The sequence below is a fragment of the Saccoglossus kowalevskii genome, chromosome 17 (genome assembly GCF_978046115.1).
Source record: "Saccoglossus kowalevskii chromosome 17, keSacKowa6.1, whole genome shotgun sequence".
NCBI lineage: Eukaryota > Metazoa > Hemichordata > Enteropneusta > Harrimaniidae > Saccoglossus > Saccoglossus kowalevskii.
In genome coordinates, this window is record NC_140657.1 from 33,668,731 (window position 1) to 33,790,626 (window position 121,896).

Below are 121,896 nucleotides of genomic sequence, written 5' to 3' on the forward strand. Positions count from 1 at the left end.
AAACTAATGCGGGGGCCATATCCTTGGGCTTATTGGCCCAATAGATGCGCTCCCCAACCCTAGGGGGAGGTATCTGTTACCAGAGTTATACCTGCGGCGAACGGGCCCAAGGGGCTCCCCTGTCCGAGGTTGGCCAGTGACGACCACCAGGGCAGGGCTTCCTTCACTTGGTCCGAGATCGAAACCGGCCTATCTAGTTCCCATAGGAGAGCTCGGCACTATAACAAGCGTTATACCGGGCGGCTGCGTAGTGCGGCCTGGGGAACGACCCTTTGAACCGAGGTCATCATTTCGATGATCCGTGTTAGTTCGCGGAGGGACACAGAGGGAACGCTGACTAGGCATTTGGCTAGGCTGCCTAGCGCTAAGCAAGTCAAGCATACCTCTGTGTCAAAACTCCATGCCCAGGGACACCAACTGTACGTTGGGTCGAGGTGGGACTTGTCGATTTACCAATGAGCTCAACTTGTGAAGTAAATCCTGTGTTAGCCTGACACGTTTGGCTATTACCCCTTGCCCGGGTTGTTGGTAACCGGAAGTCTGGGTATGGATTGAGGTGTACCGACATCTGGTGAAGCAGCAGCACTACCTGTTTCATCACTCTGGTGAACACGTAGGGCGCTGTGCCTAACCTGAATGGGGAGGCACCCGAGATTTGAATACTTGGCCCAGCTGGGCGATTTGAAGGAGATGGCAACTCGCTGGGTGCATCCGTACATGCAGGTAGGCCCCGCTTAAGTCTAGCGGGGCTAGCCAGTCAAAACTGTGGATGGAGAGAAGAACCCTGAATGGTGTCTCCATGTGGAACCTATCGAAGCGCACATACGATTCAGTCTGCCTAGGTCCAAAACTGGACGCCTGCCATTTGTAGATTTGGTACTACGAACCCATTTGGGTAGAAGCCTGGCCTTAGCTCCAGCTGATGTACCCTGTGTATGGCGTCTTTCCCCAGCAAACTGCTACTTCCTGTCTGATTCCTGTCCCCTGGCAGTGCCCAACATGGGAGACACTGATGTGGGGAAAAGGAGATTTCAGCGGTATCCCGTAAACTGATGTTACCACCTGGAAAGGTCCAGGGATCGGTCACCCGTTGTCTCCAAACCGGACTACACCAGCGCAATCTGTGTTGACAGGGATATGTGGCCATGTGTTCGGCAGTTGCGAGGGGGGGGGGTACTTCCTTCCCCCATCAGGTGAGACCCACGAAGAACCCCATAGGAGGAAAGCCTCCAGGGGCACAGCCTCGCTGCAGTCGGTAAAATCGGGTAAAAACACCGCCTGAAAAAACAGACTGTGAGGATGCCCTCCGATCAGTGGGGGAGACCGAGAAAATATCGGTACCTCCGCTGTTGGGCCTCTTACTCGACATCCCGGTACATGAAGTACCGGTAGCCGAGCGTGAGGACTTTCCACTCATGCAAAACACGCAACTCACTTTAACCGATTTGTTTAGTGGACACGCGACCTTGCTGTGACACGGTCAGTGTCAGCGATTTTGATGGCTCTGAAAGAAAATCTCAGAACTCCAGAACTCCAGTGAAAAAAACACACTTTCACACAAAAAACCCCGAAACCCACACGTAGCCACGACAAAGTATCTCGGATGCGGGTTCTATGCTGGTAAATTCTGAATAAACCACTGTACGATCGGCTGGAAAGACAAGGAGACCGGAAGAAAAAGGCAGCGAGCCTTGGAGCTGTCATTACATCGATATATTGCTAAATACATTAACAATAAAAGACGACATGCATGAGGGAGACGAATTACAGTTGTAAAAGGTGCCGCCATGAAATCAACATGTGACTACGTAGTGGCGCCGGATTTTGATTTCTTTGCTGTGAAAAATACTACACACAAAGGGGAAAACGACACGAGGGTAAAAAAAGACAAGGAAAACTTATCCTACCAGCTACCATGTCGGATGCCGAGCAGCGGCAACAACCCAAGCTATAAATCCGGACAGGAAAAAAAGCAGGCGATCCAGCAGAGCTCGCTAGATTTCATCTCCACTCGAGGCGGAGAGAAATTAAGAGTGATGGACGGCTGCCTATGGCGTTGCCATGTGGCCTCGGTCACGTGGGTTCGTGACGTAAGGGGTAAAATAATCTTGAGGTCATGGGGCTTCCCCTGACCTAGATTCTATCTCTCCGTCACCGGCAGAATCGCTGATTAATGCCTACAGTTCAAAATAGTCATTTTGACTGACCGGAGTCTATGGTGGGTAATTGAACGTAGTGAATTGCAGTGTTCATTCCAGAAAATTGTCTCAGATTGGCTGCTAATTTGCATATTAATTTGCATACTAATTAACATATTGTAGTTGTATTAAAATAATATATATAAAATAATATCCAGAGTTTTGAAAACAAAAAATTTTGACTATTAAGTCAACATCATTAAAATTGAGGATTACGTGAATTTGATCCCCTCCCCAATATTGTTTCACATATCTCTTAATAGTTTCCCACGTGTGCTGGTGATTTACATACTTCACAATGTCAACAATGAAAACATGGAGGTCCGGTCCGTAATTTATTTTCCTGCTCATAATGGAGATAAATTATGGTAGCTAAACATTGAAATTGCCATCCTGACTTCAGTACCAAAATAAATAGCTGATTGGGAAAATGTGTTGACAGAGGTTTGATTTACCAATAAACTTCAACACCGGTAGGTCCCGGCATGGAGGTCCCGGTCACGAGTGTACGTAGTAACGCACTCGGGTATCATATTTACTTCAAAGGTAATTTAAAAGTGATGATAGATTCATTGATATCGAATTACAGTACTTCTCAATTTCATCATTGCTTTCAAGCAGTCACGGTTGGCCGATCTTGACTTGATTTCTAGTCTAATATGTCTTCACGAAACCAAGTTTCACACCGGAAATAGCATAACAGAATCACGATCGGCGTGTTCTAAACTTTTACATTTTCATTATTCAAGTATTTTATATGCCAAACGTTATTCCCAAGCCTCCGAAATGACGAGATAAGCTTTCTATTTACACGTTTCATAACAAGTTCTTAAACTAATAGCAGGACTGTTTTTCTGGCAAAGTGTGACACTGTGCGATCGCTAGTTTCTCACCAAAGTCAGGACACAAAAGGATAAATCAAAGTTCATAATAAATACCATAAGAACAGTTTCTTACCTTTGAGATAGAATTTAATCCATATAAGCCTTGTGCAAAAAAAAGATACAGTCCCGGAATACAATATCCTCAGACGAAAACGACGCCGATTTCCTCAGCGGTTAGACTGGCGCATGCGTAATACGGTATGCCAGTTCTCTTGCGAGGTGTCGTTAAAACTCGGATTTTTCCGGCAAAATGTTGAAAATCACAGAAAAACACAGTGAAACTTTGGCGAATCAAAAAAATACTTGGCGTGCATATGTATGGCATGGTGAATTACATATGCATCAACTTGGAAAATCATTGGACAGAGCACATCAAAGTTATAAGAGGTAAAAAACGGAATCCAATCTATAAGCCTTCGCAAACGAAGTCATATTTGGTGTTGTCCTCGTCATTTCCCCATGCAAATTGATTGTAGCGGTCACGTGCATCAGACCCTATTACATTCAACAGATTTTGACTGCATCTGGTTTCTTATCTGCCTCTGATGCCAGCATATATATTTCAAAATCTAGTTTGAATCGTCTTCATTTCTCGGTAGATCAGTAGGGGGGTTACCCTGTTTTTCATTGTGCGAATAAGGGGGGTCACCCTGTTTTTGATATCATGTTTTCTAGAATTCACACACGCGCTCATGCATATATTTTTAAAATTTTTATTTCAGAACAAACGATAAAAAAGTTAATCGTACAAATATGTTCTTAATAATAACTATTACCCATATTGATTATAAATTTGTTGATGCAAAAAATGTTAAAGGCTAAATATTTTGAGGTTAAATTTGCCAAATAACTAACAGATTATGCAATTCGGCTAGAACCCCAATGATACAGTTAAGTTTTAAACACATGCCAAGTCCATGTGCTGCTGATATCAGAATATTATATTTAAAGTCTGAAGTCACCATTGTATAAGATATTTACTGGATTTATCCAATTATAATAGAAGACGGAAAGACAACACAGCAATTAGTACAAAGAGCAGTGACAGTTTTTGTTCAGCAAATCAAAAAAGTTAAATTTGTGGAAATGCTGATATATAAATTAAAATAAATGATGAAAAAATAAATAAAGTTTTTTTTGTTTTTAATATGCATATTTTTAAATATGCATATTTTGCTCTGTAAAATACCAAAATCCAACACAAATTTAAGCAAAAATCAAAGTTTCCTTTGTTTTCATAACCACAGACTGTGCTTCAGGTGTAAAGCTTTCCTGGTCTATGAGATATGAAAGATATTTTAAATCCAACTTAATTTTCAAAGAGTTCAAATCGCCTAGATTCAAATCCTCTTTTCCTATCATATAAGGGCGTTTATCAAGTGAGTACTCCACAGCTTTGCTTTTATTTACTATCTTTAAAAGCATAGATTTCCCTCCTTCCTGCAGCCTTTTCTGTAGTCATTTTTTGGCTTTATGCTTCCCCTCCCTTAAGGTCTATTAAATGCAAACGCTAAAAATAATGTCAAAATTATGGCAAACCATGATATTTTCAATGCACATATAATACATTTTGTAATCATGTCAGAGCCAAAACTGTTAACTGTTTCTTTTTTTTAGGGGGGAGGTCAGCATTTTTTATGTTTTAAAATATAATGTGGGGGGGGGGTTAACCCGCTTTTTTTATTTGATAGGGGGTGGGTCAACTGAGATTTACAGCTGGCAAAATGGAATCTGTAACTGACCAATCCCTTAGTTCAATTTAAAAAAAAACTTCTTAGTTCAATTGTGAAAACCATCTTACTTTAATTCTGAGACCACCATTTAGTTCAATGTAAGTGCACTCTTTAGTTCAATTTGAGACCAACCTCATAGTTCATTTTTGAAACCACTCTTAGTTCAATCAACTGAACTTCAATACCATGATCGCCTCTTAGTTCTATTTTAAAACTGCCCTTTAGTTCAATTTTGAGATCAACCCTAAGTTTAATTTCGAAACACTATATAGTTTATATAAATTTAGTAACTGGTTGATTAGATACTTATCATAATGCTATATTGAAATTACGTTAAACTAATGAGATTATTAGGTCCAATCAATTATTTTAGTGTCAACTGCAAATTTAGATGTGTTCGGGATTGTGTTAAAATTATTCTGTTCTTACTGAAATATGTATAATAATTATTAATAAGCTTATTATGCATTATTTGTTCGTGGGCACTTTTATTTGCTTTTTATTGTCCAAACAGTCTTGGCTATAAACTGTTGAAATTTTGTAGAATTAGGAATAGTGGAACGATTATAAAATATAGATAACAGGTGCAAACATTCTCTCTTTTGAATGCTTAGCAAGATTTAGCAAGGCTGTACATAAATAATAAAAAAGAAACATTGTCAAAAAAAGAAATGACGGGATCTCCATATTATGCACTATAGTTAACTCTTAACAAAACGATAATACATTTAAATTTGGAACTTTTGCAGTCATTTTAATTATGAGCATTAGCAAACTTCGTACTGAATGAATGGTTATGCAAATTAGCAATTATCTCAGCTTCCTTTTAGTGCACATCCCAGAACTTTAAAAAAATAGCTCATAGACGCTTTGACCTTTTGTTTTGACATTTTCACAAATGATAATGTGTTTATCTTCAAAACGCCATCGGAGCATTGTTTTTGGTTGAACAGTGTCACAACAATCGTACAAACAACTAGCCTGGGTGTTAATTTATGCATACACTTGAAGTAGTGAAATTTGAGCTGCTGCCCTGCAAAATTGACAACTTGTAGACAGTTTTCAAGACGGCACTTTCTTCTCAGTAAACAGATGTACCCATAAACCAATTTTGACAAAAAACAGAAGCATGGTTTAGAAGCTAATTTTTTTAAATTACTTTTGACCAAAAATGCACATTTTTGTGCATATTTCAAATTACAGTGTCCACAAAAAAATACTAACATAATTTAAAAATTCATACATGAGCTTTCCGAAAATATATAGTTTTGTGGACAAGGGAAGTCATCTTGGTTTCGTAATTAACTAATTAAAATACCTGTCAGATAAACTGCATCTCTACCTTTAACTGTATTTATGATATGTATTTGTTGTTATCGAGATATCTCGTTTTTGTCACTGCTTAGTTGCATGTTGATGTCGTAGTTTCAGCTGCTTAGGTTTGTTGTGGATTGTTTTTATGCGATTGTTGTAGCAGATTATTGTTATTTGTTGTATCTGAAATGGACGATAACAGTACTACTAATGTTTATAGAAGAAGCAGGAAGTGATAGGCAGACAATGTGAATCAATCAGACGATCACAACGTCTGCTAAAGAACCGTGATCACGGCCTACAAATCGATTAGCTAGGCGGTGGTGAAATCGGGTTCTAGACTCAGAAATTCCAATTAATTGGTCTGTTTCGGATACCAGAGGGAAGTTGGAAAATGTTGATATCATGCCGCATACATAAAAAAATGTTTTACAAAAGAGCACCTGCCACCGGACCTTAACCTTCATTGACATGTCAGCCCAGCATAGTTACTACTGATAAGTATAAATTGAAGTTTCAACGAACTATTTAGCATAATTACATCATAAGAACATAATTAAGGGTAAATATAGCACCATCGTGACACTGATGATTACAACGCATGATGGAATATGATGATTGCAGAATCACGTGGTAAACAGATCAAAATCAAAGGTAAAAGTGACCCTCATTTGTGCTGCTTACTCAGCTAGACGTGAGAAGCTGGAACTGTATTCTACGGATATAATTAGTATGGCTAACACTTTCACAGGTAGTATGTTGTATGAGTTTGCTACCCGAGAAGGAGCATGTTGGCAACAGCAACATGTGAAGATAGATTGGTCTGTTTGTGATACTGATATTTTTATGAAACTGTCTGTGTTAGAGCATTCCATGGAGGTTTGTTCCTGTAAGCAGCATGTCCTCATTTATATAGGATAAGATTGTAAATTGTAACAATTTCAACATGGACAGAAGTTGTAGTAGAAACCCTTGTCTACTGCTTCATCCGGCTAAAAGTGTATAAATATCCACCCCACAGCAAACTGCATGCAGCACAATAACCCACGACAGCTGGGTCACCAATGTTGAACATGACTTGATTATGCGCTCACACTTTGTTGCTGATTTATGTGAGGGACTCCGCCCTTGTCAGTTAGTTGTGAATGTAGAAATAACCTTTCCAAACGATCCAGAAGCCGTCCCTATTTTGCTAAAATCAGAATTGGATAATGATTATTTGATAGGTCTGTATGACACTTCCCTGTTTCTAGTATACAGAGTCAGTCCGCTAGTCTGCTCAGGCAAAGTATTCGAAAAAAATGTTCCAGATTGTATTTATCAGCCCCACATGACATGCCAGTAGTGCCTAGCTTGAATAATCTGATTGATGAACAGTTATATTCCTGGTTGTACATTCGCATTGATGATGCTATCATGCAGTTAAAACATCTTGGTACTAACGCTTTTATGTCCAAGTTTGATATTACAGACACTTTAAAGCAAGTACCATTACATCTGTCGGGCACAAAATGTTTTATAGGCATACATATTTTGTGAAATTCATTATCCATTCACTAGATTTTTTGACTATTGATGCACAGGAGGACGACGATTAACCTACTATGACGAGTATGAGCATGTTGTTTTCCCCCTTCAACATATCTCTGGCTATGTACAAAACAAATGGTCCTACCCATAAACTGGAGTACCCGGAAAATATGCTCAATTCTATATTCAAATCAAGATATGGTGGCGTTTTGAAGGAATGAATTTCTGTTAAGATATCAGAGATGACTGCTACGACCACCAACACTAAACGTGAACTGCTTTCGCTTCTAGGGCATTTTAATGTTGCTGCTAAGTTGTCTTGCCTGTGTTATATCCTGGCTTTATTATGTATACAGCGCCCTCAATAGGCTAGTCTACAAATATACCCATGATGCATTGTTCTTCTCATCATGGCTGCCTACATGAAATAAATACTGTCCAGGTTAGTTAATCACAATCCAGCCATCCTGTCTTCTATATAATATTGGTGAACATATAACATGGTGGCAGCGGTGGCAAGCTCCATTGCCAGCACCTGAGATGTACTGGGAAGCACCTGATATAGTGATAGCCCTTGCTAGATTCCGACAAAAATGCGAATTAACATTCACTGAAGGATGCCACTGATGAAGAAAAGGCTAGTTATCTATTGTTATGGGCAGGAGAGAAAGGGCTTGATATGTACAACAGCTGGAATTTTGATGATGCAGGAAGAAGCCTGACAAAATTTTGGAAAAATTTGTGCAGCACCTTGAACCCAAGTCTAACCACCGCATACATAGGTACCAGTTTCAGGACATGAGACATGAACCAGAAAAAACAGTGGACAACTTCATGTCAAAATTAAAGAATGTTGCAGCAAAATGCAAGTTCGGATCTGACAAAGAAATGGAAGAAAGGTTAGTGGATCAACTAATATCGGTTTCATGTCATCCAGATGTTCAAAAGAAATTGATTGGGCGAGATGAGAAGCTTACACTTAAAGATGTGATAGATGTAGCCCGCAGTTTCGAAGCAACAAATAAACAAATGAGATTGCTTGCAAGTAACCAGGACTATTCCTCACCAAATAAATCTGTGAATACAATTAAAAAGTATAGCAAACCACAAAGCTACACGCCACAACAACAGACAAAAATATGTAACATATGCATGATATTTCTACACGGAAAAATGGTCCTGCGTATGGAAATCAGTGCAGCAAGTGTGGAAAAAATGAACCACTGTCAGTCGGTATGCAAATCATCAAAGAAAAATACAAAATCGTCCACCAACACAACGGTGAATAGACAGCAGATGCATGATATGACAGAAGAAGAAACCCTGACAACAGGAACTATCACTGCAGATGACAACCGAGAGAAAGTATACACTACACTGCAAATTGAACGTGCTAAACTGACACAGAAAATAAACCTAAAATGCAAGGTTGACACAGGTGCCCAGAGCAACGTACAACATACAACATATCTTTCCAGATAAAATAGATAGTAAAGGCAACCCCAAACCAAACGCATTACAAGGAACAAACATGATTCTATCAGCATATGGAAGATCGCGAATCAAACAGTTGGGAACAATAACAATCCATTGTCAACACAGAGGAAGAAAAATTAACTGTATTTTCTATGTGACAGGCCTAAAAGCATGCAGAGCACTTAACCTAATTTTATTACATTGTGCTATAGAAAGTAAACATACAACAAACTCAGCAAAACAAACTGCACACCAAACGAAACAGAAGAACCCCAACTACATTGATAGCAACACACATCTGAAAGATTGTCCACCAATACGAGACAAGGAACATCTACTACAGATGTATCCAGACTGCTTTGATGATGTAGTCGAATGTTTTGAAAACTTTAGACCCAAAGGTACCACCTGTAGTGCATGCAGCTAGCCGAATACCAATAGAGCTCCGAGACAGACTCAAAACAGAACTAACTGAGATGGAAAAGAAAAATATAATTACCAAAGTTAACCAACCTACTGATTGGGTCAACTCGCTTGTCATTCGAGAAAAAGAAAATGGCAGATTACGACTATGTTTGGATCCCAAAGACTTGAAGACTGCAATCAAGCGGGAACACCACCCTACACCAACACTTGAAGAAATCACACTGACTTGTGCAAAGTTGTTCAGTAAACTCGATGCCCAGAATGGATATTGGAATGTTAAACTAGACGAAGAGTGGTCAGTATTAACAACATTCAGCACTCCATTTGCTCGGTACAGATTCCTGCAAATGCCATTTGAGTCAAGACGTTTTCCAGTTCAAATTGTTGAAGCATATCACAACTGCTAAGGAGCCATAGGCATAGCAGATGATTCAAATGCAACAGACCATGACTTACATCTACATGAAGCTATGGAAGACACCAGACGGGCAGGCATAAAACTAAACAGAGATAAATGTCACATAAAACGCAGAGAGGCAATTTCTATGGTATGTTGTGTACCGCTGAAGGAGTGAAGCCAAGTCCAGACAAAGTCAGAGCCATAGAAATGATGCAGCCCCTACTGCGAACATTTCTTGGTCTTGAAACATACATGGGTCTATTCATACCCAAGCTGTCAGACCACACAGCATAACTGAGAGAACTCATCAAAGACAACTCAGAATTCATTTGGACGCCAACACACACAAAGAGTTTCGACAAAATAAAGAGCCTTATCAGTGCAGACACAGCACTTGCATGCCTACTATAACCAAAAGAAACCAGTCATTCCTGAAGTTGACGCTTTGTTCAAGGGCATAGGAGCAGTGCTACTACAAGACAACAGACCAATCGCATTCACATCTAAAGCACTTACACCAACCGAAACCCGAAACTACTTGCTGTAGTATATGGATGTGAAAAGTTTCACACCTATCTATACGGACGAACCTTCCATGTCGAGAGTGATCACCGTCCACTTGAGCAGATTCACAAGAAAAACTTAACAAAATCCCCACCATGACTACAACGAATGTTGCTACGATTACAACCATATGATTTTGACATCAGATATAAACCCGGAAAACAAATTCTCCTGGCCGATGCGCTACCTCGTTTGTCACCCCAGGAAACAATTGAAATTCCAGATATGGAATTGAAGATTTACCACCTGGTAAGCATCACACCAGTAAAGCTATCAATGATCCAGGATGAAACAAGGAAAGACCCAAACCTTCAGTTATTGATACAACAAATCATACATGGTTGGCCAGACAGCATCAAGAAAGCACAAAAAGTTCTACAACCCTACTGGTCAGTACGTGACGACATATCCGTTGAGGATGGCACAATTCTGATAGGTAGCAGAATACTATCCCCACAACATTGAGAGATGACATCTTGCAACAAATACACAAAAGTCATTTTGGAATGTAGAAATGTAAACTGAGAGCAAAATCCAGTGTCTACTGGCCAGGCATCTACAAGGACATAGACAGTCTTGTCGCAAATTGCACCTCGTGCCAAAAATTTCACAACTTGCAGCAGAAAGAGCCAATAATTTGTACAGAAGTCCCACCAAGGCCATAGCACACTGTTGGAGCTGATTTATTCTAGACCAATAACACTTGGTATCTCATTATCACAGACTATTACTCGAAATTCCCATTCATACAATAATCCGACAATAATAATAATACAATAATCCGACTAACTAAGGTATTATTTGCAGAACAAGGCATACCAGAATCCTTTATCAGTGACAACGTCAAGAGATTTTAGAAATCTAGCGAATCAGTATGGATTTGAAATTATAACTTCTTCACCATACTTCCCAAAGGGCCATGGATTCATTGAGCGCCACATCCACACAGTGGAGAAAATACTCAACAAATGTAAAGAATCGGGAGATGATCCAAACTTAGCTTTATTATCACTACGCACTACACTGCTAAAATCCAACGTTCCCCCTGCAGAATTACTGAACGGCAGAATTTACAAAACTACATTAACCAAACAAAATCCATCCACCACGAAATCAGGATGATATACGCCACTATCTCACCTCACAACAAAAATACAAACCCACCACTACAATCAGCATGCCAGACAACTGTCTGAGCTGTTCGTCGGATAACAAGTTCATGTCCAGAGTCCCATCAATAAAATAAGACCTCCAGCAAAAATAATAAACACAGCTAACACACCAAGGTCATATGAGGTAGAGACAGAGACGGGGAGTCCACATACGCCCGCAACAGTCAAATGTTCGTTCACCTGACGCCTAAGAAACAAATATCAACATTATTAGACTGTAAACAAGCACTGCTTGCAGATAAAACCAGACAACGCCTTATAGTGAACCATATAAATCAACAAGATCCAGGAGTAATATACAGATGCCATCACGATTCAAAGACTTTGTTTCTAAATAATGTTCGAACTGAACCTTGTTAACAGTTTCTCTTGAGTGTTATTATTAATTAGTTACTTATTCAAGTTCATTGAATTCATTGTTACAATTGTGATATAACGTGATTACTAAGTCGAATTCAACCTTATTAAGGACATATATAACCATATCGTCGAGTTGAACTTTTCATTATTTTCAAATACTATTGACATTAACATTCTTCAAAGATATCTTCGATACATTGTAAGAACTATTTGAATGATACTTTTGCTTAAAACAAGAAGGGATGTTATATCCTGGCCTTATTATGTATACAGCGCCTTCAATAGGCTAGTCTACAAATATACCCATGATGCATTGTTCTTCTCATCATGGCTGTCTACATGAAATAAATACTGTCCAGGTTAGTTAATCACAATCCAGCCATCCTGTCTTCTATATAATATTGGTGAACATATAAACAGCCTGGTAGATCTTTTCTGTCATATATGTTGTCTTTGGCATTCTTGGTACTTAATGTCACTTTGAATAACGATTGCCTTATGGAATTTACCATGTGAAGATAGATTTTGCAATCCCGAAATGTTGTTGAAGCTACGCATCTGCAGATATTTACAGATAAAAGTAACCCCCAGTTGGTAGAGCATGTGACTAAAACAACAATATATGGTAAAAAAAGTGTCGATAAAAATTAGATTGTTTACCTCGTTCACAAACAAATCCATAATTATTTATACACATGGCAGTGCCCCAGGTTGGATTGTCTGTACTATGTAGTTGACCACAGTACTCATCGCCATTGATAGAAGAAGGTCCCCAGTTTTCATAAGTCACAGGTGAACTTGTAATAGAACCTTGCCACTTCCAATTACCATCAACAAAATATGCTCCAATCCACTGATACCCATTGGATCCTAAGCTATTAGAGAATGTGTTCTCATCCGAATCAGTGATGTCCATTAGTACGTAACCTCTGTCTTGGCAATATTCATTCGCAGAAAACCAGCTTATTTGAGGATTGCTGAATACTCTGTAACAGTTCCCATTGTATTCTTCTTCACCTTCATTGCATGCTCCGACTGTAATATAAATAAGCACCTGAGTAAACCTGAGATGCATTGACATTTTGTGTGTTTGTGTTAATTAATTAACTAATTAATTAATTTATTTATTGTGAGACATTTTTTATATAAATTTGATTAATTAATTAATTAATTTATTAATTAATTTATTTATTTATTTATTTACCGGATAAACCATAAAATAAACTGCATTGACCCACCCATATACATACAAAGTATTATCGGCCATATACATAGACGATTTTACAACTAGCTGAAAATTACTGAGCACGTCTGTAGATATGTTTGTAATGTTTGAATTGCTTCACCTTGTTGCCATCAAGTAACTAAATAGTGCATGGATAGTTTTGACTGAGGATGTGAGAGATTGTTCAAAATAGTCGGTCAACGAAACACACTAACGTTTTACTCTAATGACAAGTGGGGGTATTCCCTTCTGAAGATATTAAATGATCTGTTTATTTTATCATGATTAAGAAAGAAATATGAAGATTAGCTACATTGGGTTAGGTTAGCTGTATCTATCGAGTACTGGAAATGGAAATAGCGACACTAAGACAGAATTGTAGGTTACTAATGTAATTCATAACTCACTATTAAATTCTCTGGTAATGTGTGTTCTAAATATTATAAAAAATGTATAAATGCCTTGCATTGGGTAAATATTATAAAATTAATTTCATTATATTGATATTTTATTGTGTGGCATCAGACTGTTTTCGCCATTGTCGCGGTTGCTGAGGCGGTGTCGGCCTGGGGGTGTGGCTGACTATAAACGTGAGGGACTTTTTTAGCGACATCCTAGGGGAGAGGGGAATTGTAATCATCCATGTTTGTGGTAAGACATATTCTAACGCCGGGCATTGCCTTGCTGCCGCGGTGGTGGTACCGGCTAAACAACGAGAAATAAAATAAAATAAAATAAAATAAAATAAAATAATGGATATTACTTACTCGCTTCACAAAGATAATAGTTCAGTGTTGTAGTACACATTATATCTTCCCATCTGCCTGCAGCATTCACTTTCACGCAGTTATTATCTAACTCATTAGTTGGAAAACCATCTGCAGTGTTCCAAAATAGCTTCCAGGTTACAGATCCATCTTCCCAAAGATAATTAGTATTAACCTATAAATTAAGAAAAGCACATAATCCATATTTAGCGAAGAAGGCCGTTTTTATGTGATATGTCTCATTTAAACACATTGTATAACTATTATAGTGGTAATAACTGTATTCATACATCAAGACAAATACGAGCAAACGAAAATTGTAATAATGGTACATGCAACATTTCACATGTAAAATTGTTGTAAATTAGGTGTATCCATAGTGATGAGCCATCCATGCCGACCATGCAATCAATTCTTTTGACAATTGCACATGTGGTTGATATGTTAAGGCAAATGAATAAATCTACCTACATCTTTATCGTTGAGTCCAATCCAGAATGACAGAGTCTTTCCCATGTCCGCAATGAATTCAAATTCAGCATTGGTACTTATCTTGGCAAGTTCTGCTACGCCATCCAGATTTGCACATCCCGCAACAGCAGTAGATGCGTCAGCATTACCGTTAACCATGCAGTATTTGGAGCCCCTAAAGTTGACCCATCCATCACTGCAAGAGGCTGTCAAAAAAGACAAACAACTTAGTAATACAGTCAAATCAGATTATCAAAATCCATTGTAAACATATCTTACCCATACATTTTTTTCGATCCCTTCTTCTCTGTAAACATTTTTGTCTGGTTTCACTTTCCTTAAGTTTCATGGAAACCACATCCAATCGCTTTGAATAATTTGAAATGAGCCAATGTTAGGTCTGTGAATTAATCAGCTGATAAATGGGTATTTATTCATAATATTGGACAAATGTTCATGCAAGTATCACCCTACAGTACCAGATTGGACGATCCAAAAGTATGTCATCATATATTTAATGTTTGTCTTTGAATACCTAATCTCTACATCGAATCATAAGAATTCATTGATATACTATTATATAGAACCTTATTTGATATTAATAACGTCCACATAGTCAGGATATTCTGGGATGCTACAGAAAATGTCTTGACCCTATTGACCCTATTAGTTATTTGAAGGCTAGTGGTATAGTATCCACGTTTAAACTAGAACGTTGGTTTATAAAAAAAAAACAAGTCTGATAATAAATTATGTAAATGGAATATTTTGAATGAACTTTGGCAATAAACCATTTTCCGTTCACTGCAAGAATCACGCGTTATGCGTGAAATTGAACAAACAAAGGTCATAGCGTGGTAGTGGCGTCAAACATCGCGTGGGATTCGACAAACTCGAAAATATTTTGGGGGGCATTTCCATGCTTAATAATGTGCTGTACACATTTGATGACAGACAATTTCAATTTAGTGAGGGTATTTGAAAGCTATATTCCTCTGTCGAAGATTGTCTCGTCGTTCAAAATCAAATTGTTCGATTTTTGCGGCAGACGTTCAACACGCGTCTTTCATCGCCAGTAATGATACAAACACCGGTGAACGATAAGAAACAGCTTTATTGAAAAGCAACAACAATGGTGGAAGACACCCGTAATGCACAGCACTACTAAAGGAGCGCACACAACTATAAATACAAGCCGCTGGTGAACTATAATTTAGTAAAAATTGTACAAGTATTGTGAAAAATTGGGTTAATTTAGAATAACTCAGTTTCTGGGTAGGGAGAGCGCCCTCTAGATTAGTAGTTTGGGTAATGTATTTCCCATCGTCATTTGCGGCCCGCCATCTTTGAGTTGGCTACTTTTTCATATGTATTTACAGTCACAATCCGCCTAATCTTCATGGATCAACGTCCACATCGGCATTGTTCTACTTGTAGTAAGTATCCTTACGCAATCATCGAGGACCATCAGGGCGACTTTGCAGGAATAACACCAGCAACTCGTTCGATTTTCATAAGATGGCTACTTCAACTCCCACACAGCAGGACGACGAAGCATGCATCACATCGTCACCACTACAAGATAAATTGACTGAAACTCGCAAACTGATCCATAGTTGGAGTTTAACAACATCTCAGGACAAAAAAGATATGCTGGAGGCTCTTCGTCAAAAAAACGAACTGCAAATTGAATTACAAATCGAGGCAGAAATGGCCAAAAATGAAGCTCTCAAAAGCAAAGCCAAGAAAACGCACAGTTTTAAATCCAAAGTGAGCATTGTTGACATAAAAAAAGAAAAAAAGTGCATAAAGCGAAGAAAAAGTTGCAAATAGTAGAAACCCATAGCTCAACCGATTCTGAATCTGAGCAGTCTACAACATCATCCTCAGATTCCAATGGTGATACCAGAACCACCGATACGAAAGGTAGGAAACTAGCTTATGATGTATTTCACCCTAAAATAAAGAAAAAGAAGCCAAAATCAGGTGCTGCAAGAAAGTCTACTGACCAAGTGTTGTACATAGTTCCATGGCCCCACGAGTTTACAAGTAAACTGGCTACGCATGGTTCAAATACGGATGAGTTGCCATACAACCAACTGACCCTCCCAGCATTGACAAGGGGCGAAATTTATATCATCTTTCACCAAGAGCCTGAACAATACAAGCAGCTAAGAGCCAGCCATCTTACTGACTTACTGCACTTGTGTGAATTGTATACTTGGAGCGAAGTCCGCAGTTACCATGCCGAAGTACTGAAGGAAATAGAGAGAGGTTTACAAGGATGCAACGGTGATTTTTCGCATATTAAGGCAAGATGTTTCTTTACTAGGCAGACTAGCAGCATAAGAGATCAGACACGCTACTGTGGCAACTTCCAAAAGGGGCAGTGCAGGCATGGAAGTGATCATCAAAATCAGGCTGGTGAGACAGAGTACCATATTTGCCACCCGTGTTTGTTCATACGCAAAGTCAAGGCCACACATTCAGCCAAGGACTGCCCACACAAACCAAAGGAACGTACCAATTTACAAAATAGTAGTGATAGTTACATTAATCATGATCCCAGCAGTACCATCACTGATACCTCAATTGTATTACCCCCTCATAAACATTTTGTTTCCGCTTTGGACTTGGTCTCCCAGGACCACACAAATACATCACTTCACAATCGTGTTCCCGCGTTGGACTTGGTCTCCCAGGACCACACAAATATATCACTTCATAATCGTGTCCCCACGTTGGACAGCACCACCGAAGAGCAAACCATAGTTACCTTGTATGGAATGTGTATCCCCTCCATAGATACCAACACCATTGTCTCACATAGCAGTAAAACACCAGACCAATCTATTGCGCACTACAGTCAAAATACCCACAAGGACACAGGTGATGATATTGTAGGGTCTAACAAGGTTACGCCAAATCATTTTAACTACCCATTATACACTGTACAAAACATTACAAAAAAACACCTTTATTTAACCAGCACCAGCATTATCGAACCACCAACTATCAGCTGGCCACCAACATCCACATTGAATTTTGACTTCTTGTGCAAAGCACACACAGTTATCGTGCAATCAGACAAGCCAAACTACCAGGATCAGCGAATTACTGTGCCATCAACATTCAATGTAGAACTGTGGCGTACATCGCTACACGATTATTTTGATAACATTATCGTAGACTTTCTACAAATTGGTTAGCCAAACAACTACACAGATAGCGTGCTACCCCACACAGTCAAGCATAATCACAATTCTGCAGTAAATTTTGCATCACATACTGATTCATATAATGCCAAGGAAACCATGCTCGGAGCACTCTCCAGTCCATTTTCAGACAATCCACTATCACTACCATTGCCATTCTCTCCACTATCATCTGTACCAAAAAAAGGGTTAACTGAAAGACGAACTGTTATGGATCTATCTTTTCCAGCAGGAACATCAGTCAACGATGCCATACCAAATGACAATTTTCTCGGTGATCCATATAAACTTTGGTACCCATCAATTGACAACCTGATTCAAATTATAAACCATTATGGTCAAGGTTGCTTATTGTTCAAAGCTGACATACGGCGTTGCTACAGATGGATTCCAGTCGATCTCCATGACTATCATCTGTTAGGTTTGACATGGAGGGGATTGCAGTTCTTCTATACCAAGCTTCCATTCTGTCTTTGGCCAGCGGCCATGGCATGCCAAAGAACAACAAACGGGCTCGTGCACATTTATCGCAAATTAGGATACCAGGCCACCAACTACATTGATGACTTTGCGGGAGGAGAGGCTCCAGCGAATGCACAGAAAGCCTATGACTCACTCAAAGACACAATTACTAAGTACGGGTTTGAGCTGTCAATTGAAAAATGCTGCCCACCAACCACCTGTCTAACATTTTTGGGAAAACAATTTGACACAATAAAGATGCAAGTTAGTATTCCAGAGCAAAAACTCAGTGAAGCAGAAGAGCTATTATCAAAGTTTTCACTCAGGAAAAAAATGTACCGAACGAGAGCTTCAATCACTCATTGGCAAGCTGACATTTATAGCAGACTGTATACATCCTGCTCGACTATTCCTGTGTCGCATGTTGGCACTCCTTCGTAAGACCAACAAGAAACATCATATTAAACTCAGTGCCTACTTCCGTAGGGATGTATCATGGTGGATCGCATTCATGCGTTGTTACAACAATGTCAGCACAATTCCAGAAACTCTGTTCTCAGCACCAGATATGCGATTAGCTACAGATGCATGCCTTACTGGTTGTGGTGGCTGGTTACAAAAACACACAAGTGTTAATGAGTACTTTCATACCGAATTTCCTACCACAATGCTCAACATGCCAATAGCCGCACTGGAGCTAACAGCCATTCTGGTTGCACTACGCCTATGGGCAATGCAGTTATCAGGGAAATCACTCATTATATACTGTGATAATCTAGTCTCTGTTTACATCATTAACTCTGGGTCTGGCAGAGAGGAGCAGTTACTTCAAATCGCGAGAAATATCTGGTTGATAACTGCAACATACAATATACGGCTAAGGGCAACTCATCTGTTAGGGGTGGAGAACAGAGCAGCCGATATACTTTCACGGTGGCACCAGCACCAATCCCATGCAGTCAATTTCATCAGCTCTATGTCACAATTTAAACTGGTAGAACAACATGTGCAAGAACAAGATTTTATAATTAACCATAATATTTGATTTTTTTCAGGTAATACAATAGAGGAAATAAAAGCTGAAGTTAAAACTATTCAAAAATCAGCATTCCGCCCAGGAACTTACAAAAACTTGCACTGCCAGCTAAATTCATACCTTGCTTGCTGCACCAATCTAGAATTTGAACCATTCCCAGCTGCAGAATTAACATTATGTATATATGAATTCGTGCTTTTGCATTCATTCAAAAGCACTAAATCAATCAGAAACTATGTATCTGGTATCAACAACTGGCACAAGCTACTAGGTTTTTGTAATGACAGTCAAACTTACCCTACGGGGACTAGAGAAAACTATGTCATCTATGCCACATCAAAAACTTCCAAATTTACCAGAACATTTATTAGCTATGAGACAGTATTTGGACCTGAAAAACGAATTTGATATAGCTGTATGGGCTTGTATTTTGTTAGCCTTTTTTTCATTTCTTAGAAAGTCCAACATGGTACCTACGTCACGCCACAAATTTTTACCGCAAGAGCAACTCCGTCGCATGGACATCTCATTTGCAGTGCAAGGTCTAATGTTACACACCAGTGGTCAAAAACACGTCAGAAACATGACCTTTGGCATGTTCTTCCTGTAGCTAAAATACCTAACTCATTTGCCCGGTCACTGCATATTGTAACATAATTCACATCTCTGCCTCAGCAGCCTTACCTGCTTTTGTATACTCTCATTCAGGATCTCTCACTCCTCATGCACTAACCCGAAAATTTAGGTCTTTGGTCATTGACATTGGGCTTGACCGTTTAAATTATACTGCCCATAGCCTGCGTAGAGGAGCAGCTACTCTAGCAGCAGCTGCAGGCGTCTTAGATCACCTCATAAAGGGACATGGTGACTGGAAGTCTTTGGCCTACAGAGGCTACATAGCTCTTCCTCCCTCATTTCGTCAGTTACCTTCAATCTATTTGAGCTTTGATTAGCAATTTTAAGCTTGTATTTTCAATCCCTTGTTGCCTAGCTTTTAAATTGTATTTTTTTTGTTCTGTACAACACACACATTATACACCAATAACACACATTCATACAACACATTACTTTACATCTTTTTGGCAGTTGCTTCGCCTTAGCCTGGGTGCTTTTTTGGCTGTTCACTAATAAAGCACAACCTTTTCTGCCAAGATGTTGTCGTGTATTTTGTTTCAGTAATTTAAATTTTGTTAATTTAGGATAGCTCAGTTTCTGGATAGGGAGAGCGCCCTCTAGATTAGTAGTTTGGGTAATGCATTTCCCCATCGTCATTTGCGGCCCGCCATCTTTGAGTTGGCTACTTTTTCACCCATCCCTACCACAGACCCATTTTTATTTTATTTTATTTTAACCTTTACTGTTCATTCCTCGTTGTATTGTGTTTCTCTTTCACCTTTATACTTGTATCTAATTAAGCCTGGGTGCTATTTGAGATGCACAACGTGCAAACAATGCGATACACATTAATAAAGTTTATAATACTGGTATTCAGACTCGTTTATTCCCTAATGGTTTCAGTTCGGGGCTGTAATCTGTATTTAAGTCTAACTGTCACAAGGTAAAGTCAAGTGTGGCTACCAAACTAGACTGTCCTTGTGTTGTGGGTTCTTTTCCCTGCTGCTACTTTTTAGCATTAATTGTGACATATATTTGTATACAACTAACAAGCAATAAGTGGTGACCCTGGTGTAGTCAGTGTGAACATACAACAGACGCAATCATATACTAGCAATTAACGGTTTATTAAGTATAACGGTAACAGATTAAAGGTCACACTGCACAAGGCTCAAATCCAAGCAGGAATACAAGTCGAACTAGAACCCTGTGTGTGTTAACCAAGTCTCAACGAGTTTGAACCCGTACAGTAACATGGAGCTTACAATGTACGATTGAATTGTTTAAACTGACGCCATTCCAATCAATTAAAATTGCCAAATTTCCAGTCTGACCAGCCTAATTGGACAAAACACGTCAATAGAATGTCGGCAAAGCAGTACAAAAATACAGCAGTTAAATAATAATTTGATGAATTAAATAAATGAACTGCACTCCAAAATATACACAACAATGAGCTCAAAATATGCATGAAATATGTAACCCTAACCACGGTTACTAACAGTGCCCTAACGTAGTGTTACTGACCAGTATCATATGACGAATGTCAATGTCTTGTAAGCAGAACTTGCAGTTCAACGTGAATAATTAATTAAACGTGTTGGACGAAGTCCTATGGCTGTTTCAACCACGTGTTGACGTTATCTACGCGAAGACGGCCCTCTGGCTTCCTCGGGGATACACATACAGTAAGTTCCGTCAATGTGTTGTCTAAATCTTCGCCGCTTTGCAGCCAGCAAAGTCAGTTCGCCGTAATGTCAGTTCTACAAGAGGTCCGTTGAGACTTGTAACTTCTCTGCATTAGTTGTGTACGAGCTTCAGACAATGATGTCCAACGTGGTTACGCCAGATGGAATAGCTCCGAGCATGCGATGAAGGCGTAGTTTTCAATGTCCAGGTGCACTTACTCGGTATTCAAATTTCCAGACAAGACGATCTGTTCTCTGGACCATACTATTCCAACAAGGGGTGTATGACCCATCATTTAAATAGACACTTAAATTACACAAGTATAATATATATCTAGGCATATGTACAGCATTTCTAGTCACCTCGTGACTAACGAGTAATAAATGGAATTTATTATTTCCACGGACTTTCTGGTAGGTTATGTAGTAAACAGAGCCTTCTCAGGCCGCCATGCAGAGCAGAGCATACACAAGAAAGTGTGCAGAAAAGAATATATAAGTGGTTTATATATCTAAGCTGCGAGTAGGGTCTACCATATGGGGTGGGAAAGGGTCTAGGGGAATATATGTCCATATTTCTCGCTGTACAAATTGGATGATACAATAAGACTATTAAATACACGGTAAATACCAGACAGCATGCAGAAAAGTGTGCGTATGTGGTATATGTATCAGAGCTGGGCGGGAAATACCGATAGGTTCTGACAAATAAGGCAGGAAAGTCCCTAGGGGTGGATATGTCCAGAATCCTTATTGTCTATAATACTAATGTGAGCACAGCGTCGAAGAAGGGGGACTCCGGCGAACTGCGGATGATATTTACACGTCGAGGTGCAGGTTTCGTCCCCAAGAAATACACATTATCGTTCTGTACAGATCGTCCCGCTTTTTTCACACAATCAGTCAGCCGAGGTAACCCCTCGCTACACCGTTCTCTTGTTCTCCTCCTCTTACAATGGTTACAAACTCTCTATATTAAAAGTCAAAACACTAAGACGTGGCAGAGTAAACACGCGACCAGCCAATCGCTACAGTCGTTGGCACGATCACGTGATTACCAGGGATGTGTCTCACGGTTAAAGCCTTGCAAAGTTGTCACTACTAAATACAGTAGGTAAACAATCTATTTATAAAATTCCTGTAATATATGTTTTCAATCTCTACCCTAAACATGCAAGTTGTTGATTCTAAACAATAGTCTAACAGCGTGGGATTGGAATGTGCGAACGTGAAGTCGCTATCATAACACTAATGTCTATTTGCATATATATACAGAAGAGCGCCATCAACATTTTATGTTCAAATGTGCAATGTTCAAATTTGCTATGTTAAAACCATCGCAATAACTTGATCGCTTAATGTTCAAGCCTCATATTTTATAAATTTAATTTCTCAAACTTAAATGCTCACATTTCTTTTATTTAAATGCTCATATTTTAAATTGAACTCAATTTAAATTTTCGTATTTTAATGCGTCGTAGTTTTAATTATGGTCTCATTGACACACCATATTTTTCAACTGTATTGCAATTGTCTTGTCTGAGAATCATTTCTGATCCCACATCGAATAATCCGGAAGCAACAAAAATTATTTCCCAAACACTTGTTTTTGAGGACAAAACGTCACACAAAAACTCGCATAACCAATTGTTTCACTTCATTGGTCAAACTGAATTGAATTCACGGATCTTTGACTATAAGTGTCGTTTGTTAAATTATTAAAGCGGAATGTGTTAGTGGTTCACTAATTAATTTAGTTCCCGTTTGTCCTGCGTTCTGGGCGATGTTTTCTAAAGAACCACTGAACCGCTGCTTCGGTCGTTGGTACGAGCTGTTCACCAGAAGTTGATCCACTCACTTTCCTTAAAAATGAGCTCCGCAAAAAACATAAATATAAATGACGACCAGCCCGTTTTCTCTGATACTTATGTAGGTTCCTTGGGTTGACTTCTATTAGATTTGTATATTTAATGATGATATATAATTTTCTATTTTCAGTGCTTCAGTGCAAGTCATCACCGCACACCACAATACTGATTGCGTTGATACCTGTTACGTGGCTACCTTGTGTTGACCTCTTTCAAAAGTGTTAGAAATTTCGTGACGGTATCATCAATTCGTTCTTCTCTACAGAAACTGGTCATGTTTATCTGTGTATTCATAATGTACGGTTGTCTTGACTACAACGAGAATGAGGAATTCAAGCCGAGAAAATCCCATCCTTGAAGTGCGCAAGTCTGGTCACCATGGCGACCGACTACTGATACGAGCTCACTTCGTGCCAAAAACTCTCCAAGCGTAACCGTTCTCGCAAACAGAAATGAAAAGCCAGTGCCAATGAATATTATAATTCGTGCGAACAATTCATTTTAAACGTTCTGGTGATCAAGAACTTTCCGCGCTACACAGGATTTTTTGAAAATGTTCATTTGAAAAACAAAGCAAAAACGAAAACATACCAACAGCTAGAAAAATTACGTAATACCGTCTGATACAATATTATGAACACACTTTTCTAGATTTTATACACTGAATGATTATTTTACAAAGTCGACAAATGTGGTAAAAAAACAATATAACCAACAATTAATTATATTAATTGTCACGGGTTTCAAAGGTTTAATATTACAATTTCCAAATTTCTACAACGATTCTACATGTCCCACTCATATGCAACTACTTATTTACGTAAGTGTCACACTTTTACATATGGCTTCAAAGAGATTCATTGGAAATATGATGTTCAATTGAATGAAACTTAATAGACAATTTATTCAATGAATACAGAAATGAATTATCTTCTCCCAAATACATTTCTCTTAAAACGCCAAAATTGGGCAAAAGATAATCAATCCCAAAACTTGCCGTGCATTATTTGTGCTGTCTGCGAAAAAGTCGCCCTTCTTAGCCTTAGTGTGTAGCAAGCAAAGTTTTAATCTATAATTAAAGGGAGGTAGTCATTGCGCCGCGTCCTAATCGGCGTGGTACTTATAACTACGTATACAACGTGTGTAAAAAACATTGCGCTGTGCGACGACCACCGTCTTTTAACATCATCCCACTATTTTACAGGGGAAAGTATTGATTACGAACTGATGACATTGCATTGTACCATCATGGAATTCGAGCAACGTCGGGTTACTATTCGAATTTGAACGTCGCGATCACTAACTCACTTGAGTTATTTAACTTATTATATATTTTTTGTGAATCATGTTATTGTTTGTTCTTTGGCAATTCAAGTCTACTTTAAAGCTTAAAATAATTTTAGGAGCTGAATATCAAGTACAAGATTGGTAACACCCGACGATGTTCTACAAATTACGACCATGGACTGTGAACGGCGCCCATTAAAATTTCTATGCAAGACATTTCTGTGTGCAATACAATGACAGACAACTATTCACGGATCCCGTCCGGTATCATGTTGATAGAAAATAGGTACTTACTTGACAAGACACCGGGTGGAAATGTCAACCCCGCACAGACCAACACTATTAACAATAATGAAACCGCCATCTTATATGGAATAAAATGAGTTTTACATCGTACTTTACACGAAGACGAGTTCCACCTGTTGTCGTTCCAAATGCCTCGGTCCAATGTGACGTGTATCTTGTTAAACGGAGTCTATTAATAAAATTAATTTCACTAATTAGAGTGCGGAACAAACAAGTCAAACTATTCTGCAATGGTCCCTTGAGACTGTTTGTTCGAGGATCAAAGGCACGAAGCGCTATTTTCACCCCATTAGTTCCAATAAAATAAAAGTTGGCTTGTTTTACACAACGCCCACATCCGGGTTATTACGATTGTGTTAGTTGCACATCATCATTTCGAGCCACGTCACACATCATCATGGGGAAAATAGAACGTTCTAGAACAAAAAAATCATAAAATGTAAATGAAAATCATTAAATACACTCCTAGCGTTACAAAATACCTCGATCTGTATTCTCCTATAACGAAGAAAAAATCTATATTCTCAGATACATGCGCAGTAACGCAAAGTAAAATTTGAATGGAGCTACATGTACCTTAAAGAAAATTGCGTTGTTCCTCAGCCGCACGGGAGCACCCACTCAATGGAATCATTAACTCGTTAAGCTAATAACACGTAATGGAACATAAAACTAATTAAAAGTTGTAATTTGTCAGTCATAATTGGATGGGAAACCACACATGTATTGAATTAATGTCAAATGAAGATAAGGGACATATAGACATCTCAAATAAGGGTTCAAACATTTGAAATCATAGGGATGGCTGGAAGAGTGTCTCCAGTGCATTTTGTTTGTGGTGTCTTGTTTGTACATTATTATTTTTCTTGAATGTGTCAACATTTTTTTTCTCGCAGTGTTCCCAGACACCCCCTGATTTCAAATGCTTTAAATTACATTTATTATTATAATATTGAGTATTACCCCCCCCCCCCGAGTATTGCCGTACCAACTCTCTTTGATGCTGATGAAGTCATTGAGATTAGATTGAAACCATGGATTGGATTTGTAAAAAAAATTATGATTTAGTGCTTTTACACGAGAATTGGACATTTGGGCAGTCATATTGAACCAAATTACAAAAATAATGTTCATGTTGATGCATCTATTGGTATACTGTCTTTGTACAAAATTTAAACAGAAATGTTCATTGCCTTCAAGAGAAAATAGCATGGGTATTATGAAAAACAAAATGGCCGCCAGTCAGTCATATTTGTTCGAATCACGAAAAAAATATGACGTGCACCTATAACCCAATATGTATGATCAACATTGATCTAAATTGGCCTAGTCATCTCTGAGAAACAGCTCCGGACATGTAAAAATTACGATTTAACGCTTTTACAGGAAATTTGGGCGTTGGTCAGCCATATTGAATCGAATCACACAAATAATGTTGGTGTGCATGTATCCCTTGCTATACTATCTTTGTACAAAATTTAAAGAAAAATGTTTATTGCATTCAAGGGAAAGTAGCATGGGTACCATGAAAAACAAGATGGCCGCCAGCCGGCCATATTTGTTTGAACCACACACAAAAAATGACGTGCACCTACAACCCAATATGATCATACCAACTTTGATCCAAATCAGCCAAGTCATCTCAGAGAAACTGCTGCGGACAAGTTTAGGTGCATGGGTATTATGAGAAACAAAATGACCTCCAGTCTGCCATATTTGTTCGAATCACGAAAAAAAAGACGTGTACCTATAACCCAATATGTATGATCATCATACCAATTTTGATCCAAATCGGCCTAGTCATCTCTGATAAACAGCTCCGAACATGTAAAAATGGTGATTTAGCACTTTTACATTAAATTTGGGCGTCAGTCAGCCATATTGAATCGAATCACAAAAATAATGTTGGTGTGCATGTATCCCTTGCTATACTATATTTGTATAAAATTTAAACAGAAACGTTCATGTTAATCAAGGGAAAGTATATGGGTACCATAAAAAACAAGATGGCCACCAGCCGGCCATATTTGTTTGAATCACACAAAAAATGACGTGCACCTACAACTCAATATGTATGATCATCATACCAACTTTGATCCAAATCAGCCAAGTCATCTCAGAGAAACTGCTGCGGACATGTTTATGTATCAGAAATAGCAAATTTTACATCCAAAATGGCCGCCAGTCGTCAATTTTTGCTCCGAACATAGAGTAACTTGACGTGCATATGTAAGACATTATGTATTGTCTTCCTTTAAAGTTTGAATGAAATCCGTCAATGGGTGTCCGATATATAGCTCCGGACGTATTTACAGATGGATGGACGGAACGAATCCAAATTAATAGTCCCCGTTTTCAAACTTCGTTCGAACAGGGAGTAACTAATATCAATACACGTATTATTATAGTGTCTATAACGTTATTCGCACTGAAGCCAATAGTAAGTACATAATAAATCATCATGAAGCAACATTTTAGTGTATGCGCATGCCATTGAGTGTATCCCCTTAATTATATTACAATGTCAGAATATGAATTTTGTTGAACGAACCATTTCATGAAATAATCATCCACAAACAATACATATATTATTATTATTTTTTTTTAATATATATATGTATGTACTACAATGCATATATATTTAGTGCGATATATATGTACATCTTATTTTGACTCGGAATATCAAAAATAATAACAGTAATAATAGCTGTGTGATAAAAGATACATTTTCATCATTTGTGATCATGTTTCTGTGAGATTTTTCATAGCTTTTTCACGATTTTTTAGTTTTTAGTCAAATTGTAAAAACAAAACAAAAAAACAACAACATCGAGGCAAGTACGCATGTGCCTAGACAATGAAGCCACATGGAACAGTATATACGATGGAACGTGATGTAATTATCATGGAGGCAATTTGACTAATTACTTGTTCTCAATATGACAAATTATGAGTTTATAGTCCACTGCATATAGTACTCAAAAAGTTAATGAATTATTTGGTCTTTAATTATTTAATGTTGGTTTTTTTACGAGTTATATTGTAAATTGAGTTTGTAATTTGTTAACTATTCGCAAGTTGCCTACATGGTTCACTAAATTCTTGATAGTAGTATTATCATGTCTTTATTCACAGCACTCAATCATCAGCTCACTGATGAAGCGAATAAATATGTCGTCACCCTACTTTAGAATATACAAATGTCCTGTGTTTCTTAAAAACAGTTTAATTTTGAAATGATTAGCAATGTTGGGACAGTACTGATGACACATTGTTTAAATATGTGATGTCATGATTTGAAACTTGGCAGAAGGCACAGCATGTTGTCCAGACATTTTAACTATTATTATATTCATAGATATTTTAAGAGAAATTGTGGTAGTTTTCTTTATTTGATTATCTACCATGAATTACAAGACAAGAACTAAACTTTTGCGAAGCTTGATGGGTAAAATCCAAGCTAGACTCAGTCCTGGTTTGCTGTAACTAACGCAAGGTCTAACAACTGCCCGCCAAAAATATACTTCTTTTTATTTAACATACACAAGTCACAAATTACCCTGTATTGTTGGATTTTAATACTATATACTGGTACCCTGAAATTTGATGAGAAAATGGAAGAAAAGGCCGACTATTTAATGATTTGTCACCTTAGATTACAACCCAGGTCTAATAGACAAACCACAAAACGTTATAGAGACAAACGCATCTCAAAAACTATAAATATACTGGGAATACATTGACAGAAATGTAAAAGAAGTTCTGTACTTTATATATATTCATTTTTTGTGTTATTTGTCCATTTAAAAGTTGGGTGGGAGACAATTTGTTTCGGAAAAACGGGTACCAAAAATGATTGACAACATAGACCAAGCATGCCTTGCAGATTAACCTTTTTTTTTGTAGTGAAACAATCATTTCTATGTATTTTGTTTTACTACTTGGCGCTCATGAATATAATCCACACATAATACGAATATATGAACATAGATTGTACAAGTAAGACTTTTCATAGGTCGTTTTATGGCTGCTGGCTTAAGGGGAATTGATGAATAGTAACCAATGGCTACAGGTTTTACCATACTTAAATACTGATTTGACAATATTTGTACATCGGCACTTGAACACAAAAAAATACCCAATGGTGTAATGTGTAACAAAGAGAACAAACATCGCTGCACCGACGGTGAAGAGGTTGTTATGACAACAAAGAAAAAGCATTGCTTTGGAATTTGTTATACAGACTAACTAATATCATTAGCAAATACACATAGCCTCCTAAAACATATCTTCAGTTTGTTTAATGTATGTTTCAATCAGAGAAGTGAATATATTAACAGTAAAACTCGCCACAGAGTTTGTATCAGTAAATATTTTCATCGGTAGCCAAATGGCTGGCAGACTGTAATAAACAAATCAAGCCATGCATGACACAGTCCCAGTTAGTTATCAAACTTAAGATATATAATGGATGCTTGATTATGGTGATATTTTAACACTGAAATGATTGACATTCAGTCATCTTGCATCTTGTATCGTCAAAGGAGTACTTGTCCATATTCAGAGATATTGCTGACGAGCAGCATTAATAAAAACAAAATAGTCACTAGTCGTCCATTTTGAAAACAACTGTATATCTATAACATGATGTAGAATGAATATATAAAAAATTTTAAGTCAAATCATGTCAGAGATACGGCTCTAGAACAACTTTCATTAAAACAACATAGTTGAACTCTGGTGACCTTGCCCTTTGTTATATAATATAATTCCCTTGATCATAGTTTGTTTCAATATAAACATGCATTGTCATAATTAATTTTGAATACAAACAAGTTTTGGGGTTGAACCAACAGTCTACCGAATGTCCTTTAAAGATGTAAATATCTAACAAAAACATTGGTGCCTTATTTGTTTAATTATTTTAAGGGACATCATTTCCAGCTTTATTCAAAGTAATTCAGATATTTTAGTTTGAAAACAAATGCCTCATCGCAAAAAAAACAAGCAGCCTATCGCCTGAGATAGCTCCGCTGTTAGCAATGCACATTTCAATTAAAGAACTGAAGACATTATTAGAAAATGAACAATATGTATAGTATCAAAGCAATCGGACTTACAGTTTTTAACAAGAAGTCGAAAATACCACTATCTACCAAAAATGACAAAAATATTCACCAAAATTAGAAAATTGAAGATATCATCACGAAATGAACAAATCTGAGAAAGGTCTACATATCAAAGCAATTGAACTTTTGGTTTTTAACAAGAAGTCGAAAATATCACTTTTTACCAAAAACAAGTCATTGAAAATGACACAGTCATGTATAATCTATGTACCAAATTTGAATGAAAACTGACAAAGCATGTCCAAAATACAACATTTTAAAAAAACAAGATGGCTGCCAGTCGGCCATTTTGAATCAAATCGCTCAACCACTGCATATGCATATGTCCCACATAAGGTGCTAGGCACATGCAAAGAATGAAGGGAATTGGTCAACAGGATTCTGAAATATGACTCTGGACAGACTGACGCATGGACATATGGACACACGGATGGACGGACAGACAGACTCAGGAACTCACGGACGGTCAGGACATGTATCCTAACATGTATGATCTATGTACTAAATTTGAATGAAAACTGACAAAGCATGTCCAAAATACAACATTTTCAAAAAACAAGATGGCTACCAGTCGGCCATCTTTGATCCAATTGTGAAATAAATCGTCATGGACATGTATCCTAACATGTATAATTTATGTACCAAGTTTGAATGCAAACGGACAAAGCATGTCCAAAATACAACATTTTCAAAAAACAAGATGGCTGCCAGTCGGCCATTTTGAATCGAATCGCTGAACCACTGCATGTGCATATGTCCCACATAAAGTACTAGGCACATGCAAAGAATGAACGGAATCGGTTCAAGGGATTCTGAGATATGACTTCGGACGGACGCACGGACGCACAGACGCACGAACGGACGGAGACCGAATTATAAGTCCCCGTTTTCGGACTTCGTCCGAACGGGGACTAATTACAAAAATATTCACCAAAATTAGAGAATTGAAGATATCATCACGAAATGAACAAATCTGAGAGAGGTCTACATGTAGTACCTATATATGTTGTATCAAAGCAATTGGACTTGCGGTTTTTAACAAGAAGTCGAAAATATCACTTATTAACAAAAAATGACAAAAATATTCACCAAAATTAGAGAATTAAAGATATCGTTGTCATGATATGTAATCAACAAAGCATGTTAATTATCAACATATGGCAATTGACCCTATACACACAGGAAGTCCTCATTATGCAAATTGTGTAACCTTGTTTACTTATTTGGAGTTGAATAAATCAGTTCTTAGTAGTTGTAGCTAGAGACAGTGTCTTTGTCAATTACTAAACATAACATGGTGTCAGAAGTGCTGATTCCTGCATGACAATTGTTTGAAACTCACCATAGAGAAGTGAAGTGACAACAGGTTGAGCTGAAGAGGAAGAACTTCTGAGAAAATCTTTTAAAAAGCGAGATTTCCAGAGTCACCCAAGATCAAGCTACAACAGTGCAGAGAACAAAGAGAACAACAGAACTCACAAGATACTGTGACCTTTTGACAAGAACAAAGACGACTGAGAAGTAAGTTTTCCTAGAAGTCATTCATTGTAAATTATGGCACACAATAATTTTAGACAACCACCAGAAATGGATTTTACCACTGAAGGCAATAAGGCTGAAAGATGGAAACAATGGAAAAAAACAGTAGAGTTGTATTTAGATGTTGGTATGGCAGACAAAACTGATGCTGAGAAAAGTTATTCAGTACATCATAGGCCCTGAAGGTAGGGAAATCTTTGAAACTTTTGAGTTCACTGAAGAAGATGATGATAAAAGCACTGCACCAAAAGACATCTTAGACATGTTTGAAAAACATTTCGCCTTAAAGAAAAGCCTTGTAGTTTCTCGTCACAAGTTCAACACTAGAAATCAAAGAAGAAATGAATCCATTGATGATTTCGTCACAGCACTAAAAATATTAGCAAAGGATTGTGCATTTGGCACAATGCGTGATGAACTGATTCGTGACAGAATAATATGTGGTATTTACTGTGAGCAAGTTAAAGACAAACTACTGCAGAAACAAGATCCAAACCTAGAGAAAATACTAACCATATGCAGAGCTCATGAAGAATCAAAGAAAAATAGGCAAGATCTGGCTGAAGAAACCAGTGTACATAGTGTAAGATCAAAGAAAACTTATGCGCAACAAAAAGAAATCAAGAAACCTAACTACAGTGGCACAAGGCAAAAACAAAGCCATGATAATCCTACGAAAGAGAAGTGTGACAAATGTGGGACTGTACACACAAGAAAACAATGTCCAGCATATGGCAGGAGATGTCTGAAATGCAACAAAATGAATCACTACCAAAAGTACTGTAGATCCAATATCAGCGTCCACAGATTAAATGAATTAGAATCAGGTACTGAATCCAGTACACTCTATGTTGGAGCCATCAAAAAGAAATGCAACACTGAGGTCAAAGAAGATGAGTGCTATGTGACAACTGATATTCATGGTACAGATGTGAGATTCAAAATACTTTAATAGATACAGGATTTCAAGCAAACATCATACCAGTGAAGATATTCAAGAAAATCAAGGACTCTAGCATTCAAATTCAGAAGACTCGCATTACACTGACAAGTTATAGTGATGAAAAATTAAAGGTACCTGGGAAATGCAAGTTAAACTGCATGGAAAAAAGATCTGGATTTCTACGTCACAGAGACTGACCAACAACCTTTACTGGGATTTAAAGCTTCACAAGACTTGGGCTTAATCAAGGTAGACATGAATATTCAAAAAGAAGGGAAGAAAACCATGATAATGGAGAAATTTCCACAAGTGTTCGATGGAGGATTGGGCTGTCTAACTCAACCATATCATATCAGGTTAGACACATCAGCTGTACCAGTAGTACATCCACCAAGGAAGATACGAGCATCACTTCGTGACAAACTGACAAAAAACACGAGACGAGACGAGATGGAAAAACAGAAAGTACTTCGTAAGGTAGATGAGCCAACAGACTTGGTGAACTCCATGGTTGTTGTAGAGAAACCAAAGACGGGTAAACTACGCATATGTCTAGACCCAAGAGACTTAAATAAGGCAATCAAACGAGACATAACAACACGCATGTCTGGAGCTAAAGTTTTCTCAAAGCTAGACGCCAACCATGGATACTGGCAAATACCACTTGATGAGTCCAGTCAACTACTCACTCAGTTTAATACACCTTTTGGTAGATATTGCTATCTGCGAATGCCTTTTGGAATCAATTCAGCAGAAGAGGTATTTCAGAAGAGAATCTCCCAACACTTTGAGAACCTACCTGGTGTTGAAACAGACATAGATGACATTTTGGTATGGGGTACAACAACCGCCAATCATGATGAAAGGTTGAAGGCTACACTACAAAAATGTGAAGAGTAAATCTCACACTCAACAAGGACAAATGTGAATTTGGTGTCACAAAAATCGGGTACCTGGGAAATATTCTCACACCAAAAGGAGTACATCCGGATCCAGAAATGATTCGAGCTATAACAGAGATGTCGCCACCAACAGACAAGCAAGGAATAATGCGATTACTGGGTACAGTAAATTACCTTGGTAAATTTGTGCCTAACCTTGCAACTATAACAGAGCCAATTAGAAGCATACTGAAAAAGAATATAGAGTTCCACTGGTCAGAAAGTCAGCAAAATTCATTTGAGGCAATAAGGATAATCCTAACAGAACAACCAGGCCCTGTGTTAAAATACTATGATGTGATTAAACCAGTAACTGTTAGTTGTGATGCATCCAAATTTGGCCTAGGAGCTGTAATGCTGCAGGAAAACAGACCAGTAGCTTATGCATCTCGATCAATGACTGACGCTGAGACCAGATATGCTCAAATTGAAAAGGAGCTATTGGCCGTAATGTTTGGTCTGGAGAGATTTAACCAGTACACTTATGGTAAGACAATCCATGTTGAGTCTGATCACAAACCCTTGGAATCCATCATGAAGAAACCACTTACAGCAGCACCAGCAAGACTGCAGCGAATGCTTCTCAGACTGCAGAAATATGACATATCACTGAGATACAAACCAGGGAAAGAACTAGTCACAGCTGATACGTTGTCAAGGGCTCCCTCATCATCTCAGTCACTGGGAAGTAATGATGACAGCACATGGATGAAGAATTGTTCTATGTCGTGCATCATGTCATGTCAAATCTGCCAGTATCAGATGACAAGTTGCAGATAATTAAAGACGAAACAACAAAAGATGTCTCTCTCAAACATCTTACATCAGTACTAATGAATGGTTGGCCAAAGAACAAGTCACAACTCCATGTCAGTATTAAAGAATACTGGAAGCACAAAGATGAACTAACCATCATGGATGGAGTAATATTCAAAGGAGAAAGAATACTGATTCCACATTCTTTAAGACAAGAAATGTTGAAATTAGTACATATAGGTTATATGGGGGTAGAGAAGTCAAAGCAACGAGCAAGAGACATTCTGTTCTGGCCTCATATGAACACACAAATTGTAGACATGGTATCAAAATATATTTGTTTGGAATATCGCAAATCAAACCAGAAAGAACCAATGATACCAACACCAATTCCAGATGGTCCATGGCAAACTGTAGCAACTGACCTGTTTATGCTAGACAACACTAACTATTTGGTTGTGGCAGACTACTATTCCAAGTTTTTTTGAAGTTATGAAACTTGAGAATACTTGCAGTAGCACAGTTGTAAACTACACCAAGTCCATCTTCTCAAGACATGGAATACCATTTGAAGTCAGAAGTGATAATGGACCACAATACACTGCAACTGAATATCAGCAGTTTGCTAAAGAATAGGGCTTCAAACTTTCAACAACTAGCCCATACATGAGCCAATCAAACGGTTTGGCAAAGAGAACAGTACAAACCATAAAAAATCTACTCAAGAAAGCACGAGATGATGAGAAAAACCCTTACCTCAGTATACTGGAGTATAGAAATACACCAATTAATGACATCGGATCACCAGCACAAATTTTAATGAGTTGGAGGCTGAGATCAACATTACCAACGACACAGATGCACCTAAAACCAAACGTAATAGAACCATCCACCCTCAAAGAGAAACTGAAAGTCAGACAAGATCAGCAGAAAATGTTTTATGATCGCCATGCTAAACCCCTACCTAGCTTAAGCAAAGGAGAAACCATTCGCGTTCAACAGGGAGGAAGATGGGTGACAGCAAAGGTATCTGGACACCTAGATCATACAACATTGAAACTGCAGAAGGAAAGCACTACCGTCACAACAGAAGACATCTAATGAAAACAAATGAACAACATGTCTGTCAAAAATTTATGATTCACTGAGACAAATATGAACTGCCTCATTGTGCGACTACTGTATTATATGAAAAGTGAAAAAAAAACACCCTTTATGAATAGCTATCATGTTGCAGACTCTGCTTTGTATGCAAATCAACTTAAATAGTTAGTTGGTGTCCAGTGGAGGGAGTCAGTACTGTTGCCTCCTGAGAATCTACATCTTCAAACACTGCAATCTTTGCAGTGCGTTTTTAAACCAGTATTATAAAAACTCATTGTGTTCTAATAGCTGAAACATATTCCAGTGAGTTTTCATTTGTCGAATGAACTGTTTGTCAAATACAGAATACATACATTTTAGAACAATTTTCTTTTTAAAATGTGGATGAAATGTTTTGCTTTTTATGTATTTTTTATGTATTGTTTTTGATTTGATAACTTTGAACTAAACAGATTTATTCTATTAGCTTCAGATCTTGATCAAAGTTTGGCACCCAGTTCATAGGAGTGCTTACCGGGGGGTATATTGATTTTCTGACATGTTGTTTTCTGTAAAGATTTTATTGGCAGGTTTGCAAATGTGTATCAGACTGTGCAATCTCTCCATGAGTTGGTTTTGAAACCCAGTATGGGATTCTGAGATACATTACCAAGGATATTATTACAAGATAAATGATTTGCTTCATTGAACACATACAACAATGCATATTTCCACTGAGATCAGTGACCTTTGATGTGTATCACCAGTGATCAGTCAAGTAGAAACAGTCAAAATATTTTATCAGATTTTCTCAATTTTTGCATGATATTTTCATACAGGACATCTGTTGTTCAAACTCAGGGAAGACTTTATACTGATGAATAAGGTGACCAAGTTTGATGAAGTTCGGAATAGAATTAGTAAAGTTATTATGCACACAATAACAATTATTAACGACGTCGTCGTCGTCGACGACAACAACGACAACGCCGGACAACATTTTTCCCTTAATATACCTTTCCCTTCCATCTTTGATGGTACGGGCAAGGTAAAAATGGCCACCATGCAGCCATTTTGAATCAGGAACCCACAATGTCTTATGTATGTACCAAGTTTGAACAAAATCCATCCATAAACGACCAAGATCTGGTTCCGCAAAGCAGAAATGTTTTATTTTTGATAATTTTTTAAGCACAAAAATGGCCATCATTCGGCCATTTTGAATCAGATAGTCAAACAAATATATTTATATATCTATGACATGATCTACAATGATTATATGAAATTTCAACAGAATCAGTCAAAGCATGTCAGAGATATGGCACTAAAACTGCATTCATTAAAATAAAATGGCTGCCAGTCGGCCATTTTAAATCCGATCTGAAAAACATAATGTCCAACGTATGCAAGTTTGAACAAAATCCATCCATAAATGCTTTATTTTGATGATTTTTAGGCCCCATTTGTCCATCTTGAATCAGATCGTGAAACAAATTGATGTGCATATGTATAATATTATGTATAATGTATGTGTGAAGTTTGGATGTAATCAGTCCAGGCATGTCTAAAATAAAGATCCAGACGCATGTATGCACGGACACACAGAGGTCAAACCATAAGTCTTCATTTTTGGACTGTGTCCGATCAGGGACTAATAAAGACGGACAAGTTTTCGGACATAGAGTAACGCATAATCCCGGGTTCATTACTACAATGCAACACCAATACTACCAGTATAATACCAGCCGTCTGTGAGTAAAAGGCGACTAATGACAGTCGGCGACAATTTACATGCAAAAAGTCAACTGGTTTGCAAACAAAAAAATGAAACATTTTCATAACGGTCAAAGTCGCTATCTTTGTTTATACGAGACCCATATACATCGTGATGACTACCACCCTGTAAATATTCAACACAAGGTGTAAATCGTATATACAGTTTATACTTTCTGCTATTACGCTATTGGAGTTATTGAGTAAATGCGAATCTACTTACAAAATTGTGCCTGATTGGCTATCCAATCCTAAAACTGTCAGTCAAACCAATCAGGTTGTTTGTTGAACTAGCGTTATTGGGGTTGTATAAATCATGGTGACATCTTGTAGTATATTTCAGTTCATGCTTTAATACCGGTAATTTTTTTTCACAAATTTTTTATTCATTAAGCTAGCCATCCATTAATTTGCAATCCGTGCGAATTCACTTACAAAAGGAAGATGTGGCGAATCACCCATTAATTTTGAACACAAATTTCGCTATCAATCCCTTTTGAACTTTTGCTATCCCTTTTTTAATTTCTTGAATTTTTTATTTTTGTAAAAAAAAAAGGAGTTGAAGATAAGCAAAATAAGAATCTGGGTCAAAAGGCCATAATGGGTCATATATCAGTGGACGTATGCAACAACAAGCTTTCAAGTAAAGAGATGCATGAACTTATCATTTGAACTGGTTGCTATGTGTTGCTAGGTAGAAAAATATCTGTGACAATTTATGTCAACGTTAACCAAAAATGCTGTTTTGTAGGGTCTTGGCTTGGTTGCTAAGGACATACCCACCCAAATCCCCTGATGATTGTTTTTTTTATCCATCATGCGAGCATACCTCATTTTAATATAGTTTACTTGCATTTCCAACTTAAGTACAAAAGAATGGCATACTCTGATTTGTGTTTAATATATCTTTAAAAAGGCACCTCAAGCAAGGTTGCCATAAGCGTAGTAATTGCTGCTAGGGTACGATATCATGCAATAAAGATTGTCCCAGAATATTTATGAACTTTGTGATAAAATCATGAAATTTAACGTAATGAGACAAACCACTTGTAGGAGATTTGCCAAGAGGAGATTCATTTCTGTGTCTAGCATTAAAATACTACACGCCATTCTAGGACAATAAACTGCAAATGCAATGCAACATTCCACTTACAATGTAAGAAATAAATTTTACTCTGACTTGATCAAAATACATGTAGTCTCAAATATCGATGACGGCCAAACACTAACGCATTGCCTTCTTTCAGGGGGGATGAATTTCAAGTTTAATTTGCTTTTTGGTGACATTCCATGGAATATGAATTATGAGTTGGGGGACATTGTTTTCAAAGAGGTACGAAAATTTCTTAAACATCTTTGTAAACATAGAAATGAAAGTAGTATGAATTCACCATGAGATGTATTGTCAATTTTACTTTATTTTTATTCAGTTTCAGATATGTATGTTTTTTTAGTTTCTTCTTTTATTTTGTTGCCGTTCCGAAGGCTTAATAAATATTATTATTATTAAGGAATAGATGTCGGCTCATGGGCACTTGGGAATGAATTTTTTTTTTGCTTTTTATTATCCAAACAGTCTTGGCTGTAGACTTAAAATTTCACAGCATTGTGAATAGTGGAACATACTCAAAAGCCGATTTTAAAATATAGAAACCAGGTACAAACATTCTCTCTTTTGAATGCTTAGCAAGATTTGGCAAGGCTTGTCATAAATAATCAAAAAGAAACATGGTGAAACAAGCCATGCATGGCACAGTCCCTGTTAGTTATCAAATTTAAGATATATAGTTTTGTTTATAGTAATATAGCTGGAATATAACCATGTCAGGAATATGATTTTGTTAACATTAAAATGATTGACATTTGTATCTGATCGTCAAACAAGTACTTGTCCATATTGAGAGAAATTGCTCTGGAACAACATTCAAAATCAGCAATTTTGAATACATGTATATATATAACATGATGTATAACGAATATATAAAATTTAAATATAATAAGTCAAAGCATTTAAGAGATATGGCTCTAGAAATTCAATCATTAAAACAAAATGGCCGCCAGTCAGCCATTTTGAATCCAATCTGAAAAATAAAATGACGAGCATCAGCAACCCGTAATGTTTAATGTATGTACCAAGTTTGAACGAAATCCATCCATAAATGCCAGAAATTTTTTTTAGCACAAAAATAGCCACCATTTGGCTATTTTGAATAGGATCGTCAAACCAATATATCTGTCTATCTATGACATGATGTATAATGAATATTTAAAATTTGAAAATATTATCAGTCAAAACAAGTCGGAGATATGGGTCTAGAAGCCCATTCATTAAAACAAAATGGCTGCCAGACAGCCATTTTGAATCCAATCTGAAAAATAAATGATGTGCATCAGGAACCTGTAATGTCTAATATATGTACCAAGTTTGAACGAAATCCATCCATAAATGCCAGAAATGCTTGATATTTGATGGTTGTTTAGCACAAAAAAGGCCACCATTTGGCCATTTTGAATAGGATCGTCAAACCAATATATCTGTCTGTCTATGACATGATGTATAATGAATATTTAAAATTTGAACATAATCAGTGAAAGCAAGTCAGAGATATGGCACAAGAACCACATTCATTAATACAAAATGGCCGCCAGTCGGCCATTTTGAATCTTATCTGAAAAACAAAATTATTTGCATCAAGGTCCCATAATGTCTAATGTATATACCAAGTTTGAACAAAATCCATCTGTAAACAGCCAAGAAATGGTTGTTTTTAGGATTTTTTTGCACAAAAATGGCCGCCATTCGGCCATCTTGAATCAGATCGTAAAACAAAATGATGTGCATCAAGGTCCTATATTGTCTAATGTATATACCAAGTTTTAACAAAATCCATCTGTAAACAGCTCAGAAATGCTTGATTTTGATGATTTTTAGCACAAAAACGGCCACCATTTGGCAGTCTTGAATCAGATCTTGAAACAAATTGATGTACATATGTATAATATCATGTATGATGTATGTGTGAAGTTTGATTGTGCTTGGTCCAGGCATTTCTAAGATACAGGTCCGGACGCATGCATGCACACACACACACACACAGATCAAAACATAAGTCCCCGTTTTCGGACTGCGTCCAAACGGGGACTAAAAAAGTAATGACGGAATCTCCATATTATGCACTGTATTTAACTTTTTACAAAACGATAATAGGTTTCATTTTAATTATGAACATTAGCAAACTTCTTACTGAGTGAATGGTTATGCAAATTAGGTAGCCATAATCTCCACTTGTGTTTTTTTCAGTTTACTAGGGAAGTTCAAATCTAAATAGCTCTTACAATTCTTGTTTATTTCAAGTGAAACTTTCACGCAACGTTTATAAGTTGTTTATTAACAAATGGGCATCCAGGCATTTATATAGTATGTTTTGTTTTCATATTACAGAGCTGTCAAGCAGGATGTGTGCCGTATATTCAAATCCCAGTCAGTTTGAATGTCATTGTCCAAAAATGCAAAGCTTTAAAGATAAACCCGGACGTCCTTTTGCTCGTAGAGACGTCGTCAAAATAGTGTGAAAATTTCAAAACAAAAACTGTGGGAGCTAATTAATTTTCAATCTCTCTTACCAACCAGAAAACACGAACGGAGATAATGCTGGTTTTATTTTGCTACACAGCAGCTATTCACAGTTTTTACTACTCAATCACTCAACCGCAGATGAGAAAAAAAAAATGGAAAGGAAACTATTGTAAGTCGAGACAGGTTTCATTCAACTACAGACGACGAGACGGGTTGATAAAAATTAAACGACCCCTGGAAATACCTCACTCATAGAGTACCTTAGTACCAGAGTTCGTTGAGCATGGCCGTACAACGTACTTTGTGACACAGCTACAGATGCATGCTAGCTGACAATGGGGTTTCCGATTAAGGTAACCAGGTGTTTACCTGCAGTGTTTAAAAACAGCATCTTGTTGTCGATTTTTCTGTAATTTCCAGAGATTTTGTTTTATTTTTTATTAAGGCCACACTAATTTAATTTTATGGATGACATCCTCTGGAGACCCAAAAACTAATGCGAGAGGGCGAAAAAAAAAATGCTGCTAAAATCACAGGACTGCGGAGCTGGTATTACGAATTGAACCACAGAACAGAGTGTACTAAAAAAACAACAAGAAGTCTTTATTTGTAGGAGGCACATGTTGATGTACACCTCTCGTACTGTATTACTGTCACAGGTACATGTATAACCATTTCAGACAAGCTCTAGTACATGTAGTCATGATGAACTATCTTCAGTCAGAAACACTGCATTCAAGGTACAGCATGAACACCATTTTCAAGTCAAGGCAGAATGTACACATGTACATGTTGTACATATCACTACTTTATGACAATAACTAACAAAACATTGCACTGTGTGTGCAAGCAAATTATCCGAATCAGAAAATAAGAAGAAAATTTTCTTCACCTCCAAAGCGGAACTTCCTCTGCTTTCTTTGCAGTTTTGTCGACTTCAATGCTAACAAAACAACCGAAATGACTTGTCGTCTGACCAACTTTTAGGCCACCATACACCTCCACTCCTCTCCCATTTCTCTCATCGTTGCAGAAGAAACGCGGGACAGCCACTCTGGACAATATGTCCTTAAAGTTGTCTGGGCAAAACTCGCTTGCCGCTACCAATCTCTCGTATAGCTGTGTAAATGCCACATCTCCCTGGTCGACGTCAATTGCGTACCAGTCTACAACAATCCCTCCGTTTTTCATCTGAACTTTTATGCTCACGTATTTTGGTGTTTCGATAAAGAGCCATTGCTCGAAACGTCTAGCTATTTTTAATAGTTATTTAGGACTACGATTACCAAATATTATCTTCTATATATCATGTTTTGAGGTAGTCCAAAACGAGTTTTACAACAAGCCGGTGCTTTGTGGCAATATGAGTCGGCAAGTTCCGACAGAAAACCGATCTGTGTAGACTCGTCGTTGGAGATTTTTTTTTTTTTTTTTTTTGAGAAAAGACGAAAACTAATGCGCGCGCGGATGTCATCCATAAAATTAAGTCGGTGTGGCCTAACCAAGCATTTTACGTTTGTGTATTTTGCCACTGAAAAGTGAATTATCGATGACAGCACGGCAATGGTGTTTGTCCATTGCATTGCAATGCTATCAGCACGATGATCGTTACAGCTAATCAAAAAATGTATACTTCAGTTTTAAAATGCCTTTGGAGAAAAAAATGCGTGGAAAAAAAAAATGATTCAACAGTATACCACTGGAAGCTGCCAGGCTAGAAGTTGTCGACATGTTGCAAGATAAGGGTGAAAAGGTTTACTTATCATTTACAACTGTATGTTTTTTTTATTCCGCTTGCATGCTGGAAGCGTCTACTTAGTGTCTGTTTTTTTAGTTTGTGAGGCTAGTTGATAGTGCTTGAGGTAAGTTAAACAGAGTCAATGACAGGAAATCACACATTGCCGCACCATAACTGAGGCCAGAAACTCATTTACATATAACATCAACTGTGACTTGTCAATCAAAGAGCAACGTAACATACGCGTGTCTTGGTTCCCTATAATTAAAATTGATTTTTGAGTATGTTCCAGCATTGACAATGCTTCAAAACTTTAACACTAACTAGCCAAGGTAAGAAAAAGCAAAAAAAAAAATTCACTCCGAGTGCCCACAAACCTGCAAATCAAACCACAAATCTATATCTTAATTATTCACTGGGTTTTGATTTTGCTGATAACTTAAATCTGCTAAATTAAATCTATGTGAACATATAAAATAAGAATAAAACTCATTGTTTCCTTGACAAATTCATGAAATTAAAACATAGTGAATATGCTCAAAACATCAAAATATTGAAAATAAATGGTTTTACAGTATAACACATTCTAAGAGCTGTAAACCAAATGAGGGGTTGTTATGAAAACTGCACAATATATCACAAATCGTTGAAACAATAATTCCAAGCTAAAAATGTGAAGTATGTTGTCAAATAATAAGATAAAACAAGCCATGCATGGCACAGTCCCTGTTAGTTATCAAATTTAAGATATATAGTATTGTTTATAGTAAAATAGCTGAAACATAAACATGTCAGGAATATGATTATGATGATTGTTTAACATTAAAATGATTGACATTTGTATCTGATCGTCAAACGAGTAGTGAGAGATATTGCTCTGGAACAGCATTAAATAAAACAAAATCAGCCATTTTGAATACATGTATAATGAATGAATATATATTTGAAATTCAAACATAATCAGTAAAAGCATGTCAGAGATATGGCTCTAAAAGACCATTCATTAAAAAAAAATGGCCGCTAGACAGCTATTCTGAATCTGATCTGAAAAATAAAATGATGTGCATCAGGAACCCGTAATGTCTAATTTATGTACCAAGTATGCCGCGAGTCGGCCATTTTGAATCTAATCTGAAAAACAAAATGATGTGCATTAAGGTCCTGTAATGTTCAACATATATACCAAGTTCAAACAAAATCCATCTGTAAACAGCCAAGAATTACTTCATTTTGATGATTTTTTAGCACAAAAATGACCACCATTCGGCCATTTTTCATAGGATCGTTAAACCAATATATCTCTATATCTATGTCACGATGTATAATGAATATTCAAAATTTGAACATAATCAGTCAAAGCAAGTAAGAGATATGGCACTAGAACCACATTCATTAAAACAAAATGGCCACCAGTCGGCCATTTTGAATCTTATCTGAAAAACAAAATGATGTGCATCAAGGTCCTATAATGTACAACGTATATACTCAGTTTGAAAAAAAGTCCATCAGTAAACAGCTCAAAAATTCTTGATATTGATGATTTTTTAGCACAAAAATGGCCGCCATTCGGCCATCTTGAATCAGATCGTGAAACAAATTGATGTGCATATATATAATATCATGTATGATGTATGTGTGAAGTTTGAGTGTGATTGGTACAGGCATCTCTAAGACGCACACACACACGGACATCAAGCTGTCAATTCAACAACTTGGTGTTTATTATGTTTAGCATGAATGAGCAAAATGATAAGTCGTTATTTTTTCAACTTTAGTGATGGATACATTTTCCAATTTTTAGAAAATTGCAGATCTTACGGGTATTACGAGTCTCATGTATCAGCCTGACTGGTACACCCTTGACCAGCCAGATCAGAAGGGAATGACAAACTTGAGGAATTTCAGTTATGATGACAACATTCATTTTATGAATGATAATTCAGATAATATTTCTTGGTTGTCCTCAAGTAACTGAATTATGCATGACTAGTGAAATTACACAATACAAATATCACAACCCAATTTGTCAAACCTGAACAAATTGGAAGGGTTATCATATGCATAAATGTGCATTGTGTGCAAAACACTAAATATATCTTGGTCTTAATAAAATGTTGATGAGGAAAGTGCGTTTCAGTATCTGCGAAGTTGTTTTTTAAATCGTTCATAATGGAAGTCATCTGTTGCCTTTTCTTCTTTCCGCGTCTTTTTCTTTGGAGGTGAAAGAGATTCTACAACAGAATTGAAAAATTGTAAATGTAAGTGCAAGCATTCTAAAACAAGCACAGAAAAAAAGTTGATAAGTTGCTTTTTACCACTATGCATCTCTCTACTTACCAGGTTATTCAGTGTCCCTTACCACTATGCATCTCTCTATTTACTATGTTTTTCAGTGTCCCCTACCACTATGCATCTCTCTATTGACTAGGTTTGTCAGTGTCCCCCCTACCACTATACATCTCTCTACTTACTAGGTTTTTCAGAGTGCTCTACCACTATACATCTCTCTATTTACTAGGTTTTTCAGTGTCCCCCTACCACTATACATCTCTCTACTTACTATGTTTTTCAGTGTCCCCTACCACTATGCATCTCTCTATTTACTAGGTTTTTCAGTGTCCCCCTACCACTATACAACTCTCTATTTACTTGGTTTTTCAGTGTTCCCTACTACTATGCATCTCTCTATTTACTAGGTTTTTCAGTGTCCCCCTACCACTATACATCTCTCTATTTACTAGGTTTTTCAGTGTCCCCTACCACTATACATCTCTCTACTTACTATGTTTTTCAGTGTCCCCTACCACTATGCATCTCTCTACTTACTAGGTTTTTTCAGTGTTCCCTACCACTATACATCTCTCTACTTACAAGGTTTTTCAGTGCCCCCCTACCACTATACATCTCCCTATTTACTATGTTTTTCAGTGTCCCCTACCACTATACATCTCTCTACTTACTAGGTTTTTTCAGTGTTCCCTACCACTATACATCTCTCTACTTACAAGGTTTTTCAGTGCCCCCCTACCACTATACATCTCTCTACTTACTAGGTTTTTCAGTGTGCCCTACCACTATACATCTCTCTATTTACTATGTTTTTCAGTGTCCCCCTACCACTATACATCTCTCTACTTACTATGTTGTTCAGTGTCCCCCTACCACTATACATCTCTCTACTTACTAGGTTTTTCAGTGTCCCCTACCACTATACATCTCTCTATTTACTAGGTTTTTCAGTGTGCCCTACCACTATACATCTCTCTACTTACAAGGTTTTTCAGTGTCCCTTACCACTATGCATCTCTCTATTTACTAGGTTTTTCAGTGTCCCCTACCACTATACATCTCTCTACTTACTAGGTTTTTCAGTGTTCCCTACCACTATGCATCTCTCTATTTACTATGTTTTTCAGTGTTCCCTACCACTATGCATCTCTCTATTTACTTGGTTTTTCAGTGTCCCCTACCACTATGCATCTCTCTATTTACTATGTTTTTCAGTGTCCCCCTACCACTATACATCTCTCTATTTACTTGGTTTTTCAGTGTCCCCTACCACTATACATCTCTCTATTCACTAGGTTTTTTCAGTGTTCCCTACCACTATACATCTCTCTACTTACTATGTTTTTCAGTGTCCCCTACCACTATACATCTCTCTATTTACTTGGTTTTTCAGTGTCCCCTACCACTATACATCTCTCTATTCACTAGGTTTTTTCAGTGTTCCCTACCACTATACATCTCTCTATTTACTATGTTTTTCAGTGTCCCCTACCACTATACATCTCTCTATTTACTAGGTTTTTCAGTGTCCCCTACCACTATACATCTCTCTATTCACTAGGTTTTTTCAGTGTCCCCTACCACTATACATCTCTCTATTTACTAGGTTTTTCAGTGTCCCCTACCACTATACATCTCTCTATTCACTAGGTTTTTTCAGTGTTCCCTACCACTATACATCTCTCTACTTACTATGTTTTTCAGTGTCCCCTACCACTATACATCTCTCTATTTACTTGGTTTTTCAGTGTCCCCTACCACTATACATCTCTCTATTCACTAGGTTTTTTCAGTGTTCCCTACCACTATACATCTCTCTATTTACTATGTTTTTCAGTGTCCCCTACCACTATACATCTCTCTATTTACTAGGTTTTTCAGTGTCCCCCTACCACTATGCATCTCTCTATTTACTAGGTTTTTCAGTGTCCCCTACCACTATGCATCTCTCTATTTACTAGGTTTTTCAGTGTCCCCTACCACTATACATCTCTCTATTTACTATGTTTTTCAGTGTTCCCTACCACTATGCATCTCTCTATTTACTAGGTTTTTCAGTGTCCCCTACCACTATACATCTCTCTATTTACTATGTTTTTCAGTGTCCCCTACCACTATACATCTCTCTACTTACTTGGTTTTTCAGTGTCCCCTACCACTATACATCTCTCTATTTACTATGTTTTTCAGTGTCCCCCCTACCACTATGCATCTCTCTATTTACTATGTTTTTCAGTGTCCCCTACCACTATACATCTCTCTATTTACTAGATTTTTCAGTGTCCCCTACCACTATGCATCTCTCTATTTACTAGGTTTTTCAGTGTGCCCTACCACTATACATCTCTCTACTTACTATGTTTTTCAGTGTCCCCTACCACTATACATCTCTCTATTTACTATGTTTTTCAGTGTCCCCTACCACTATACATCTCTCTATTTACTAGGTTTTTCAGTGTCCCCTACCACTATGCATCTCTCTATTTACTATGTTTTTCAGTGTCCCCTACCACTATGCATCTCTCTATTTACTATGTTTTTCAGTGTCCCCTACCACTATACATCTCTCTATTTACTATGTTGTTCAGTGTCTCCTACCACTATGCATCTCTCTATTTACTTGGTTTTTCAGTGACCCTACCACTATACATCTCTCTACTTACTAGGTTTTTCAGTGTCCCCTACCACTATGCATCTCTCTATTTACTTGGTTTTTCAGTGTCCCCTACCACTATGCATCTCTCTATTTACTTGGTTTTTCAGTGTCCCCTACCACTATGCATCTCTCTATTTACTTGGTTTTTCAGTGACCCTACCACTATACATCTCTCTATTTACTATGTTGTTCAGTGTCCCCCTACCACTATACATCTCTCTACTTACTTGGTTTTTCAGTGTCCCCTACCACTATACATCTCTCTATTTACTATGTTTTTCAGTGTCCCCCCTACCACTATGCATCTCTCTATTTACTATGTTTTTCAGTGTCCCCTACCACTATACATCTCTCTATTTACTAGGTTTTTCAGTGTCCCCTACCACTATGCATCTCTCTATTTACTAGGTTTTTCAGTGTCCCCCTACCACTATACATCTCTCTATTTACTTGGTTTTTCAGTGTCCCCTACCACTATACATCTCTCTATTTACTATGTTTTTCAGTGTCCCCTACCACTATGCATCTCTCTATTTACTATGTTTTTCATTGTCCCCTACCACTATACATCTCTCTACTTACTTGGTTTTTCAGTGTCCCCTACCACTATACATCTCTCTATTTACTATGTTTTTCAATGTCCCCTACCACTATGCATCTCTCTATTTACTATGTTTTTCAGTGTCCCCTACCACTATGCATCTCTCTATTTACTAGGTTTTTCAGTGTCCCCCTACCACTATACATCTCTCTACTTACTAGGTTTTTCAGTGTCCCCTACCACTATGCATCTCTCTACTTACTATGTTTTTCAGTGTCCCCTACCACTATGCATCTCTCTATTTACTATGTTTTTCAGTGTTCCCTACCACTATGCATCTCTCTATTTACTATGTTTTTCAGTGTTCCCTACCACTATGCATCTCTCTATTTACTTGGTTTTTCAGTGACCCTACCACTATGCATCTCTCTATTTACTATGTTGTTCAGTGTCCCCCTACCACTATACATCTCTCTACTTACTTGGTTTTTCAGTGTCCCCTACCACTATACATCTCTCTATTTACTATGTTTTTCAGTGTCCCCCCTACCACTATGCATCTCTCTATTTACTATGTTTTTCAGTGTCCCCTACCACTATACATCTCTCTATTTACTAGGTTTTTCAGTGTCCCCTACCACTATGAATCTCTCTATTTACTAGGTTTTTCAGTGTCCCCTACCACTATACATCTCTCTACTTACTATGTTTTTCAGTGTCCCCTACCACTATGCATCTCTCTATTTACTATGTTTTTCAGTGTCCCCTACCACTATACATCTCTCTACTTACTTGGTTTTTCAGTGTCCCCTACCACTATACATCTCTCTATTTACTATGTTTTTCAATGTCCCCTACCACTATGCATCTCTCTATTTACTATGTTTTTCAGTGTCCCCTACCACTATGCATCTCTCTATTTACTAGGTTTTTCAGTGTCCCCCTACCACTATACATCTCTCTACTTACTAGGTTTTTCAGTGTCCCCTACCACTATGCATCTCTCTACTTACTATGTTTTTCAGTGTCCCCTACCACTATGCATCTCTCTATTTACTATGTTTTTCAGTGTTCCCTACCACTATGCATCTCTCTATTTACTATGTTTTTCAGTGTCCCCTACCACTATGCATCTCTCTACTTACTATGTTTTTCAGTGTCCCCTACCACTATACATCTCTCTATTTACTAGGTTTTTCAGTGTCCCCCTACCACTATACATCTCTCTATTTACTTGGTTTTTCAGTGTCCCCTACCACTATGCATCTCTCTATTTACTAGGTTTTTCAGTGTCCCCTACCACTATGCATCTCTCTATTTACTATGTTTTTCAGTGTCCCCCTACCACTATACATCTCTCTACTTACTAGGTTTTTTCAGTGTCCCCTACCACTATACATCTCTCTATTTACTAGGTTTTTCAGTGTCCCCTACCACTATGCATCTCTCTACTTACTATGTTTTTCAGTGTCCCCTACAACTATACATCTCTCTATTTACTAGGTTTTTCAGTGTCCCCTACCACTATACATCTCTCTATTTACTACGTTTTTCAGTGTCCCCTACCACTATGCATCTCTCTATTTACTATGTTTTTCAGTGTTCCCTACCACTATGCATCTCTCTATTTACTATGTTTTTCAGTGTTCCCTACCACTATGCATCTCTCTATTTACTATGTTTTTCAGTGTTCCCTACCACTATACATCTCTCTATTTACTAGGTTTTTCAGTGTCCCCTACCACTATGCATCTCTCTATTTACTATGTTTTTCAGTGTCCCCTACCACTATGCATCTCTCTATTTACTATGTTTTTCAGTGTTCCCCTACCACTATACATCTCTCTATTTACTAGGTTTTTCAGTGTCCCCTACCACTATGCATCTCTCTATTTACTATGTTTTTCAGTGTCCCCTACCACTATACATCTCTCTATTTACTATGTTTTTCAGTGTCACCTACCACTATGCATCTCTCTATTTACTATGTTGTTCAGTGTCCCCTACCACTATACATCTCTCTATTTACTTGGTTTTTCAGTGTCCCCCTACCACTATACATCTCTCTATTTACTATGTTTTTCAGTGTTCCCTACCACTATGCATCTCTCTATTTACTAGGTTTTTCAGTGTCCCCTACCACTATGCATCTCTCTATTTACTATGTTTTTCAGTGTCCCCCTACCACTATACATCTCTCTATTTACTAGGTTTTTCAGTGTCCCCTACCACTATGCATCTCTCTATTTACTATGTTTTTCAGTGTCCCCTACCACTATACATCTCTCTATTTACTATGTTTTTCAGTGTCCCCTACCACTATGCATCTCTCTATTTACTATGTTGTTCAGTGTCCCCTACCACTATACATCTCTCTATTTACTTGGTTTTTCAGTGTCCCCCTACCACTATACATCTCTCTATTTACTTGGTTTTTCAGTGTCCCCTACCACTATGCATCTCTCTATTTACTATGTTTTTCAGTGTCCCCTACCACTATACATCTCTCTATTTACTAGGTTTTTCAGTGTCCCCTACAACTATACATCTCTCTATTTACTTGGTTTTTCAGTGTCCCCCTACCACTATACATCTCTCTATTTACTATGTTTTTCAGTGTTCCCTACCACTATGCATCTCTCTATTTACTATGTTTTTCAGTGTCCCCCTACCACTATACATCTCTCTACTTACTTGGTTTTTCAGTGTCCCCTACCACTATACATCTCTCTATTTACTATGTTTTTCAGTGTCCCCCCTACCACTATGCATCTCTCTATTTACTATGTTTTTCAGTGTCCCCTACCACTATACATCTCTCTATTTACTAGGTTTTTCAGTGTCCCCTACCACTATGCATCTCTCTATTTACTAGGTTTTTCAGTGTCCCCCTACCACTATACATCTCTCTATTTACTTGGTTTTTCAGTGTCCCCTACCACTATACATCTCTCTATTTACTATGTTTTTCAGTGTCCCCTACCACTATGCATCTCTCTATTTACTATGTTTTTCATTGTCCCCTACCACTATACATCTCTCTACTTACTTGGTTTTTCAGTGTCCCCTACCACTATACATCTCTCTATTTACTATGTTTTTCAATGTCCCCTACCACTATGCATCTCTCTATTTACTATGTTTTTCAGTGTCCCCTACCACTATGCATCTCTCTATTTACTAGGTTTTTCAGTGTCCCCCTACCACTATACATCTCTCTACTTACTAGGTTTTTCAGTGTCCCCTACCACTATGCATCTCTCTACTTACTATGTTTTTCAGTGTCCCCTACCACTATGCATCTCTCTATTTACTATGTTTTTCAGTGTTCCCTACCACTATGCATCTCTCTATTTACTATGTTTTTCAGTGTTCCCTACCACTATGCATCTCTCTATTTACTTGGTTTTTCAGTGACCCTACCACTATGCATCTCTCTATTTACTATGTTGTTCAGTGTCCCCCTACCACTATACATCTCTCTACTTACTTGGTTTTTCAGTGTCCCCTACCACTATACATCTCTCTATTTACTATGTTTTTCAGTGTCCCCCCTACCACTATGCATCTCTCTATTTACTATGTTTTTCAGTGTCCCCTACCACTATACATCTCTCTATTTACTAGGTTTTTCAGTGTCCCCTACCACTATGAATCTCTCTATTTACTAGGTTTTTCAGTGTCCCCTACCACTATACATCTCTCTACTTACTATGTTTTTCAGTGTCCCCTACCACTATGCATCTCTCTATTTACTATGTTTTTCAGTGTCCCCTACCACTATACATCTCTCTACTTACTTGGTTTTTCAGTGTCCCCTACCACTATACATCTCTCTATTTACTATGTTTTTCAATGTCCCCTACCACTATGCATCTCTCTATTTACTATGTTTTTCAGTGTCCCCTACCACTATGCATCTCTCTATTTACTAGGTTTTTCAGTGTCCCCCTACCACTATACATCTCTCTACTTACTAGGTTTTTCAGTGTCCCCTACCACTATGCATCTCTCTACTTACTATGTTTTTCAGTGTCCCCTACCACTATGCATCTCTCTATTTACTATGTTTTTCAGTGTTCCCTACCACTATGCATCTCTCTATTTACTATGTTTTTCAGTGTCCCCTACCACTATGCATCTCTCTACTTACTATGTTTTTCAGTGTCCCCTACCACTATACATCTCTCTATTTACTAGGTTTTTCAGTGTCCCCCTACCACTATACATCTCTCTATTTACTTGGTTTTTCAGTGTCCCCTACCACTATGCATCTCTCTATTTACTAGGTTTTTCAGTGTCCCCTACCACTATGCATCTCTCTATTTACTATGTTTTTCAGTGTCCCCCTACCACTATACATCTCTCTACTTACTAGGTTTTTTCAGTGTCCCCTACCACTATACATCTCTCTATTTACTAGGTTTTTCAGTGTCCCCTACCACTATGCATCTCTCTACTTACTATGTTTTTCAGTGTCCCCTACAACTATACATCTCTCTATTTACTAGGTTTTTCAGTGTCCCCTACCACTATACATCTCTCTATTTACTACGTTTTTCAGTGTCCCCTACCACTATGCATCTCTCTATTTACTATGTTTTTCAGTGTTCCCTACCACTATGCATCTCTCTATTTACTATGTTTTTCAGTGTTCCCTACCACTATGCATCTCTCTATTTACTATGTTTTTCAGTGTTCCCTACCACTATACATCTCTCTATTTACTAGGTTTTTCAGTGTCCCCTACCACTATGCATCTCTCTATTTACTATGTTTTTCAGTGTCCCCTACCACTATGCATCTCTCTATTTACTATGTTTTTCAGTGTTCCCCTACCACTATACATCTCTCTATTTACTAGGTTTTTCAGTGTCCCCTACCACTATGCATCTCTCTATTTACTATGTTTTTCAGTGTCCCCTACCACTATACATCTCTCTATTTACTATGTTTTTCAGTGTCACCTACCACTATGCATCTCTCTATTTACTATGTTGTTCAGTGTCCCCTACCACTATACATCTCTCTATTTACTTGGTTTTCCAGTGTCCCCCTACCACTATACATCTCTCTATTTACTATGTTTTTCAGTGTTCCCTACCACTATGCATCTCTCTATTTACTAGGTTTTTCAGTGTCCCCTACCACTATGCATCTCTCTATTTACTATGTTTTTCAGTGTCCCCCTACCACTATACATCTCTCTATTTACTAGGTTTTTCAGTGTCCCCTACCACTATGCATCTCTCTATTTACTATGTTTTTCAGTGTCCCCTACCACTATACATCTCTCTATTTACTATGTTTTTCAGTGTCCCCTACCACTATGCATCTCTCTATTTACTATGTTGTTCAGTGTCCCCTACCACTATACATCTCTCTATTTACTTGGTTTTTCAGTGTCCCCCTACCACTATACATCTCTCTATTTACTTGGTTTTTCAGTGTCCCCTACCACTATGCATCTCTCTATTTACTATGTTTTTCAGTGTCCCCTACCACTATACATCTCTCTATTTACTAGGTTTTTCAGTGTCCCCTACAACTATACATCTCTCTATTTACTTGGTTTTTCAGTGTCCCCCTACCACTATACATCTCTCTATTTACTATGTTTTTCAGTGTTCCCTACCACTATGCATCTCTCTATTTACTATGTTTTTCAGTGTCCCCTACCACTATGCATCTCTCTATTTACTATGTTTTTCAGTGTTCCCTACCACTATGCATCTCTCTATTTACTATGTTTTTCAGTGTCCCCTACCACTATACATCTCTCTATTTACTTGGTTTTTCAGTGTCCCCCTACCACTATGCATCTCTCTACTTACTATGTTTTTCAGTGTCCCCTACCACTATACATCTCTCTATTTACTTGGTTTTTCAGTGTCCCCTACCACTATGCATCTCTCTACTTACTAGGTTTTTCAGTGTCCCCTACAACTATGCATCTCTCTATTTACTAGGTTTTTCAGTGTCCCCTACCACTATACATCTCTCTACTTACTAGGTTTTTCAGTGTCCCCCTACCACTATGCATCTCTCTATTTACTAGGTTTTTCAGTGTTCCCTACCACTATACATCTCTCTATTTACTTGGTTTTTGAGTGTCCCCTACCACTATACATCTCTCTATTTACTTGGTTTTTCAGTGTCCCCTACCACTATACATCTCTCTACTTACTAGGTTTTTCAGTGTCCCCTATCACTATGCATCTCTCTATTTACTAGGTTTTTCAGTGTCCCCTACCACTATGCATCTCTCTACTTACTAGGTTTTTCAGTGTCCCCAACCACTATACATCTCTCTATTTACTTGGTTTTTGAGTGTCCCCTACCACTATACATCTCTCTACTTACAAGGTTTTTCAGTGTCCCCTACCACTATACATCTCTCTACTTACTAGGTTTTTTCAGTGTTCCCTACCACTATACATCTCTCTACTTACAAGGTTTTTCAGTGCCCCCCTACCACTATACATCTCTCTATTTACTATGTTTTTCAGTGTCCCCTACCACTATACATCTCTCTACTTACTAGGTTTTTTCAGTGTTCCCTACCACTATACATCTCTCTACTTACAAGGTTTTTCAGTGCCCCCCTACCACTATACATCTCTCTACTTACTAGGTTTTTCAGTGTGCCCTACCACTATACATCTCTCTATTTACTATGTTTTTCAGTGTCCCCCTACCACTATACATCTCTCTATTTACTTGGTTTTTCAGTGTCCCCCTACCACTATACATCTCTCTATTTACTAGGTTTTTCAGTGTGCCCTACCACTATACATCTCTCTACTTACAAGGTTTTTCAGTGTCCCTTACCACTATGCATCTCTCTATTTACTAGGTTTTTCAGTGTCCCCTACCACTATACATCTCTCTACTTACTAGGTTTTTCAGTGTTCCCTACCACTATGCATCTCTCTATTTACTATGTTTTTCAGTGTTCCCTACCACTATGCATCTCTCTATTTACTTGGTTTTTCAGTGTCCCCTACCACTATGCATCTCTCTATTTACTTGGTTTTTCAGTGTCCCCTACCACTATACATCTCTCTACTTACTAGGTTTTTCAGTGTTCCCTACCACTATACATCTCTCTACTTACTAGGTTTTTTCAGTGTCCCCTACCACTATACATCTCTCTATTTACTAGGTTTTTTCAGTGTTCCCTACCACTATGCATCTCTCTATTTACTATGTTGTTCAGTGTCCCCCTACCACTATACATCTCTCTACTTACTAGGTTTTTCAGTGTCCCCCTACCACTATGCATCTCTCTACTTACTATGTTTTTCAGTGTCCCCTACCACTATACATCTCTCTATTTACTTGGTTTTTCAGTGTCCCCTACCACTATGCATCTCTCTACTTACTAGGTTTTTCAGTGTCCCCTACAACTATGCATCTCTCTATTTACTAGGTTTTTCAGTGTCCCCTACCACTATACATCTCTCTACTTACTAGGTTTTTCAGTGTCCCCCTACCACTATGCATCTCTCTATTTACTAGGTTTTTCAGTGTTCCCTACCACTATACATCTCTCTATTTACTTGGTTTTTGAGTGTCCCCTACCACTATACATCTCTCTATTTACTTGGTTTTTCAGTGTCCCCTACCACTATACATCTCTCTACTTACTAGGTTTTTCAGTGTCCCCTATCACTATGCATCTCTCTATTTACTAGGTTTTTCAGTGTCCCCTACCACTATGCATCTCTCTACTTACTAGGTTTTTCAGTGTCCCCTACCACTATACATCTCTCTATTTACTTGGTTTTTGAGTGTCCCCTACCACTATACATCTCTCTACTTACAAGGTTTTTCAGTGTCCCCTACCACTATACATCTCTCTACTTACTAGGTTTTTTCAGTGTTCCCTACCACTATACATCTCTCTACTTACAAGGTTTTTCAGTGCCCCCCTACCACTATACATCTCTCTATTTACTATGTTTTTCAGTGTCCCCTACCACTATACATCTCTCTACTTACTAGGTTTTTTCAGTGTTCCCTACCACTATACATCTCTCTACTTACAAGGTTTTTCAGTGCCCCCCTACCACTATACATCTCTCTACTTACTAGGTTTTTCAGTGTGCCCTACCACTATACATCTCTCAATTTACTATGTTTTTCAGTGTCCCCCTACCACTATACATCTCTCTACTTACTATGTTGTTCAGTGTCCCCCTACCACTATACATCTCTCTACTTACTAGGTTTTTCAGTGTCCCCTACCACTATACATCTCTCTATTTACTTGGTTTTTCAGTGTCCCCCTACCACTATACATCTCTCTATTTACTAGGTTTTTCAGTGTGCCCTACCACTATACATCTCTCTACTTACAAGGTTTTTCAGTGTCCCTTACCACTATGCATCTCTCTATTTACTAGGTTTTTCAGTGTCCCCTACCACTATACATCTCTCTACTTACTAGGTTTTTCAGTGTTCCCTACCACTATGCATCTCTCTATTTACTATGTTTTTCAGTGTTCCCTACCACTATGCATCTCTCTATTTACTTGGTTTTTCAGTGTCCCCTACCACTATGCATCTCTCTATTTACTTGGTTTTTCAGTGTCCCCTACCACTATACATCTCTCTACTTACTAGGTTTTTCAGTGTTCCCTACCACTATACATCTCTCTACTTACTAGGTTTTTTCAGTGTCCCCTACCACTATACATCTCTCTATTTACTAGGTTTTTTCAGTGTCCCCTACCACTATACATCTCTCTATTTACTATGTTGTTCAGTGTCCCCCTACCACTATACATCTCTCTACTTACTAGGTTTTTCAGTGTCCCCCTACCACTATACATCTCTCTATTTACTAGGTTTTTTCAGTGTCCCCTACCACTATACATCTCTCTATTTACTATGTTGTTCAGTGTCCCCCTACCACTATACATCTCTCTACTTACTAGGTTTTTCAGTGTCCCCCTACCACTATACATCTCTCTATTTACTAGGTTTTTCAGTGTCCCCCTACCACTATGCATCTCTCTACTTACTAGGTTTTTCAGTGTCCCCCTACCACTATACATCTCTCTATTTACTAGGTTTTTCAGTGTCCCCTACCACTATACATCTCTCTACTTACTAGGTTTTTCAGTGTCCCCCTACCACTATACATCTCTCTATTTACTTGGTTTTTCAGTGTCCCCTACCACTATGCATCTCTCTATTTACTAGGTTTTTCAGTGTCCCCTACCACTATACATCTCTCTACTTACTATGTTTTTCAGTGTCCCCTACCACTATACATCTCTCTATTTACTTGGTTTTTCAGTGTGCCCTACCACTATGCATCTCTCTATTTACTATGTTTTTCAGTGTCCCCCTACCACTATACATCTCTCTACTTACTAGGTTTTTCAGTGTCCCCCTACCACTATACATCTCTCTATTTACTAGGTTTTTCAGTGTGCCCTACCACTATACATCTCTCTATTTACTTGGTTTTTCAGTGTCCCCTACCACTATACATCTCTCTATTTACTTGGTTTTTCAGTGTGCCCTACCACTATGCATCTCTCTATTTACTATGTTTTTCAGTGTCCCCCTACCACTATACATCTCTCTACTTACTAGGTTTTTCAGTGTCCCCCTACCACTATACATCTCTCTATTTACTAGGTTTTTCAGTGTCCCCTACCACTATACATCTCTCTATTTACTAGGTTTTTCAGTGTCCCCTACCACTATACATCTCTCTATTTACTAGGTTTTTCAGCGTCCCCTACCACTATACATCTCTCTATTTACTTGGTTTTTCAGTGTCCCCCTACCACTATACATCTCTCTACTTACAAGGTTTTTCAGTGTCCCCTACCACTATACATCTCTCTACTTACTAGGTTTTTCAGTGTGCCCTACCACTATGCATCTCTCTATTTACTAGGTTTTTCAGTGTGCCCTACCACTATACATCTCTCTATTTACTAGGTTTTTCAGTGTTCCTTACCACTATGCATCTCTCTATTTACTAGGTTTTTCAGTGTCCCCTACCACTATACATCTCTCTACTTACTAGGTTTTTCAGCGTCCCCTACCACTACTGGCCTGGGCTTCAATACTGGTTCTTTTTTTTCTTTTCTTGCTGTTGGCTGATGAACATCTTCGCGTAAATCTATATAAAAATAAAGAAAAATTATTAGTGATTAAATAATATTGCAACTTAGATCTTCCAACAAAAAGGATGAGATCACTTCAATATCAGATTTATTAAATGAATTTAGCAATTTACACTTGTACAGAGCCTATCTTCAAGTGACCCTGGAACACCAGCTAAAACATGCTAAGAACACAAAATTTACAGCTGTCAAAACACAATAATTAGTTCAGGCAGTAATACAAATATTTGCTGTTTTTGAGATTCCTCAAATATGAGGTAATTTTTAGTGTAGAATCAAAAGGACTGTAAGTTCTATGTATGATAAAAAACACTGCTTTATTACACTGAACCTTCAAGATAAATACAACAAGCCATGCATGGCATAGTCGCAGTTAGCTATCAAACTTAAGATGTATAATTTTGTTTATAGTAATATAGTTCAAACATAAACATGTCAGAGATACTGTATGGATCCAAAAGCTGATGCTTGATTATGGTGATTTGTTAACACTGAAATGATTGACATTCAGTCATCTTGTATCTGATTGTCAAAAGAGTACTTGTCCATATTCAGAGATATTGCTGTGGAACAGCATTAATTAAAACAAAATAGTCACTAGTCGTCCATTTTGAAAACAACTGTATATCTATAACATGATGTAGAATAAATATATAAAATTTTAAGTCAAATCATGTCAGAGATACGGCTCTACAACAGTTTTCATTAAAACAAAATCAGCCATTTTGAATCAGATTTGAAAAATATAATGACATGCATCAGGGACCCACAATGTCTTATGTATGTACCAAGTTTAAACAAAATCCATCCATAAATGCTTGATTTTGATGATTTTTCAGCACAAAAATGGCCACTATTCAGCCATCTTGAATCTGATCGTGCATATGTGTAATATTATGTATGATGTATGTGTGAAGTTTGAATGTGATTGGTCTAGGCATGTCTAAGATATAGGTCCGAACGCACAGACACACAGAGGTCAAACCATAAGTCACCATTTTCAGACTGCGTCCGAAGGGGCACGAATTATATTCTTTTGTCTTTTAAACCTGTACTGTTAGCGGCGTTCACATTAGAGATGTGCTGAGACTCGGTCTGAGTCGACATGTGTCGAAACTTGTCTGTGAACTGTCAGAACCGAGTCGGCACATGCTGAAAAAAACTTGATCTCGGTTCTGATAAATGCTTGGGACCGAAACTCGGCACATGCCGAGATTTGCTGCCTGAATGCTTGAAACGAAACAAAATCACGCCCTCGCTGGTGAATTTTAAGAGAACATATACTGATTCATACTAGTACCGTATGACATGATGATGGAGGGAAGTAAAGCTATATATGGTCAAAAGCTGTAGTAACGAATGAAATGAATGCAAACCGTCGCCAGCGACGCATATTTCTGTGCTGCTGTAACTGGTATTTTCTTGCAATATAACAAGACATGAACGTCACATTCCCGTCATTTGATTATAAAATACTCATTCAAGTAAAAACAGGTGAATTAATATGTACTCTATGTGGGAACAACTCATAATTTAGTATTGTACTGATAACTGAAAACTTCCATTGACCCATGTTCAAAATCTTACAGTACACAATCGCAACCAAACGATTTCTTATACATGTACACATGCTCAAGAAACTGCATTCATAAATCTGTGTAAACCTTGATGTATCTTTAATAACAACTTGACTTCTTTGTTAATTCAGGTATATTACCAGGACCTGGGTTTGTTTCAGTATCTCCACTATGCAACAGAATCATTCTCACATTCTAAAAATACCATTTTTTAGTAATACAGTATTGTTTATTATTATACATCTGTCACCGTCACGCCATAAGTTACAGCGTGCTGTAATTTTGTGGTATTTTATGGGGTATTTTCATCCTACCATATTAGGAAATGCGAATTCCAAATATGGAATGATTACATGCGTAAGCGTACTCTAATAATAAAAATAAATATGGCTGTCATCAGAGTTCGACCAAACTAAACACGAAGAAGCTGATTCTGTTCTAAGCATTTTGAATTTCGGCATTCCCATGGTGTATCCTTGAAAGGAAAAGATGTATAATAATAAGGTTATTACTAGAATACCTCAAAGTATGCACTCAGACAGTATGCTGCACATCGATCTCTGCTGCACGTTGGTCGATATTTCAGCTGTACTGTCTTTGTGCATACCTTGAGGTAACCCATAATAACCTTATATTATTTAAAATGTATTCACTGTACATACAAAGCAAGTAATAACACGCCATGCATGTTAGTTATCAAATTTAAGATATATAGTTTTGTTTTATAGTAATATAGCTGGAATATAACCATGTCAGGAATATGATTGTTTAACATTAAAATGATTGACATTTGTATCTGATCGTCAAACAAGTACTTGTACATATTGAGAGATATTGCTCTGGAACAGCATTCAAAATCAGCCATTTTGAATACATGTATATATATAACATGATGTATAACAAATATATACAATTTTAAGATAATCAGTCAAAGCATTTAAGAGATATGGCTCTAGAAGCCCAATCATTAAAACAAAATGGCCGCCAGACAGCCAGTTTGACTCCGATTTGAAAAATAAATGATGTGCATCAAGAATCTGTAATGTCTAATATATGTACCAAGTTTGAACGAAATCCATCCATAAATGCCAGAAATTTTTTTTAACACAAAAATAGCCACCATTTGGCTATTTTGAATAGGATCGTCAAACCAATATATCTGTCTATCTATGACATGATTTATAATGAATATTTAAAATTTGAACATAATCAGTGAAAGCAAGTCAGAGATATGGCACGAGAACCACATTCATTGAAAACAAAATGACCGCCAGTCGGCCATTTTGAATCTTATCTGAAAAACAAAATTATTTGCATCAAGATCCCATAATGTCTAATGTATATACCAAGTTTGAACAAAATCCATCTGTAAACAGCCGAGAAATGCTTGATTTTTAGGATTTTTTAGCACAAAAATGGCCGCCATTTGGCCATCTTGAAACAGATCGTAAAACAAAATGATGTGCATCAAGGTCCTATAATGTTCAATGTATATACCAAGTTTGAACAAAATGCATCTGTAAACAGATGAGAAATGCTTGATATTGATGATTTTAAGCACAAAAATGACTGTCATTCGGCCATCTTGAATCAGATCATGAAACAATTGTGATTGTGATTGGTCCAGGCATTTCTAAGATACAGGTCCGGACGCACGCACGCACGGACACGCGGAGGTGAAAACATAAGTCCCTGTTTTCGGACTGCGGCCGAACGGGGACTAATCGATAAGGGTCAGTTGGCTCAAAATCTTCAATGGATTACCAGTAGTTACAGTAATTGTTTGAAGTCTTCTTAGTCATTTTAATAAAGTCACTGGCACTTTGTTGTAGGAACCCAAATTTAAAACTGCTACAAAATTCTGTCACTTCCAAAGACGTATGTAAGTTGAGAGAAAATATCCCTCACGAAACTGAAGCAGTTTACAGTACCACTGTAAAAAATATAACAAAGTTTAGTTGATAGTTAAAAATAAGTATAATAGTAAGTATATAGCACTTATAGGTATGTGTCAATCAGAGCGATTCTAGAGATTAGTATCTGTTGACCTAAAGATTTTTTGAGCAACAAAAAACACAAGAATTGTCTTGTTCATTATATCTCTAAGCTAAGCTCAGTGACACTAGATAAAAAGTCATATAATTATTGATTATTGATAATTATTTATCCTAGTATTGTTGCAACATTTGAAGAATATAGTTTAGTCAATTTTCATTGTGAATACATTATCTTCTGATCCAATTTTTTTTATTTCTAGTGTTCTACCCAGAAAATTGTCTCTAATTGTGCGGCTCATTTGCATACTAATTAACGTAATGTATAGTTATATTTTGTAAAATCAATATTTACTGTATACAGTGAAACACATTTAGTTAATTAAAATGGGATATATTGCCAAAAATATATTAGTTAAAATTAGGCAAAGGGTTTTCTATGGGGTAAGATCAGTGCCAAAAACATTTCTCTTAGCATTTTACCATTATGTTCACATTTTTTTTCATTTTGTTAGCTTTTTTTAATTTTTCAGCATTTTTACATTATTCCATCATTATGATCACATTTTTATTATTTTATCATTATTTTTTTTCATTATGTTCACATTATTTTATTTTTGTTAGCATTTTTACATTATTCCATCGTTATGTTCACATTATTTTTTCATTTTGTTAGCATTTTTACATTATTCCATCATTATGATCACATTTTTATTATTTTATCATTATTTTTTTCATTATGTTCACATTATTTTTTCATTTTGTTAGCATTTTTACATTATTCCATCATTATGATCACATTTTTATTATTTTATCATTATTTTTTTCATTATGTTCACATTATTTTTCTTTTTGTTAGCATTTTTACATTATTCCATCATTATGTACACATTATTTTTAAATTTTGTAAGTTTTTTACATTATTCCATAATTATGTTCACATTTTTATTATTTTATCATTATTTTATCTTTATGTTCAAATTATTTTTTTTAGCATTTTTACATTATTTCATCATTATGGTCATATTTTTTTATCGGATGTTTTCATTTTGTCTTTATTTCATCATTATGTTAGCATTTTCATGTTATTTATTCCTTATTGTATCATTATGTTTTTGTTTTGCTAGCATTTTTACATTATTTCATCATTTTGTTCACATTTATATATTATTTTGTCATTATGTTTTCATTATGTTAGCATTATTTGACATTTGCATAATGCATGGCGAACAAATTTATGAATGTCAATGAATGTGAATTGGCGGGTTGAAAACCCTCTTCCTAAATTCAGTACGTTCAATTACCAACCATAAACTCTGGCCAGTCAAAATGATCATTTTGAACTGTTGGCAGAGTAAGACGCTGAGAGGTGTTGGGTTTCAGAGCAAAACAGACACAAAAGAGTGCTCCAAATAAAGGGGTGTCCCAACCTGGGACAAAATTTTACTTATGACTACCACCCTAGCTAAGGCCACTGAAAAGGGTGTTTTACCTTGCCAATGTCTTCCCCAATAGTAAAAGCTGATAGGGTGACAGGGTCTACATTGCCCAAGGACGCTAGACCCAATTTGTGGGGGTAACTAGTCTTCCAAAGGAAAGACAAGCAGCCTGTCAGCTGAGATACCAGTGTTAGCAATGCACATTGCAATTAAAGAACACAAAATATCATTAGAAAATGAACAATATGTATAGTATCAAAGCAATAGGACTTACTGTTTTCAACAAGAATTCAAAAATATCACTCTTCACCAAAAATGACAAAAATACTCATCAAAATTAGAGAATTGAAGATATCATTACAAAATGAACAAATCTGAGAGAGGTCCACATGTAGTACCTATATATGTAATATCAAAGCAATTGGACTTGCGGTTTTTAACAAGAAGTCGAAAATATCACGTTTTACCAAATATTCATCAAAATTAGCGAATTTGACATGAAATCAACAAATCTGAGAAAGAACCATCCAAGGTACTTGCATATCAAATTTAAAATAATTCTGACTTGCGGTTTCGAAGAAGAAGTTGAAATTGTAAAGTTGACAACGATGGACGCCGATGACGACGACGGACAATCAGTAATATGAACAGCTCTGCTGTGTCGACTTTGTCGGCGCTAAATATCACTTTTTACCAAAAATGACAAAAATATTCACCAAAATTAGAGAATCGAAGATATCATCATGAAATGAACAAATCTGAGAGAGGTCTACCCAAGGTACATATACACCAAGTATCAAAGCATTCAGGCTCAAGAAGAAGTCGAAAAAGTAAAACATTGACACGGACGACAACGACGACAGACAGACACTCATGTGATAAGCTTCGCTTGACAAAGTCGACAGCGGAGCTAAAAAGAAGCCGAAACAGTTCTGCATGAGGGCATAGGTCGAAAGCGAGAAACCTCATGCACTTGTACTTGGAAGAATCACCTGTTTGTTTTCTCAGGTTGTCTCCCATGCCAATACTAACCACGACTGATTAGTCTTTTATTTCGAGATCGGCCGATGACCGGATCACTGAGCTATAAGAGTCATTTCTGTCTCTGTAGACCCTGTATCGAGGATGCCAGATGGTCGTAAACCTCAAACACTGTCGCACTGATCCACCGACAAAAGAAGGTCGGGAGGCTGGTCTGTCCTGCTTACCCTGGCCATAACACATAAACATGTGCTTGCTGCCTTGCCTCAACTCCCTAGTACTGTTTTCGTAGCAACTCAAAGCTCAAAACGGGCAAAGGAGCAACTCATCCTGATCCTCCAGGCCGACAATATTGGCCACACGAGGGATGACGATAAGCTGAGGATCGTGCCGTGGGACTTGATTCTTGGCGAGAATCTTGATCCGTGTCTTTAGTACAACTTGATTGTCCATAAAGGTGACATAACCGTCTATGAGGGACAGTACCACTAACTAAGAAAATTACGCCTACCAGGGGCGAGAGCTAGTAGGAAGATATTTCAGTGGTGCTAATTCCAGCAGTTCAAAGGGTGGTCAGCTCAGAGCTGACAACACAACCGACAAGTTCGAATTGGGCGGTTCCCTAGTTTGGGGTCTAGGCCTCCTAATAATAGAACAATCAGCTAGTCTTGTCCCCAAAGGATTCTCGATAGCGGGTGACAAGGCTGACCTATAGCCAATGATTTCTGCATAGGACACTCGGCCAACAGTGAGGTGGCATGGACCAACCTCCATTCCACTACACCAATCAACGTATGCCTGCCATTTAGAGACGTAGGCTGCATTGGTGGAAGCCCTATTCGCCCTGGCCAGGACGTTGGCAGCCTGCTCAGATAAACCTTTCGTCTGGGCGTTGGGCGCCAGGTGCAGGTGCGCTCCTGTCGAAGTTTCTCAAGTACCCGGTGAATTAGCGGGAATGCAGGAAAGGTGTACCCGATGCGACATGTGGGCACACAGGATCAATAATGCATCCATAGCCAAGCTCCTAGTGTCAGCACTCACGTACCACGGGGAGCTTGGCATTCGAGGGTGTGGCTAATGGGTCCAACTCGGGACCGTCCAAAACAGTCTGGACCCTACCCATTGGGGTATCTGCCACTCCGTGTACTGGAAACAGAGTTGCCGCGAGAGGGCATCCGCTTGACTGTTTCGCACCTCTAGAAGTTGCTGTGCAGTTAGCTCCACATTGCATTCCAGGCACCAATGGAGAATTTGTTCCGCCAGAGCTAATAGGGATGAGGATTTGGTCCCCCTCCTTGCTGATATAGGAGACCACCGTTGTGTTGTTGGTGTGCCGCAAGACTCCAAGGCCTCAAACTACAAGTAGAAAGTATATCAGTGCTAAGTGCACTGCTTTGAGTTCAAGCCAATTGATATAGCAGTCATGAAGCCAAGCAGGGGCCATATTCTTTGGGCTTGTTTGTCCAACCTTGTGATGGAGGCATTTGTTGTCAGAGTCATAGCCGTGGAGTCTGCAATATTCAAACCTGCGCGGACAGCCTAATGGATTGCTAGTCCATCGCCTTAACCACTCGGCCACTTTATTTCATTTTTCTACTGCCGAGTAGGTCCAAAGGAATCCCCTGCCTAAGGTTGGTAATTGCCAAGACAGTTACTCATCTCTGTGGTTCCAGTAGGTGTTGCAACAAAGTGTGTTACACTGGGTGGCTGCTGCAGTGCAGCTTGGGGAACTACCCTGCGAACTGACGTCATTAAACTGATGATGAGCATCAGCTCTTGGAGAGACACAGAGGGAGGGCTGACTAGACATTTTGGCTAGGCCGCTTACTGCTAGTGTTGGGTGTGGTGGGACTTTTTATCTACTAAGAAGCCCAATTGGTGTAGTAAATCCTGTGTTAGCCTTACTTGTTCGGCCTACAACCCCTTGTCTTGGTTGTGTAGCAACAAGTCGTCTAGGTACGGGTTGATGTGTACAGATGACCAATGCATCAGTAGCACCACCTGTTTGCAGACTCTGGTGAACACACATGGAGCCGTGTATAGCCTGAAGGGGAGCACCTTGAATTCAAATACCTGGCTCAAATGGGCGAATCGAAAGAGCCAATGGCTCACTGGGTACATTGGTATGTGCAGGTAGGCATCGCTTAAGACTAGAGAGGCTAACCAATCGAATTGGTGTACGGAGAGTAAAACTGTGCTTGGTGTCTCCATGCGTTACTGATCGAAGGATACATACTGATTTAGCTTGCTTAAGTCCAGAACTGGACGCCAGCCACATTTAGCCTTTGAAACAACAAACACATGTGAGTAGAAGTCCAGACTTGTCGCTGGGTCTTCAATCCTGTGTATAGTGCTCTTTGTAAGCAAACTGTCTACCTCCTGTCGGATTGCTTCCACTTGAGGGGATCCCCTGGCAGTTGACAGGGGGGTGGATATAGCAGCAGAATCTTTTGTAACCATGTGTCACCACCTGGATAGTCCAGGGATCGGTTATACAGGAATATGTGGTTCGGTGGTTCTACATTGGGGGCGATCTCTCCTCCCCCAAGATGAGTCTACTTGAGGTTTGTAAGAGTTGATATAATTCACACTCTGCCCCCCCCCCCCGAACGTATGCTCATCCCCCTTGTCGCAGATGAAAGCATCAAACTTGCTTCCCCTGTGACTTGGGTGGGTGACCATCCGAGAAAGCGCAAGACCCACCACCTGGTTTCTTTCTTCCTAGGGAGGGGGGGTCTACCCTCCCCTGGAAGAGTAGGGGTGCTTACCTCCTGGCTGCTTCTGGCCAGTGGGTACCGATTTTGGACGTTGCGTTTTCTCAACTTGGGGTCCTTTCTGCCTGCCCTTGGCAACAGCCAAACTGACTTGTGTATTTAACCTGTACCATCTGGTTGGTGGTGTCCCGAAGTACCAAGACTTCATCCTCCATCTTCAATTCAAAGGGGGTGGAGGAGGCCCAGTCTGCGTAACTGAGGCGGTGACATCACCGTGACTCAGCTTGCCAATGAAAACACAAGCTGCCAAAACAGCATCACGCTGCACAGAGGTAGCCCCTGCCAAGAGAGCCAGATGACACTGCAGGATATACCACATAGCTGTGCGGTCCCAACAACAGGAAGGACATATCTCTGGATCTGTTGAGACCAGGATACAAACCTGGGTTATTACATCCACATCGCAATGTTCTAACCACTAGACAATCACGGCTAGCCATTCATGCAGATTGGTGCAGTCTGCTGGTCTAGGAGGCTGGTGCGTTCTGCCTGTGTCTTCAGAGTCCTGGAGACGTCACGTAATGCGTGCCGGTGACAGACTCCAAAAGTTAAGGGTCACAACTCTGCTCTTCAGGCCGTAGTGGATTGTTTCTAACTGAACTGCCAAAAATTCCATGGAACGCGGACAGCCCCCTTTGCTCTTCCCACCGAACAAAAGTTTGTGGTACCGGGGTCGGGGGAAAGAACCAAGGGATCCGGTCAGGACGTGAGATTTAGCTCCAGACTCTGTTGGCCCCAGTATCAGACACCCCGCAGAACGGGTAGTACTTGGTCCAGCGGAAAGGGTTAAGCATGAGATTGTCCCACCCTAGGAACTTAGGCCTATATTCCACAGGGGAACCAATGTCCAGCCATCAACACCGTCTGTGCACCCTCCGCTACATCCAGCATTCAGCCAGACCAGAGGGGTCGTGCAGTTGGTGTTGCTTTGGATCCCTGGCTGGCAGAGTGCTGGGGGGAGGGTACGAAACCAACATCCTGCCCGTTGGTCCCCTCCAAAATCGGAGGCCTTTGGTGACCTTGGTATATGAGATCATGGGGCTTCCCCTGACCTAGATTTCTCTCTCAGTCATTGGCTTATTCGTAAATTAATGCCTACAGTTCAAAATGGTCATTTTGACTGACCGGAGCCTATGGTGGATAATTGAACGTAATGAATTTGTTACAATTTATATACAATTCAAATCTTGAGTTTCGAAAATAAAAATAATAACTATTAAATCATCATTAAAATTGAGATTTACGTAAATTTGACCCAGTCCCTCCCTAATTCTTTGTTTTACAACTCCCTTAATAGCTTCGCGCATATGCTGATAATTTGCATGCCAAATATCCCTGGAAATAAATAGCTGATTAGGAAAATGTGTCTCTGGATCAAGGTTCGATTTACCGATAAACTTCCTTCGTTGTGTCTCGTCTTCCACGATGTAGGTCGGTCAAGGTAGTCTTTTCTCAGGCACTCTTGGGAATCACTTTTACTTCAAAGTTAATTTAAAAGCGATGATAGATTTATTGATAGTGAATTACAGTGCGGTTCTCGATTTCATAATTGCTTTCAAGCAGTCTCCGAACTTGACTTGTGTTTTTCCGATAATCCTAGTCTAGTGCAATGTCATGTTTATTTTGCTTTCTACGCCACAGAAACCAAGCTTCACACTTATTTTCACTCTGCTAGCAAGTGCCAATTATGTTTTTTATATTGAACGTGTTAATTAATTAACACCGGAAATAGTACATGTGCATAACAGATTGACAATGAAACTTTGGTCACTAGAGGTGGGATTTCTTCAGCGTTGCGGGCAACCCATCAGCTTTGCGGGCAAGCTCTCAGAGTAGCGGCATAAATCTTTGTGTAACGGCCCAGCTACACTGAAATGCGGTGTAAATGTAAAATGTCCTATTAAATGTACTACACAAACAAGATCACGTCATGTGTATCTTGTGTTGTCACTGTACATCTGCCATGTTGAATCTGAAAACATGCCACCCCAGCTCGCCACGCTTCAGCAAGTTTATCTCAAAGTAATGTTTACAACATAAAAGATACGAATATAATCATTGGCAACCTGTTATTATCTAATGAATAAATTGATCGACACAGGGAAAAAAATCAAGTGCTGTAAAACAGTGTTACTTTATTTCAGCTGGAAATTATTTTGGGTGTTTTGTATGGAATTTATTTTCACTGATTTTTGACGAGTTGAAAGTAAACAAGTCATTGAAAATGACACAGTCCCCGTTAAATTTGTGAAAGTTCTCTTTGTGCTGTCATATTAAAGCGGGGGGGGGGGGGGGGGGGGTGTCGTGAGCGTGTCCTTGAAACTTGAGTTACAAGTGGCGTATACAACAGATTGTTTATTTACATCAAAACATGTGTTCCGTGTAGTAGTTATATGGCCAAAAATAAAAACAGCTGTTATTTGGCCATCTTTGATCTGATATTGAAACACACTGATATGTATGATGTATGTGCCAAATACGAATGAAAATGGTACATAAATTGTGGAAATATAGTAGTAAGGCCAAAAAGTCAGATGGCTGTCAATCGGCCATCCTTGACCAGATTTTGAAACAAATTGTCATGGACATGCATCCTAACATGTATAAAGTACATGTACATGCCAAATTTGAATGAAAACTGACAGAGCACGTCCAAGATACCGCATAAAAAAAATAACAAGATGCCTGCAAATCGACCATCTTTGATCCAATTGCGAAATAAATCGTCATGGACATGTATCCTAACATGTATAATCTATGTACCGAGTTTGAATGACAACTGACAAAGCATGTCCAAAATACAACATTTTCAAAAAACAAAATAGCTGCCAGTCGGCCATTTTGAATGGAATCGCTAAACCACTGCATGTGCATATGTCCCACATAAGGTACTAGGCACATGTAAAGAATGAACGGAATCGGTCCACAGGATTCTGAAATATTACTATTGACAGACTGGTGCACGAACGAACGGACGGATGGACAGACGCAGGAACTCACGGATGGTCAGGGACATGTATCCTAACATGTATGATCGATGTACTAAATTTGAATGAAAACTGACAAACCATGTCCAAAATACAACATTTTCAAAAAACAAGGTGGCTGCCAGTCGGCCATCTTTGATCCAATTGTGAAATAAATCATCATGAACATGTATCCTAACATGTATAATCTATGTACCAAATTTGAATGAAAACTGACAAAGCTTATCCAAAATACAACATATTCAAAAAACAAGATGGCTGCCAGTCGGCCATTTTGAATCGAATCGCTAAATCACTGCATGTGCATATGTCCCAGATAAAGTACTAGGCACATGCAAAGAATGAACGGAATCGGTCCAAGGGATTCTGAGATATGACTCCGGACGGACGCACGGATGCAGGGACGGAGACCGAATTATAAGTCCCCGTTTTCGGACTTCGTCCGAACGGGGACTAAAAAGGAGAAAAGGTATATTCGCTGGATTTTATTTTAACTGAATCATTCCTTTAGCGAAAATAAGTTGCAAGCGAAAATAAAGTATTTTACAGTGACTGTAATTAATTTATTTAGGACATGTGCAGTTGTTCTGTCAATTTTGCTGGTAAAAAGACCCACTTAAAATTTTCAGATCTGGAAAAAAAATGTTTGTGCATTGTCAGAAGATTATTGTTCATCAACCTGCCATGTTTCATTGATATCTACTGCAGAATTTCTGAGAAAATGTTGGAGATGGAAAATGGAAAATTGAAAACTTGAATTAGTATTCCCCTTTTCAGGCTGCGCCTGAACGGGGAATAAAAACACCTCCAGAGTAAGGGTTTTGTTCTCTATGTAATGACCAGGCTATTGGAGATGAATTTCATGTATTACTCACATGTAAAAATAGTCAGATTGTACAAGCTCGTACTAAATTTGAAGCTGAATTAGCAATTTATGATGACAACATTTGCAAGTTATCAACTCATGAGAAATTTAAGTGCCACTCCATCCATCCATCCATCCACCCATGAAATATGAAAGTAAACAAAGCACTTCTTTTGTGATTGAGATTTCACCCTCTCAAGGTCACATCAAAAGACACAGGACTGGTTTAAATGACGTACACCTGATTTTCTTCATGGAGGTTTTCCACTTCAGAATTTATTAGGAATATTTTACTCATGCTGCAGAACTATAAACATTATGTACATGTACTTCCTAGTTGTTTATATCATCACTGCTATAGACCTGCATACAAGTAGGTGTTGTTTGTTCTACTGGATTTGGGCCACACATGATTTCACATTGGCACACTCACTTGCATGTTTATTTGCATACTCATTTGCATGACTTAATTACATACTTATTTGCATAAAGATTTTTAAAAGTATCTGACTTGTAACAGAGGAGAAATCGTTGTGACAGCACACCTGGACAATTGACAGCAGATCAATGAATAAGACATAGTAAAATTGAACACTAGTGAACTCACAGTCAGCTGGTGTACAAGTGATAATAAATGCGAATAATTTACCCATATTTACTATACTGGGGCTGCCATCTTAAATACGACTTGAAACTAAAGTTAAGCAACATGTTTTTCAGTTTCCTACATTTTCCTGGGTGTTGTTGAAACAGAAATCACTATTCAACTCAGGAGCAAATAAGCAACAGTCTTACAGTTAGATAACAATTTCAGTTTCAAATACTATACCCTGAGAAAGTCTTCTGTGTTCTTCATGTAATTACCGTACTCGACCGTGTTAGTGCCCAGGGGCCTCAACTCAGAAAATCATGATTTTTTTAAACGGTCGGCACTTACCCGAGCACCCCCCTCGAAAAAGAGTGCAAATGAAAATTTTGATTCATCATGTGACAGATTGAGGGGCATATTACGTCTTTGAGGGAGAATCAAATTACTAAATTAGTTGCATCATCATTGAATTTTACAATGAAGAAACAGAAATGATCACAACAAATATGCACATTTTATTACAATATTAATTACGTACCACCAGAATTTACAAAATTAAAAACATTAGAGTCAGTTGGAACACAGTCGTAGTCAAAATTGTCATCATTATCTCCACTGACGAACGTGTCGGATCGTACGCAAACTCTCAATGAAAATCACTTTCCGCCATGATGCATTTGCAGATTTTACCTGCAGCAGCGTCCTTTGACCTAATTAGTCAAGTTGGTTCAGAATTTTATTGATTGATTGATTGATTGATTTATTGATTTATTGATTTATTTATTTATTTATTTATTTATTTATTTACTCACTCCCCTGAGAGATGGTTACAGATAATAGTAAAAGAATACAGCACCAATACACTAATAAGGAAGTAATAAAAAAAATTAAAAAAAAATAATCTACAAAAACAGAATATTAATGGGAAAAAAAAATAATAAAACAACTCCTTCAATTAATCCAAAATTTGTTGTCTAATTTCAAAGCACTTGTTGATATACTGTGCTACCTAGTTTTTGATGACAATACTATCATTATTTAACAGTGCAGTGAACTGTTCTTCAGGAGGCAGGTTGTGAAAGGAGTCAATCACATCAGCCGCTGTATCAAACAGAACACTGCGTCTATTACTGTATTTGGGACACTCCACCATAAAATGAAATTCATTTTCAATGGTATCTTGGTTACACATGTCACAAACCATGTTACTGAGTGGAGTACAATTGTGTCTGCCAGTCTCAATCTTGAGGGCATGGTCACTCAGACGGAACTTCGCCAGACTAGTTCTCAAATCAATGTTTTTGATATTGATGAGATATGATTCCATACTGATATTGAATTTGAAAGTTGTGTTGTACCAACGTGATTTTTCGGAAATTCCCAAAGACTTCTTGGTAACGCAATTTTATTAGCGATCTTACCCAAATGGATCAAAAGTTTGGTTTTTTCCCCTGATTTGTAGGAATTTGAAAAACTTGTTTCACAACCTGTCTCTTTATATAGTTTCAAATTGTATTCAAGACGACTGCTCCCATATAGTAAATATCGAATAATCGCATTTATTTTATTATCACTTGTATGCCAGCTGACTGTAAGTGAACTGTACATGTAACACACACTACAATGTATATGTGAGACTCACATCTTGAATGCTGTACGTAGTTGACCGCAACATTAGCAGGAGCAAATGATGTTTCTTTCTTTTTCTTAGTCCTGTCTGTGACTAACTTTAGTTTGGCTTCCTCTGTGGCTTCAATGTTTTTTATTTTTGCACTGTAAAAAAAAAGCATGCCATATTTTTCTTTTAGAAGTGCATCTCTAATAGTAGTGCACACAAGCCAAAAATTGCATTAATTGATTGGTATATATAAAATATAACTTTAATAGTTGGACCATACATATATACACATTTCTATTATTCATGCATATACACAACAAAGCAAATACAGTATTGCTATTGTATAGATCTTAAATTATTAAACAAGCAGCCTATCGGCTGAGATAGCTCCGCTGTTAGCAATGCACATTTCAATTAAAGAACTGAAGACATCATTAGAAAATGAACAATATGAATAGTATCAAAGCAATCGGACTTACAGTTTTTAACAAGAAGTCGAAAATATCACTTTTTACCAAAAATTACAAAAATATTCACCAAAATAAATAGAGAATTGAAGATATCATCACAAAACAAACAAATCTGAAAGAGATCCACATGTAGTACCTATATATGTAATATCAAAGCAATCGGACTTACAGTTTTCAACAAGAAGTCGAAAATATCACTTTTTACCAAAAATGACAAAAATATTCACCAAAATTAGAGAACTGAAGATATCATCACAAAATGAACAAATCTGAGAAAGGTCTACATGTAGTATCTATATATGTTATATCAAAGCAATTGAACTTTTGGTTTTTAACAAGAAGTCGAAAATATCACTTTTTACCAAAAATTACAAAAATATTCACCAAAATTAGAGAATTGAAGATATCATCACGAAATGAACAAATCTGAGAGAGGTCCACATGTAGTACCTATATATGTAGTATCAAAGCAATTGGACTTGCGGTTTTTAACAAGAAGTCGAAAATATCACTTTTTACCAAAAATGACAAAAATATTCACCAAAATTAGAGAATTGAAGATATCAACATGAAATGAACAAACCTAAGAGAGGTCTACCCAAGGTACATGTACACCAAGTATCAAAGCATTCAGGCTTGTAGTTTTCAAGAAGAAGTCGAAAAAGTAAAACATTGACACGGACGACGACGACAGACGACGACGGACAATCACTCATATGATAAGCTCCGCTCGACAAAGTCGACAGCGGAGCTAAAAAATGGCCCTATATACTATATCATAAGAATGATGTCATAAGGTAAATTTCCCAAAGTGGTACAAAGTCATATTGATGAAAATTAGTATATAAATATAATCTTGAATTAGGCTCAAACACCTTAACCCAGCATTAAAAAACAAAAGCAATGTACTGTCTCTAAAACACTTTTCCAAAACTTAACTACTGGCTGATGCTTAGGTTATACATAGATAGGGGAAATGCAATGAGATTGTAAGTTGTGGCTCCACATACTACCATTATCATCACTAATGGGTTAGACTGCAACTTACAAAGTAGGCAATTCATGTGTGCATAGCATCGGCACCAGCATAGAACAAAAGGGCTATTATTAAACCACGAGTCTGGATATATAAAAGGAAAGATGGCCGCCAATTTTCAGTATGCAAATGACACTCATGTGTAAAACATTGTTTCGGGGTGCTCCACAAATTCACTCTTTCGGCAATCTTAACACCCGTGGTGCTTTATTTTCATATCGGAGCGATGTCAGTGTGATTTCCGCCAAAAAGCTATAGGAAAGCTGAGTACGATTCAGACAGTCGTTTTCACTGCTCTAAATGACTGTCAGTCATGGGTTTAGGCAAATGTAAGGTGTTAATCCCGAGTTGTTTGTTCAATCTCTGGGTATGTTTATATAATTACGTTGAGTTGATGATGTAAGTAATATCATGGGGCTATTACAAAATGATATGCTGTGAGCTGTTTATCTGGTGACTTTAGGGGTATCATCGGCGCTCCATGAAGTGGTCTGGCCCGAGTGGGTGCGAACGACACGAGCTGAGGTGTGCACGAAAGAGGAGGGACTGTGCATAAACATTCCAATAATTACAGGATTACAGTGACAGTTTAACCCCTCACATTTTAATTCATTTTGAGTTCACGTGTATTGGGCGTGTTTGTCGGCGGGAAATTCTAATTCAAATGATTTCTCACTGTCGATTTTTATTATTTCTGGTTTATTTGTCACATTATAAGCAATACATTATTTTTGTTTTACTTCTAGTGTTGCTTAGTGTTCATGTATTTCTGTTGCATGTTTTCATTTGCTGTTTTATTCCCTGTCGCAGTTCGATCTGCGTGTTGTCAATTTTCGCAAACTTTCGGTTTTTTTGCCGGGGATCTCCTGGCAAACGCCCACCCCTTCTTTTTGGCAATTTTCCATGTTCAGGACCCTGGGCTTATACCCGGATAAATACGGTAATGCTGCACCAAAGCACTATCTCTCAATATGGACTAGTACTCGTTTGACAATCAGATACATGATGACTGAATGTCAATCATTTTAATGTTAAAAAATCATCATAATCAAGCATCATATTCTGGATCCATATTTCTGAAATATTTATGTTCAAACTACATTTACTACCTTTATAAACAAAAGTATATATCTTAAATATGAGAACTAATGACGACACACAAAAACACGGACACACATACCTTATTTTACTCAGTGTTGTTGGTCAACAATCATTTCATTGCGGGGATATAGTTCAGGGAACATAACATTTTTTGCGGGATCTTTCAATTTATTTATTTCAATACACATTTGTAATTTTAAAATTGTCGAGAACGTCATGTATTAAATTCGAGAAGCATTTGCATATTCGTAGGATAATGTCAGGGAATTATTTGTTGACGAGCCCCTCTAACGCTGAAAAAAAGAATAGAGTAAGTTTACAAGCCCTGTAACCGTGAACCGTCTTTTTTTGTGTGCACATACACTATTTTGCGTTCACGCCTTGTTTTACGCAATTAACAATTTTTATAAGTATCACGACAGACTTCAAGAAAGTCAACTGTTAATACAACCACAGTTTTTTAATTTTGTGTAGAAAAAGACCCCCCTGGGCGTGTGCCCGGATATGACCTCAACTTCTTTATTGTGTCAAAAGAGGGGGGTGGGCGTTTGTCCAGGCATGGGCTCTTACCCGGATAAGTACGGTAAACAAAACAAGCAGCCTATCGGCTGAGATAGCTCCGCTGTTAGCAATGCACATTTCAATTAAAGAACTGAAGACATCATTAGAAAATGAACAATATGTATAGTATCAAAGCAATCAGACTTACAGTTTTTAACAAGAAGTCGAAAATATCACTTTCTACCAAAAATGACCAAAATATTCACCAAAATTAGAGAATTGAAGATATCATCACGAAATGAACAAATCTGAGAAAGGTCTACATGTAGTATCTATATATGTAATATCAAAGCAATTGAACTTTAGGTTTTTAACAAGAAGTCGAAAATATTACTTTTTAACAAAAATTACAAAAATATTCACCAAAATTAGAGAATTGAAGATATCATCACAAAATGAACACATCTGAGCAAGGTCCACATGTAGTACCTATATATGTAATATCAAAGCAATTGAACTTTTGGTTTTTAACAAGAAGTCGAAAATATCACTTTTTACCAAAAATGATAAAAACATTCACCAAAATTAGAGAATTAAAGATATCATTACAAAATGAACAAATCTGAGAGAGGTCCACATGTAGTACCTATATATGTAATATCAAAGCAATTGCACTTGCGGTTTTTAACAACAAGTCGAAAATATCACTTTTTACCAAAAATGACAAAAATATTCACCAAAATTAGAGAATTGAAGATATCATCACAAAATGAACAAACCTAAGAGAGGTCAACCCAAGGTACATATACACCAAGTATCAAAGCATTCAGGCTTGTAGTTTTCAAGAAGAAGTCGAAAAAGTAAAACATTGACACGGACGACGACGGACAATCACTCATATGATAAGCTCCGCTCGACAAAGATATGGCTCTAGAATCACATTCATTAAAACAAAATGGCCACCAGTAAGCCATTTTTAATCCAATCTAAATCAAAGAAAATGTGCTGAGAGTATTGGAGATACATTAAAAATAATTTGAAATTACTTAAAACTAATTATGCAAATCAGAAAATTAATATGAACAGATTTGAGTGTAAAACTAATGAGGTCTGCGCAATGTAACAGACCATCCATGTACTAAGTTATATTGAAATGTGATTAGAACAAATATGAATTATTATGCTAATTAGGGAATTAATATGAACAGATTTTAACCTCAAACTAATCAGGTTTGTACATGTCCTAGAGCATTTTTGTACTAAGTTTCATTGAAATGGAATAATTAGTACCGTAATCCTTCTATCAATTCCACCCCTCTATTAGTTGGACCACCTACATTGTAATTTTGTCTGCAAAAATATTTTTTGTTTCTCCCTTTTTAGTTCGCCCACTCACAGGAAATGGGGCATTCAAATTGCTATCAACCCAGCAAATGTTTCTGGCAATAAATAACAATAAAAAAAGTTTACTATGTTTGTCTTCCTGTGCATTATTCTCTCACTTCACCCCTCTTTTACTCACAAAGAAACAATGAAGTCTTCCAGACATGGTGTTGACTGTGTGAGCTTTGATCACAGTCCCTCCACAACTGTGGAGGGACTGTGCTTTGATAAACCCAAGTGCGTCTTTGTGGGGTCAAACTGGTGTCATATGCTAATCACTTTCACTGTTGCCAGCAGCATGATTTATGGCAAAGTTAATATGTTAAGAGTTTTAAATACAGGGGGGCTAGTGGGGCCTTTGGGAGGTTCTTTTAAAAATTTTCCAATAATCAACACAGGTTGATTGCTGTCTTTTAGCTTTTTATTAATAATCAACACAGGTTGATTAGTATGTCTCTTTTAAACTCCAAGGGGGACTTTAGTCCATTAGTTTAGTTTGTAGTTTTTAGATATGTATGTTACAAGTGTTTTCAAAGTCAGCATGTTCACATTTACATAGCATTTGCATAAATTTGCATATTCCTTGTGAAAACACTGGTTTCTTAGTTCATAGTGCTTTAGTAATAAACTACCCCCTATATGGATCCAAGACATCTATGTGTATGTGTGCATTATTCTCTTTGACCTTCTCAAACTGCCCGTCCCTATTGCTGCGGTGCAGTGCAAAACTAATGTAAAGGAACTAGTAACCACAATTTTCCTACCACTGGGCCTATAGTAATTTGATAGCGGCACACTAACATCTTGTAAAACAATCATGTAACGTAATCAATCATTCAGCTTGTCTTTGGAAAGGCATTTATTGTTTACTGCAAATATGCTAATGAGGAGATAAGTGGAGAAGAGTTTATTTTAAACATGCTAATGAGAAGACAAAGTGTAGACGCATTTGAACTGAGACAATGCGTCTTTGGAAGTCAAACTCGTGTGTCTGCAAAGAAACATTGGATCAACATTGACCCGTGATGGCTGTAAAACAATCATGTAATCAATTATTTAGCTTGCATTTAGATTTTCCTTTAATTTTTTTTTGTATTACAAGCCAATATTATTGTGAAATATTCACCAATGTTCGTCAATATCTTGCCATGTTTTTTGACTGCTTGCCAATTATCTAGTCACTATGGTGATTAGACATGACGTTTTATATAAATTGAAGTTGGTAAAACATTTTCAAGGCCACCCCACTCCTCCAAAATATGCTAAGCAGTACCAAAAAAATAGCATGAGAACAAGTCATTGTCAATGACACGTCCCCGTTCCGTTCATATTTGAGTGACATATACATTCAAAGCAGATCATGACCGAAATGCACCTGCATATGTACAACACATTGTGCTAAATCTGAACAAAATCCATCCATGCATGATTGAGATCCGGTTCTGGAATTGTGAAAATACGTGATTTTGATGCATTTTCGGCCTTAAAATGGCCATCATTCCGCTATTGTTAAGCAGATCATGAAACAAATGCACATATCTATTTGTGACATGATGTACCATGTGTGTGTAAAGTTTGAACTTGATCAATCCAGACATGTCTTGGATATGGATCCAGAACTGAATTCTTTAACAAAATGGCCGCCAGTCGGCCATTTCGAACTTGATCCGAAAAAAAAAAAAAAGACGTGCATCAAGGTCCTATTATGTTTAATGTATGTACCAAATTTGAACAAAATCCATCCATGCATAACTGAGATACGGGTCCGGAATGGTGAAAATGTGCGATTTCAATGCATTTTCGGCCTTAAAGCGGCCGCCATTTGGCTATCGTTAATGAGATCATGAAACAAATGCACATACATATTTGTGACATGATGTACCTTGTGTGTGTGAAGTTTGAACTCGATCAATCCAAGCATGTCTCGGATACGGATCCAGAACTGAATTCTTTAAAACAAAATGGCCGCCAGTCGGCTATTTTGAACTTGATCCGAAAAAAAAATGACGTGCATCAAGGTCCTATTATGTTTAATGTATGTACCAAATTTAAATGAAATCCGTCCGTGCATAACTGAGATCCGGGTCCGGAATGGTGAAAATGTGCGATTTCAATGCATTTTCGGCCTTAAAGCGGCCGCCATTTGGCTATCGTTAATGAGATCATGAAACAAATGCACATACATATTTGTGACATGATGTACCTTGTGTGTGTGAAGTTTGAACTTGATCAATCCAGACATGTCTCGGATACGGATCCAGAACTGAATTCTTTAAAACAAAATGGCCGCCAGTCGGCTATTTCGAACTTGATCCGAAAAAAAAAAATGACGTGCATCAAGGTCCTATTATGTTTAATGTATGTACCAAATTTGAATGAAATCCGTCCATGCATAACTGAGATCCGGGTCCGGAATGGTGAAAATGTGCGATTTCAATGCATTTTCGGCCTTAAAGCGGCTGTCATTTGGCTATCGTTAATGAGATCATGAAACAAATGCACATACATATTTGTGACATGATGTACCTTGTGTGTGTGAAGTTTGAACTCGATCAATCCAAGCATGTCTCAGATACGGATCCAGAACTGAATTCTTTAAAACAAAATGGCCGCCAGTCGGCCATTTCGAACCCGATCCAAAAAAAAAAATGACGTGCATCAAGGTCCTATTATGTTTAATGTATGTACCAAATGTGAACAAAATCCGTCCATGCATAACTGAGATCCGGGTCCGGAATGGTGAAAATGTGCGATTTTGATGCATTTTCGGCCTTAAAATGGCCGCTATTCGGCTATCGTTAATCGGATCATGAAAAAAATGCATGTGCATATGTCCCATATAATGTGTGATGTATGAGTGAAGTTTGAACTTAATCGGTCCATGCATGTTCGAGATACAGGTGATCACGGACGGACGCACACAGGGCAAAACATAAGTCCCCGTTTTCGGACTGCGTCCGAACGGGGACTAAAAAGGTTGAGCGAGTGTATGTGTTATTATTTTTATTGCAAATTACACCTGGCATGATCGAACTAATATATTGTTTACAAAACTTGACTAGCACTGTGGACGGTACATGTAGCAGCGCTGCCGCTGATCTCTTCTTGAAGTGATAGTTTCTTTTTTGTTCTCAATCCTGCAGTTCAGTTACTAGAATTTATACCCCTATAATTCAAGCACTCAATTTATACCTTTGATAATTAGACCAAACAAAAAAATAATTTCTGTTTTTCTCTTGATAAATGGGCCACTCCCTAATAATTTTTTCATGGCCGAATTGATAGAAGGATTACGGTACTTTAGGTATCAGTGTGATAGCTTAAAATTGATTATGCAAATTAGGTAATTAATATGTACAGATTTTAACCCACAATTAATCAGGTCTGTCTATTGCCCTACAGCTTCCAAGTACAAAGTTTCATTGAAATGTGATGATTAGTACTTCAGATATCAGTATGAAAGTTGAAAATTGCTTATTTATGTAAATTAGGTGATTAATATGCATAAATATTTACAGAAAACTAATTGGGTCTCTGCATAGTTCTAGATTCATTGAAATGTGATGATTAGTACTCAAGATATGAAAATGAGGAAAATTAATTAATTATGCAAATTGGGGATTAAATATGCACAATTATTTACCATAAACTAATAAGGTCTCTGCATAGTTCTATAGGATCTATGTAGTAAGTTTCATTGAAATGTAATAATTAGTACTTGAGATATCCGTGAAAAAGAAAATGATTAAAGTCTTTCTTCCCAGTCCAGGATGATACACTCTACAACTACCACTCATCACCTAGCTAAGACCCCAAATAAGGGTGGTGTCATACCTTGCCTGTGCTGTGCTGTCCCCATTGCTGCTACGGTGACAGAGTTCGGTGTGCCCGAGAAGCTACACCAAAACCAAATTCATGGGGTAGTATGCTTTCGAAGTAAAGACCGAAACAGTTATGCATGAGAACATGAAACTTCCAAGGAGTGCTGACGGTAGAGAAATCTGTCCGCAAAGATGCTGAGACCGACTAATTGCCTATGCGCAGGGATCCTTGTAGTCGTTTGGGCTGGGTCAGCAACCAGAGTCTCTGCAAGCTCTGTGTCGAGGAAGTTGAAGTATAATAAACCTCTAATACAGTCGCAGTAATCCATCTAGCGATGGAAGTCAGGGAGGCCGGCCTATCCTACCTGCCTGAGCCATAACACAAAAACATGTGCTAGGCACCCCTAGTATGGTTTTCATAGCAACTCAGTGCTCGAACCAGGCAGAGAAGCAATTCCTCCTGATCCTCCGGGCCGACAGTATTTGACAGCCGGGGGATGACGATCGGCTAAGGATCATGTCCTGGGATTTGGTTCTTGGCGAGAAACCCGATTTGTGTCTTTAGCACAACTTGATTGTCCATAAGGGCGGCACACTCATCCGAGACAATGCCCCAAGCTCTAATCGATGCCTACCTGTGGCAAGGGCCAGTAGGAATTCGAGTGGTGCTGATCAGGGCTTAGAGCAGACAACACGACCGACAAATCCCAGTTGAGCGGTTCCCTTGTTCGGGGTCTTGGCCTCTGATTATGAAAAGCAGTAAATAGTCTCCTAGTAATAGGACAATCGGCTAGGCTTGTTCCCAAAGCGTTCTTAATGGAGGGGACAAGACCGACCTGTAGCCAATGATCGCTGCGTAGGACAAACCCACTTCGTCAAACAGGTGGACGAAGGAGTCTGCTCCCTGGCCAATAAAGGGATGGCATAGATCGATCTCCCTTCTGCTACACCAATTGAATTGTAAGGCAGCGTTGGTGGGATCCCTGGAGACAGAGCCGCCTCAAAAGGGCATCTGCCAGACTGTTCCTCACCCCTGGAAGGTGGTGTGCGGTTAGCTCCACATTGTATTCCAGACACCAAAGGAAAATTTGCTCTGCTAGGACTGACAATGATGGGAAATGTGTCCCCCCTCTTTGTGGAAGGAGACCACTGCTGCGTTGTCTGTGCGGAGCACGACTCAGTGACTTCAAACTACAGGTAGAAAGTGTGGTAGTGCTAAGTGCACTGCTTTCAGTTCGAGCCGGTTGATATGGCCGTCCAGAAACTAATGCGGGGCCATATACCTTGGGCTTGTTCATCCAATAGATGTGCTCCCCAACCTTAGAGGGAGGCATCTGTTACCAGAGTCATAGCTGCAGCGAGTGGGTTCAAGGAAACCCCCTGTCCGAGGTTGGCCAGTGACGACCACCAGAGCAGGGCTTCCTTCGCTTGGTCCAAGATCAATACCCTCCTGTCTAGTTCCCGTAGGTGAGCTCGGTGTTAGGGTAATAAGCGTTATACTGGGCGGCTGGGTAATGCGGCCCGGAAAACTACCCTTCGAACCGAGGTCATCATTCCGATGATCCGCATTAGTTCTCGTAGAGACACTGAGGGAACACTGACTCATTCGGCTAGGCTGCTTAGTGCTTGGCTAATAACCTCTTTTTTGAGTTATGTAATAACCAGTCGTCTAGGTACGGATTGATGTGTACCGACGTTTGATGAAGTAGCAGCACCAACTGTTCCATCCATTCTGGTGAAACGTAGGGGGCTGTGCATAACCCGAAGGCGCCCCCCAAAGATTTGAATATTTGGCCCAGCTGGGCGACTCGAAGGAGATGGCAATTGCCAGGTGCATCGGTATGTGCAAGTAGACCCCGCTTAAGTCTAGTGAGGCTAGCCAGTGGAAACCGTGGATGGAGAGAAGAATGCTGAATGGTGTCTCCATGCGAAACTGATCGAGGAGCACATACTGATTCAGTCTGCCTAGGTCCAGAACTGGACGCCTGCCACCTGTAGATTTGGTACTATGAACACATTTGAGTAGAAGCCTGGACTTAAGCCTGTATGGTGCCCTTTTCCAGCAAACTGTCTACTTCCTGTCTGATTGCCTCCGCCTTGCGGGAGTACCCTGGCAGTGCCCCCAATGGGGGAGACACTGACGGGGAGATGGAGATTTCAGCGGAATCCTGTAACCGTATGTCCACCTGGAAAGTCCAGGGATCGGTTACCCACTGCCTCCAAACCGGACTACACCAGCCCAATCTGTGTGCGACAGGGATATGTGGCCATGGGTTCGGCAGTTGTGAGGTGTGGGTGCTCTCTTCTCCCATGAGGTGAGTTTTCCCAAGGCCTGCAGTAGTCACTAAGTTGTGACCTGGCCACTGGCCAACCACATGCCTGTCTCCCCGGTCACAGGGCTAGTGTAAAACATGCTTCCCCGCCATCTCCCCATCAAAGAGGGTGGAAGCTGTCCAGTCTGCGTAACTGAGGTGGTGACGTACTCCCTGACTAACACACGCTTCTAAGACCGTGTCTCATTGCACAGCAGTAGCCCCGGCCAGGAGAGCCAGGTGACACTAGATGTCGCATGTAGCTGTGCTGTGGCCCACCAGTAAATGTGTCGTCTGGTCTAGGAGGCTAGTGCGTTCTGCCTTTGAGGTCTCAGAGTCCTCGGCACGCACAATAATGCGCTCCAGCAACTCTTCCCTCAGGGCTCGTCTCAGACTGAGCTGGCGGAAACGCCCATGGAAGGCGGCCGTCCCCCTTTACCTGGTTTGCCAAACAGAAATTCATGCTATCGGGGTCTGGGGAAGGAGCTTTGGGATCTGGTTGGGGGTATTTGGTCTCATCCCACCCTTTGGGGTCAGATCACGAAACCACACCGATCAGGTAGCGTTTGGTCCAGCTTTGCATAAGATTTACCCCATCCGGGGGCCTTAAACGCTACCTCCTCCGCGGCTTACCAACGTCCGCCCATCAACACCGTCTTTGCATCTTGCGTCCCACTCGGCCGGACAGGGGGAGACGTGTCGACATGGCTGCTTTGGATCCCGGCGCCTGTGATCCCATAAGCATTGAAGCAACAGTATGTGGTTGCCTTAGGATCGAGGGTGGGGGTAAATAAATCGTAACACTAGGAACGATGATACTTTGCATCACCCCAACGGCATGGCTCACCAAGTTATTACGGACGGAAGACTCTGAGGGACCACCCGACGCAAGCGTATTGTCTCCTATCAACTTAGATATATGAGCGAGAGCGTGTTCGACTGTATGTCCCATGACAGGGTTGGTTCCCTCTGGGATGGCCGTGGGTCAGCTAGAAGGGAGTCATAACCCACTGCGGAGCCCGGACTCAAGGGTAAATTTCTGAGTCCAGTACCGCGCAACGAACCCTGGCTGGATGAAAGTGGGGAGGAGGCACAATGTGTGCTCTGACCTGAAAGCCCTGCCCCGAAATCTAAGGCTTGGCAGCCAGCATCCTCATTGACATTAAGTGCCCGAGGTCCCAGAGGAGACTAGGTGCAACTAGCCTGAGCCTCGGCCTCACCCAAATAAGCGGGAGAGTCACAGCTGGGAATGGGGAGGTTCCCCGGAAGAGACATGTTTTGAATGCGAGTGATGCTTTTGTGTTTCTTCCTGCTTGCCGACCGAGGAGCTGCAGTGTAGACAGCTCGCTCTGTCTGCATCTGATCTACCGGGCCTGCCAGGGATGCAATTTGCCCTGACAGTCCTTCGACCAAAGCCCTCATCTGAGAGGCAAATCTGGCACTGTGCGAGGACGGATGGACAAAGGGACCTGCAACGGGCCCATAGGAGGAAAGACCTCCAGGGGCACAGCCTCGCTGTAGCAGGTAAAATCGGGTAAACCAACACCTGAAACAACAGACTATGAGGATGCCCTCTGATCAGCGGGGGTAGGCCGAAAAATATCGGTACCTCCACCGTTGGGCCTACTCAACATTTCAGTACACGAAGTACTGGTAGCCGAGCGTGAGGACTTTCCACTCATGCCAACACGCAACTCACTTTAACCGATTTTTACTGGAAGCGAGACCTTGTATGGCTCTGGAAAACATTCCAAGCCTCAGAACTCCAGTAAAAAACACATGCCTCCAAGGTAAAAACCCTGAACCACTTCACGCAGTCACGACAAAAATAGCATTTCGGATGCGGGTTCTATGCTGGTAAATTCTGATTATAACCACTGCACAGTTGCCTCGGAAAACGAGGAGACAAAACCGGCGGCGAGCCTCTGGTGCTGCCATTAGATCTATCCATTTCCAAAAACATTGGTAAAGCATAAAATGAACACAACATGTATGAGGGAAGCGAAATACAGTTGGAAAAGGTGACGCAGAAAAAAACAACAATGTGGATAACCTGTGTCGCTGGTTTTTTTTTTTTTTTTGTGTGAAAAATTATACACACAAAGAGGCAAATCGACACAGGGGTAAAAAATAAGAAAAACTTATCCTACCAGCCACAGTGTCAGCTATCGCTGGCCGCGGTAGCAACCCAAGCCAAAAATAGGAATCAAAGAAAGCTTAGAAAGAACTCCCGTGTGCTGATAGTATTGAAGACACATTAAAAATTAATTAAAAATTACTTGTACATGAGATGTTGGATGGAAAAGCTGAAAACTAATTATGTAAATCAGGTAACTAATATGAACAGAACAGAACAGAACAAAAAAATTATGAATTATTATGCTAATTGGAAAATTAATATGAACAAATTTTAACCCAAAATTAATCAGGCCTGTCTATTGTTCGAGAGCATTTATGTACCAAATTTTATTCAAATGTGATGATCAGTAATTGAGATATCAGTGTTAATTAATTATATTAATTAGGTGATTAATAAGCATAAATATTTACCAAAAACTAAATGGGTTTCTGCATAGTTCTCTTTAAAAGTTTCATTAAAATCCAATTTGTGGTTCTTTATATATCAGTAGAACAAATTATGTAATTAATATCCAATTAAAACTAATCAGGTCTCTGCATAATCCTAGAAGATCTATGTAGCAAGTCTCATTGAAATATGATGATTACTACTTGATATATCAAAAGCTGAAAATTAATTAATTATGCATATTAGGTAATTAATATGTACTCATATTACCCTAAAAACCATCAGGTCTGTGCAGTGTCCTATGACACCTATGTACCAAGTGTCATTGAAATGTGATGATTACTACTTGATATATCAAAAGCTGAAAATTAATTAATTATGCAAATTAGGTAATTAATATGTACTCATATTACCCTAAAAACTATCATGGCCTGTGCAATGTCCTGTGACACCTATGTACCAAGTGTCATTGAAATGTGATGATTACTACTTGAAATATCAAAAGCTGAAAATTAATTAATTATGCAAATTAGCTCAATCATATATACATGTACTGATATTACCCTAAAAACTATCAGGTCTGTGCAGTGTCCTATGACATCTATGTAACAAGTGTCATTGAAATGTGATGATTACTACTTGAAATATCAAAAGCTGAAAATTAATTAATTATGCAAATTAGGTAATTAATATGTACTCATATTACCCTAAAAACTATTATGGCCTGTGCAGTGTCCTATGACACCTATGTAACAAGTGTCATTGAAATGTGATGATTACTACTTAATATATAAAAAGCTGAAAACTAATTAATTATGCAAATTAGGTAATTAATATGTACTCATATTACCCTAAAAACCATCAGGTCTGTGCAGTGTCCTATGACATCTATGTACCAAGTGTCATTGAAATGTGATGATTACTACTTGATATATCAAAAGCTGAAAATTAATTAATTATGCAAATTAGCTAAATCATATATACTGATATTACCCTAAAAACTATCAGGTCTGTGCAGTGTCCTATGACATCTATGTACCAAATTTCATTGAAATGTGATGATTACTACTTGAAATATCAAAAGCTGAAAATTAATTAATTATGCAAATTAGGTAATTAATATGTACTCGTATTACTCTAAAAACCATCAGATCTGTGCAGTGTCCTATGACATCTATGTACCAAGTGTCATTGAAATGTGACAATTACTACTTGAAATATCAAAAGCTGAAAATGAATTAAATATGCTAATTAGGGAATTAATATCTACTGATATTACCCTAAAAACTATCAGGTCTGTGCAGTGTCCTATGACATCTATGTACCAAATTTCATTGAAATGTGATGATTACTGCTTGAAATATCAAAAGCTGAAAATTAATTATGCTAATTAGGTAATTAATATGTACTCATATTACCCTAAAAACTATCAGATCTGTGCAGTGTTAATATGTACTCATATTACCCTAAAAACCATCAGGTCTGTGCAGTGTCCTATGACATCTATGTACCAAGTTTCATTGAAATGTGACAATTACTACTTGAAATATCAAAAGCTGAAAATTAATTAATTATGCTAATTAAGTAATTAATATCTACTGATATTACCCTAAAAACTATGAGGTTCGTGCAGTGTCCTATGACATCTATGTACCAAGTTTTATTGAAATGTGATGATTAGTACTTGAGATATCAGTGGAAAAGCCGAAAATTGATTAATCATTATGCAAATTAGGTAATTAATATTGGACAGATTTTTACCCAAAACTAATCAAATCTGCGCATTAGTTTGGAGCATCTATGCACCAAGTTTCATCAAAAACTGATGTATGGTTCTTGAGATATCAGTGGAACAGGCGGACACACACACACACACACACACACACATACAGACACACTAACTGCAAAGACTCCCTTTTTGTGCTTCGCACACGGGAGTCAAAACACAGGCATTCCAGGCAGAGCCGCTAGACCAATCTGATTAAAATCTGATGTAGTGTACGGCTTTAATTATTTTGGCTATAAACTTATTTTAATTTTATTTTTATTACTTTTGTTATTAATGCCTTTTTATTTTATTATTTTACTTTGATTTTGATTTTGTGATTTTTTTTAATTCCGCCCTACCTACATCTGACCCGATGCCTATGTAACGAGATTTCAACGAGACCCACTATCGACGATTTTAGTCAACGAATCACAGACCTCCTTCTATAGCGCACATGATGACGTCACTGGGCGGAGTCGGGTGGCAAACACACTCAAATAAAATGGCGGATTATACCGACGTTAGCGACCGAGAATAACACGGCTTTTCGGTAAGTTTATCATTGTCAAATGCAACGAAAATCATTTTTATGTTAATATTGTGGCTCGAATGGTTCGACTTTAGATCGTTCTTTTGCATAGTTATTCTGGGAGTGACGATTTAGTTTCCACCGTTTCGGCCGAACACCAGTATTTTTTTCCAGTCGCCTGCCCTGGAGACGGGTGATGTTTTGTTGACGATCGGGCCAACATCGTCTGCGGTATTGAAGCCGTAGCTGTAAATATTCATCAAATTGTATCAACATTTTGTACATTATACAATAACTCTTTATTAAAGTAATTGAGCTGATTTGGACTGGAATAAAATATTTTTTATTGGAACACATCGCAATTGATCAGGAAATATTTTTTTGCTCCAATTTTCTGCGCCGATGCCGTGGGCCGGTGACCGTTATACAATTTAAAATCAGTTTGCATTGTTTACTATAGCTGTTTACAGTGCTCTAATCATTACGATTTACTTATTTTTTTGCTTCCATTCTAGATAATTATGCTCAGTGATGTAAAATTGAAGCGATGACTGAATGAACGAACCTTGGCTGGCGAAGATGTATCTGGAAGTGTACACATTTGTTGGAAGTGAAAAAAATATTTAATGTAATGACAAAAATTGTAAAATGCTGTGGAATTTCTTTTGCAAATAAAAATATACTAGCAATTTTCTATTAATGGTTTATTCAAGTGGGCAAAATATAATGTACAGAAAGATTGCCCGTAGAGTATCGCGACACTGAAAAGTAAGCAACCGACAGCCTGTATAAAAGGGGGGCTGTGATTGGCTGTTACTTACGCGAGATTTGAACGGGACTTACATAGGCGTCAGATCAGATGTAGGTAGGGCGGAATTAAAAAAAATATCAAAATCAAAGTAAAATAATAAAATAAAAGGGCATTAATAACAAAAGTAATAAAAAATAAAATTAAAATAAGTTTATAGCCAAAATAATTAAAGCCTGTACACTACATCAGATTTTAATCAGATTGCCGCTAGACTTAATCCCCGTTGATGCGGAGAAAAGAAAAGAGTGAAGGTTAAGGTGAGGTGGCGTCGCCACAATACCTCGGTCACGTGGTTAATGACGTAAGGGAAACAAATCTTGGGGTCATGGGGCTTCCCCTGACCTAGATTTTATCTCTCCGTTATTGGCAGAATCGCTGATTGATGCCCACAGTTCAAAATAGTCATTTTGACTGACCGGAGCACAAATATTATCCCAAAATAATCAAACTCTGCATAGTCCTTGAGTATCTATGTAGCAAGTTTCATTGAAATGTAATGCTTACTACTACAGTACTTGAAATATCAAAAGCTGAAAAATTAATTAATTATGCGAATTAGGTAATTAATATGTACTGATATTACCCTAAAAACTATCAGGTCTGTGCAGTTTCCTATGACATCTATGTACCAAGTTTAATTGAAATGTGATGATTACTGCTTGAAATATCAAAAGCTGAAAATTAATTATGCTAATTAGGTAATTAATATGTACTCATATTACCCTAAAAACTATCAGATCTGTGCAGTGTCCTATGACATCTATGTACCAAGTGTCATTGAAATGTGATGATTACTACTTGAAATATCAAAAGCTGAAAATTAATTAATTATGCAAATTAGGTAATTAATATGTACTGATATTACCCTAAAAACTATCAGGTCTGTGCAGTTTCCTATGACATATATGTACCAAGTTTAATTGAAATGTGATGATTGGTACTTGAGATATCAGTGGAAAAGACTAAAGACAAGTTCTTTATATGTAAATGAACTTCACTGTAGCTTTAAGATTGGTTGGTGTACTTTGGCAATGCTATGGCAACTGATAACAGCATATAATCAATTTTTGTTGGTTGAGGATTGTAGAAACATATGATATTCTAGTGATTTCTACAAGCCATCCAAAACCTTCTGAAGCCAAGGCAACATGATGAATTCCCAACATCTTGATCTACCTCAGATACAATAGTACAACTTGTAGTCGCAAATCGGTCTATGATTAATGAAAACACTAGCTTCTATATGTAATTCTGCAATATATCATCCTATTCATACATAAAAGCTCTCGTCAGATCGCGTGCAGACAATGAAGTGCCAACAATGTCAATTTAGCAGACCGCAATAACAGTACAACTTTATACCTTTATTGCGTAATAATTCCTTCCAACAGTTCATTAACAGGTAGGTAAATACAAGTTTCAAATCTTCAAGTTTGCTGTATAAGTGAAGTAAGAGAACCGTCTAAATGAAATAGAAACCACAAAACTACTATGTAGCCGTCCAGTCTTGTAAACACACCGCTGAGTCCTAATCCTGCCACCAATAGAGGCACCCCCTAATGGCCTGCCTAGCTAAATGTGATTTCTCACTAACTGTGCTATATTCAGAACACTTAGCATAGTAAAAAATACAATTCAAGGCAATGCAAAACCAGACAACTGTCATAGTCACTTAAATTGGCGGCTACACAACTCTGAGCAATGCGACACTGATAGACTTGTATCTCTCAAAAGCCAACATCTGTAGTAACCATAGCTAATCCTCCCATAATTCATCTGTAAACAGCCGAAATCTGGTTCCGGAATGCCAGAACTGCTTGATTTCAAAAAGGGTCGACATTTGGCTATCTTGAATCAGATTGTGAAACAAATTGATGTACATATGTACATTATGATGTATGTGTGAAGTTTGAATGTAATCGGTCAAGACATGTCTAAAATATAGGTCACGCGCACACAGATGTACACACAGAGGTCAATCCATAAGTCCCTGTTTTCAGACTGCGTACAAACAAGCACTAATAAATAAGATGTTCTTTATTAAAGAGTCAGAGATACTTACTCAATACCAAGATCAACTTCTGGGATACCAGACAACATCTGATGTGACATCATTTCTTCTGTTTTTTGTGAAGATGACTCAACTTGTAATCTAGCTGGAAGTTCATATAATAGATCCTCAGCAGATTTGAGCCTGAAAATGTGACAAGCAGACCACTTATAACTGGATTTATACGCTTATCGATACTGATCTTTTAAATATGGTTGTTGTTATAATATTGAAAAACTTCTAGGGGTCCACTTTTAAAAAGTTCAGACTGAACAATAACCAATTAAAATTACCTGTCTAAAAACTTTATCACAATGAAAAAAACACAGTTGTTAGTCTGTAGCCATAGACTTAGTGTCTATTTTTTGTTGATTATTTATGGATAATTTACAGATAATTTCCAATAAAAATTGTACAGGTTTGTAGAAATTTTACCTGTCAAATGGAAGTTCCTATCTGTCTAAAATGTGGTGTGCCTGTCTAAAATGACAGGTAGCAAGTGGCTGGATGAAAGCCTGGACCAATGACAAAATAAAACAAATTTTGTAAAACTGAACCATGGGGGGGGGGGGGGAAATTATTTTAAATTTCAAAAACAACACATTCAAAAAGGTATGTTACAAGAGATATTACAAGAAATTACACCACACTCTTCTAGAATAGTGTTCAGTGTCACCTCTGCACTCACCTTCTTTCTTCCTCTTTTGTCATTGCTTTACCTTTCCTTTTGGCCATCTGTTCTTCAATGTACTTCATCCTAGAAAACAAAACAACAAAATGTTTGCCACCTGAAATATCAAGATTTGATTAATGGCAAAAATCACTATGATTCCCTGACGTAAAGACTCCAAGTGGAATTGTCACTGTGATTCCCTGTCTTAAGGACCCCAAGTGGAATTGTCACTGTGATTCCTGTCTTAAGGACCCCAAGTGGATTTGTCACTGTGATTCCTGTCTTAAGGACCCCAAGTGGATATGTCACATATGAACATAAGATATGAACAGAATACTTACATATCGGCATCTTCATCTCGTCTGTTTGTTTCGGCTGCAAATGTACTTCCCATATCAACAACATCACGATCTGTATCCTCTTCAGATCTAAAACAAACCATACAGTCAAGCTCAATATATAAATAATGGGTGTCTGATTTCACAGAGATTAAAGTCTACAAGATTATATATTGTATATAGTATAGTTTAGAGAAGTATTAAAGTCAGCGATAATTTCATTTTTTTTTTACCCCAGTGTTATTTTTTTGCCACAGCAGTTACAAGAAATAAAAGGCATACATAGGTGAATGATATAATTTTTTTTTCTGCAATCTTGCCATGTTGGCCACATTGTACTAACTTAGTGAATCTTTATCAGCAATGAGACTCATGTTCCTATTCACAATATTTCACTAACTAGTAACAGAATGGGCAAATCTACTTCTTAAATATGGATATTTTATTTTAGCAATGTCAACATTTAAAATTGTTCGTAAATACAACATACATAATGTATGATTACTGTATATCTAAAGTGATACAGTTATATCTAAAGTGATACAGTTATATCTAAAGTGATACAGTTATATCTAAAGTGATGTGATACAGTTATATCTAAAGTGATACAGTTATATCTAAAGTGATACAGTTATATCTAAAGTGATACAGTTATATCTAAAGTGATACAGTTATATCTAAAGTGATACAGTTATATCTAAAGTGATACAGTTATATCTAAAGTGATACAGTTATATCTAAAGTGATACAGTTATATCTAAAGAGATACAGTTATATCTAAAGAGATACAGTTATATCTAAAGTGATACAGTTATATATAAAGTGATACAGTTATATATAAAGTGATACAGTTATATCTAAAGTGATACAGTTATATCTAAAGTGATACAGTTTATCTAAAGTGATCCAGTTATATATAAAGTGATCCAGTTATATCTAAAGTGATACAGTTATATCTAAAGTGATCCAGTTATATATAAAGTGATCCAGTTATATCTAAAGTGATACAGTTATATCTAAAGTGATACAGTTATATCTAAAGTGATACAGTTATATCTAAAGTGATACAGTTATATCTAAAGTGATACAGTTATATCTAAAGTGATACAGTTATATCTAAAGTGATACAGTTATATATAAAGTGATACAGTTATATCTAAAGTGATACAGTTATATCTAAAGTGATACAGTTATATATAAAGTGATACAGTTATATCTAAAGTGATACAGTTATATACAAAGTGATACAGTTATATCTAAAGTGATACAGTTATATATAAAGTGATACAGTTATATCTAAAGTGATACAGTTATATCTAAAGTGATACAGTTATATCTAAAGTGATACAGTTATATCTAAAGTGATACAGTTATATCTAAAGTGATACAGTTATATATAAAGTGATACAGTTATATATAAAGTGATACAGTTATATCTAAAGTGATACAGTTATATCTAAAGTGATACAGTTATATCTAAAGTGATACAGTTATATCTAAAGTGATACAGTTATATCTAAAGTGATACAGTTATATCTAAAGTGATACAGTTATATATAAAGTGATACAGTTATATATAAAGTGATACAGTTATATCTAAAGTGATACAGTTATATCTAAAGTGATACAGTTATATCTAAAGTGATAGAGTTATATCTAAAGTGATACAGTTATATATAAAGTGATACAGTTATATATAAAGTGATACAGTTATATCTAAAGTGATAGTTATATATAAAGTGATACAGTTATATCTAAAGTGATACAGTTATATATAAAGTGATACAGTTATATCTAAAGTGATACAGTTATATATAAAGTGATACAGTTATATATAAAGTGATACAGTTATATCTAAAGTGATACAGTTATATATAAAGTGATACAGTTATATATAAAGTGATACAGTTATATCTAAAGTGATACAGTTATATCTAAAGTGATACAGTTATATCTAAAGTGATACAGTTATATATAAAGTGATACAGTTATATATAAAGTGATACAGTTATATCTAAAGTGATACAGTTATATCTAAAGTGATACAGTTATATCTAAAGTGATACAGTTGACTGTAGTGCTTTAATATTAGATTAATACTATTGTCAAGACAACAAATGTCAACTAATAATTATCAACAGAAAAGTAACTTCTGCCAAATATTGTAGTTTCCTTTAGGCATCCAGCATGGTTACTTTTTTAGTAACCATGTTTGAATAGATTTGAACATTTTTATTTGGAAACACAGCGCATAGGTTATCTCTTAGTGAAAACAGGTCAAACAAAGGCCAAAACATTGCTTGAAAGTACTTTTGTTGGGTAATTTCATGCTTAATAATGTGTGGACATTCGGGCATTTTCACTGCCAGTCAATCATCATGTTGAAAATAAGGGCTGGTACATGTGGTACACGTCTTAGTAATGCAGAACGTTCTGTGATGTAGCTCCGCCCTCAAGGACATACATTTGATGTTTGTCATTCTGATGAAGTAAGGGTTTCTTAATGCCATATTCCCTTCTAATAAATCAAATCCTTTCATGCATATGCAAGGTCTTGCAGTAAGCAGAAAATCACCTAATGGCCTGGAAGAGGTTGAATTTTGAATGATGTCATATTCATGTCATATACATGAACTAATAGAGACATTTTACCAAACACAGAAGTGGTTATAGTCATATTCATGTCATATACATGAACTAATAGAGACATTTTACCAAATACAGAAGTGGTTATAGTCATATTCCTGTCATATACATGAACTAATAGAGACATTTTACCAAATACAGAAGTGGTTATAGTCATATTCCTGTCATATACATGAACTAATAGAGGCATTTTACCAAATACAGCAGTGGTTATAGTCATATTCCTGTCATATACATGAACTAATAGAGACATTTTACCAAATACAGAAGTGGTTATAGTCATATTCCTGTCATATACATGAACTAATAGAGACATTTTACCAAATACAGCAGTGGTTATAGTCATATTCCTGTCATATACATGAACTAATAGAGACATTTTATCAAACACAGAAGTGGTTATAGTCATATTCCTGTCATATACATGAACTAATAGAGACATTTTACCAAATACAGCAGTGGTTATAGTCATATTCCTGTCATATACATGAACTAATAGAGATATTTTACCAAATACAGCAGTGGTTATAGTCATATTCCTGTCATATACATAAACTAATAGAGACATTTTACCAAATACAGAAGTGGTTATAGTCATATTCCTGTCATATACATGAACTAATAGAGACATTTTACCAAATACAGCAGTGGTTATAGTCATATTCCTGTCATATACATGAACTAATAGAGACATTTTACCAAATACAGCAGTGGTTATAGTCATATTCCTGTCATATACATGAACTAATAGAGACATTTTACCAAATACAGCAGTGGTTATAGTCATATTCCTGTCATATACATGAACTAATAGAGATATTTTACCAAATACAGCAGTGGTTATAGTCATATTCCTGTCATATACATAAACTAATAGAGACATTTTACCAAATACAGAAGTGGTTATAGTCATATTCCTGTCATATACATGAACTAATAGAGACATTTTACCAAATACAGCAGTGGTTATAGTCATATTCCTGTCATATACATGAACTAATAGAGACATTTTACCAAATACAGCAGTGGTTATAGTCATATTCCTGTCATATACATGAACTAATAGAGACATTTTACCAAATACAGCAGTGGTTATAGTCATATTCCTGTCATATACATGAACTAATAGAGACATTTTACCAAATACAGAAGTGGTTATAGTCATATTCCTGTCATATACATGAACTAATAGAGACATTTTACCAAATACAGAAGTGGTTATAGTCATATTCCTGTCATATACATGAACTAATAGAGACATTTTACCAAATACAGCAGTGGTTATAGTCATATTCCTGTCATATACATGAACTAATAGAGACATTTTACCAAATACAGAAGTGGTTATAGTCATATTCCTGTCATATACATGAACTAATAGAGACATTTTACCAAATACAGCAGTGGTTATAGTCATATTCCTGTCATATACATGAACTAATAGAGACATTTTACCAAATACAGCAGTGGTTATAGTCATATTCCTGTCATATACATAAACTAATAGAGACATTTTACCAAATACAGCAGTGGTTATAGTCATATTCCTGTCATATACATGAACTAATAGAGACATTTTACCAAATACAGCAGTGGTTATAGTCATATTTCTGTCATATACATGAACTAATAGAGACATTTTACCAAATACAGAAGTGGTTATAGTCATATTCCTGTCATATACATGAACTAATAGAGACATTTTACCAAATAAAGCATTGGTTATAGTAATATTCCTGTCATATACATGAACTAATAGAGACATTTTACCAAATACAGCAGTGGTTATAGTCATAATCCTGTCATATACGTGAACTAATAGAGACATTTTACCAAATACAGCAGTGGTTATAGTCATATTCCTGTCATATACATGAACTAATAGAGACATTTTACCAAATACAGCAGTGGTTATAGTCATATTCCTGTCATATACATGAACTAATAGAGACATTTTACCAAATACAGAAGTGGTTATAGTCATATTCCTGTCATATACATAAACTAATAGAGACATTTTACCAAATACAGCAGTGGTTATAGTCATATTCCTGTCATATACATGAACTAATAGAGACATTTTACCAAATAAAGCAGTGGTTATAGTCATATTCCCTGTCATATACATGAACTAATAGAGACATTTTACCAAATACAGCAGTGGTTATAGTCATATTCCTGTCATATACATGAACTAATAGAGACATTTTACCAAATACAGCAGTGGTTATAGTCATATTCCTGTCATATACATGAACTAATAGAGACATTTTACCAAATACAGAAGTGGTTATAGTCATATTCCTGTCATATACATAAACTAATAGAGACATTTTACCAAATACAGCAGTGGTTATAGTCATATTCCTGTCATATACATGAACTAATAGAGACATTTTACCAAATAAAGCAGTGGTTATAGTCATATTCCCTGTCATATACATGAACTAATAGAGACATTTTACCAAATAAAGCAGTGGTTATAGTCATATTCCTGTCATATACATGAACTAATAGAGACATTTTACCAAATAAAGCAGTGGTTATAGTCATATTCCCTGTCATATACATGAACTAATAGAGACATTTTACCAAATAAAGCAGTGGTTATAGTCATATTCCTGTCATATACATGAACTAATAGAGACATTTTACCAAATACAGAAGTGGTTATAGTCATATTCCTGTCATATACATGAACTAATAGAGACATTTTACCAAATAAAGCAGTGGTTATAGTCATATTCCTGTCATATACATGAACTAATAGAGACATTTTACCAAATACAGCAGTGGTTATAGTCATATTCCTGTCATATACATGAACTAATAGAGACATTTTACCAAATACAGCAGTGGTTATAGTCATATTCCTGTCATATACATAAACTAATAGAGACATTTTACCAAATACAGCAGTGGTTATAGTCATATTCCTGTCATATACATGAACTAATAGAGACATTTTACCAAATACAGAAGTGGTTATAGTCATATTCCTGTCATATACATGAACTAATAGAGACATTTTACCAAATACAGCAGTGGTTATAGTCATATTCCTGTCATATACATGAACTAATAGAGACATTTTACCAAATACAGCAGTGGTTATAGTCATATTCCTGTCATATACATAAACTAATAGAGACATTTTACCAAATACAGCAGTGGTTATAGTCATATTCCTGTCATATACATGAACTAATAGAGACATTTTACCAAATAAAGCAGTGGTTATAGTCATATTCCCTGTCATATACATGAACTAATAGAGACATTTTACCAAATACAGCAGTGGTTATAGTCATATTCCTGTCATATACATGAACTAATAGAGACATTTTACCAAATAAAGCAGTGGTTATAGTCATATTCCTGTCATATACATGAACTAATAGAGACATTTTACCAAATACAGAAGTGGTTATAGTCATATTCCTGTCATATACATGAACTAATAGAGACATTTTACCAAATAAAGCAGTGGTTATAGTCATATTCCTGTCATATACATGAACTAATAGAGACATTTTACCAAATACAGCAGTGGTTATAGTCATATTCCTGTCATATACATGAACTAATAGAGACATTTTACCAAATACAGCAGTGGTTATAGTCATATTCCTGTCATATACATAAACTAATAGAGACATTTTACCAAATACAGCAGTGGTTATAGTCATATTCCTGTCATATACATGAACTAATAGAGACATTTTACCAAATACAGAAGTGGTTATAGTCATATTCCTGTCATATACATGAACTAATAGAGACATTTTACCAAATACAGCAGTGGTTATAGTCATATTCCTGTCATATACATGAACTAATAGAGACATTTTACCAAATACAGAAGTGGTTATAGTCATATTCCTGTCATATACATGAACTAATAGAGACATTTTACCAAATACAGCAGTGGTTATAGTCATATTCCTGTCATATACATGAACTAATAGAGACATTTTACCAAATACAGAAGTGGTTATAGTCATATTCCTGTCATATACATGAACTAATAGAGACATTTTACCAAATACAGCAGTGGTTATAGTCATATTCCTGTCATATACATGAACTAATAGAGACATTTTACCAAATACAGAAGTGGTTATAGTCATATTCCTGTCATATACATGAACTAATAGAGACATTTTACCAAATACAGCAGTGGTTATAGTCATATTTCTGTCATATACATGAACTAATAGAGACATTTTACCAAATACAGCAGTGGTTATAGTCATATTCCTGTCATATACATGAACTAATAGAGACATTTTACCAAATACAGAAGTGGTTATAGTCATATTCCTGTCATATACATGAACTAATAGAGACATTTTACCAAATACAGCAGTGGTTATAGTCATATTCCTGTCATATACATGAACTAATAGAGACATTTTACCAAATACAGAAGTGGTTATAGTCATATTCCTGTCATATACATAAACTAATAGAGACATTTTACCAAATACAGCAGTGGTTATAGTCATATTCCTGTCATATACATGAACTAATAGAGACATTTTACCAAATAAAGCAGTGGTTATAGTCATATTCCCTGTCATATACATGAACTAATAGAGACATTTTACCAAATACAGCAGTGGTTATAGTCATATTCCTGTCATATACATGAACTAATAGAGACATTTTACCAAATAAAGCAGTGGTTATAGTCATATTCCTGTCATATACATGAACTAATAGAGACATTTTACCAAATACAGAAGTGGTTATAGTCATATTCCTGTCATATACATGAACTAATAGAGACATTTTACCAAATAAAGCAGTGGTTATAGTCATATTCCTGTCATATACATGAACTAATAGAGACATTTTACCAAATACAGCAGTGGTTATAGTCATATTCCTGTCATATACATGAACTAATAGAGACATTTTACCAAATACAGCAGTGGTTATAGTCATATTCCTGTCATATACATAAACTAATAGAGACATTTTACCAAATACAGCAGTGGTTATAGTCATATTCCTGTCATATACATGAACTAATAGAGACATTTTACCAAATACAGAAGTGGTTATAGTCATATTCCTGTCATATACATGAACTAATAGAGACATTTTACCAAATACAGCAGTGGTTATAGTCATATTCCTGTCATATACATGAACTAATAGAGACATTTTACCAAATACAGAAGTGGTTATAGTCATATTCCTGTCATATACATGAACTAATAGAGACATTTTACCAAATACAGCAGTGGTTATAGTCATATTCCTGTCATATACATGAACTAATAGAGACATTTTACCAAATACAGAAGTGGTTATAGTCATATTCCTGTCATATACATGAACTAATAGAGACATTTTACCAAATACAGCAGTGGTTATAGTCATATTCCTGTCATATACATGAACTAATAGAGACATTTTACCAAATACAGAAGTGGTTATAGTCATATTCCTGTCATATACATGAACTAATAGAGACATTTTACCAAATACAGCAGTGGTTATAGTCATATTTCTGTCATATACATGAACTAATAGAGACATTTTACCAAATACAGAAGTGGTTATAGTCATATTCCTGTCATATACATGAACTAATAGAGACATTTTACCAAATACAGCAGTGGTTATAGTCATATTCCTGTCATATACATAAACTAATAGAGACATTTTACCAAATACAGAAGTGGTTATAATCATATTATATGTCAATAATTACCCAACATGTTAGGGTATTATTAATGTGACAGGGTCATCACCTATGCATGCAACGATAACAACATAACAATGCATGCAAAAAATGCAAAGGTTCATGGGTAGAAGTTTGTTTTTAAACAATGACACAACGCCATTTGCTGCATGCATAAAAGACAACTCCCCCGCTTTAGATCACTGAACTGCATGCAGGATTTTCAATCAATGTTTCATTTTATTGTCTCATCTGCATTTGATTAAACATTGTATGCAATATAGTATTTTGTTGAGAACCCAAAACCATCCATCAGGATTCAACACAGATAACTCAAGAAAACCATAACTATTGAACTTGGTTCATAGCTGAAGTTATATCACAAGTTGAAGACTTTATCAGCAAAATTTCAGAAGATACATGTATTAAATATATTATATATATTAATTTACAGTATAAGGTGACATATGTCAGCATTTATATACACTACCTGTCTCTGTTTCTGTCTTTGATTTGTTTCATATCTACCAAGCCTCCAGTCTCCAGCTTGAAAGGATCATTCTAACAAGAGAAGTGTATCTATATATGTTAAATATCACAATTAGTTTTCATTTGTTGTACACATGTAAGTGAAGACAGTTATTTATTAGAATGACATTGAAACAACATGTGATGACCATGTGATACTCATTGCTGACCATGTAATAGTCATGCAATGTTCATGTGATACAAGTGGTAATAAAGTAAATCCAATTAATTTATCAATATTTACTATAAGGAGGCAGCCATCCTTTAGCCATTTTTTAGTTTCATTTAAATCAGAGGGAAAAATACCAAAATTTCACAGCCAAACGATCGTTGGGGTAACATTAAGCTAACTGTTTGGCAAAATTTGTTGTTTTTGTTTGGGAAAATCCCTTGCATACAAACACCTAATTATACAAAGAACATAGAGCACTTTCCTGCAGTATTTGAAACCAAGATCATCATCCTTTAAAGCCATATTCAAGATGGCTGCTCCCATATAGTAAATTTATATCGGCAAATTGACCGCATTTATCTTATTACATGTATGCCAGCTGACTGTGTTACCGTATTACCCAGGGCACGCGCCCAGGGGCCTGGACTTACAAAATCAGGAACAATTGGGGGTGGGCGCTTACCCGAGGACCACCCCAAAAAGATTTTAAAAAGTTGTTTTTGTGATCGTATGATAAGGTCAAATAAAGGAATGCTTTCGTACACTTTGTACACGAACTTATTTTTTGATTTATGCGAGGTTTCAATAAACGGTCAAGAACTGTGGGAACACTAAGACACAGGGTCGAATTTCAAGAATAAAACTTGTTTTATGTCAGCGAATGAAGTTGTATTACTCACTGAAATTGGCTACAAAGTATGGTAAGTATTGTAATCAATGCAAGGTTACTTTTTTAGTAACCGTGATCAGTACAAGTCGAAACGGTCGGTAAAAACGACCGCTTGAAATCCAAAATGGCGATGACCTAATTAGCATAATTTTGTTCACGCAGACAGGGTTATGAAACAAAACTTTTATTACTGATGTGAAATGTTTACAAACTATTGTGAATACATAAACATATCCAAATGGCAATACATAAAAAACAGACTGAAAATAAACTCTGGTCGACCTCATTAACATGATTTATTCACGCACCCACACACATGACAAAATTGTGATGCAACAAGTGACCATCGTCGGCATGCCTCATTATGGTTATCGTAATGGACTTGAGGTCGGCAAAATGTTTTTTCTTCAAAGTCAGAAAATTAATCCACATGACCGTAATGCCATAGCTGTGATGAAGGATGCAAAGAAAGTAGCAAGTTTACGACCTGATATCTCAAAAGTGCTAGCTCATGTTCACAGTCAGCTGGCATCGGTGTCGCTGGGTGTATATGATCATAGATGTACTAGACGTACAGAAGAGCATCGCCAGGCGATGGACGCGGAGCTTTTTGGCAACGACCGCAAACGTATCCATGTCTAGCCATTGGTTGGCCACGTAGAGGTCAAAATACGCGTTCTAGTTTTACGTATTAAGTTTGGCTCTTCCGTTTCACCCCCTCCGGAATGTTCTACTTTTGCAGCCTAATCGCAGGTTTTTCAAAAAACGTTGAAAAAACACAAGAATTAGTAGAAATGTTCCTGTTTTGGGAGGATTATTGATAGAGAATAATTTCTTTATTACAAAAATGATGAAAAACCGCAAGTTTTTGCCTTAGTTATTTTTTTATTGACGAAAAACTGCGAACTCGGCAAATATGGTTGTACAACTTCCCTTTATCATATACACCCAGCGACACCGATGCCAGCTGACTGTGTCAGCGAAGTGCTACGTTTTGAAACCAAAGCTAAGTGCTTCAAACCACTCACCAAGGTATGGATTATTGCAATATTGCAATATTGGATTCATCGTGAATGAAGAGAAAGCAGAACGTGTGCGCCACATGCTGCGTGGTTCATCTTACGTCGTTAAGTTCCAATGAGTTTTTACGTAAAAACACAAACAAAACAAAACAGCCATTTTCAGGGCCACCACACACTCCAAAAAGAGAACTACCATAACAAACACACTATTTAAATAAATCAAACGTGTTCGTTTTTGACAAATAAAACTTTATTGTTGACCCCGTTCTTGGCTAAAAATCACCCTGGGCGTTTAACCGATGATGTCCCCAACATGTAACTTTTGTGAAAACAGGGGGGTGGGCGCTTGCCCAGGGAGGGGCGCGTGCCCGGGGTAATACGGTATATACTTACTATGGTAAGTTCCTCTGCTTTAGTAATCTTTTTACCAAAAGCCAACCCGACTGCACTGTAAAATAAAGTACAATAATTGAAATCACATACATTTTTGTACATGTAGCTCCATATGATAATACATGTATGTTTACAAGAAGAAATGGCAGGATGTTTTATTCATGTCAAATGCACAGATATATAATGTACAATGATAACATATTTTCACATTATCTTTCTGTGATTAAAGTGTGATTGAAGTCCAAACTTCAGTTCAGATATATACATGTACAATGTAGAACAATCACAGTGCCTGCTTTATGCTGGGGTAGATAATATGGCATTTCCAGTTTGTTTACTGAATTATGCTTGGGTAGTAAATATGGCATTTCCAGTTTGTTTACTGAATTATGCTTGGGTAGTTAATATGGCATTTCCAGTTTGTTTACTGAATTATGCTGGGGTAGTTAATATGGCATTTCCAGTTTGTTTACTGAATTATGCTTGGGTAGCTAATATGGCATTTTCAGTTTGTTTACAGAATTATGCTTGGGTAGCTAATATGGCATTTCCAGTTTGTTTACTGAATTATGCTGGGGTAGCTAATATGGCATTTCCAGTTTGTTTACTGAATTATGCTTGGGTAGCTAATATGGCATTTTCAGTTTGTTTACTGAATTATGCTGGGGTAGTTAATATGGCATTTCCAGTTTGTTTACTGAATTATGCTGGGGTAGCTAATATGGCATTTCCAGTTTGTTTACTGAATTATGCTTGGGTAGTTAATATGGCATTTCCAGTTTGTTTACTGAATTATGCTTGGGTAGATAATGTGGCATTTCCAGTTTGTTTACAGAATTATGCTTGGGTAGCTAATATGGCATTTCCAGTTTGTTTACTGAATTATGCTGGGGTAGCTAATATGGCATTTCCAGTTTGTTTACTAAAATATGCTTGGGTAGCTAATATGGCATTTTCAGTTTGTTTACTGAATTATGCTGGGGTAGTTAATATGGCATTTCCAGTTTGTTTACTGAATTATGCTGGGGTAGTTAATATGGCATTTCCAGTTTGTTTACTGAATTATGCTTGGGTAGATAATGTGGCATTTCCAGTTTGTTTGCAGAATTATGCTGGGGTAGTTAATATGGCATTTCCAGTTTGTTTTACTGAATTATGCTTGGGTAGCTAATATGGCATTTCCAGTTTGTTTACTGAATTATGCTGGGGTAGCTAATATGGCATTTCCAGTTTGTTTACAGAATCATGCTTGGGTAGCTATTATGGCAATTCCAGTTTGTTTACTGAATTATGCTTGGGTAGCTAATATGGCATTTTCAGTTTGTTTACTGAATTATGCTGGGGTAGCTAATATGGCATTTCCAGTTTGTTTACAGAATCATGCTTGGGTAGCTATTATGGCATTTCCAGTTTGTTTACTGAATTATGCTTGGGTAGCTAATATGGCATTTTCAGTTTGTTTACTGAATTATGCTTGGGTAGTTAATATGGCATTTCCAGTTTGTTTACTGAATTATGCTGGGGTAGTTAATATGGCATTTTCAGTTTGTTTACTGAATTATGCTGGAATAGCTAATATGGCATTTCCAGTTTGTTTGCAGAATTATGCTGGGGTAGCTAATATGGCATTTCCAGTTTGTTTACTGAATTATGCTGGGGTAGCTAATATGGCATTTTCAGTTTGTTTACAGAATTATGCTTGGGTAGCTAATATGGCATTTCCAGTTTGTTTACTGAATTATGCTTGGGTAGTTAATATGGCATTTCCAGTTTGTTTACTGAATTATGCTTGGGTAGATAATGTGGCATTTCCAGTTTGTTTACAGAATTATGCTTGGGTAGCTAATATGGCATTTCCAGTTTGTTTACTGAATTATGCTGGGGTAGCTAATATGGCATTTCCAGTTTGTTTACTGAATTATGCTTGGGTAGCTAATATGGCATTTTCAGTTTGTTTACAGAATTATGCTTGGGTAGTTAATATGGCATTTCCAGTTTGTTTACAGAATTATGCTTGGGTAGCTAATATGGCATTTCCAGTTTGTTTACAGAATTATGCTTGGGTAGTTAATATGGCATTTCCAGTTTGTTTACAGAATTATGCTTGGGTAGTTAATATGGCATTTCCAGTTTGTTTGCAGAATTATGCTGGGGTAGCTAATATGGCATTTCCAGTTTGTTTGCAGAATTATGTTGGGGTAGTTAATATGGCATTTCCAGTTTGTTTACTGAATTATGCTTGGGTAGCTAATATGGCATTTCCAGTTTGTTTGCAGAATTATGCTGGGGTAGCTAATATGGCATTTCTAGTTTGTTTGCAGAATTATGCTGGGGTAGTTAATATGGCATTTCCAGTTTGTTTACTGAATTATGCTTGGGTAGCTAATATGGCATTTCCAGTTTGTTTACTGAATTATGCTGGGGTAGCTAATATGGCATTTCCAGTTTGTTTACTGAATTATGCTTGGGTAGCTAATATGGCATTTCCAGTTTGTTTACAGAATTATGCTTGGGTAGCTAATATGGCATTTCCAGTTTGTTTACAGAATTATGCTTGGGTAGCTAATATGGCATTTCCAGTTTGTTTTACTGAATTATGCTTGGGTAGCTAATATGGCATTTCCAGTTTGTTTACTGAATTATGCTGGGGTAGTTAATAAGGCATTTTCAGTTTGTTTACTGAATTATGCTTGGGTAGCTAATATGGCATTTCCAGTTTGTTTACTAAATTATGCTTGGGTAGTTAAAGGCCCAGTAGCTGTAATGAAAACGTTTCTAACGGCGTTCTAAATAACTATTTTGGGTTGAAAACTTGTTGCATTTATCTTTGAAATTGCTTATCTCCTGTTATAATAAAATTTACATCGATCTCTGTGCGGATACGAATGCAGAGAAAATGCTCACGATTGAACTCAACGCCATATTTCTAGGTGGTCTGACTGCATTGATGCTGCAGTTCGGCGTCTTCTACACCGATCTGACGCATATCGCGCTAGGTGTGCAGGGAGTTTGTTAGAAATTTCGAACGTTTCGAAGTCAATTGTCGATTGCCACGTATTTTACGGATATATTAAATCGTTTCAGAGACCCGTTTACTAAATAATGATAAATGAAACTTAGAAAGCTTGTAAGAACAAACTGGGCCCAAATCGCACAAATTGCAATAAGTTTACGCTGGTTCAGATGGAGTTCTACGCGTCATTTTATCGCGCTCAAGGACGTTCTATTTTCGAACTAGTTGATACCGGAAATAACGCAACTACTTTCGAACAATTTTTCACTAAAATATGTGATTCAAAGGCAACCCAAATTGTAAAAAGCAATATCAAGGTCCGCGTATAAACACTGTTGTAAAGAGGCGGCGGAGCGGAATTTTAGCCAAAATCGGCTAGTAAGGCGTCATATGACACAGGTTTGTGCTGGGACAGCGCTTCCGGTGACGACACAACGGTAAGGCGTCATATGACACAGGTTTGTGCTGGGACAGCGCTTCCGGTGACGACACAACGAAGTACTCGGAATTGCGCATGCGCAAACAATCAGTAATGACGTATGATGGTTTAACAAACGGAGGTCAGGGTACGTACAATAAACACTTCACGATGTTGATTCAGTGCTTTTAGCGAGCTTATAAAGCATACAGAAGGGCCCGGTACCAAATAATTGAACTAGTTTCAGCTAATAGAACGGAAATAATTGCTATTCATGTAGAACACATTTGCAATAAAAAAAACTAGGTCGTTACAGCTAGTGTATCTTTAATACAGCATTTCCAGTTTGTTTACTGAATTGTGTTGGGGTAGCTAATATGGCATTTCCAGTTTGTTTACTGAATTATGCTGGGGTAGCTAATATGGCATTTCCAGTTTGTTTACTGAATTATGCTTGGGTAGTTAATATGGCATTTCCAGTTTGTTTACTGAATTATGCTGGGGTAGTTAATACAGCATTTCCAGTTTGTTTACCGAATTATGCTTGGGTAGTTAATATGGCATTTCCAGTTTGTTTACTGAATTATGCTTGGGTAGTTAATATGGCATTTCCAGTTTGTTTACTGAATTATGCTGGAATAGCTAATATGGCATTTCCAGTTTGTTTACTGAATTATGCTTGGGTAGTTAATATGGCATTTCCAGTTTGTTTACTGAATTATGCTGGGGTAGCTAATATGGCATTTCCAGTTTGTTTACAGAATTATGCTGGGGTAGCTAATATGGCATTTCCAGTTTGTTTACTGAATTATGCTGGGGTAGCTAATATGGCATTTCCAGTTTGTTTACTGAATTATGCTTGGGTAGTTAATATGGCATTTCCAGTTTGTTTACTGAATTATGCTGGGGTAGTTAATATGGCATTTCCAGTTTGTTTACTGAATTATGCTTGGGTAGATACATGTAATGTGGCATTTCCAGTTTGTTTACTGAATTATGCTTGGGTAGTTAATAAGGCATTTTCAGTTTGTTTACTGAATTATGCTGGGGTAGCTAATATGGCATTTCCAGTTTGTTTACTGAATTATGCTTGGTAGTTAATATGGCATTTCCAGTTTGTTTGCAGAATTATGCTGGGGTAGTTAATATGGCATTTCCAGTTTGTTTACTGAATTATGCTTGGGTAGCTAATATGGCATTTCCAGTTTGTTTACTGAATTATGCTGGGGTAGCTAATATGGCATTTCCAGTTTGTTTACTGAATTATGCTTGGGTAGTTAATACAGCATTTCCAGTTTGTTTACTGAATTATGCTGGGGTAGTTAATATGGCATTTCCAGTTTGTTTACTGAATTATGCTTGGGTAGCTAATATGGCATTTCCAGTTTGTTTACTGAATTATGCTGGGGTAGCTAATATGGCATTTCCAGTTTGTTTACTGAATTATGCTTGGGTAGTTAATATGGCATTTCCAGTTTGTTTACAGAATTATGCTTGGGTAGTTAATATGGCATTTCCAGTTTGTTTGCAGAATTATGCTGGGGTAGCTAATATGGCATTTCCAGTTTGTTTGCAGAATTATGTTGGGGTAGTTAATATGGCATTTCCAGTTTGTTTACTGAATTATGCTTGGGTAGCTAATATGGCATTTCCAGTTTGTTTGCAGAATTATGCTGGGGTAGCTAATATGGCATTTCTAGTTTGTTTGCAGAATTATGCTGGGGTAGTTAATATGGCATTTCCAGTTTGTTTACTGAATTATGCTTGGGTAGCTAATATGGCATTTCCAGTTTGTTTACTGAATTATGCTGGGGTAGCTAATATGGCATTTCCAGTTTGTTTACTGAATTATGCTTGGGTAGCTAATATGGCATTTCCAGTTTGTTTACAGAATTATGCTTGGGTAGCTAATATGGCATTTCCAGTTTGTTTTACTGAATTATGCTTGGGTAGCTAATATGGCATTTCCAGTTTGTTTACTGAATTATGCTGGGGTAGTTAATAAGGCATTTTCAGTTTGTTTACTGAATTATGCTTGGGTAGCTAATATGGCATTTCCAGTTTGTTTACTAAATTATGCTTGGGTAGTTAAAGGCCCAGTAGCTGTAATGAAAACGTTTCTAACGGCGTTCTAAATAACTATTTTGGGTTGAAAACTTGTTGCATTTATCTTTGAAATTGCTTATCTCCTGTTATAATAAAATTTACATCGATCTCTGTGCGGATACGAATGCAGAGAAAATGCTCACGATTGAACTCAACGCCATATTTCTAGGTGGTCTGACTGCATTGATGCTGCAGTTCGGCGTCTTCTACACCGATCTGACGCATATCGCGCTAGGTGTGCAGGGAGTTTGTTAGAAATTTCGAACGTTTCGAAGTCAATTGTCGATTGCCACGTATTTTACGGATATATTAAATCGTTTCAGAGACCCGTTTACTAAATAATGATAAATGAAACTTAGAAAGCTTGTAAGAACAAACTGGGCCCAAATCGCACAAATTGCAATAAGTTTACGCTGGTTCAGATGGAGTTCTACGCGTCATTTTATCGCGCTCAAGGACGTTCTATTTTCGAACTAGTTGATACCGGAAATAACGCAACTACTTTCGAACAATTTTTCACTAAAATATGTGATTCAAAGGCAACCCAAATTGTAACAAGCAGCCTGTCGGCTGAGATAGCTCCGCTGTTAGCAATGCACATTTCAATTAAAGAACAGAAGACATCATTAGAAAATGAACAATATGTATAATATCAAAGCAATCGGACTTGCAGTTTTTAACAAGAAGTCGAAAATATCACTTTCTACCAAAAATGACAAAAATATTCACCAAAATTAGAGAATTGAAGATATCATCAGGAAATGAACAAATCTGAGAAAGGTCTACATGTAGTATCTATATATGTAATATCAAAGCAATTGGACTTGCGGTTTTTAACAAGAAGTCGAAAATATCACTTTCTACCAAAAATGACAAAAATATTCACCAAAATTAGAGAATTGAAGATATCATCAGGAAATGAACAAATCTGAGAAAGGTCTACATGTAGTATCTATATATGTAATATCAAAGCAAATGAACTTTTGGTTTTTAACAAGAAGTAGAAAATATCACTTTTTACCAAAAATTACAAAAATATTCACCAAAATTAGAGAATTGAAGATATCATCACAAAATGAACAAATCTGAGAAAGGTCCACATGTAGTACCTATATATACAATATCAAAGCAATCGGACTTACAGTTTTTAACAAGAAGTCGAAAATATCACTTTTTACCAAAAATGACAAAAATACTCACCAAAATTAGAGAATTGAAGATATCATCACGAAATGAACAAATCTGAGAAAGGTCTACATGTAGTATCTATATATGTAATATCAATGCAATTGAACTCTTGGTTTTTAACAAGAAGTCGAAAATAACACTTTTTACCAAAAATTACAAAAATATTCACCAAAATTAGAGAATTGAAGATATCATCAAGAAATGAACAAATCTGAGAGAGGTCCACATGTAGTACCTATATATGTAGTATCAAAGCAATTGGACTTGCGATTTTTAACAAGAAGTCAAAAATATCACTTTTTACCAAAAATGACAAAAATATTCACCAAAATTAGAGAATTAAAGATATCATTACGAAATGAACAAATCTGAGAGAGGTCCACATGTAGTACCTATATATGTAATATCAAAGCAATTGCACTTGCGGTTTTTAACAAGAAGTCGAAAATATCACTTTCTACCAAAAATGACAAAAATATTCACCAAAATTAGAGAATTGAAGATATCAACATGAAATGAACAAACCTAAGAGAGGTCTACCCAAGGTACATATACACCAAGTATCAAAGCATTCAGGCTTGTAGTTTTCAAGAAGAAGTCGAAAAAGTAAAACATTGACACGGACGACGGACGACGGACAACGACGGACGACGACGACGGACGCCGACGGACAATCACTCATATGATAAGCTCCGCTCGACAAAGTCGACAGCGGAGCTAAAAAGCAATATCAAGGTCCGCGTATAAACACTGTTGTAAAGAGGCGGCGGAGCGGAATTTTAGCCAAAATCGGCTAGTAAGGCGTCATATGACACAGGTTTGTGCTGGGACAGCGCTTCCGGTGACGACACAACGGTAAGGCGTCATATGACACAGGTTTGTGCTGGGACAGCGCTTCTGGTGACGACACAACGAAGTACTCGGAATTGCGCATGCGCAAACAATCAGTAATGACGTATGATGGTTTAACAAACGGAGGTCAGGGTTCGTACAATAAACACTTCACGATGTTGATTCAGTGCTTTTAGCGAGCTTATAAAGCATACAGAAGGGCCCGGTACCAAATAATTGAACTAGTTTCAGCTAATAGAACGGAAATAATTGCTATTCATGTAGAACACATTTGCAATAAAAAAAACTAGGTCGTTACAGCTAGTGTATCTTTAATACAGCATTTCCAGTTTGTTTACTGAATTGTGTTGGGGTAGCTAATATGGCATTTCCAGTTTGTTTACTGAATTATGCTGGGGTAGCTAATATGGCATTTCCAGTTTGTTTACTGAATTATGCTTGGGTAGTTAATATGGCATTTCCAGTTTGTTTACTGAATTATGCTGGGGTAGTTAATACAGCATTTCCAGTTTGTTTACTGAATTATGCTGGGGTAGTTAATATGGCATTTCCAGTTTGTTTACTGAATTATGCTTGGGTAGTTAATATGGCATTTCCAGTTTGTTTACTGAATTATGCTTGGGTAGTTAATATGGCATTTCCAGTTTGTTTACCGAATTATGCTTGGGTAGTTAATATGGCATTTCCAGTTTGTTTACTGAATTATGCTTGGGTAGTTAATATGGCATTTCCAGTTTGTTTACTGAATTATGCTGGAATAGCTAATATGGCATTTCCAGTTTGTTTACTGAATTATGCTTGGGTAGTTAATATGGCATTTCCAGTTTGTTTACTGAATTATGCTGGGGTAGCTAATATGGCATTTCCAGTTTGTTTACAGAATTATGCTGGGGTAGCTAATATGGCATTTCCAGTTTGTTTACTGAATTATGCTGGGGTAGCTAATATGGCATTTCCAGTTTGTTTACTGAATTATGCTTGGGTAGTTAATATGGCATTTCCAGTTTGTTTACTGAATTATGCTGGGGTAGTTAATATGGCATTTCCAGTTTGTTTACTGAATTATGCTTGGGTAGATACATGTAATGTGGCATTTCCAGTTTGTTTACTGAATTATGCTTGGGTAGTTAATAAGGCATTTTCAGTTTGTTTACTGAATTATGCTGGGGTAGCTAATATGGCATTTCCAGTTTGTTTACTGAATTATGCTTGGTAGTTAATATGGCATTTCCAGTTTGTTTGCAGAATTATGCTGGGGTAGTTAATATGGCATTTCCAGTTTGTTTACTGAATTATGCTTGGGTAGCTAATATGGCATTTCCAGTTTGTTTACTGAATTTATGCTGGGGTAGCTAATATGGCATTTCCAGTTTGTTTACTGAATTATGCTTGGGTAGTTAATACAGCATTTCCAGTTTGTTTACTGAATTATGCTGGGGTAGTTAATATGGCATTTCCAGTTTGTTTACTGAATTATGCTTGGGTAGCTAATATGGCATTTCCAGTTTGTTTACTGAATTATGCTGGGGTAGCTAATATGGCATTTCCAGTTTGTTTACTGAATTATGCTTGGGTAGCTAATATGGCATTTCCAGTTTGTTTACAGAATTATGCTTGGGTAGCTAATATGGCATTTCCAGTTTGTTTACTGAATTATGCTTGGGTAGTTACAATCTGATTAAAATCTTATGTAGTGTACGGCCTTTAATTATTTTGGCTATAAACTTATTTTAATTTTATTTTTTATTACTTTTGTTATTAATGCCCTTTTATTTTATTATTTTACTTTGATTTTGTGATTTTTTTTAATTCCGCCCTACCTACATCTGAACCGATGCCTATGTAACGAGATTTCAACGAGACCCACTATCGACGATTTTAGTCAACGAATCACAGACTTCCTTCTATAGCGCACATGATGGCGTCACCGGGCAGAGTCTGATGGCAAACACACTCAAATAAAATGGCGGATTATACCGACCGAGAAAAACACGGCTTTTCGGTAAGTTTATCATTGTCAAATGCAACGAAAGTCATTTTTATGTTAATATTGTGGCTCGAATGGTTCGACTTTAGATCGTTATTTTGCATAGTTATTCTGGGAGTGACGATTTTGTTTCCACCGGTTCGACCGAACACCAGTGTCTTTTTCCAGTCGCCTGCCCTGGAGACGGGTGATGTTTTGTTGACGATCGGGCCAAAATCGTCTACGATATTGAAGCCGTAGCTGTAAATATTCATCAAATTGTATCAACATTTTGTACATTATACATTAACACTTTATTAAAGTAAATGAGCTGATTTGGACTGGAATAAAATATTTTTTATTTGGAACACATCGCAATTTTAGAGATTTTGTATTATTTAGTAATTTAGTGATTGTATTTGTTATTTAGTATATTGTGTTTTTGTTTTGTTTTTTTTATATATATATTTCTCCTTGTACTTTGTGACCATTTTCTTTCCCTCCGGGGATTGTGTAAGAGTCAATAAGTAAATAAAGTAAGCGATCAGGAAATATTTTTTTGCTCCAATTTTCTGCGTCGATGCCGTGGGCCGGTGACCGCTATACAATTTAAAATCAGTTTGCATTGTTTACTATAGCTGTTTACAGTGTTCTAATCATTACGATTTACCTTTTTTTTGCTTCCATTCTAGATAATTATGCTCAATGATGTAAAATTGAAGCGATGACTGAATGAACGAACCTTGGCTGGCGAAGATGTATCTGGAAGTGTACACATTTGTTGGAAGTGAAAAAAATATTCAATGAAATGTCAAAAATTGTAAAATGCTGTGGAATTTCTTTTGCAAATAAAAATATACTAGCAATTTTCTATTAATGGTTTATTCAAGTGGGCAAAATATAAATGTACAGAAAGATTGCCCGTATACACTGAAAAGTAAGCAACCGACAGCCTGTATTAAAAGGGGGACTGTGATTGGCTGTTACTTACGCGAGATTTGAACGGGACTTACATAGGCGTCGGATCAGATGTAGGTAGGGCGGAATTAAAAAAAATCAAAATCAAAGTAAAATAATAAAATAAAAGGACATTAATAACAAAAGTAATACAAAATAAAATTAAAACAAGTTTATAGCCAAAATAATTACAGCCCGTACACTACATCAGATTTTAATCAGATTGGGGTAGTTAATACAGCATTTCCAGTTTGTTTACTGAATTATGCTGGGGTAGTTAATATGGCATTTCCAGTTTGTTTACTGAATTATGCTTGGGTAGCTAATATGGCATTTCCAGTTTGTTTACTGAATTATGCTGGGGTAGCTAATATGGCATTTCCAGTTTGTTTACTGAATCATGCTTGGGTAGCTAATATGGCATTTCCAGTTGTTTACAGAATTATGCTTGGGTAGCTAATATGGCATTTCCAGTTTGTTTACTGAATTATGCTTGGGTAGTTAATACAGCATTTCCAGTTTATTTACTGAATTATGCTTGGGTAGTTAATATGGCATTTCCAGTTTGTTTACTGAATTATGCTGGGGTAGTTAATATGGCATTTCCAGTTTGTTTACTGAATTATGCTTGGGTAGTTAATTAATATGGCATTTCCAGTTTGTTTACTGAATTATGCTTGGGTAGTTAATATGGCATTTCCAGTTTGTTTACTGAATTATGCTTGGGTAGTTAATATGGCATTTCCAGTTTGTTTACTGAATTATGCTTGGGTAGTTAATATGGCATTTCCAGTTTGTTTACTGAATTATGCTTGGGTAGTTAATTAATATGGCATTTCCAGTTTGTTTACTGAATTATGCTGGGGTAGTTAATATGGCATTTCCAGTTTGTTTACTGAATTATGCTTGGGTAGTTAATATGGCATTTTCAGTTTGTTTACTGAATTATACTAGGGTAGCTAATATGGCATTTCCAGTTTGTTTGCAGAATTATGCTTGGGTAGCTAATATGGCATTTCTGATTTGTTGATAATTGAAAAATCATCTGTATCAATTTTTGTTCATGATTTTAAGATTGTGCTTAAATGATATTCATACCTCACTCCACTTTGTCTTTTTCGGAACTTCTGAGCTTCTTTGGTCTCTTCTAATATTGCTCTAAAAAACAAAAGCATATGAATAATTACTGCAATATTGTGACATTAAAGGTGACATTAAAGTTCAAAAGAATAGGACAATTACAGACAAAACAGAGTAGATCTGAATAAATATTTATTGTATGACTGTTGATCACACCTCACATTTCATGCTTAGGATTGCTCACACTAGATACTTTTGGTACAACTGTGTCAGCAGATCTTGGGCTGCATGCATGCCAAACTCAGCTACCTCATGCAAGAATACAGTCAAACTCATCCAGAAAAAAATAGTCAAACTCGGCTAGTTGTAATTGTGGAAGTGTGAAGCGGTCAACAACTATAACCTTCTAGCTTTCATGTCTGTCTAGTGTTTATATGTGGTGACACAATGCTCACTACTGCATCACTGACAACCCTTGTCGCCCATTCATATTTTATTTTTTACTGTGATATGACTCCAGCAGTTTGTACTTTATTGAATGAAATTTTATTTCACCAAAAAACAAAAACAACGGTAAAGGTAGAAGTTGCACAGGTAGTAAATACATATAAATAAATAAACAATTAAATAAATAAACAAATAAATAAATATATAACGAATTCCAATGTTTTGTTGCAGAGTATTTAAGACTGTGTTGGTTGAGTGTAAGATTCAGTTTTGGAGTATAATAGTTCAAGCTACATGCTAAACGGGTTTGATAATTATGGGACAAAGGATCCAAATAGTTGTAAATATCATGTACAAAATATTTATTGCTAAGATCAAAGACAAATAAACTGGTTTGTAACTTGCAGAGTGAAAAAATATCTAGTATTCTTAGTTTTTTGAAAAGAGGAGCAGCATATATTGGTTGCAGTAGAGTAGCATATGTATTACCCCAGATTTCCAGGCAATATGTAATGTGTGGTAGAATTAAGGAATTGTATAAGAGAATTAGGATATTCCTAGGTACAAAATGACGTAGTTGTGAAATTAATCCAATTTTTGGTGCGATAACTTTGCAAATTTTATCAATGTGGGCTTTCCATGACATATTCTGGTCAATGGAGACGCCAAGGTAATTGACAACATATACGCCCTCTATCGGTGACCCGTTAATTTCCAGGCTGCCCTCAGTAGTGGCCGATCGTTGTGGTGTTTTAATTATCATGTAATTTGTTTTTTCAGAATTGATAGTAAGTTTGTTAGCACTGCACCATGCACGAACCCTTTGAAAATCATTATCAATTTCTGAGAGATTGATTTTATTGTTTTGAATGAAATAAATAGGTTAGTATCGTCAGCAAAGCAAAGAGTCGAAAATGAAAGGAATTGGTAGAGTTGGCTATATCATTAATGTATATTAAAAATAAGATTGGACCTAGAATCGATCCTTGCGGAAACCCGCAGGTAATAGGTCGTGGCAAAGATGAAGTGTTTTCAATACATACAAATTGTTGGCGATTACAAAAGTAGTTTTTAAACCATAATAGAGGAAGACCTCTAATACCATAGTGTTCTAAATTGCAGCACAGTATTTCATGATTAATGGTGTCAAAGGCTTTTTTGAGATCGATAAAAATACCAAAGGTGATATGGCTGAGATCCAGTTTGTCAGCTGTGTTGGACACCAGGTCAGCCAAGGCAAGTTTTGTACTGTGTTTTTTACGGAAGCCAAATTGAGTATCAATGAGTATGGATTTTTTCTCAAGATATGTAATTAATTGCTTATTAACGATTGATTCGCATACTTTGCTCAAAATAGGTAGAATGGATATTGGACGGTAATTGTTGACATCATTTACGGAACCTTTTTTATAAATGGGACCTTCGGTATTTTAAGAGCATTAAGAAATATACCTTGGCGAATTGAACAATTGATAATGTGGGCAAGGGGGTGAGAAATGATATGGCTAGCATGCTAGACAATTTTAGGGGGGACACCATCATGTCCTACTGATTTTCCAGGATCTAGGGCAGTGATTTCATTGAATATATCACTCTCATTCACAGGACGAAAATAAAAAGAGTCACGATAATTGCCAGTTAAATATTCAGTAAAATTGCCTGGGGCAGTAATGTTATCCGTGAGTTTTGATCCGATATTGGTGAAAAAATGGTTAAACTCTTCAACAATATCTGTTGTTTCTGTCAGGATTTTTTCACAGGGCAAATGACTAAATGAATTTAAAGTACGTTTAAAGTACGTAGTGATGTTTTAGTTGATTTATTTAAAATATTATTTATTACTCGCCAAGTTTTGTTAGTATTGTCATGCACGGACTTAAATTTATTTGAATAATAGCGTTTCTTTGCTGACTTGAGGAGTTTAGTCAAAAGGTTTCTATATGTTCTATATTCTGTTTGTTTTTCAAAGTTGCCAGGATTTTTTTTCATCTTGGCAAATAATTTGTGTTTGGTTTGGACTGATTTAATTATACTATTTGACAACCATGGTTTAGATGGATGTTTTAATTTCCTTTTGTTTAATTTGACCTGCAAATGCTTACACAAAACCGTATAAAATAAGTCATAAAATGTATTATATGCATCACTAGGGTTGGAGAGATCATACACTGGCTGCCAAGATATCTCGTTCAAGTCTGCAATAAACATGGATTGGTTGTAATTAGTATAGTCATACTTCAAGACCGTATCCTCTTTTTTTTAAAAGCGTGCTGAAAATTTTTAAAATTACAAAAAATGGGAAAATTGTCGGTAATATCTGTGTGAATAGTTCCACTTTGTATAAAATAGCCGTATGCATTCGTAAGAACGTGATCAATTGCAGTACTAGAAGTATCAGTGACCCAAGTAGGTGTGTTGATAATTTGGAAAAAATTGTACGAATTGAGAATAGTGTTGTAGTGAGTGGCAGGTGGGGAATCAACAGACGTGTCAAAGTTCACGTCGCCAAGTATAATAGAATCAATAGCCTTGGCCGACAATTGGTGTAGACATAGCTCCAAACTGTCAAAATATTCATGATATGGGGTGTTAGGTTTATGGTACTTAATGCCTATGATAATCTTTTTGTTGTTTATGCAGGTTTCCACAAGGATCGCTTCACAGTGCATAATTTTGAATGTGTTAATACGGGTAAAAGACAAGGATTCGTGAATGTACAGTGCTACGCCTCCGCCTTTTGAAATGTCACGGTTACATGTAATTAAATTATAAGGCGGTAAATTATACTGAGAGCAGTTAGAGTTTGAATTCAGCCATGTTTCGGTCAGGCCAAGAAAAAGAAAATTATGTTTTATGACACTCAAAAAAGCAATAAGTTCATCAAAATGTTTAGATAAAGATCTGATATTAAAATGAATTAAATTATGCGAGAAATTTGAAAAGTTAGAATGTGAATTGAATTGGTCAACTGAGTAAAAATTAAGTTATACTTAACGATGGCATTGTCATTTTGTGTATCCATAATAGTTCAGGTTGTGACTTAAACGTTTATTATATCTACGTGTATTAGCTGTTGGCGGTGGTAACATCAGAAGACAGTTGTCGAATACGCTCAATATCTTTAAGTGATGTTATCCTTAGAGCACTGGTTCCCTCACATTGTCGTACATAAATCTTACTGCCGACTGTCCATATTAACTTCCATCCACACTGTTTTATGGCCACATTCGCATTGTGAAATAGGTGTTTGTTGGCAGCTGTTAGGTTCTCGATGATATAAACGGTATTTGTTGTATTGCGGTCTATATTTATATCCTTTGTTGATTTATTTTTTATATTTTTTCTTGCGCTGTACAGTTTATTGCGGACAGATCTTCAGACAAATCGCACGATAATAGGTGCTGGTCGCGGGCCTGGTTTTGATGGTAAGCGATGGTTTACGTCAATGTCGTCAGATATAATTTTGATTCTGGCAGAGTCCGCGACTTGCACAGCCAACTTCATATACAATACAATACAATAATACTTTATTAAGATCGTAAAGAAATTACAATCTTTTTTGGGCTCTGAGTAATAAAGTTAAATTAATAAACATGAACACAAATTAATTATAGTATCAAGAAAACAAAGAAAGTTACTAAATGCTTCTTTTCAGGTTTGCATTATCAATGTATTGGATTAGTGTTTTCAGTATATGTTTATCTGATACGTTGATGATTCTGTTTTGTCCATCTTATGTAAAGTAGTAAATATTTTGTTAAATTCATCGTAAAGAGTCTTTTTTTCAGAAGAATAAGCTTTACAAGATGTAATGAAGTGGATTTCATCCTCTAATACATTGCATGTTTTGCATAGTCTCTTGCAGAGTGGTGTTTTTGGACGAGTATGTCTTCCTACTTCAATCTGTAATTTGTGGCAACTAAGTCGTAATCTTGCTAGTGTTTCAACATCATTGAGTTTATTTAATTTAGTTAAATATGGTGCTTGTTTAATTTCATTGTTTATTTGCCTGTATGTCCGTAGTTTTGAAATCTCTCTGTTATTGTCTTGATTCCATAGTTTATTGTAGTAGTCTTTAGATATCTGATATAAATGGTCTTTATTAATGTTATCGATGTCAATGTTGTATGTTGTTTTGATGTTGTTGAGTTTTTACAGCCAAGGGTTAAGATAACACTGTTGTTTCAGCTCCATTAAAGCGTCATATGCAAATGTTATTGATCCACTCTTGGTGATGTGCTGATAATATTTTATGGCTCTTTGTTGTACTATGGATAAGAGTGGCAGTCTTCCTAATTCCATTCGACATCCGATGTTGCAGCTTTTGTTGTTTAGGGATAATATCTGGCAACAGAGTCTTAGGTGACATTTTGCAGTGTCTGTGTGGTCCCATTGTTGTATGTTTATATGTATTCCCCATATTTCTGAGCCATATAATAGTATAGGTTGTTGTATAGTATCAAATAGTTTGGTCTTCAATCTGATGTTGATAGATTACGTTCTGCTTTTTTTGCTTTATCTGCCAGTATTTGTGTTGTTTTTGTCATGGTGCCATTGGAGTTGATGTTGATGCCCAGATATGTGAACTGATTTGTTTTCTGTAGTATTGTTTTGTTGTATGTGAAAAAAGTATTCTCTGATTTATGTCTGTTTTTTGTGAACGTCATTGTTTTTGTTTTTTTTCTGTGTTTACTGTCAAGCCCCATTTCTCTGTGTATTGTTGTAGTGAGTTGATGTTTGCTTGGAGTCCAGACTTTGACTTTGACAGCAAGGCTATATCATCAGCATACATCAGATTTGATATAGCTTTATTGTTGAGTTTTGGCATATGGTCTGTGTTGAGGTTGAGGTCTTCTGATAGGTCACTTATAATAAATACATTGAAAAGTGTTGGGCTCAGGGGGCAGCCTTGTTTCACTCCATTTTCTAATTGGAATAGTTGTGAGATTTTTCCATCCAAATTTAACGCGTAAAAATAGAACGCGTATTTTGACCTCTACGTGGCCAACCAATGGCTGGACACGTACACGTCGTCCATCGGGCCATTCCAGTTTATATCTGCACCCCCTGTTGATGTGGTCGGATTTCCAGCACTGTATGATGGGGAAAATAAGCCGGAATTCCAACTGTATATGGAGAAACAGAATCTGGAAATCCAGATGAGTATGGAAAAAAAATTCCTGGAAATCCAGGTAGTTATTGCTATTAAAATAAAATATGGCCTAATTTATCTCACCACATACCGGTTGATGAGGTTGGATTTCCAACAGTATGACTAAAAAAACTTGGAATTCTGACTGTATATGGTATAAAAATTGGGCCAATATGAAATAGGTATTACTGAAATTAGATAAGGATGGTGGCACGAATGAGCTCATCAACACCGTGAATCAGGACCAGTTTGGATTTCCATTATCAAATTTAAAATTTTGAACTTGGTAAATTAGCATATGATGAGAGTTATATTTGGAAATCCTACTCTGTATGGTGGCACAATGGAACTCATCAACACCATAAGTAGAAACTATAGTTTTGGATTTCCATTACTGTATGGTGAATGGTGATTTGGAAATAGAACTTTGTATGACTTATACACCCATGGAAATTATACCCTGTATGAAGTAAACACAGAAGCTCATCAACAGGAGGGGGTGCAGATATAAACTGGAATGGTCCATCGCCTAGCGATGCTCTTTCGTTTCTCCCCCTCCGGAATGTTCTACTTTCGCAGCTTAATCGCAGGTTTTTCGAAAAACGTCGAAAAAACACAAGAATTAGTAGAAATGTTCCTATTTTGGGCGGATTATTGATAGAGAATAATGTCTTTATTACAAAAATGCTGAAAAACCGTGAGTTTTTGCCTTAGTTAGCTGACTGTATATGTGTACTTCTTAAATACAACATCTGAGTCACTTTTCCCACCATGTTTTAACATAATGAAATCAAAACTTTAGTATAGTAATACAGCATACCTTGCTTCTTCTGTGATTTCTTCGTCTTCGTCAGAATCACTCGACACTTTCCGACGACGAAATTGTTTACGTTTACTCGACGCCATTTTAAATCTCGTCCCATTCTCAATGAGGCTCGAGAGGGCGTCATTATAATCAAGATTAAACTCGTACCTTGTCCCATGAGCAATCTCGTCCGTGTATGAGGCTAACCCGAATCGTATTGGGTAACTCTTTTACAAAGGGTCAGTTGTTTTATTTTGAATCATGGAGGCAACAAACGTTTTTGGTGACAAGCAGAAAAATCTAACGTTACCTTCCGTCGTTCACTACTAATATATTTCCTGTCATTATTTATCGCCTAGAGGGACGACCGAGTAAGTCACAATCTTTATTGATATCGTATCCCCTCTGGGATCTAGATTAGAATACAATACGGATATAAGGAACAATAAAATACATAACGAATAATAATAATAAAGAAAAGAAATAAACAGTAATACTGTGAAAATATTATTATATAAATATTTGTTGG

General features: G+C 37.1%; 2 protein-coding genes and 3 long non-coding RNA genes across 6 annotated transcripts in view; 1 reads left to right on the forward strand and 4 right to left on the reverse strand.

The window, feature by feature from the left end:
- LOC144350588 (uncharacterized) overlaps positions 1-3,243 on the reverse strand; it is a 6,489-nt gene extending 3,246 nt beyond the window's left edge. Inside the window, exon 1 of the long non-coding RNA XR_013420270.2 lies at positions 3,156-3,243. This is a non-coding gene — a long non-coding RNA (uncharacterized LOC144350588). The remainder of the gene's footprint in view (positions 1-3,155) is intronic.
- The window catches only part of LOC144350580 (macrophage mannose receptor 1-like), a 31,812-nt gene extending 6,609 nt beyond the window's left edge, over positions 1-25,203 (reverse strand). The window contains exons 1-4 of the mRNA XM_078008678.2: positions 24,986-25,203; positions 14,521-14,726; positions 14,050-14,224; positions 12,718-13,092 (exon numbers count right to left, since the gene is read on the reverse strand). Of these exons, the coding sequence (XP_077864804.2) occupies positions 12,718-13,092; positions 14,050-14,224; positions 14,521-14,726; positions 24,986-25,055 (826 nt within the window). The 5' untranslated portion in view covers positions 25,056-25,203. The remainder of the gene's footprint in view (positions 1-12,717; positions 13,093-14,049; positions 14,225-14,520; positions 14,727-24,985) is intronic.
- Positions 25,204-38,561: 13,358 nt separating this feature from the next.
- Positions 38,562-121,486, reverse strand: LOC146733591 (splicing factor C9orf78-like). The gene is made up of 10 exons (XM_085492415.1): positions 121,383-121,486; positions 114,982-115,041; positions 103,384-103,438; positions 101,089-101,159; positions 92,261-92,347; positions 91,935-92,003; positions 91,259-91,390; positions 72,962-73,092; positions 58,011-58,109; positions 38,562-44,707 (listed from the first exon to the last, which is right to left on the reverse strand). Exons 1-10 carry the CDS (start codon positions 121,466-121,468, stop codon positions 44,610-44,612), a joined length of 888 nt encoding a protein of 295 aa, XP_085348541.1. The 5' UTR covers positions 121,469-121,486; the 3' UTR covers positions 38,562-44,609.
- On the reverse strand, positions 44,987-55,115 carry LOC146733592 (uncharacterized). 2 transcript variants are annotated; one of them, XR_014926901.1, is made up of 2 exons: positions 47,402-55,115; positions 44,987-46,741 (listed from the first exon to the last, which is right to left on the reverse strand). It is a non-coding gene; the product is annotated as an uncharacterized LOC146733592 (long non-coding RNA). The 2 variants fall into 2 exon arrangements; XR_014926900.1 differs by having other exon boundaries at positions 44,987-46,829.
- LOC146733593 (uncharacterized) lies at positions 88,168-89,078 on the forward strand. The gene is made up of 2 exons (XR_014926888.1): positions 88,168-88,406; positions 88,901-89,078. It is a non-coding gene; the product is annotated as an uncharacterized LOC146733593 (long non-coding RNA).
- Positions 121,487-121,896: the final 410 nt, after the last annotated feature.

Bases quoted from the DNA above. Each gene is read 5' to 3' on its own strand.
- LOC146733591 (XM_085492415.1), bottom strand. From the start codon at position 121,468: ATGGCGTCGAGTAAACGTAAACAATTTCGTCGTCGGAAAGTGTCGAGT. The intron at 101,160-103,383 runs GTAAGTATATAC...TTCTCTTGTTAG, and splicing joins AAGCAGAGGAACTTACCATA to AATGATCCTTTCAAGCTGGA. The intron at 73,093-91,258 runs GTAAGTATCTCT...TTTTTTTTACAG, and splicing joins GAAGTTGATCTTGGTATTGA to TGCAAAAATAAAAAACATTG.